This window comes from Argopecten irradians, chromosome 5 (assembly GCF_041381155.1).
Source record: "Argopecten irradians isolate NY chromosome 5, Ai_NY, whole genome shotgun sequence".
NCBI classification, from domain to species: domain Eukaryota; kingdom Metazoa; phylum Mollusca; class Bivalvia; order Pectinida; family Pectinidae; genus Argopecten; species Argopecten irradians.
The window spans coordinates 45885684-45987454 of NC_091138.1; the positions used below are offsets into that span (position 1 = coordinate 45885684).

Genomic DNA, 101771 nt, shown 5'->3' on the forward strand with positions numbered 1-101771 from the left:
GTAGCGAAATTGACAAAATTGGGGCCCACCTCTTTAGACCTACGTTTTAATAGAAAAATCATCTGTTACAAACATACGGAGACATGAAAAATACATGCAGATTAAAAGAAAAAAATCAATAATTTATAAGTTGTGTCCTTTTGCCCCCCATTTTCCTCGACTGAAATGTTCTCAAAATGCGCATTAAAAATAAAAGAGGTCCTTCTGCACATTTTTCATACTTCATTTTAGGGATTTTCATATTTATTTTGGGTTACACAACAATGTGCCGGTGGTGTGAAACAGGTATGTTCAGATCTAGTCCGCTAAACCTGCTCATATCATTAGGCTTTTTTAATTATTTTTTTTTTTGCCTAATATATAGGGGGGAAAAAAGCCTAATAATATAGGCAGGTTTAGCGGACTAGTTCAGATCGAGCAGGGTTGCATAATGATATGACGACATTCACAGTTATCATTATTTAATTGCAGGAATTTAAATTCGAAAAATTACCATGTTAAGAACGCTCTAAAGTCATCAAAATACATCGTAAAACTCATCTCAGCAATCATAAATACATTTAGTAATATTTTTCCTTCTCGGGGGAGACCTTAGGACCCCCAAAAAACAAAATATCTCGCCTTAAGCCCTCGCAAAATCATCAAAATACATCGTGAAACTCATATCTCAGTCATTCTAAATTGTAATATCTTTATCAGGGTCTCCCCCGAACCCCCAAAACACCACAATGCTCGCAAATTTGGCCAATTTTAGTACTCATTAATTTCCTGTTATATTCTACATAGTACACTTGCGTATATATATGTAGAATGCGAATTTTACCGATTTTTTTTTATTTAGACCCCTAGATCGTCTCATAATGGTCAATAGGCTATCTAGTGTGCTGTGGTCTGTGCGTATACTTTTAAAATTTACTAAGGTCGACAGGTTTCTTATTTCCAAAACTCCGCACGGTTAGAAAATATAATGAAGCGGTCTTGTAAATGATTTGTGTTTTATAAGAAATATATGTTGTTTCATGGTCCTGTGTTAGTTGAACTATTACATGTGTATCTTGTCCACGAGTACATGTCATCCATATTAGGTCATTGTATCTAGTTTCTGTGTTTTGTGTCCCGTCTTTTTTATCGGCCGTGCGTGTATTGTTACTACTGTACATGTTATTCTATTTCGTACACATCCGTAAAACTCATTATAGAACTTTAAGAAAATAAATAAGTCTAGCCCTTTCTGTGCGGTGTTCTGAAAGATTAAGCTTCAAATAGGAAATATAGAGGTGTGCAGTACGTACATAAGGCGGGATAGGGGCACGTTTATCGCGGTATGATAGGGTTTTGGATAGGGTATGAGGGATGGCGTTTTTTTTTTTTTTATAAATATGCATTATATGTACATGTATGTGCATGTAGCATGTAGTCTCATTGTAATTTGGGTCCATTTTCTTGTAAAGTTATATTTCTTCTTGTTGGTTTAACTTTAAAGTCTATGTTTTGAGTTTTAAGTTACAGACAAAAGTCAAGCGCAACCCCCTTGAACCTGAGTCAGTGGCACACACGTACACGGTGTCAAATGGCTTTTAAAGATGCTCCACCGCCGACAGAGCACAATTGGTGTTTAATCGTGTATATATATATGTCTAATTAACACAAACAATAATATAGAATAATTTATTTCGCCTTTGGTGCATGCGCAATCAGTACTTCATTCCATATAGGATATAGTAACACGGATTTTTTTTCGGGATGCAATTAATTATATTTCATGTTTTTAACTTGAAGTAAAATTAGAAGCTCTCACAAACTGTTCAATGGTGGTTTTGAAAATGACCTTGACATAAAATCATTTTATGGAAATTACGTCAAATACAACCTGTATTTTTTGTTGAAATCATAAAGTGCACCACAATAAACAAATATCAACACAAAAATAGCATATTTAAAATCTGTTTTTATCACCTTTAATCGTAAAACTACAATATACTAATATGTCTGAATGATATTTTGAAAATGACCTTTATAGAATGACCATTTAGACTACCTTGACCTTACTCCTGAGGGTTGACTGACCTTGGGGAGTGACCTTGACATGACCTTGACACTTTACTCATTAGTTATGATAACATATAGCCACAGAATTGTTAGAGGATCAACTTTCAGTCTTTGTGTGTGTTTTAGGAGACTTGAGAGCAAACTTGACATGACCTTGGCCCTACTCATCCACTAAGTCTGACCACCATATAACTGGAGGGCTGACATTGTGGATTGTTTAGGATACTGGACAGTGGCCTTGACATGACCTTGACCTTACTCACCCATTATAGCTGACCTTAACATGACCTTGACCCTACTCACCCATTAGGTCTGACTGCAGTATGGCCACCGTATAGTTAGAGGACTGACTTTGTGGATGTTTTACAATGCTGGAGAGGATCTGTAGGGAGGAGATCTGCTGTACTTCCTTCTTGCTGACCAATAATTTCTTGAGGACAGCCAGTAACGTGATCCCTTCCATGTTGAGCCTCATCAATAATTCCAAGCTGTCGCCATTGGTTACCAACTTCCTCAGTAAACCTGAAAAAACACATCAACTTGGATACAGATAAGATTTATTTACAAACACATTGCTATATGGACTACTGCTTTGACAGTAAAAAAGACCTCCTTCCAGCACATATCCAAACAAGGTAGAATCTATTGACTAGTATGTATAGTTCTCTACAAAAGGTTTAGAGTTTAGGTTTTATTATTTTAACAACAATCCAACAAATTCTAGCTATATACTGTGTAACTGTATAAATTTTCAGTCTGTGAGATATTAGTTTTTTTTCGCTGCTATAGTCATTTGGACTAGTAAACCCCAACATTTTACTAGTCAGTATAACTTCTTAATCACTAGTCCAAAATTAAATACAGCCGTTTCGCTTCAGCTTCATGTTCAGTCCATAATTACAATTTTTGACCAAATTACAATTTTTGACCAAATTTACAGCCTGGATACATTGGTGAACACAAATTCTCACAAAATGATGCATACGGGCCGAAATAATCGGATACAGAATGCACTCAAAATGTGTGGAAATATGCAATCGACCACAGCTCTTATAGTATATTTAATGATTTCAATCGGGTGGGAGCCACTAGTCAAATCGGACTAGTTCATTACAATTGGCACTAGTTCAGGCTGTAAAAATAACTAGTCCTGGCCCCGTTTTCTCGAAACAAAATAGCAGACTTAGGTCAAAACTTCAGTTTTTCTCCTTATGTAACTTATATGAAAATTTATGACTTAAGTCTGTTTTTGACTTTAGTTTGTTTCGAGAAATCGGGGCCTGGACATCGGCCTAGTTCTTAAAGTTGCAGACTGAATTTTCATTGTTTTCATGTTTGCCATGGTAGTGAGAATATAATCACATGCGTCTGCTTCTGGTTTGATAAAAATATAATAACCTACCCCTACTATATGAACAAGGTGAGACACTCCGATACTCCAACTGTGGAACGGAATTGGAACTCTTCGGGTCAGATGACCTAAAAACCGTAACTTCGCGACGGAAACCTAGCATACATTGCAAAAAGAGGATTCTTAATTAAGGTACGTTGATTGAACGAGCAGACACTCAATATTTTCGTCAAATTTGGTCTAATTTCAAAGTGAATTGGAGCTCCCGTTCATGGAGTGTCTCACCTTGTTCATATAGTAGGTTTAGGATATTTTATTTTTCATCAACCAGATGCAGACGCCTGTGATAAAATATGATAATGTTACCACTGTTTTGTCAGCAAGCTAAAATATTTCTAATAATTATTGTATTAGAAAGTTCCAAGAAGCCACAAGTCATTGATGTTATACTGTATGCAGTAAAGGGTTTGTAAAGTTCTGCTAAATGAATAGCATAGAACTGATGATATTTCTGATTTGATCAATGTTGTTGAGGGAACACTTGGTGTGGAATTGGAATGTTAATGATACCAGCTGGTGCCGACCAAGCTATCTGGCTAGTGGAATCATTGGGGTGAGTTAAGTATGGCCATTAGATGTACATCATCTTTTGATCTGTTTAGAGTGGAAATGACCTTTCTCAGTGTGTATAGGTTATAGTTGACTGAACTGAAAGCTTCCCTAACATTTTTTCTGTCAGGCCAACCCCTAGGGACACAAGGAAACTTACACCTCCTACACTAAATAAATCTTCAGAAAAAAAGGAAAAGTTGTCGAAAAAAATATTAAAAAGTACTTTTCGGAGTTTCGTTAACGAAACATATTTTTGCGAAGTTGTCGTTTCGCGGTACACCAATTCCTCTATATGCAATATATTTAGCACTAAGAAATTCGCTGATTTCAAAAAAACTTTGAACATAGAGAAAATAAATCTTCATGAAATGTACAGTATAAACTGAAATAGCCATGCACTGCTGACCCGATATATTAAGGTGGCCATCTTTGATATTGTAATGATTGGATGATATAATATACATCTGGAAGCGCTGAACTGAATCTTCAAACATTGACAGATTCCATTAATAAATATCAGTCTAGGTATTGCTATAGTCGGATCATTGTAATATTTGGCAGCTACAAGATAAACAGCAAACAAGCTTTGTAAGCATTGCTTTCCAAAGTAATAAGTGTCTTTCACAAAAAACCACAACCATGACAGCAAAGACCAGTCCGTTTCTCCCAGACACCTATACCGATATACATATATATATATATAAATGTATTGTAAACGACGGATTCGCATAAACTATCTTGATTTTTATTCAAATCATGCAAGGCATGTAAAGCTAATATCCCATTTAATTTAGCGTCCCGTCTAATCACAATCGTAAGTGATAAAACTATTTTAGCTGAACGCTTTAGAGAAACTTAGTTTTTTATTCAGCGCAAACAGCATTATCCGCAAGAAGTTATAGATTACTGGAGTTGAAAGAGCAAAAAAAAGAAGGACCTATTCATTTAATGGAAATCGAATAAAGTGGAATCCAAAAGCAATATAATACCTTTTTGTCAGTTACTTTTAATCCAAACAACTACAATATTTTTCCAATTGTAAAATAGGTTGTGAAAGATTACATGGAAAATTAGCGACAGAATGAAATTGATATTTTATCTAACTAGAAAATAATAAATTGCAAGCGTCAGCCTAAAAACCTTAAACGTATTTTATGTGCGTCAAAATTTGATTCGAAAATGCAAGATACTTCTGTCACTAAATGTATGCAAAAGCGTTGCAAAACATGTAATATATTATTAGAGAGTGTAAAAATTATACATTCAAAAATGGTTTTAATTTCAAAATTAAAACTAATATGAATTGTACATCCAAAAATGTCATATACGCACTTATTTGTAGCAAATGCTCAGATTTTTATATTGGTCAGACAGGAATGGAATTGAGGAAAGAGAGTTACATTACACCGACAACAAACCAAAACAGACCATCTCAGATATTTAACAGTAAACGAACATTGTCATATGTGTGCTAATGATAATTTTTTTATTTTACCAATATATCAAATGTCCAATTCAGATCTTTTAAAAAGAGAAAATAAAGAAATGTATTTCATTCAACTTATGAAACCTGTGCTAAATTCAGAACGGGACAAAGGAACTTCATATTAGTTTTTATTTCGTCCTCATGTTTTTGTTTATTTTCTTCCAGAAACCATTCACAATATCTTTATGTACCATTTCATGACGTAATCTTACTATGACGTCATTTGTACTATGACGTCATGTTTTACAAATAAAAGAATTCAAACCCCTGAAGACCGGCATGAGTCCGAGAAAGCGCTAGGGAGAAAAAACTGTTTTATAGTTGTGTTTTTTTTATGTATATACATAAAAAATAAAAATATATATATATATACAGATACAGGAACTGTCTGTAGGCAATTGAATCATGTGATAATTAACTTAGCTGAGAACCTGACAAAGATTCATATAGGGAGTATAGAGGGTCTTTGATGTACGCCCCAAAATGTTTCTGAACATGTCTTTGATCCATTACCTGATTCAGGGAATTAAGAATTTTCGGCTCTTTAACTATCTGTCTATTTTGCCCATCTTTTACCTGCCCTGTGTTGGGATGATCCCCAGACCAGATCCCTCACAGAGGGGAAGGCTAGTGGTGATAATGGACGCTGTTTGATTTATGATTTAGACCTTAATTGTAATGGGCTTGTCTGGTTAGCATGAACCTACTCCAATCTGATGAGTTCTCTTTCAAGTTTATAGCGTAGATTTGTGTATAAACAGTGTCAAATCTCATTAACTCATCAAAGCCATAGTTACACTTCATATTAATTGTTATGATAAGTGAAAAGTTTTGGTGAGACAAACAATTTTTTTTTTCATTTAGAAAGTTTTTCATGATGTTCACCTGTTATGAGATCATAATGCATAATGAGATGAGATCAAGGAATACAAAATCCATTATTACTCAGCCAACTACAATACATGATTATCCTTTCTTTCATCTTCCCTTCCTTTCTTTTTTCCTTTATCGTTTAATCCCTCTCTTAGGTAGCTTCCCTTTCCAATATCCGACAACCTTGGCTACCTGTTTGTTTATTATTTTCACCAGGAATTACTTAAGATGACTAGACATTAACAATGCAGGCCCCCTAAACATGGAGATAATTAAACTACAGAAGCATGGTATAGCAAGTACACAACCATGAACTGAAGGAATTCTCTCTATAACCTGTCCTTCAAGATGCCTAATTACAGGGAATAACCCACGATTTGTAAATAAGGATCAGGTTTCATCACAAACTTATCGCATATAATCGAATATATAAACCAGCCCTACTATGAAACATCTCAACTATGTGAGCAGACGTCTATTGGAGGTGTACAAGACTTAGCCTCTGGTTCTGGCTCCCTTATCAAAATGTCTGTCTAGCATTTGATAAAACACACAAATCAAAAGATCAAAACAGTAGTATTCTATGCAAGTCAGAGAAACATTCTGCAAAAGGGCAAACAAGGCTCTGAAATAAATGCTGAACTTTTCTTGCAACATAATTTGTTTACGTTGTACAGTTACAAAAGCTGCGATTACACAAATTACAATAAGAGGAACAAATAAATAGTAAAAGTCAGCCAAAAAAAGACTCCCTGTTTGTCTTAGTTGGAGATATTGGACAGAGTACAGGACCTTGGTTTCTCTCAGTCAGTAAGAGATATTGAACAGAGGATTGTATCTTGTTTTTTCTCAGTCAGTAAGAGATATTGGACAGAGAATTAGACCTTGGTTTCTCTCAGTCAGTAAGAGATATTGGACAGAGAATTGGACCTTGGTTTCTCTCAGTCAGTAAGAGATATTGAACAGAGGAATTGGGCCTTGGTTTTTCTCAGTCAGTAAGAGATATTGGACAGAGTACAGGACCTTGGTTTCTCTCAGTCAGAAAGAGATATTGGACATAGGAATGTATCTTGTTTTCTCTCAATCAGTAAGAGATATTGGAAAGAGTACTGGACCTTGGTTTCTCTCAGTCAGTAAGAGATATTCGACAGAGAATAGTACCTTGGTTTCTCTCAGTCAGTAAGAGATATTGGACAGAGAATATTACCTTGGTTTCTCTCAGTCAGTAAGAGATATTGGACTGAGAACAGAACCTTTGTTTCTCTCAGGAAGAGATATTGGGAGAATATTACTTTGGTTTCTTTTAGTTAAAGTAAAAAAAAGGTATTGGACAGAGGAAATAGACCTTGGTTTTTCTCAGTCAGTAAGAGATATTGAACAGAGTATAAGACCTTGTTTTCTCTTTTGAAGTAAGAGATATTGGACAGAGGATTTGACCTTCATTTTTCTGAGTCAGTAAGAGATATTGGATAGAGGATGGGACCTTCGTTTCTCTCAGTCAGTAAGAGATATTGGACAGAGGATGGGACCTTGGTTTCTCTCAGTCAGTAAGCGATATTGGACAGAGTACAGGACCTTGGTTTCTCTCAGTCAGCAAGAGATATTGGACTGAGAACAGAACCTTTGTTTCTCTCAGGAAGAGATATTAGGAGAATATTACTTTGGTTTCTCTTAGTAAAAGTAAAAAAAGGTATTGCACAGAGGAAATAGACCTTGGTTTTTCTCAGTCAGTAAGAGATATTGGATAGAGGATGGGACCTTCTTTTTTCTCAGTCAGTAAGAGATATTGAACAGAAGATAAGACCTTGTTTTCTCTTTTTAAGTAAGAGATATTGGACAGAGGATTTGACCTTCGTTTTTCTGAGTCAGTAAGAGATATTGGATAGAGGATGGGACGTTCGTTTCTCTGAGTCAGTAAGAGATATTGGACAGAGGATGGGACCTTCGTTTCTCTGAGTCAGTAAGAGATATTGGACAGATTACAGGACCTTGGTTTCTCTCAGTCAGTAAGAGATATTGGACAGAGTACAGGACCTTGGTTTTTCTCAGTCAGTAAGAGATATTGAACAGAGGAATTGGGCCTTGGTTTCTCTCAGTCAGTAAGAGATATTGGACAGAGTACAGGACCTTGGTTTCTCTCAGTCAGTAAGAGATATTGGACAGAGTACAGGACCTTGGTTTCTCTCAGTCAGTAAGAGATATTGGACAGAGGATGGGACCTTGGTTTCTCTCAGTCAGTAAGAGATATTGGACAGAGTACAGGACCTTGGTTTCTCTCAGTCAGAAAGAGATATTGGACAGAGTACAGGACCTTGGTTTTTCTCAGTCAGAAAGAGATATTGGACAGAGTACAGGACCTTGGTTTTTCTCAGTCAGTAAGAGATATTGGACAGAGTACAGGACCTTGGTTTCTCTCAGTCAGAAAGAGATATTGGACAGAGTACAGGATCTTGGTTTTTCTCAGTCAGTAAGAGATATTGGACAGAGTACAGGACCTTGGTTTCTCTCAGTCAGTAAGAGATATTGAACAGAGGAATTGGGCCTTGGTTTTTCTCAGTCAGTAAGAGATATTGGACAGAGAATTAGACCTTGGTTTTCTCTCAGTCAGTAAGAGATATTGGACAGAGTACAGGACCTTGGTTTCTCTCAGTCAGAAAGAGATATTGGACAGAGTACAGGACCTTGGTTTCTCTCAGTCAGAAAGAGATATTGGACAGAGTACAGGACCTTGGTTTTTCTCAGTCAGTAAGAGATATTGGACAGAGTACAGGACCTTGGTTTTTCTCAGTCAGTAAGAGATATTGGACAGAGTACAGGACCTTGGTTTCTCTCAGTCAGAAAGAGATATTGGACAGAGTACAGGACCTTGGTTTTTCTCAGTCAGTAAGAGATATTGGACAGAGGATGGGACCTTGGTTTCTCTCAGTCAGTAAGAGATATTGGACAGAGTACAGGACCTTGGTTTTTCTCAGTCAGTAAGAGATATTGAACAGAGGAATTGGGCCTTGGTTTCTCTCAGTCAGTAAGAGATATTGGACAGAGTACAGGACCTTGGTTTCTCTCAGTCAGTAAGAGATATTGGACAGAGTACAGGACCTTGGTTTCTCTCGTCAGTAAGAGATATTGGACAGAGTACAGGACCTTGGTTTCTCTCAGTCAGAAAAGAGATATTGGACAGAGTACAGGACCTTGGTTTTTCTCAGTCAGTAAGAGATATTGAACAGAGGAATTGGGCCTTGGTTTTTCTCAGTCAGTAAGAGATATTGGACAGAGGATGGGACCTTGGTTTCTCTCAGTCAGAAAGAGATATTGGACAGAGTACAGGACCTTGGTTTCTCTCAGTCAGAAAGAGATATTGGACAGAGTACAGGACCTTGGTTTTTCTCAGTCAGTAAGAGATATTGAACAGAGGAATTGGGCCTTGGTTTTTCTCAGTCAGTAAGAGATATTGGACAGAGGATGGGACCTTGGTTTTTCTCAGTCAGTAAGAGATATTGGACAGAGAATTAGACCTTGGTTTCTCTCAGTCAGAAAGAGATATTGGACAGAGAATGGGACCTTGGTTTCTCTCAGTCAGAAAGAGATATTGGACAGAGTACAGGACCTTGGTTTTTCTCAGTCAGTAAGAGATATTGGACAGAGTACAGGACCTTGGTTTTTCTCAGTCAGTAAGAGATATTGGACAGAGTACAGGACCTTGGTTTCTCTCAGTCAGAAAGAGATATTGGACAGAGTACAGGACCTTGGTTTTTCTCAGTCAGTAAGAGATATTGGACAGAGTACAGGACCTTGGTTTTTCTCAGTCAGTAAGAGATATTGAACAGAGGAATTGGGCCTTGGTTTCTCTCAGTCAGTAAGAGATATTGGACAGAGTACAGGACCTTGGTTTCTCTCAGTCAGTAAGAGATATTGGACAGAGTACAGGACCTTGGTTTCTCTCAGTCAGTAAGAGATATTGGACAGAGTACAGGACCTTGGTTTCTCTCAGTCAGAAAAAGATATTGGACAGAGTACAGGACCTTGGTTTTTCTCAGTCAGTAAGAGATATTGAACAGAGGAATTGGGCCTTGGTTTTTCTCAGTCAGTAAGAGATATTGGACAGAGGATGGGACCTTGGTTTCTCTCAGTCAGTAAGAGATATTGGACAGAGTACAGGACCTTGGTTTCTCTCAGTGAGAAAGAGATATTGGACAGAGTACAGGACCTTGGTTTTTCTCAGTCAGTAAGAGATATTGGACAGAGTACAGGACCTTGGTTTTTCTCAGTCAGTAAGAGATATTGGACAGAGTACAGGACCTTGGTTTCTCTCAGTCAGAAAGAGATATTGGACAGAGTACAGGACCTTGGTTTTTCTCAGTCAGTAAGAGATATTGGACAGAGAACAGGACCTTGGTTTTTCTCAGTCAGTAAGAGATATTGAACAGAGGAATTGGGCCTTGGTTTCTCTCAGTCAGTAAGAGATATTGGACAGAGTACAGGACCTTGGTTTCTCTCAGTCAGTAAGAGATATTGGACAGAGTACAGGACCTTGGTTTCTCTCAGTCAGTAAGAGATATTGGACAGAGTACAGGACCTTGGTTTCTCTCAGTCAGAAAGAGATATTGGACAGAGTACAGGACCTTGGTTTTTCTCAGTCAGTAAGAGATATTGGACAGAGAACAGGACCTTGGTTTTTCTCAGTCAGTAAGAGATATTGAACAGAGGAATTGGGCCTTGGTTTCTCTCAGTCAGTAAGAGATATTGGACAGAGTACAGGACCTTGGTTTCTCTCAGTCAGTAAGAGATATTGGACAGAGTACAGGACCTTGGTTTCTCTCAGTCAGTAAGAGATATTGGACAGAGTACAGGACCTTGGTTTCTCTCAGTCAGAAAGAGATATTGGACAGAGTACAGGACCTTGGTTTTTCTCAGTCAGTAAGAGATATTGAACAGAGGAATTGGGCCTTGGTTTTTCTCAGTCAGTAAGAGATATTGGACAGAGAATGGGACCTTGGTTTCTCTCAGTCAGTAAGCGATATTGGACATAGGATTGTATCTTGATTTCTCTCAGTAAGAGATATTGGCCAGAGGATAGGACCTTGGTTTCTCTCATAAGTATGAGATATTGGACTGAAAATAGAACCTTTGTTTCTTCTCTCAGGAAGAGATATTGGGAGAATATTACTTTTTACTGGTTTCTCTCAGTAAATAAAAGATATTGGACAGAGGATCCGGACCTTGGTTTTTCTCGGTCAGTAAGAGATATTGAACAGAGGATTTGACCTTCTTTTCTCTCAGTAAGTAAGAGATATTGGACAGTGGTTCCGGATGGGACCTTGGTTTCTCTCAGTAAGTAAGATATATTGGACAGAGGATAGGACCTTGGGTTCTCTCAGTAAGTAAGAGACCTTGGTTTCTCTCAGTCAGTAAGAGATTATCTCATTCAGCAAGAGAAGAAGGATACAATGGATAGCTAGAGGATAAGAGGTTTATTGGATTATCTCAGTTAGCGAGAACTGTTGGACAAAAGACAGAATCTGAATTTTTTCATCAGTAAGAGATATGAACAGAGAACAGAACCACGATTTTTCTCTATTTGATCAAAATGTTAGAGAATTAAAGACCTCGGGTTTCCTCCATTAGTCATATGTGTGTATAGGAGAGGTAGGATGACTATCAGTAAAAGGTAACTTATTATAGTTTACCAAAGGATGAGGCTCTGTAACAGAAAGTTGTAAGCCATGTGGATACAGCTGCCAGGCATGCCAAACATGAGGAAGCCATGCCACACAGACCTTGGAAACTACATCAGCCTCAACGAACCTTTAAACCTTAATCCAATACCTATTACATACACCCGACAGATGGTTTCCACACAAAAACATTCACTTCATATCTGTAAGGTTTCAGTATATATCTGATACCAGCAGAAAAATCACAAACTTCGCTGGAACATAAATCAAAAGAACACCTGCTTTATAAACAAACTTCAAGATGCAACAGTGGCTCGGTAACGTCTTAACTTAATTTCTCTATAATAAGTACCAGACACTTTTTTTTACCTCAAAGGACTTCTAAACAGTCCAAAACAGTTTTAGTGGACAGGAGTTGTTGAGAATACATAATTACATGTTTGTAATGCCAGATTGTAGGTCAATCGGTAGACCAATTGGCTAGAATTCTGCGGTCTCGGGTTCAAATCCACAGGACTGGTTGCTACATTTTTTCCTCTCCTGCTACAAATTTGGTAGCAAACTTAATACCAATGATGATGGTATAAGGGTTTTGTGTCTCCGAGGGCGAGAATTTTGAAAAAAGGAAGGTCGAGTGTAATAGGATTGGACTGGGTCGATCATGGATGACCAGGTAGATCAGCCGTAGAGCATTCATGGCTAGTGTTTGGAGGTCCCGTGTTCAAATCCCAGTCCGACCACTACATTTTCTCTCCTCCTGTTACAGGTATAAGACAAGACAGGGCCCTATTTGAGCAAAAATGAACCAGTTAATGATCGAGAAATTAATAAATTTTCGATGAAATTAGCCCTTTTTTCAGCCTGTATATAGCTCTATAACCTAAAATGATCAACACCAGAATCGACAAAGATTGATAACAGTGTAACTGAATTTTTTCAATAATTTAGTGTGAAGACCAAATGTTTGAATGGGGCTCCTATACTAATTGGGGCCACCATGGGCCTAATATATGAGAAATGGAGTGAATTAATCTAGCAGATACATACAGATCAATTTAGACCAATAAGTTAATAGTGTTACCTAAAGTTACGGTAGATATAACATTCAATTTAATAAGCATCAATATCCCCCTCCATATAGGCAACCTTTTTAATTACATTGATTTAAATACTTAGACTATGAAAACAAGGAATATATCCCTATCTGATTTCTTTTGTAAATTAAATGGCTTATAGACTGTGCAATAATTTTGTGAAAATTTTTTTACTTATTGAGCGCCCTTCCAATTTTCAATTTTTAAACCGCCTGGCAGCTTATTGGGTCGAATATGGTATGTAAACAAGTAAATAGTGTTACCTAATTATAAACACTCTTTACAAGAATTCAAAATAATCACATGAAAATTTAAACAAATTTGATTATTCTACTGAGTACAGAGCAGTTCTGAGCCACTTCATTAGTCTACGGTAGTATATACCAATCTTACACACACTGCTCATCCAGGCCCTTCATCTTACAAATTAGAAATCTTGTCCAGAATCAAGAGTTTATCTGTTCAATCTGTCTAAGACCCATGAATTACTTAGTGTTCTAGTTTATCAGCATAACTCATTCACCCCTGAAGACTCATTTAGACTCTTCTAAATCAAAGATTAGACCAGTCCATTATGAAATTTCAGGGGTGAATTGGGTTAAATGGACAGTTCTCTAACACAGATAAGATCCTGGTAGATTTAAGGACTAATGCACTTCAGTTCAAAAGTTCAAAATGCAGGTTGACCAAGACCTCTTCATGAAAGTCAAAGTTCAAAAAATGGGTTGGCCATGACCTCTTCCTGAAAAAGCAAGTTTGAAACCAACATGTGGCAGTTGCCAGGTTTTCCAACTTTATTATCATTATTAGTCTGACATGTCCTTAACTGACCCTTGCTGTTAATGTAAAATAAAAATTTTTTTTTTTTTTTTTTTTTTAAATCATCCGGTAAATTAAGACAACTTTCTCCTACAAAAGCCTGTGTATAAGTGATCTGGCTAACATGACAACCAATATTTTGGCCAAAATAATTCTGCATGCATGTCTGCAAATGGTCATGATCAATTTTCTCTGGATAGACAGACTGATTCCAGTATACCCTCTAACTTTGTGGCCGGCGGGAGGAGGGGGTGGAGATGGAGGTATAGAACAGATAAAAAAAAATCACCATGATTAAGTTTCTTGATACAAATCAGCAGTAATACTATTTTACATTAACACCTAGTACTTTATAAAAGTCATTGCCTGGGTAACATTCTTCACAAATCTCTTCCTACCCTGTATGGGGTACCACTGTTCAGCAAAGCCCCTCCCTTAGATACCTGTTTATATATATAAAACTCTATGTAACTCCATCTGAATGTAAGATAACTTATTCCATCTAGAATTCCTGCCGGCTGAAAATATACTCTGAATGATTGATAGACAATTCCAGCTTGAGTTACATAATCAGTTAATATCGTATACAGGATGGCTGCTGAAGAAGTTATGCTTCATATCTATCTTATACTCGGGTCAAGGTCTTCTGTAGACTGCCACTTACTGATAAGGAAAACATTCCGGATAAAAACTGAAAAATGGCAAAATTTTGCGTGAAACAGCTATAGACCTAGTCTTATCTGTGGATAAACATTATATATTTCTTCAAATATGTTTAGAACACAACCTCATGTTGAAGTTTGTTAAACCTATGTATTTCATATATAATTCCCTTCCACTACCTTCAAGGCATTATATGGGGTCAAAAGTTTTAGGCCAACGTTGGCCAACACATACCATATGTAGGGCTGTGGTTTTCCTCAGCAGACTTCAAGTTTTCTCCAAATATTAAAACCTAAACGTCCATAATTGAATTTACGAGTTTCTACTGCATTTACATATTTTCCTAATTCAATAATAATTTCATCTTTGAAAGTTGATAAAAGCTGTTTTTTTTAACTAAGCTGTAACTTTTTTGGGTGAATGTATCCTTTTACTCAGTGTGAAGACAGGAGGACTTTTAAATCAAAGATTTCTGGTGTGAATGATTAATAAAGGATTTTATGTATGAATCTATAATTTGTCAATAAAGGATTACTTCCCTTGAGACCATATTTTTATAAAGGATGTACTATTAATTGGTCAATCCTTGTAAAGGATTTACTTCCCTTGAGACCATATTTTAATAAAAAAAAATTCTGTATGATACTACTAAATGGTCAATCCTTATAAAGGAGTTACTGCCCTTGAGACCATAATTAAATATGAGCTATAACTGATGACCACTCTGGTTGACTTATCACATAAAGTGAACGAAACTTTTAGAAAACAAGGGACTAACTTATGTAGTACAATGTACTTAAAACATGGTTAATTATGCATCTAACTAATGGGTAATAAAGGCATACTAATGCAACAATTAAATGATAACTAATTAACGATTCTAGATTAATTAATTAAGGATGTTAAATGCTGACCTAGACAATTGAGGATAAGGGCCTCGACCTTGGCAGTGCTTAGAAGACACAGCACCTCCTGTACGATCTGACGATGGATGCCAGGAGAGAGATTTGCTGGCCAGTCACCAACCAGCAGGTACACAAAAATGTATACTATAGATGCCTGAACGTCCTCGTCAGGAAACGACAGACTGGAGCATAACTGCTGCAACAACGAGTCTGAAATAGACAGAAAAAAACAGCAAATGTCAGTATTAAATGTAAAAAGAGAAAAGACTGGGAACACTTCGTTAACGGTCAAAAATACCTGAAGGAGAATTATTGCACTGCATAATCTATACATACAAAAAAAAATATTTTATAAATATCTGGAGGGATAGTTTCAAGACAATTTTAATGATTGAAATTTCAATAAAAAAAATATGCTTTCATAATCATTGCCTTATGTAACAGAGTACAGGAATTCACATAATTCAGTGTTTTTCCTGCCTATATATTTGGGGCCGAAATAAAGCCCCATTCCCAATTGTATTTCTTGTTATTTTTTCCCAAATCTATGTCTAAATTTCCCAAATCAGTGAGTTGACGCTTATTTTGTGCGACGAAATTAAAAAATTCAGGAAATCACAAGTCTGAACGTCGTATTTTAGTAACCATTTTTACGCTTGATTCTTAGAGAAGCATAATTGTCTATTCTACCTTTTCCAAAATTTCCATAAACACCGTTCAAATTTTTCATTTCCTAATTTTATCGCACATAATTTCCCAATTTTCACCAGGTGGCAATTTCCCAAAATACCCAGGAAAAACACTGTAATTTTAATCAGTACCTCTGTTATGGATTGAACACTGGCCTCTAGATAACAAGTCTGATGCTAACCAATCAAACTAGAAGTTCTCTCCAGCAGTGAGGTATTTTACAGCTAGTATTGACCAGGGTTACAATTATACATAGTTAAAATAATGAATAAATAGAAAGAAAGAACGAAAGAAAAACAGCCAGAAATATATATTACAACCGACCGACGGTAACACTTTATGACAATACTTCATGGTGGGTCATATCTAATTTAATGAGACAAAAGCAATTAACCATCTGAAAATTTAGCAAAATGAATTCAAATTAATTTTATTGGATACCATTATTGGCATACAGACAGCGAAGGCTTTGTTCCATGAAACAGTAATAATCCACAATGTGAGGTACAAATGTAGCTGATCTTGTAGAGATTTTTGCTGATAAAGCCCCAACCAATGTGTTACCTATTCTGTATAGAATGACGACTCTGTCTCAAGTCCGTGCCAAATTATTTAGCGTGCGACATTCTGACTGTGTGTGTAGGAGTTTACGAGAATAGTATCAGTTTCTGGAGTGAAGAGCAATTATTACTTGTGTATTGTAACGAGGCTTCGTCAAGGAGTATGATGTTCAGGTCTACCTTTACTGTTGGTAAAGAGAGCCTCAGAGGAAAAGCCAAATATTCGGATTGCAAACTTTCCACCAGAATCAACATGTTGTTCAAAATTTTATTTTAATTTGTGGTCTTATTCACTTTGGAAAACGATTTCTAAAAATATTTTTGGAAAAATTTATATTTGATTCTGTGGATAATATATATAGACAAATATACAAGCTTTGGTGGATTGTTGGTTTTGATGTGTACGATAACTCATCCATCCCTAAATATTCATAATGGACTACTCTATTTTGTGTTTCAGAAGAGCCTAAATGAATCTTCAGGGGTGAATGAATAAATTATCAAAGTTGGCGAATAAATTATCAAAGTTGGCGAAAAAAGTTCAGGAATATAAAGAACGCTATTGTGAGTACGGTGAGCCAAACCGTAAAACAAATGATGCAGTTAAACGTTTATTGCAAGCTAGAAATTGCTGTATACCACACCTTTTGATCATTTGACTCCCCAAATTGAGTCAGGCTTACACAAGATGTGATACCATTGGTGATAAAGGTACTGTAGTAATATTGTTATATTCATGTCGATTTTGTTTTTTATTTCTGGTTTCATACTGTTGCGTGAGCGACGTTTTTGAAGGTTACCAAGATAATATGCAAAAATGAATGAACTCCTGTGAATAAGCTGTGAACAGTAAATCAAAAAAATTTTACACTCAGCAGTGGAGCATTTTTAACAACTATACAGTATCCAATGGTGACAATGGCAGTAAATTTTGAATGACACTTCTAGTTCTTGTAGCATATTTATGTCCATACATTATTAACTATTATTAACTTAATTTGTGTTGCCATGTCATCATCCATCAACTTGTGCCATTGCTATGTAAAAGAACAGGGAAAAATACACATTCCTGTTGAGTGACCAGGAATTGAATCTGGGTCTCTGGCATAAAAAAAATATAGCTCTTTTAGCGACTGAGCAAAAGAAGCATGCTCTGTCAGTATTTAACACTAAGTACAAACCACATCAGCTTGCCCCTTTAATCAACAGTTATCACACCAAAACTTAAGTTTGTTTGCAACAATTTTTCCAAAACTTCAAAGAGTTGTAAGAAGGAAACGATATGATTGAATTGCTCTTGATTTAAAGTTCTAATGGTGATAGTTATCGCCGCAATACACTGAAAGGGGTTGTGGTGGCGAGTGGTTAAGATGTTCTGACTGCTGGTCGGTGGTTTTTCTCCAGGTACTCCAATCCAAACAAAACCAAATACCGAACTCACCAAGAATAGATAAGCCGCAACTCTTTTGCTGAACACTTATTTGAGTTACAGTATGTACAAACTACAGTATTCCGATTAAAAACGAATAATTATAGAACCCTAATCTCTAGCTTTAGTGAAAGTTTAACACACAACTTATATTGTGTAACATCTATTTATCAACCATGGGGGCTATGGGTGGATCCTTTACTGAGTCAAATCAAATACACATGGCCATAACCTATACGAGAAAATAGAATGTCGAGTTAATAGTAAATCACGCATTTTATTTTTTCATCATGTCTGTTTTATGCCACTGTAAAAGAAATGTATATAATCGGTGGCGTACATCTCAGTGAGCCTCGGTAGTTGATAGACTTTATGCTGAAGATATCTAACACGATATATCTACTGTTAGTTTATAAACTCTATTAGAATGTGGACCCCTACACAACATTGTTAGCTTACCTTAGGATCAGTTTATCCCTTCATTTAAAACTCTCCATAGGAAAGCATTACAGATTTTAAGGAAGACCCATCAACCTCTGTAATGCTTGGGGAAATTTAAGTTTACGAATTCCTTAGGTTAAAAAATGTTGATGAAACTAGGCCCTGGCCCCGATTTCTCAAAACAAACTGACTTAAGCCAAAATTTACATAAGTTACATAAGGTTAAAAACTTAAGTTTTGACTTAAATAAAAGTCGATCTGCATGTTTGTTAGGTATGACCTGTATGGCTTATTAATATAAGAAATTGACAAGTATAGCACAAATACTTCTCCCTGCAAATTAGTGTCAACAGAAAATCTTGAAATTTTCTCCCAACAACAAAATAAAAGAAGGTACAGAACATATGGGTATCACTGTAATTAGGACTATAGGTCCATAAATATACCTTGCAATCACTAATTAGTATCAGACAGGAAATGACAGCATGTAATTACATCAATGTTGATCAGATAAGCATGCATTGGACATAACAGTATGATAGAGGTCTGTGTACAAGTCTTCCTAAAAGGCCAAGGCACCCCTCATGATTCCGAGAAGCACACAGCACTTCCAGCACTAACGTGGTGCTGCCATGGTGCTGGCTTGGTCTGCTGCCAGCACATATGGAATGTCAAGATATTAGCGAGAAGTGGCTGGTAAATGTGTTGGATAGAATCTTTCAGGTTATCTTCTTCTCAATCTGATTAGTTTTAAAAAAATTTGGTCTTCCTTCACCGAAACAGATTGTTTTCAATGACATAATTATGTAATTATCGTATCTGTGTTTCTGTTATTTACACCCACACAGTACACTGATTGGCTGACAATTCGGTTAACTCATTCACCCCTCAATCCACATTGATACTCTTCCAAATCAAAGACTAGACCAGTCCATTATGGAATTTTAGTGTACATGCTGACTGAGAGTCACTGGTTGTAGGTTGGTGATTTTCTCTGGATACTCAGGTTTTCCTTATATATCAAAACCTGGCATATTCTTACAAACAGATCAAAAACAGAAACAGACGATTACTTTTATTCTTCAGTTACAAAAGTTACTTACTTTACAGCATTACCTCAATTGAAAAGTTTGAGCTTCTAATTTTACTTCAAGTTAAAAATATGAAAAATAATTAAATGAATCCCGAAAAAAATTCTAGAACTGAATCCTATATGGAATGAAGTACTGATTGCGCATGCACCAATTATTGTTCAAATGATGAATATCATTTATGCAGCCTCTGTCAGCGGTGGAGCATCTTTAAGTACGAAACTCTAGTCCAAAAAACAATGTTAATGTGCCCAGTAGCAAAGGCCCTGTACATCAGTGTAGGGATACTGAGATGGTGGGGGAGGGGATCGATTACATTGACCTCTGACCTCTGACAGGGGAGAGGGGGGGCAATGAGATGCTATCTCCCCCTCAACATTGTACAACCATCCAGCAATCTGTCAGACCTAAATTGTAGGTGTAGAAACAGTGAGATATGTCTCATCTCTTTCTGGCATTATACCTCAACCCCAACCCCCCTATCTCCTCAATGGTAATCTCCTAATCAGCCAAACTATCAAAGTAGCCATCCAACCTCAGTACTGAATGAAATTCCTGACTTCTTTAGAAACTTTTGAAAACACCACCAGATAAGTAGGTCGGTGATAGTAAAAGTACATAACCAGGCATGTAAACTAAGAACCCTCCAGACCACAAAAACTTAACTATACTAAAAACCTGACTATACATCAACAGTATGCAGAATAATTATCATGACTGCAAGGATTTTGTAGCATTTTAAACCAATAATATCTCAATAAAATGTTGTCACAAACAATCAATTCTCTCTAGACTAGGTACCAGAAGAAAAATATACTATCCATTATATATTGAGAAAATTCAGCATTAGTTTTCGCTATACTAAAACATCAACAGTGTACATAATGATTATAATAACCAAGACTGCAAAGTTTTTGTATGTTTTAAACCAATATCAATCTGCCTAAATTCCATCACTCATGAATAATTCTCTCTAGATTACCAGAGGAAAAATATATTACCAATGGCCATTACAGTGGAACCTCCCGAAACCGATCATGGTCGGTGCATATAATTTCGGTCGGTTTAGAGAGGGTTCGGTTTGGAGAAGTGAACCGTATACCAATCATCACGATCCGGATTTAATCGACCGGAAGTCGTTTTTTACATTAGTGCACCGCATGTATGCCTAGTGTTCGTTAAAACTGACCGATATTGATTGTTAATGTGAATGTTATCACAAAAGAGAGAATCATACGTTTAAAAGGAATGGATTACAGCAAACTTGAGTTTGTTACCGCTTATAAACGTAGTTTAGTTAGTTAGCTGCGTGAATGTTCTTGGGGATGTTCTCGTCTGCAACCTACATACATTGTACGACCGATCGCTTCCGGTTACGTCAAGAATCAAATTATATGGTCTAATTACACGATGATCAGTCAATGCAGGTCATTATATGACAATGACATAGTCATTTTCTAAAACAATACATGGCTTCGGCTTCTTTATACAGATAATTTACGTTATCCGACAACTACCTATGTAAATAAAAAAGACGTGTGATTTGAATACGAAACTTTCTCTTTATTACTAGCTCTGCTTGTTTTCCTACAGTAAACAAACCGCGTGCACATGGTAGACCTTCGTTAGATATCTAAACAATAGGCATGATTAAATAATTACACCACCATCTCTGGTATAATTACCGTGTACCTATAGCCTTCACATCTGTATACATGCCCAAGGTCATGGCATGCTACAACTATGGTACAGGTAGTGTGTATTTCACGGTCGGTTGATCAGACCTCAATGCAATCTATCGGTGTCGCTCAGGTAAGGCGGGTTTTCAGAAGTGTATTTTAGTTACAATTGACTATTCCGATCTCAAAATCGGTCCGGTATTCGGAATTGGGAGGGATCGGTTTTGGGAAGTTTTATATATTATTAATAAAGAGGAATTCATTCCGTACATGACATCCAGGTTCGGTTTCTAGAGGTGATCGGTTTTGAGAAGGTTCGGTTTTGGGAGGTTCCACTGTATTTATTGGGATTTTTTTTTTTTTTTTTTTTGCCATCAATTTTAGTCGAGACACACTGGCACATAGTCATTTAGTAAAACCTGCCTTATAGTGACCACCATGGCATCTTTGTATAAAGACCATCTTTTGTAAGATAACCTGCATGCAGTCAATGGCCAATAAAGCAGGGTTCAATGATTTTTTGTTTGTTTGTTTGTTTGTTTGATTTATTAACGTCCTATTAACAGCTATGGTCATGTAAGGACGGCCTCCCATGTATGCGGTGTGTTTCGTGTATGTTGTGCGAGGTGAGTGTACTGGGAGACTGCGGTATGTTCGTGTTGTGTCTTCTTGTATAGTGGAACTGTTGCCCTTTTTATAGTGCTATATCACTGAAGCATGCCGCCGAAGACACCAAGCAACACACCCCACCCGGTCACATTATACTGACAACGGGCGAACCAGTCGTCCCACTCCCTGTATGCTGAACGCTAAGCAGGAGCAGAAACTACCACTTTTATAGACTTTGGTGTGTCTCGGCCAGGGGACAGAACCCAGAGCCTTCCTCACAGGGGCGAACGCTCAACTCAAGGCCAAAAGTGAGACGGTGCCAAGGGAGGCATTAGGAAAGATAAAGTCAGTTAGGAAGAAGAGAAAAGATAAGATCCTAAATTTAGTCGCCTTTTACGATCATGCAATAGGGGCAGCAGGTACAATTCTAACGCCCTACCTGCAGGGAGCAGAGTTCAATGAAAATGGAAAATCTTATCAATTGCTGAAACATTTTGTGGAAAACTGTAAACCAACTTTCTTTTCGCTGCTATCTAATTTTACAATTTCCATTTCAAAACAAGTTCACAAAGATTAATCAATCTTTGTCAATTTAACATTGAATTGAATGACAATTCCTACCAATATAGATGATGCAGGTATTTATTCCCGGGGATAAACTTTTGTGAATGTACTTGGATGGCGAAATTTGCGAATGTAAATCCAAAGTTGCTTTACATTATATGGAATTACATGTACTAGGACAATTAAGGTAGCTATTATCTGAAAGACAAAAAGGCTGAAATTGGCCAATCGTCTAAGGATTTTGCTATAAAGACATTTTTTTTTTCTTTTTGGATGGTCTTCATGAATTAATTAATTAACATTAATATTTCTTGTTCAATATTTTTTTGTAACCAAATTCATCATTACTTTGTAGCAATTGTTTACATTTCAGGGTCTACAGCTAGTTAACTTTCCCTGCCTAAAACCTCACTCTATCACTATATCACTATATCCTATGGAATACAGACATCTGTAGCTCATCTGTAGGGTACTCCCCTGTTACAATGGCTTCCAGCTGTTCAGAATCAGACTCCGAGGCCCCTTCTATGTCATTATCATTACAACCAGGTAGAGATCTGCCAGAGGAACTATTATTTTGTGATTAAGGTGAAATAATGTGCTGATTCTGAAACGGAAAGATTGAGAAATGGACTGCCAATGATCAGCCATAAAGGCTTAAGGCAGTACAGTGAAACCTGTCTATAAAGATCACCCAAGGGAGCGAGGAAAAATGGTCGTTGTGACCAGGTGGTCTTTATACACAGGTTGAATTATGCTGAAATTGGTCACTTGGGGTCCAAGAAAAGTGGTCTTATTAAGCAGGTGGTCTTTATATAGAGGTGGACGCCAAGGCAGGCCTTACTTACTGTATATAATAAAACAAGATATATACACTCAGTATTACAAAACTTGCTGATAAGCCTTGTATATTGTATTTGCACACTGTAAAGCTGTATGTATCCCCTGCTGAAGCACCCCACCAGTATGTTTACATAACACTCGGCAACTGCAGTCAATATGGACAACATGGGGAAAGATAATTTTGATTACATCAATGATTTTTGTATATACAAGAGTTCACATAATGAAATAATGTCAAGTAATCCCCATTTATTCAGAAAATTGAAACAGTGCTTTAAGGGACCACGTTTTGACCTTTCACAAATTATAATGCTAATTAAATTTGCCAAGAAATAAATGGATTTGCAAAAAACAAAATAAAGAAACCATATATACAATTGTAACTATATAACATAAAATGTTTAGAAAACAATTAAATTTGTACAATACAAAACTACAACCATGGTTACAAAGGCTAACCACAAATATCTCTACCCACAAAAAAAGCTCCAGACCACAAATAAAAATACCCACCACAAATATATATTATGCAGTATATGGGTTGTGGTGTCTTTGCTCTTTAGAAATGAAATAAATCAGTAACCTGATCTACAAAATATGAATAACTGATGCATGTTCTTGATCGATATACCCTGGTGGGCTATGGTATGACATCTTCATTATGCTAATTAATCCCAATCAGTGACATCACTTAGTGTGTCTGGGGTACTGTGGCTGGCCCCTAATGATAATGTCTAGTAATGAACATAGGGGGAGCTCAAGGAGGACACGGGGCTTCATGGACCCTAATAGTATGGAGGGAGTACCAGTAAGTACCCCTAGCGGTCTCCAATAACAGAAGAAGTGGGGTTATACAAGGGTCCCTGCTGATCCAATGCACCACCTGTAGGGTGAAGTGTGCCAGAAGATGGGGCTGATAATGATGGGCCTGCCGTCAGCTCCCTAGGGGGTCAGCATGTCATTTAATGTGCCTACAGGGTAATATACACACATAATGCTCACAGAAGGAGTCTCAGAAGCAATACAACTGTATTTCATTGAGTTCCATTTTTCAGTGCACATGCATGTAGATGCTTCATATATACATATGTATATATATACCCTGTCTGAGTAAATTCATCCTTGTCTCCTAAACCCCCCAGGAAAACTATACAACATAATGAACCATTTTCCTATAGTTTGGGAGATTTTCCCTATTCCAGAAAAGGAAAAATCAAATTTTTAGAAATCAAACATTTGTAATTTTCATATATTTCTCTGTGTGTTATCATTTCACAGATCAAAAATTGTTATGAAAACTGTTGATCCATGAAAAAGTGAATCTATTTTCGTGAAGATATTTAATCAGCAATTTTGTATTATTGCATCAATAGAAAAAATATTTTAAAGGTTTTATCTATTAAACATCCAATTGACAGCCAGGGTCATTACATGACAGGTTTAGGAGGTGGAGATGAGCCAAAGTACCTGGAGAAAAACCACCAACCAACGGTCATGTAGTACTTGTGGGCAACTGCCCCACATAGGATTAGAACTAGCAGAGGTGGAGGGTAAGCTTGTAGTAATATGTAGAAATTCTGAACGACTCGGCCCCTACCACAAAATGACTATCCAAAAGAATTAACATACATAATCCACTACCACTTTGCAGGACAAAACCCTATTTTGTAAAATATCCACTATAGTGTAAAAGGAAAGAAGAAAATGTAGCTGCCAGATTGGGATTCAAACCCATGACCTCCGAACACTAACCAAATGCTCTACAGACTGAGCTACTTGGTCACTGATGATCAGCCCACTCCAATCCTGCTACAACAGTATAGTGCTGGCACTACCAACAGGTAGGGTTAACTGGAGAATGTGTCTGGTATTTCTATAGCTCCATCTGTACCTGATCATCAGGCACCCTAGCTCCACCATCTCCTCCGAGCTAACATACACGCACATGCTTTACATGTTCTGTGGCTGTGGGGTTATCTTCACTTGGGCTTGGCACACTATTATCATCCCCCTAGTAAAACTACAGTCAACTGACAATTTAATCCTCTGCCAAACTCTGTGTTTATTTTTAGAAAGCTCCATTGTAAATGGTTGTAAAGTACATTTGAAAAAACGAGACCCCATCTTCCACTATGTGTTTCCACCAAAGTGACAGGACTTTACACAACAGTCTGTTTATTTCCAGTAAGTACTCTGCATTTTCAGTGCTCAGTTGCTCTCAGTAGATAGACTACTAGTCTGTAAACATAGACTTTACTAGCCTATATGCCTAGCCAAGACTATCCTTGCCTTTAGGCCGAGACCATACTAGTCAATAGGCCTATACTAAACTAGTCTAAAAACCGAGACTACACCAGCCTATAGACCTAGACTATACTAGTCAAAAGGCCTAGACTAAACTTGCCTATAGGCTGAGACTATACTAGGCTATAGGCCTAGACAATATTAGCCTATAGGTATAGACTATGCCAGCCTATAGGCCGAGACTATACTAGTCTATAGGCCGAGACTATACTAGCCTATAGGCCGAGACTATACTAGTCTATAGGCCGTGACTGTACTAACCTAAAGGCCAAGACTATTTTAGCTATAGGCCTAGACTATACTATTCAATAGGCCTAGACTATACTAACCCATAGGTCGAGACTATTCTAGTCTATAGGCCTAACTATACTAGCCCATAGACGAAGACTATACTAACCTATAGGCAGAGACTATACTAGCCTATAGGCTGAGACTATTTCATCTATAGGCCTAGCTATACTAGCCTATAGACCAAGACAATACAAACCTATATGGAGAAACTATCCTAGCCTATAGACCAAGACTATCCTACCCTATTGGCAGAGACTATATACATGATATACTAGCCTATAGGTTTAGATTATGCTAGCCTATAGGCCAAGAATATCATAGCCTATAGGCCTACACTATTTTAGCCTGTAGACCCTAGCTGGATTCCTGGACAGCTAGCATGTTCTAGTCTACTATTCCATTCCTATTTAGGAGGATACATGATGTTTATCAAAACAACAGTCACACTGAATACACATAAGTTTTTAACGTAACAGCCAGGGTCATGTAATTATAAGGACAGGCCACGTTTGTTGGTGGAGGAAAGCTGGAGTAACTGCTGATAAACCACCAACCAGCATTCAGTACCCGTTTGTTGAAGGCTTGTGGTAATATGCCTGGTCAGTACCCGTTTGTTCAGGGCTTGTGGTAATATGTCTGTTCAGTACCCGTTTGTTGGGGGCTTGTGGTAATATGTCGGTTCAGTACCCGTTTTTTCAGGACTTGTGGTAATATGTCGGTTTAGTACCTGTTTGTTGCAGGCTTGTGGTAATATGTCGGTTCAGTACCCGTTTGTTGAAGGCTTGTGGTAATATGTCGGTTCAGTACCCGTTTGTTGAAGGCTTGTGGTAATATGTCGGTTCAGTACCCGTTTGTTGAGGGCTTGTGGTAATATGTCGGTTTAGTACCCGTTTGTTGATGGCTTGTGGTAATATGTCGGTTCAGTACCTGTTTGTTGAGGGTTTGTGGTAATATGTCGGTTCAGTACCCGTTTGTTGAGGGTTTGTGGTAATATGTCGATTCAGTACCCGTTTGGAAGGCTTGTGGTAATATGTCGGTTTAGTACCCGTTTGTTGAGGGTTTGTGGTAATATGTCGATTCAGTACCCGTTTGGAAGGCTTGTGGTAATATGTCGGTTTAGTACCTGTTTGTTGAAGGCTTGAGGTAATATGTCGGTTTAGTACCCGTTTGTTGAAGGCTTGTGGTAATATGTCGGTTCAGTACCCATTTGTTGAAGGCTTGGGGTAATATGTCGAGATATTTTAACATTTATTCATTGATTTCAATCAGTGTATGTAATAGCTATGTAGTACAAACAGACAATAATAGACTATAAACTAGCCTATAGGTCTAGACTATGCTAGCCTGTAGGCCGAGACCATACTAGCCTGTAGGCCGAGACCATACTAGCCTATAGGCCGAGACCATACTAGCCTATAGGCCGAGACTATACTAGCCTATAGGCCGAGACTATACTAGCCTATAGGCTGAGACTATACTAGTCTTTAGGCTGAGACTATACTAGCCTATAGGCCGAGAAAATACTAGCCTTTAGGCCGAGACTATACTAACCTATAGGCCGAGACTATTTTAGCTATAGGCCTACACTATACTAATCAATAGGCCTAGACTATACTAACCCATAGGTCGAGACTATTCTATCCTATAGGCCTAACTATACTAGCCTATAGACCAAGACTATACTAACCTATAGGCAGAAACTATACTAGCCTATAGACCAAGACAATACAAACCTATATGGAGAAACTATCCTAGCCTACAGACCAAGACTATCCTAGCCTATAGGCTGAGACTATACTAGTCTTTAGGCTGAGACTATACTAGCCTATAGGCCGAGAAAATACTAGCCTTTAGGCCGAGACTATACTAACCTATAGGCCGAGACTATTTTAGCTATAGGCCTACACTATACTAATCAATAGGCCTAGACTATACTAACCCATAGGTCGAGACTATTCTATCCTATAGGCCTAACTATACTAGCCTATAGACCAAGACTATACTAACCTATAGGCAGAAACTATACTAGCCTATAGACCAAGACAATACAAACCTATATGGAGAAACTATCCTAGCCTACAGACCAAGACTATCCTAGCCTATAGGCAGAGACTATATACATGATATACTAGCCTATAGGTTTAGATTATGCTAGCCTATAGGCCAAGAATATCATAGCCTATAGGCCTACACTATTTTAGCCTGTAGACCCTAGCTGGATTCCTGGACAGCTAGCATGTTCTAGTCTACTATTCCATTCCTATTTAGGAGGATACATGATGTTTATTAAAACAACGGTCACACTGAATACACATTAGTTTTTAACGTAACAGCCATGGTCATGTAATTATAAGGACAGGCCACGTTTGTTTGTGGAGGAAAGCTGGAGTAGCTGCTGATAAACCACCAACCAGCATTCAGTACCCGTTTGTTGAAGGCTTGTGGTAATATGTCTGGTCAGTACCCGTTTGTTCAGGGCTTGTGGTAATATGTCTGTTCAGTACCCGTTTGTTGGGGGCTTGTGGTAATATGTCGGTTCAGTACCCGTTTGTTCAGGACTTGTGGTAATATGTCGGTTTAGTACCTGTTTGTTGAAGGCTTGTGGTAATATGTCGGTTCAGTACCCGTTTGTTGAGGGTTTGTGGTAATATGTCGGTTCAGTACCCCTTTGTTGAAGGCTTGTGGTAATATGTCGGTTCAGTACCTGTTTGTTGAAGGCTTGTGGTAATATGTCGGTTCAGTACCCGTTTGTTGAGGGTTTGTGGTAATATGTCGGTTCAGTACCCGTTTGTTGAAGGCTTGTGGTAATATGTCGGTTCAGTACCTGTTTGTTGAAGGCTTGTGGTAATATGTCGGTTCAGTACTCGTTTGTTGAGGGTTTGTGGTAATATGTCGGTTCAGTACCCCTTTGTTGAAGGCTTGTGGTAATATGTCGGTTCAGTACCTGTTTGTTGAAGGCTTGTGGTAATATGTCGGTTCAGTACCCGTTTGTTGAGGGTTTGTGGTAATATGTCGGTTCAGTACCCCTTTGTTGAAGGCTTGTGGTAATATGTCGGTTCAGTACCTGTTTGTTGAAGGCTTGTGGTAATATGTCGGTTCAGTACCCGTTTGTTCAGGACTTGTGGTAATATGTCGGTTTAGTACCTGTTTGTTGAAGGCTTGTGGTAATATGTCGATTCAGTACCCATTTGTTGAGGGTTTGTGGTAATATGTCGGTTCAGTACCCCTTTGTTGAAGGCTTGTGGTAATATGTCGGTTCAGTACCTGTTTGTTGAAGGCTTGTGGTAATATGTCGGTTCAGTACCTGTTTGTTGAAGGCTTGTGGTAATATGTCGGTTCAGTACCTGTTTGTTGAAGGCTTGTGGTAATATGTCGAGATACTTTGACATTTATTCATTGATTTCAATCTGTGTATGCAATAGCTATGTAGTACAAACACACAATAATATGCATGTACATTGTAGCTTGTATAAATTTACATAGGTCTTCCCAACAAATTAAATTGGCAACAAAAATAAATGATTACACAAATGCACTGTATAGCGCTTTGAATTTAAAGACCATATAATTAACATTTTCATCAATGTAACATATCCCTGGTGTTTCAATTTCAAGGTATACTGATTCCTCTAATGTATGCAATATTAGTAGTTTTGCATAACAGTAGTGAAATTCAAAATATTTTACTGGTAATTTGAAATAACAAATTTACTGAAAACTGAGAATGTATGAAAAATAACAGCATATTTCTTATGAGGGTCAAATTCAAGATTCCAGTTGAGGAAGACTTAGTAGCCAGTATCTATAATGAGAGCGTACCTAAGAATGCTGTTTCACAGCATCAACAAACAAATACAGAAGCAGTCAGTACTGCACAGACTTAGCTATAAAATGCCATCATTAGTCATGCCTAGTAAGATATACAGTCCAGACCCACACAAGCACCTGTTTATAAGTAAACATCATAGTTCAATATACAGCACCTGCAAATCTGCTTATAGAAAACTGCATCAACTCCTGCAGTTTATAGTGCCTAGGCCTAGCTGCTTTGTATAAACACAGAGGAAATGCATTCACAACATTCAATAGTTCAATAACTTATACAAAATGATTACGTACAAGCAAAATTAAATTACCAGTATTTAAAAGATAATTTTATCCAATGCAAAAAACACCACTGGGCAACAGAAATGAGTGATTACTGACAGAGTTTTCAGGGTTTTTTTTAAATTCCCGAATTATATAATAACAAGTTCCCAAAGGAAATCCCAGACTTCCAGGTATCCCAATCTTTCCCTGGGGAACCTCTGATAGGGGAATGTGAAAACCATACTGGCTCCAGATCCAAGTTATTTGTCTGAACAATATTACCGTGTGCAGCTGTAGCTTACATCAACACCTACTGACTCTAGGGGATAGACATGCAGACAAGATTTACAGAGGAAACACAACAACAACAAATGTGTACATTTAACATCATACACATTAGAAACCAACTACATCACATTTGGTAATATTATGTCAGCTATAGCAACTGACATTCCAAACTTGTTCTGTATTTTTCTCACAAGAAAATGCTTAATATATTTTTGAAAATTGAAGTGTGATAATGAAATTTTGTTAAAAACTGAAAACAGAGGCGTCACATCCTCTCTTCCATGATTGACCCACCCTGTCTCTCATGAGCGGTCTTTTATTCCATGAACCTCCCACTCTTCCTTTAGCCATCCTTTCATCAATGCACCAACCTCTCCTCCTTTGAGCCAAACCCTCTCTTCCATGAGCAATCTTCTCTTCCATGAGCAATCTTCTCTTACATGAGCAATCTTCTCTTCCATGAGCAATCTTCTCTTCCATGAGCAATCTTCTTTTCCATGAGCCAACATCTCTTACATGAGCCAACATCTCTTACATGACTATTCCTCTCTTCATTACCATCCATCTCTTCTCTTTGAGAATTGAGCTAAACTTGTCAGTTTCTTCAAACCATTCTTGTAAAGTCCACAACCAACATAATGTTAAGTTTTAGATGTTATTTATTACACTATCTACTCACCAAAGTCTTGAGCCATCACCTTTGCTAGAGATGAGACATTGTGGATCAGCCTTCCCAGTAATAGGAACAGGGGACAAACAGCTCGGCAGTCTTTATTAGTCGTCACCTGGGGTACAATGTTACAAAAGATAACAAAAGGATTATAACTCATTCACCCCAAAAATTTCATAATGGACTGGTCTAGTCTGTCTTTGATATAAAAGAGTCTAAATGTGTCTTCAAGAGTGAGTGAGTTATTACAATTTTCATCCTCTTAAGGGTGAGACAAGAAATCTCAATCCAATGGGAAATACGTTTAAAAACTGTTAAACAAAAGGCTAATCAAATTAAGAATCTTACTCTGGGAGTAGACATTCACCCATGTCTTATCCTCATGGAGAGGGGGGAAGGGGGATTGATTTTTTACTCTTAACCTTTTCGCTTTCGGATAAATTTACTATAGATATTATTATTCATGGATTTACATTTTCACTGCAGTTCCAGCATATAGCCTCACCAAGCGCATTTGACATTATATTCATCAGTCTATGAACTCCAATCAAATTTTTTAAACGTCATTATCATTGTGACGTCATATTTATGACTCATAATTGTCTTGCAAGTGATCACTGAAGATGGCTGTTCAGTTGGCAATTACGGGAGTATGAATGCTAAATGGACAGCGTCAAGGTCAACATGAAGTGTTAGCGTACTTCATTGAATTTGCAGCTGTCCAGTTGCCATTCATTCTCCCATAATTTTCAACTGAATGCAGTTTAAACAAGGTTCCACAGTGTTAAAGGGATCCATTTTCAGAAATTTCATGGTTCCTTTCAATTTTGTATGAGTAAAGAACCCAGGATGCACTACATAGTTTTATCACTTTTCAAAGTAAAATTTTTTCAATTTTACTTTTTTTTTATTTTGAAAAGGTACAGGTACTTACCTCGTTTTGAATAACATCCAAAACTAATCTTACAAGATCTTCTGATTTAACCTTTCCAATGACCTTCACGCAGACTACAACCAAAAGAAAAATTTAAAGACATTATTTTCAAGCACACTAATAATAGCGATAATGTCAATTTCCATATCAGAGTAGTATCCACATTCCTCTACATGTAGATAGTTAGATTTGTGCCTGTAGGGTTTAGTTTTACATCATTCCTTAAGTTTAAGGAATTCTTTTTTTAACTTAAAATTTCCAATAGGAAAGCACTACTGAAGTAATTTAATTCAAAAGGACATGCTAGGTTTGTTGGTGGAGGAAAGCTGGAGTACGTGCAGAAAAAACACCGACCAGCAGTCAGTAGGTGGCAACTGCCCCACATGGAATTCGCAGTGATTTTTCAGGATATTTTGGGAAAAATGTTTTTTTTAACAAATTGAGAATTTTCAATCGCAAAAAAAACAGTTTTGAGAAAAAGTTACACATTACTAAATTATGTTATAGATGATTAGATATTGTAAAACAGTAAACTGTGTCAATTTATCAAAAGGTGACGACCATCACAACAGTTTCAAAGTAGTTTTTTTTTTAGATAAAACAACGAGAGGAGAGGTTTCCAGGTTTTATTTGGTTTTCAGCAATTTGATTTTTTAATTTTTTGATTTTTTTAATTTTTTCATTGTAATTAGGGAAAAAAATAAGGGGGGTTTGGCATTGGGAATGGGGTCGTTTACCGACCCCAGTTATATATGGAGAAAAATCACTGATTTAAACTCACAACTTTGTCTCTTACTTATGAATAAGAAAGACAGGTTTGGTGAAAATCTGTACAACAAAGGACTCACCATCTAACACCTGAGCCACAAACACGGTATCGTCCAGTTTCAGCAACTCTGTGTCAAAGAAATAATTCAATAAATCAGAGAATCATAATTCTGTTCCCAATTTTGATTTATAAATCATATCAATTAAATACATAGATACATCGATTTATTCTGACAACATACATGTTAACATGTACAGGATTTTTTACAATCCTATAATAGTCATCTCTTCAACATTTACGGATTTATTTTTTCAGTGTATAAATACTTTTGTGGCTGATTTTTCCAATGTTAATCGAGTTCATATTCAAATTGCTTAACTGTCCTAGACTGAACAACATTTGATGGGAGACTGTTCCAAGTATTCACGACTCTCTGGGTAAACGAGTGTTTTCTCACGCACAGCCTTGAATGTTCTTTGTACACTTTTAATGTACAAATGTGTGAAGGTCAAACAGACAAATGACCTTATCATGGTTCATGTTTATCTTTCATAAAATCATATGTTACAGAGCTTTAAATAGTCAATAAGTGTATATTCCCGTATGGGACATGGTATTTGCAGTTTCCTGTATGGGACATGGTATTTGCAGTTTCCTGTATGGGAGCACAGTGTATTTGCAGTTTCCTGTATGGGAGCACAGTGTATTTGCAGTTTCCTGTATGGGACACACAGTGTATTTGCAGTTTCCTGTATGGGACATGGTATTTGCAGTTTCCTGTATGGGAGCACAGTGTATTTGCAGTTTCCTGTATGGGACACACAGTGTATTTGCAGTTTCCTGTATGGGACATGGTATTTGCAGTTTCCTGTATGGGAGCACAGTGTATTTGCAGTTTCCTGTATGGGACACACAGTGTATTTGCAGTTTCCTGTATGGGACATGGTATTTGCAGTTTCCTGTATGGGAGCACAGTGTATTTGCAGTTTCCTGTATAGGACACACAGTGTATTTGCAGGGATTCAAGTTTGCAACACAATGATTTCTTTAACTAGTAATTATAGATGTTTAATAATTATGCATAACTAATTGTAATCCTGTTAAAATGTAATTACAATGTTTCCCTATAAATTGTGTTACCCATCAGAGTAAAATGACAGTGAGATGTATAATGTTGCCCTGTAAATCGTGTTACCCATCAGAGTAAGAAGACAATGAGATGTGTAATGTTGCCCTGTAAATTGTTATACCCATCAGAGTAAGAATACAGTGAGAGGCAATTGCCATATTGCCCTGTAGACTGGAGACTGCCTCAGACGATTTCTGCACTAGACTGGCTAGAGAGGCCAAGGCAGGCTTCTTCTGTACTGGTATCAGGGCAGGATCTTCTAGGATCGACAATAGGCAGGCCAGACAACTGGGCTTGGATTCTGATGGCACCACAAATATCCAGGCTGCAGTATGGTCAGCATGGCCCTCCACAGACAACAGGGACATTGTCAATCTAAAAACGAAAGAAAGGATTATATTTGTTTAATTCATTATTTCATATACAGCATTTCAAAGAGACTCTGTGTGCTTAAAGTATTCTGGCATCGCTGCCAAGTCAGGATGAGCTATCTTTGCTTTGTCTGCTCAGTGAAGTCAACTCATCTATGGGTTTCTTTCGACAATTACATCCTAGTTAAGTCAAAATCTGAGAGAAACAGAGACACAAGGCAAAAAAAGGGATAAAAAAGGTTTGAAAACAAGGCCAGTGGCCATGAATCACTCACTTCAAAATAATTTCAATGCCCTACATACAGTCTTATTGTAAGTAAAAATTCCATGACATGTGCCCTCATAAGGTACCAGTGTATGAGGTTTCATGAAAATCCTTCTTAACTTATCGTCTTGATACCCAACATCTAATATTTTCTGTGACAGTGTCAGTCATGTTTGCAGACTTTTACGTTTTTGAGCCCATAATCTATCGTCAAAAAAATCCATCAATCTCTTCTTAGTTTAGCCTAATCTGGAAACCAACATTTGTCAAAACAAATCGAACTCAATAACATACCTTTTTTAAAAGTAACTGATGTCAGAGATTTTGTCAGGTTGGTGGATTTTCAGCCAAAATTCCTAAAACAGTAAGAACAATCTTCATCCATTGGAGAAAATCCTAACTTTAAAATAAAAGAGTTCCAAAACTTATTTTGGCGGGAACTCTCAAGGTAATACACGTGGTTGCAACTTGTCAAATTACGACTTCAATATTTAGAGAAAGGATAAAGAAATGTTATGATCATACACATTTAAGGATTAATCTTCATTTTGACTGCGTATACGATAGCATGAACGCAACTGACAACGAACATTTTCTATGGAGCTCAATAATTTATGATAATATTCATTGCCAAAGTGACTTCATACTACCGTGTCCGCACTCAAATAAAGATGAATTCTTATATTTACATCTTTATTTTGATTTTAGACAGAATAAAGCTGGCAAATACGATTACCGTGTTTGTTAGACTAAATAGACTTCGTAAATGTAATCCCATGTAGATCTAGGCAAACAGATTTTACAAAATATGATGATAATTGCAATATTCAATTGGAAGTCGTCATCATTCATTTTTGATTGAGAAGTTTTTGTTTACCAAAAATGTCATAGACTTGATATTTCTGATTCCTATTTTAACACACGATAAAGAATAAGAAATACAAATCAGGGAAATTAGCTTCGCTTATAAAATGCCGACATAGAATGACGGACTCCAAAATCACTCTTCAATCTCTGTATTTGTTAATTAGTTAATTTTTTTTCCGCCGACAATTCATTCGAAAATTCCTTTTCTTTCCCATTCAATACTTTCCTATCGGTAGTCCTGAAAGTGTTTACATGGTATGTTTTTAATGCTGGGGTTCTACAGGGATCAATTTTTCAGCTTAGTTGAGATTATCTATCATATGCGATTTTATATTCCACCAAGCACTGCCACAAACATGCCATTCCATAACAAGCTTATCGTAATTTAAAGGATGTACTCCTCTGAGAAGTCAAAATTTTCTTGTATTAAACTTTTTTTCTCGTATAGAATTTTAGAAATAGAAGTTTATACCATAAAAGAAAATGGAAGAAAAACATATGTCTGTGTGCTCGTTTTTAGTTATCTTCACTCAACTAGATACCTTGTTGACAAAATATTGGATTTTATGGGAATTTTGCCCTTTTGACCATATACACAAGAGATTAAAGCCATATTTCCTAATGAGGTGTTTGATATGTATAAATGTTTGTAGAATTTTATTTCCAGTAGTCTTTTTTAAAAATATACCAGTTTTAATTAATAAGACTAATATTTTTTCTCAGAATAACAACATATGACTACCATCCCTTAATTTTGAAGCTACAAAATGACCATTTTCAGTCATTTTTGCCAAATTTAACCCTTTGTAGAAAAAGTTCTGGTATTAAAATTTTGTTAATATCAACAAAAAAAGGATTGTTCCTTTTAAATCAGGCAGAAAAAATGGGGGATCTGTATGCTTACTTTTTTGCCCCGTTTGAATATTTGTTACTTTTCAGTATTTTACAGTAAAAGATAAAAGTGCTCAAATTATCCGTGTATTTAGATTATCAAAACGCGAACAAAGTCTAAGACAAAACGATAACTTATGGACAGTTTATTATCTATTAGATCTGAAAACCTGATAAATCAATTTTTAAAAAAAAAATCCAGTGTTTGCACATCCAACTGTAAAACTTTTATAAGATAGTCGAGCTGTGTTTGTTAGAAAATCAAATCTTATTTTTCTCTTTGAAATACTATCGTTATTGAATCTTTCCTGATATTTAAAATCCGGACAACTAAGACAACACTTTAAACTAGTATTACGTTAAAGCCGTGTGTTCGTTTGTATGTATAATTACTTACTTCTCGATTGACACAGTGGTAGAATTCTAATTTGATTAGCAAATAACACATGGCAGGCGCCTGTATTGTATACATTTGCTCTAAGAGGTCGTACTTTGCATATACAATAACGCCAGGGGGTTTGCCTCCCGGCCAAGATACCGGCAGGGATATCCCGGCGGGTGGTATGACGGCGGGGACCCGGCGCGCGAGATGACAGCAGGGACCCGGCCGAAATGACATGACTTGGGTTATCTGATCACATGGCCAAAAAGTCTGGGTATATTAGAATTTCCTTTCAAATTTTGACCCCCCTGACCGTAAATGAATCGGAAGTGCGAACTGTTACCGATGTTTGTCAATTGATCAAATTTATCTTTTATTATGTAATAATGAATGATAGCATTTTATCATGAATAGGGTATAATTATTCTCTCAATTTCCTCCATATTTGGAGATTGCATGATTATCTGCAAACATTCAGCATGAAAACATTAAACAAACAACAAATAAAAACAAAAATACAACTTCAAGTCCTATTAGAAAATCGTAAATCGTCACCGTGAAAAATTTCACAAATTCTCTAAAGCTTCTTTTAAAAATCAAATATTAATTCTTTACTCAACAGAGTATTATATCAATCAAAATATGATAACTTCTGAAGCGCTAATAAGGATTCTTTTCCATAATTAATTATTATCCAACAAACATCAGTATTCATCACGAATTTCGCTATTTTTATCACAATGCAAAACAATAAGGGTTACATGATCATTAAAAAGCATACCAAAATACTGACATAATTCCATACAATTTGATATTCGCGAGCTTTCACAAACATTCAAAATACAATTTACATGGTTTTGTTACCGTGGGAACATCACGGTGAGTCTTCCATAGAAAGAATAAACTAGTTTTTAGGGTGAATATATTTTAATCTAGGATCTATTAGAATTTATTACATTTGACATAAGTTCTTACCGTGATCGCTCTTCAAAATTGTACTTATTTGTATAAACAAGTTTTTGCCTTTCATCTTTAACAGAAGTACCAGATTTAATACAATCAGTAACGGTGTCATATATACAATCAGTATTTTCCGTAAGGTTCGTGATGTTTAGTATAAAACCTTGTTGTTTTTCAGCATATAAATATGAATAAAAAATCTTCTAGTTACACCGATTTTAGGTATATATTATTAACTTCTATCCATGGCGGCGAGAATTGGTCCTATAAACAATAATGTTCAAATGTCAATATATGATTCTAATGTTAACCCAAGCAAGTAATAACACACACATGTCAGTCCTGGTTCTCTTCATAAAGCATTGGACGGATTTGAAAATAACATTTTGCATTCGTTCTTACATAGTTTTCTCCGATAAAGTAAGAAAAAACAACTCGCATCCGACTAAAGCAGATGCCATTGGATGAATTTTAATTTTGATTAAACTGACAATAATTGCAGTGTTAAATGCATTAGGATGAACATCTGACTTTATTAACAAGCGACATAATACTAATTTTTTGTCTAATAATATTTAGTTGCCTTTTTAATGTAATATTCCAACTTGACCTTGTTTCATATGTTAGTGGTAAAATACAATTACGATAGGAAGATATCAGACATATACTGGGTGTGATTATTTGAAAACACCATAATATTGCTTTTAGTTGAATTGACCATGTCTTGCTGACATAATGATTTATACTTAAAAGACACATATCGTCTGCTTGAGTGGGTATATTCTTCACTACATCTTTGTTTCTCACGTTCAATAGATGAAAAACAGATACATTTTGCCAGAGAGTGACCCCATTGTAAAATTCCTTCTTACATTTAGTCATTCATCCCTGAAAACACATTTAGACTCTTCTTATTCGAGGGCCGGAAGAGTTCAATATGAATTTTCAGGGGTGAATGAGTTAAAACACCTTTGGATGGTATAAACGTACTTATTTTGGCAGAATCAAATTTTAGTGCAAAATTGTGATTTTGCGTACTCGAAATGAAATCTATGCTAACTTTATAAACAGAAAATACAATTTGCAGAATCATATTTTAGCGCGAAATATGTGGTGGACAAAGCGCGAAAAATGATTTCCAAATTGTTACACAACTCTCAATATTGGTACACAATTTCAAATAATAACCCATCTTTTCCTACAAACCCCATTTCGTGGTTTTTGTATAGCAGGTCGGAGTGCATCCTCGACATTCTAAGGGTTACTATTGAATATAACGATAGTGTGGCCGACGTGCCGCAGTGTCACACGCTTTTTTTTGGCTGTCTAAACTTTCAAGTTACTTTGCGGGTAAAACTCTATCGTAAGCTAAAGGCACAGGTCTTTAAGAATATTTCCAACACATTCCGTCAATTTTATTTTCATGGTCACGAAACTAAAGAACATTTATATACACATCAAGCATATCATATCCGAGCAGCATAGTATTCGTCAGCGCTTGAGTTGACAATATGAAGATGATTGGATTTGTTTCAGGTATCGCTTCAACAGCAAAATACTGCGATTTTCTAACACACGGAGAAGTTCTCTGATATGTTATAATTCATGAATGCTAAGAAATAAAAAGTAGGGTTACTGAGCTATGAATCAATTTGAAATTTACTGATGAAATGATGTAATCGCTTTCACCTTCGTCTGAATTCGCAATTCGCCAAGCAGTTCTTGGTATACATAAAATAATGACTCTAGTTAAAAAAAAAATCATCAACGATTCCAAACAACGTTGCCGTACTTTATGTAGTTGCACTATGTACAGTGCTTTTTGTCGAGAAGAGCGCGTGCTAAGGCATATCCGGGGAATCGCATACCTGGACGTGCAAGGTCAAATGCACGTGTAATAGTGAAACAACATACAACCGACACATAAAATGTAGCTATGACAATTTTATTTACCACAAATTAACGATAAGATTTTATTTATACCCCGCTGCTATTTATTATAAGCACGAGCCGCCTGGGTCCTGATTTATTTTTAATTCCACCGAACCGACAGTACTGATGGTATCGCACGTGTATATATAGTGCGCGTGAGGACGGAGAGACTCGCGTACTACAGCTGCTTGTCGGTATATCCTCCCACTATCTCACCATATATAGACAAGCCAGGGCAGTGGAGTGGTTACCAGGGACACCGGCAACAACCCGAAACACACGTGTGTTCTTTCAGAGAATAACTGTACCATCCTTTTCCTACTCGCACCACAGGGAGCGAATCTGGGTTTTTAATCTCTGTTACTTTATTAAAACTAAAACAAGCCCTTTATCACAATAATAACTAAGGTAGAACTCTTACCTACTCCCAACTAAGAACTGAAATATAGGATTCAATACTAACATTTAACTGACAAGATATGACATACGCCTTGATGTAGAGTAAATAAGACAGACGGTGATTGTGTTTTGAATGTGTTGTAAAAGAACTATAAATAAAAGTTTGTTATCTCATTCTATCGTATAGGCCACTAACACTCAACATGGCAGAAAGGTCATCTAGTTCGGAGTTTGTTGCGATAAATCGCACGATTAAACGTGTTGATATTCCATCTATGTGTTTGATATGAAACATTTTCCTGTATCTTCTATATCTGTTCGTTTGTTTGTTTGTGATTTAGCCTTCAAGTTGCTGGATAATTGTAATTGTTAAATAAAGAGTCAGTTAAAATAAAAATGATATCTTAATCAAACCGTTCCTACTTGAATGAGTATTACTGGCTGTTATTACCGCAGTTTGGCTAATGTACAATGACCTGTTGAATGAAATTCATTAGAATTATACATTATTGAAAACTGATGCTATCAATTTAACGCAACAGAATAAATATTATAGATACAATACATGACATGTAATTAATTTCGTAGCAATGCTATAAAAATCTTTTATTGGTTTCTCCGAAACGCAATGAAATCAGTTTCTTCCGTATTAAAAGCGATGAAATATGGATATATTCATTTATTTTGCAACAAACGAAAAATTACTGGTCCTTGATCCGGACAACTGCACTATACATCGTTTTCGCAATATTTTCTTTATTGTTTACAAAGTTTATTGTGATGCGTTAGGCCCTAACGTTACACTACGATCTTCTCCAACACGACAAAGCACTGACTATGTCTATCAGCCCTTAACATTGTCTGACATTTTCAAGTGTAAACTATAATAAACAAATAAGATTAAACAGAAGCTAAGCCTTTTAACCGTCGGAATAATTCCTAGAGTGTACAGATGTAGCACGACTGTCTGAACGTTTTACAACTGACACAAGTTCATTCTACTATAAAATAAACACATCATTAGGTGTTAAGAAAGTTACTTTTTTATTTCATTCATAAAATTGTTTTAAATAACCACATAAAATGATAATTATATATATATAAATAAGAAATATGGCACGGCTCCATATCTATCAATATATCGAAGTATAATATCGCAGGGGGTGAAATGCAATATCGTCAGCAGATCGTCCAGTCAGGAACACCCCCTTGTTTCACACACTGGGAAGCCTATGGATAATTAGAACAGTCTGTAGCGTTGTGTAACCCGTATGCATCTCATGTTCAACCAGATGCCTTTCTATCTCATCGCCGATTCCTTATGGAGCGTCCTCTTCTTCTCATCTGTCATTCATGTAACGTTAATTCTGATTGGCTGAAACACAACATCAGCATCTTTTTCGTTCAATCAGAACGTCTGGTACATCCGATACATCCCATACAGTGTGTGGAGCTAGAAACTATATAAATCGGCAGGTAGCCTCAGTCAAAGCATCAGACAGCTTTTAACCGTAAGTATGTGTGGACCTAAGAGTTGCAGTGCCTAACCCTACTATTCCTACTAGTAACTAGTATTATAATTATCCTATAGTAAACTTACTGTTACAGTAAGTACTTAATACCTTGTAGTAGTCTATAGATTTTTCCAAGTGTGTGTTTGATTTTTCCTTTCACCCTTACATTTTTATTTTCTCCAATCTCATTTTGGGATTACTTAGCCGGATTACTGATCTTCCCTGTAACTACCTGTCCTATCCGAGGATCTTTATTTGTTACCCGATCAACAATCTTCACCGGATTTTTGCATGCTAATACTTGTGTATTAAGAAGTGTGATTTACCTTATAATAACCTATCGGAGCTAATCCAGTCGACGATTTCTGTTTAATATTGTGTGTGCGTGCCTGTCCCGAACAACCTGGACCTCTGCCTACTCGGAACTTATACTCGGATGTGATTCCATAAAAGGGAAACAATTTACCCTTTGTGGATTTTCAATTTGGATTATTTCACTTGGATTTAATTGAGGAAATTCTGATTGTTTTCCCTTACCCGCCACTAGGCCTTAGTGTGTGTTCTGAAATTGACCGCAGATGTCATTGGACTTTAGCTACTAAGGCCGAAGGGGGCGGGGCCCCATGTTACAACCCGGATATTCCTATTGCATGTTTTTACACTTTAGTATGCATGTACTTTGTTTACATATTGTATTTTTAAAATGAATTGAGTAAGTAGATATTATCGTATACCTATTTCTTAATATCATAATGTTATGTTATATTACGCTTTTAGTGTAGAGATATTGTAGATATCATGTTACATGGCTCCATTGGTTAACATTTCGCAAATGAATTATTTGAAGTTGACTTTGAATGTTAGAATTGTACTCACAGCTTTTGATGCTGTTTGCCGAGTTCTTATAAGTTAGATAGTTTGGGCAAATTCTAAATGGTTTAGCCAAATTCTAAATTTATCCACGAGTTTTTGTTAATTGACACTTCTTCAAGATAAGATTGGTAAACTTTAGATATAGGAGAATATATGATCAAGTGCACAGACTAAAAACTTTGCGTTTGTTTCATATTACAATTTAGCGCATAGAGGACATAGTAAATATGAACGAAAAATAGGAACTAGTTTGTCTTTTGATAAATGATATGATTAGTGCATATAAAACAAGAAAACAAATGCGAAAGCAAAGAAACTGACTTTGTGTGTATTTAATATAAATGATATCATAAGCGTACAGCGAGAAAACAAATGTGAACATGAAGAAACTTACCATGTTTGTATTTTTGTATTTTGCAGGTTGTGTTTGAAGGGCTGATCTGTTCTGTAGTTGACCTAGTACAGGCCAGTCCAGAGAGAGACTTCGTCTTCCGTTTTCGTCTAGTTTTTATTTATTAGGCAGAGAGCTTGCTCCTGCAGTATAACCATTCAAGATGAATATCGATTTTAGTGACCCCGATTTTCAGTATCTTGCGGTCGACCGCAAGAAGTTGATGAAGGAGCAGACAGCCGCTTTCGACGGCAAGAAGAACTGCTGGGTACCCGATGAGAAGGAGGGATTCGCTTCCGCTGAAATCCAGTCCTCCAAGGGCGATGAAATCACTGTCAAGATCGTAGCTGACAGCTCCGTATGTATATTTATCATATTCATAAAGATCAACATTTTCCTTTAGATAATTTGCCATAAAATTCACAAAATAGCATTTACTGCAAACGTACGAATTTTAGCGGTGACCTTATTTTGGCGAGTTTGGCAATAGGGAAAGCCCGCAAAATTATAAATGAAATAACAACAGTTACTTGTAGTGTCGATAAGAATTTTTATTGCATCGAAAAGTTTCTTACATTTAGCATTGTAGATTGATTCGCCGATAAGATTTCAGTTCGCAAAAATACGTACGCTTACAGTATATTACAAACTAGGTCCATGCCAGTCAAATCGTAGATAAATAAAAGCCAAGAAACAATTACTGTATATTGTTAACTTAAATGAAAATAAAACCAAAATTATACCCAAATGATATTCAAAATCATCCACCATTTTATTTGTAAATCAACTTTGTATGTAAATAACGGAGACATCTTGTGATGAAACAGATACTTCGTTTTAACAATTAAACTGTTATTCCACAATGTCCTGTGATTATTAACCAGTAGTCGAAGAATTTGAATCATAATGAAGTAAATAATGCAGAACAACGAACGAGTCGTTGATATTACAATGAATAGAATAATAGTCGTGGAAACGAAGCTAACTTTGCAGTGCTTTGTAAAATCTACGAAATTTTATTTTGTGATTTTTGTTTGTTTATAGACCAGGACAGTTAAGAAGGATGACATTCAGTCCATGAATCCTCCCAAATTCGAGAAGCTCGAAGACATGGCCAACATGACTTATCTTAACGAAGCCTCCGTATTATACAACTTGAGATCCAGATACACCAGTGGCTTGATCTACGTAAGTAAACAGAATTACTTAAAACCTTCATTCCAAACACCCTATCCCATCCGAGAGGAAATATGAAGTACCCCGCCCTGCTTGCAACTTTAAGACTTTAGATATTAGTTCATCGCCATATAGCTCTTTAGACAGAAATTCAGACTCTGAAATACATGTAAAGCAATATTAACTGTAGAAAGAAAGGAATTATAATTCGTTGGGGTGCGAATTTATTAAGTTAATAATTTAGTTAACTAATCAGGAATAGGTAGCAAGAAGAGAATATCTAAATGTCATTGTCAAGGTCAAAGTCAAAATTCGATAGAGCATCATTCTGACTCTCAAGGTCATACAGAGCATGTAGGTGTATAATCACATGTGCAGTTTAGCTTAGAACAGCAACTGCAGACGGTCTACTGCATAGCAGTACGTAAATATCTTGAGTATCGGCTTAGCTAGGTATCCCCCATAGCGAGCCCCAATGCCTGACTACTGCTAACCAAATATGGGTATTCCGTAGAGTCTAAAAATAAATCCAGGCACTGTAACATGACTCGCTGACGTCAGCGATGCCTAGGCGGTATGTACATACAGTTACCATCCCTATCTAATAGTCATCTTGTATATAGATATAAGATAGGTTTCAGTGGAAATGTTTCCCTTCAGCTACCATCCCCTGTCACTTCCTACGTACAACATGGCTTTCTATCTGATGTTTATCTCGGGATTCTTTATGGAATGCACATACTTGCTCTTAAAAGGCACAATATTTCAGTAAATACTTATTTTAGTTTACTTTCAAACAGTTTTGATCAGAAAGCAAATATCAGATATGCATACTGAAAACTTCGAAAATAAAAATAAAAAAAAGGAAATAAAAACAACACGTGCACTTTTTGAATGTGTAGTGCATATAATTGGAAACATCGGAAGAAAATAAAACTTCCTCGTACATCTGCTTGCCATATATAAATCTTGAATGTATAGTACATTGTTCATACTGTCATGTTTGTAAGAGTGGTCGAAACATTGATTTGTAATTAAATAGATAGACAGATAGCCAGACCCAACTACACTGTGTAATAGGATTAGCCCCTGTAGTCGGATTATCGGATTATCGGACTTACGAGTCACCCGCCACGGGCTAGTATTACACCTAATCCACTTCTCATTCCCCACTTCCTAATTCGAACTTCTTTAGCCGTTTGCTCATCTTTTATTGTACAGACCGATTTGTTTTACGAAAACAAAATCGGAACGCCAATCAACGACGTTACATATTAATAGCATGCATTGTCTTGATTTGGAGATTAGTGTGATATCAAAGTGTTTCACATGTAGTTTCTATTGAATATAAATCTTAATATGATTTAGTTTAGATCAATAAAACCCGACCATATTTGTATTTTATTGGAGTCTTGAACAAAATTCACGTCTTAGTATTTTGAGGGTCTTGTTTGGCAGCCATTTTACCATAGCTAAATTTAAATGTACTAGATCTCGATATGAGAAAAAAAAGATAATATTCCCGAATGTTTTTGAAATTATGTGATGGACATAGTTTTTTTCCCCTCAAAATTATCCACAAGGTATATGCCCCTGTGTTTTTAATATTCCTGCACTATGTTCCTGTTTAGACTAGGGTATTTGCTAATAATCATGGTATTGATATTGAGAATATGATATTTTTCCTTTTTTTTTCATTCACCAAGTATAACATAGAAAATCACATTTAAATCATAAGTATGAATTTCTGTAAGTATCTTGGTATATTTGATCACGTATTTGATGCACACACCTGATGTTCCTTTCTTTATAACTTGCAGACATACTCTGGACTAAGTATGAACTTCTGTGAGTATCCTGGTATATTTGTTCACGTATTTGATGTTCCTTTCTTTATAACTTACAGACATACTCTGGACTTTTCTGTATCGCGGTCAACCCCTACAGACGTCTGCCCATCTACACAGACAGCGTCATCGCTAAGTACAGGGGCAAGAGGAAGACTGAGATCCCACCCCATCTGTTCTCTGTGGCTGACAATGCCTACCAAAACATGGTCACAGGTACGCATGACAACAAGCAACGATTCCATCTTTCCCATTTCGTTTGTAACAAACATTTTCATTGGTTTAAGCTTTTAAAGTATACAGTCGTTTATAAAGCCATCTTGTAAAGTCAACCGAGAAGAAAGTCTGTCAATAAGATATTCAAGTTCGTAATTTGATGATGAGATAGTGCAAAAATGTGTAATACATATTTCATGTTTGTCAGAATAGTATAAAAGAAAATATTGAATTATTAAATTTCTACATCATGATTTTCTTGACGAACATGATATTTATGATTAATGTTTGTGTGTTTCAGACCGTGAGAACCAGTCCTGTTTGATCACGTGAGTATAATTAACTTAAGCATTGGTTGAAATTGGTTGTGGGCCCTTTATTCTATAATTCAACAAAAAAAGTTATTGATAATCATATTTAATGAATCGCTGAATAATACATCCGAATTTTATGGGGGAAAGTTGTGAATCAGTAACGAAACTCAAGTATTATTTTTTTGATGCAACAAAAATAGTCATTGATATAATCACAAAATGAATCGCTAACTGATACATCAGGATTTTATGGAGAAAAGTTTTGAATCTGTAAAGAAACTGGGATATATATACTATTGTTAAAAGAGTTAGCTCCCCTTGGTCTTCACATTGTCCAGCAATTCACTCATTCTGTGAGTGAAATGACGTTTTATAACCGAGAAACCAGGTAAAACGTCAATGACTGAGATATAGATTTCTCGGCGAATTCATGTTTCATGAATTTACACTTTTTCATCTATACGAAATCGTTCTTTATCTATTGCCATTTTAATTGCTGCGATATTGCATCTATGGTTTTATTTAATGATTTACTGAAATCGAAATCGGGGTAAAATAGAAAATTACATACCTTGTATCAGAGATATTCACCCATGACAGACAGTTCTAATGTGCATATATAAATGATTTCTTTTCCCTACCATTTACTCAGGGGTGAATCAGGTGCAGGTAAAACCGAAAGCACCAAGAAGGTGATAATGTACTTTGCTCGAGTAGCAGCCAATCTTTATAAACAAAAACAAGAAGAACCAACCACTACACATGCAAGAGCCGTAAGTGTCTTGGCGGATGATCATATCCAAAGATGCTTGTAGATTTAGCTCTATATTTAGACGCAAAAACTCACGTTCACACCTGGGGGTCAGTGTTAATTTTTTTTTTTTGTATCTGGCACTTTCCGGTGTCTCACGACTACCACGTGTGAACGTGCTGTACTGTATTTATATATTGCAGCGTAAAACCTATACGTGGCGTGGGTTTTACGTAGTTTCTACATTCCTGCTCGTTAAAAAACATTTGATTGATTCCAAATTTCATTTTCGTTTATATAAACGACGGATTTTTTTATAGAGGGGAGATAATCAAGAATCATTATGTTGTACCTGCAGGGATGTAGAGACATGCTTTGCTTAGTTTATATAAATATATGTTATGCTCAATGTTATTTAACACAAAAAATGTTCTATTTCAAAGTGGCGAGTCCGGTGCTGGTAAGACTGAAAACACCAAAAAAGTAATCATGTACTTGGCTAAAGTAGCTTGCGCCGTTAAAAAGAAGGATGAGGAAGCCAGTGACAAGAAGGTAGTTTAGGTTATCTCAATGAGTGCGCATGACCGGAACCCAACCATTCCTGGACTATTAAAACTGCATCATAAATGAGGGGAAAATGGCATGTTTTCCGCTCTTTCTAAGTAATTGATTAAAACACTTTTTCATTCCCCAACTTCAAATTTTCATTTTTTTATTCAACAACCAAAATTGCAATATTACGACAGTGAAGTTGCTTGTTCCCGAATTTTTCAAAACTTGATTTCCCTTAATTTCCACTTTACCTTTCTCTCCTATCACAAAAGTACAATTTTGCCTTCACATTATCACCTTTTACTGCTCCTGTACCTGTAGTAAGATGATCTTTACCAACCCCCACCCCATCGAAGAACCATCATAACAAAGTTATTCAATACCACTTGTATTCGATCACTAATTCAACTTGCCCTTTCCATGCATGGTGTGATACCACTGTAAGTTGACTACGTCAGCACACTACGAACCGAGTGAACCCCACCTATGCAAGCCTCTTCACTGTTAAGAGAAGGTCATGCACACACAATAGATACACCTTGGTACATGATAAGTACCTGAAAAAACACCGTGTGCCACCGAGTGATTTCCTGAAACCCTAGAGAACCTTTCAACATTAAAAATAAATATTCCACTAACCCTCAAATCCAGCCAACGTTTGATTCTAATTTCAACACAATTTCTTTTCCAGCGTTCATATGTTCTTCATATATATATTGTAGAAGCCTTAAGATAAATATTTATCATTATATTGCATCTATAACTTTTGCTGCATGATACGTATATATTTATAAAGCTACATGTTAAATATTATTTTACAATATTGATATATTGCGCTTTATATATCTTGCTTTCTCAGCTATGAAACTGAATATTATAATAATAGATATTTATGACTGTGTTTTTGGTGATGCGTCTGATGTTGAAATAATGAGCTCATTTAAAACGTCATTTATGTTTCTCTTTTCTCCCAACCCTTTACCAAAATCAAAATTCCCCTTCCAAACACTCCTCCCAAACATTTCCAAACAATATAGGAGGGCTCCCTTGAAGACCAGATTATCCAGGCTAACCCTGTACTTGAGGCTTATGGTAACGCCAAGACCACACGTAATAACAATTCATCTCGATTCGTAAGTATTGCCGGTGGGAGCAGCATCCCTTTGGACCCCGTTGCGGTTGAGTGACCTGCGTGACCTCACAGATTTTACCCTTCAGGATTCCAAACTCTACAAAGGATCACACCTAGCCCCTTCCCTCTTCCTTGAACTCCCACAGCTGAGGACACATCTATCTATCTGATGATAAATCTGTCTGAAGTCTAACTCACCTATCTTATGTTAAAATCACCTTGTCTAAAATGAGTTGGTAAGATAAGTATTATCAATGTAGATTTTAAAAAAATAAGAAATACAAAATTATATAACTTGCGTTTTAGCAAAAATATTTTGTTTCGTTGAAAAAACATTAGAAATACAAAATTATAAAACTTGCAGTTTCGCAAGAACATTTTGTCATATTGGTCTTATTGAAAACAAAGCGTTTACGTTTGATTTGCTTATCCACACGCCAGCTCGTTTGAACCCCTGTATGTTTTAGCAATTGACATTGCTGAAGCAAACAATTAGAATTACCATTAGGTTAGGAGACTACGTCTCTGACCTTAGTTAAGGTTCCTTTGTGTTGATGTCTAACTCATCCTACCTCCTCTGTTCACTTTCCTTCCAACCACCACACCTTTGGATTAAAGAGTAACCTCGAAGATCAAATCATCGAAGCTAATCCAGTCCTTGAGGCTTTTGGTAATGCCAAGACTGTAAGAAATAACAACTCTTCTCGATTCGTAAGTACAGAGAAGTCGGCAGCAAGTTTATGACTAACAAGTACAAGTTCATATATTGGTTTCGGATAAAACACGAAAAAAATTGTGCTCTTTGAGAAAGAAAAGATATTTATACACTTTAAGGTATATGAAAAAAATATACTCTTTGAATTGTCGAAAGCAAAAAAATCAAAGTATGTTTTCTTGGAGTTGTCTTAAAATATTCTAGATTAGTTTTATAACCTTCTATTTTCACACGTTTGTTTTGATGTCAAATCTGCATGCTCCTTTTCCTCAAATCAGTGGTCCAAAATTGAAAGTCAAATATGTTTTTGTCATTTTCTTTTGGCGGTCCTATACACCACTGATATAGGCCAATCTTCCAATCCCAAATGTTAACACAAAACTCTCCCATAGCAGACTTAATGGAATACCTTGACACTTTTAAATTTTCAGAAATATTCACTTGCATTGTATATATGTATATAACTATATATATCAACGAACATTTTCAAATATGAACCAATGTAATGTATATTTCACGAAATGCATTAAGTGTAAATGTAAATAACAATAGTTAATAAAATCTGTCAAATGTAAGGCATATTTGTGCGATTTATTATGAGTTACGTCGAATACAGATCATTTTTATGTTAGATGTTACATGAAAAGTTTAGCAGAATGTTGTACCATCTGCTATTTATATCTCCTTTAGGGTAAATTCATCCGTATCCACTTCGGCCCCACTGGTAAAATTGCCGGAGCTGATATCGAGACATGTAAGTAACCTTATTTTACATATTAACCGATATAATTCTATATAGAACTGTCTTAGTTTTAGAAGTAGGAAAAGTTTAAAAATGGTTTTAGGGTGATTGAAATAGGTCAACAAGTAATTTGGATTACTCTTAAAATACTATATAGAGCTGTGTTAGAAGTAGGACAAGTTTAAAAATGGTTTAGAGGTGATCGAAATACGTCAAAAGAGAAATTTGATAATGAATATTTTTTTAAGAACTTTATTATTAGTTTTGCCTACCGTATTGCACATAGTTATACTCATTGATGGAGCTTGCTACTATTTGAAATTGTTTCATGTTACAGACTTGCTCGAGAAATCCAGAGTAACATATCAGCAGTCTGCCGAGAGGAACTACCACATCTTCTACCAGATCTGCTCCAACGCCATTCCTGAGCTCAACGGTAAATATACCAACGTTAAAGTTGAGCAAAATGACAAAATACAGTGAAATGATAAGATAACGTTTTACCGTGCGAAAAGACGTGTTTGTTTCCTTTATCTTTTTTCATCTTCGCTTTCATGATGAAAATAATGTTTTGACAGAATACAGGGAAATGTGAAGATAACGTTTTACGGCACAGACTATTTCTTTAGTTACCTTCTCTTTGTGAATCTTCGTTTTAATGATCTTTGGTTTCTTCTTCAGATGTTATGCTCGTTACACCCGATTCTGGACTCTATTCCTTCATCAACCAGGGTTGCTTGACTGTTGACAACATCGATGATGTAGAAGAATTCAAACTTTGTGATGTAAGTACATTGGAAATAAAAAATACTTCATATACGCTTATCTTCTACTAAGTATTTATTCGCGTTCGGTCTTTTAGTTTGAATTTTTGTTTTGATATGCGTCGCTTTAAATTATTTGTCTAATTGTTGTTCATCAATTTTGAATTACAGGAAGCTTTCGACATTCTCGGCTTCACAAAGGAAGAGAAGCAGTCCATGTTCAAATGCACAGCTTCCATCTTGCACATGGGTGAAATGAAATTCAAGCAGAGGCCCCGTGAAGAGCAGGCCGAATCTGATGGAACTGCTGGTAAGTTGAACTTTCCAATCGATTGAAACGACTTTGATAATACCCTTAATTGCTTTAATGATATCTGTATTATATATATATAATTGGATGAAAATATTGATGGATTAAGAATTAACATATCGGTATTAGTCGAGAAAACAGTAAAACGCTTGTAAAATTATGCGTGTATTTGTATTAAGAGGTGAATTAAACTCCGCTAACCACCATTCTGATGATTCTCTCCAACAGAGGCCGAGAAGGTTGCCTTCCTTTGCGGTATCAACGCCGGCGATCTCCTGAAGGCTTTGTTGAAACCCAAAGTAAAGGTCGGCACAGAAATGGTCACCAAGGGCCAGAACATGAACCAGGTGAGCTTCAAGATCTACAATAAAAAATGAAAATAGTAAAAGATGTTAATTGATTCATTTTCAAATGTCGCCCATTTTACTTATAACTAAGATGTGATTCTGTGTTGTATTAAAACATGTCACTTTGTTTGTGTAGGTCGTCAACTCCGTTGGTGCCTTGGCTAAGTCTCTTTACGATCGTATGTTCAACTGGCTGGTAAGAAGAGTCAACAAGACTCTTGACACCAAGGCCAAGAGGAACTACTACATTGGTGTACTCGATATCGCTGGTTTTGAAATCTTCGACTTCAACAGCTTCGAGCAGCTTTGCATCAACTACACTAACGAGAGACTGCAGCAATTCTTCAACCATCACATGTTCATCCTTGAGCAGGAAGAGTACAAGAAGGAAGGAATTGCCTGGGAGTTCATTGACTTCGGTATGGATCTGCAGATGTGTATCGACTTGATCGAGAAGGTAAGACTACTAATCATACAACTTACAAATGGTTAATATTAATAATAGAATGCAATTCAAAGTATATCGCGAACTTGAACATTAGCTCTTTGTTTACTTCTTTAGACATACGACAGTTTATTCTTCGATTAGCATTGAATATTGATTGTTCGCATTATGTTCCAGCCTATGGGTATCTTGTCCATCCTTGAGGAAGAGTGCATGTTCCCCAAAGCCGACGACAAGTCTTTCCAGGACAAACTGTACCAGAACCACATGGGCAAGAACCGTATGTTCACCAAGCCCGGCAAGCCAACCAGGCCAAACCAGGGCCCCGCTCACTTTGAGCTCCACCATTACGCCGGAAACGTGCCATACAGCATCACCGGATGGCTCGAGAAGAACAAGGATCCCATCAACGAGAACGTTGTAGCCCTTCTTGGAGCTTCCAAGGAACCTCTGGTAGCTGAGCTCTTCAAGGCTCCCGAAGGTAAGCATGCTCTTAGCACTACATCCACAGACACTATTTGTAATGCAAATTAATTCAAATCTCCATGCTTATATATTACTAAAATTTATGCATTTTTGGGAAACATTATGAATTTTGTGAAAAAAAAATATTGATTTTGTGAAAAAAATATTAATTTTGTGAAAAAATTATGAATTTTGTAAAAACTTATGTATTTTGTAACAAGAATCAACATTTGAATTTTACAGAGCCCGCTGGTGGCGGCAAGAAGAAGAAGGGAAAGTCCAGCGCTTTCCAGACCATCTCCGCTGTCCACAGGGTAAACCATCAGCTTTATTAACCCGCATGATTTCGCATATCCAGTCTATTTCATCTCAAAAGTGATCAATTTCATAAAATAAATAAGTATATCTGAAAATATGACACTTTTTATGCAATAAAATATTATGATATATTCTTAACATTTGTATATAGTGAAATATCATTTGAATACATTACATTATTATATATCCATGATCACATCTTACGTTACACAACACGTGTGCCCTTATCAGGGATTTCTCCAACCACTTTTCCTTATCATACCCCACCAACCCTCACTTAATATTCCAAAGGACAAAACCTCCCTTTCTTGCCTATTAACATTTTCTTTTACTAATATATTACTTTCAATAATATTTCATCATACTAAGAATTAGTGAAAACGCGAATGCGCGATTTCTTTATTTAATTCGAAGGAAAACTAACGTATTAATCCCGTATAACTACATGTTGTTGTAACATCAGTAAAATTAATATAAGAAATTTCACTTGAACAAATTTGCATGCACATTTTAATGGAAAAAATACTCATCCCTCCTAAACCTCTATTCTTTGCCATTCTGCATGTATTCATCATTCATTCTTTCGTATAACATAATTCCATTCTTGTGCGGAACAACTCATTTCTAATACATATGCGTCGCTTTTGTAGTAGTTCATGTATACTCTCATTGTTGCTATGACAACTATTTTTGCTTTTAGGAATCCCTGAACAAGCTTATGAAAAACTTGTACAGCACTCACCCTCACTTCGTGCGTTGCATCATTCCCAACGAATTGAAACAGCCAGGTAAATAAATAAAGACGTCTTATTCCTGACGGATGGCGTCTTAAGTTTTCGCACGGTGTGCTAGTACAGGTAAACCCTATTTTTTTCAGCGGTCTACACGTGTCCTTCAGCGTCCCAAACCTATACCCTACCCACACAACATAACATACCACAGACGTACCTATTAGAGACTAATTAATGTTTTTGTTTGATAGACATTCTTGTCTCCTTTGTCATCATGTGGTATTAAACTTTACCTTTTGATCCTTTATTCTGACCAGCTTTTACAAAATTAGTTTACAAAAATTCACTTGTTACAAAAGCACAGCAAATATTTGGTTTAAACGTAAGCCTTCTTTTAAAATCTATGTATCGATTCAACTTTTAGAAAAATGTATCTGAAAAGATAAATTAAAAAATCTACCTTTCCTTGTGAGATTGACAAAGGATACCAGAAGGTCTTTGTTTCACACCTTCCTCGTGTGTTTGATTGTCCTTGCATCCTTTTTCCTTAGGAAAGTCTTAACAAATTGATGTGCAATCTGCGTAGAACCAATCCGCACTTTGTACGATGCATTATCCCGAATTTAGAGAAGGAGCCAGGTGAGCTTGTATATGAAGCCTGTTGATGGTAGGTATCGTACCCTAAAAAAGAAGAACCTGGATTATCTTTTTATGTTTTAATTTCCCTCACGACTCTCACCCAATCCGTGTTTCGCTAACATGTTATCTTTATAGTTCTTTTTAGAATTTTCGTTTCAGCATTTCTTAATGTTATATATCGCTCTAAATAAACACATTATCGAAAACCGCTAAGAAAATACAATATTTTTCTGGTAGATGTAACTGTCGAAATGATATATATATATAATGTCATACAGGTTCTTCGATTAGTGCCATGGTATCAATTCCTTACAATATTACACGGAATATTTGCACATTAGGAGTATGGTGTAAAATTGATCTCAAATTGACGATATAAATTGTCGCAAGATAGACACGTGAAAAGCACTCGATTTCAGATAGGCACGTGAATACATATGTTGTTAAATGCGGTATTGACATGTTGTTTCTCTGTTTAAGGTCTTGTTGATGCTGAGCTCGTACTTCACCAGCTCCAGTGTAACGGTGTACTTGAAGGAATCCGTATCTGCAGAAAGGGATTCCCCAGCAGATTGATCTACTCTGAGTTCAAACAGAGGTAAATAATTTGAAATAAAATAAAATCACTTAGATGATAATTTCTTGGAGTAAAAAGAATATGATTACTTATACACACATATTGATCGGAATCTATGGAATACCACAAGTAACGAAAACACAATAACAGACTGTTGATCATTAAATCTCCACAGTTTTTCACCATGCTACCACGATTAAATATTCGTACAATTCTATCCCCAACAGATACAGTATCTTGGCCCCCAACGCCATCCCACAAGGATTCGTTGATGGCAAGACCGTCTCCGAGAAGATTCTTGCTGGACTCCAGATGGATCCCGCTGAATACCGTCTTGGTACCACCAAGGTATTCTTCAAGGCCGGTGTCCTCGGTAACCTTGAGGAAATGCGTGACGAGCGTCTTTCCAAGATCATCTCCATGTTCCAGGCCCACATCCGTGGTTACCTCATCCGTAAGGCATACAAGAAACTCCAGGACCAGAGGTTAGCATACTTAGTTTTTGATTTGATATTATTTTTAATGCAATCTTTAAAATAGAAACTACATTAATAAATTAACATTATGTTTATTTAATAATTATTTAAGAACTTTTACGGATCTTTAATTAAACCTCATCTTTTGTATTTCAGGATTGGTCTCTCCGTGATCCAGCGTAACATCAGGAAATGGTTGGTTCTCCGCAACTGGCAGTGGTGGAAACTCTACTCCAAGGTCAAGCCTCTCCTCAGCATCGCCCGTCAAGAGGAGGAAATGAAGGAACAGCTCAAACAGATGGACAAGATGAAGGAAGATCTTGCCAAGACCGAGCGCATCAAGAAGGAACTTGAGGAACAGAATGTCACCCTTTTGGAACAGAAGAATGACCTCTTCCTTCAGCTCCAGACCCTTGAGGACTCCATGGGAGACCAGGAAGAGCGTGTTGAGAAACTCATTATGCAGAAGGCTGACTTCGAGTCTCAGATCAAGGAACTCGAGGAGCGTCTCTTGGACGAGGAAGATGCCGCTGCCGATCTTGAGGGCATCAAGAAGAAGATGGAAGCTGATAACGCCAACCTCAAGAAGGACATTGGTGATCTTGAGAACACCCTCCAGAAGGCCGAGCAAGACAAAGCCCACAAGGACAACCAGATCTCCACCCTCCAGGGAGAGATTTCCCAGCAGGATGAGCACATTGGCAAGCTCAACAAGGAAAAGAAGGCTCTTGAGGAGGCCAACAAGAAGACCTCTGATTCTCTCCAGGCTGAGGAGGACAAGTGCAACCACCTCAACAAACTGAAGGCCAAGCTTGAACAGGCTCTTGACGAGGTAAATAAAGTTAACAAATGTAATATTTTATTAGTCTTGTAAATGTTCTGAAAAATTAATTCGAGAGACCTAATTATAAAATGATTTTATATAAGCGACTTTATTGATATAGTAATTAACACAAGTGTTGATTGAATGATTTATTTTTATTTAGCTTGAAGACAACCTTGAGCGCGAGAAGAAGGTCCGTGGTGATGTTGAGAAGGCCAAGAGGAAGGTCGAACAGGACCTCAAATCCACACAGGAGAACGTTGAGGATCTTGAGCGCGTCAAGAGGGAACTCGAGGAGAACGTCAGGAGGTAAGAATCGATATCACAATAGTTTATAGTTACATTACATATAGCTATATATAGACAAATATATCAAATTGTCATTATAGAAGAAAATTCAGTATAAATATATGTAAATTCATATTCAATGATATTGTTATATTTCTTCTAAAGTCAAAATTCATTAATAAATATAGCAGTTAGTTAGAACTAATGAAGAACATATATATATAATATATATTTATTTCTCGATTACAGGAAGGAAGCTGAGATCAGCAGCTTGAACTCCAAGCTCGAGGATGAACAGAACCTTGTCAGCCAGCTCCAGAGGAAGATCAAGGAACTCCAGGTATGTTGATACATTATATTTAAAAAAACAACTTTTGTTTGCACTTGCACCAGTAGTATAACTGTCGGAAAAGTTTTGGGACGGTATCAGATATAAGGGCCTATCATCATCTACACTAATAAGAGTTATTAGGACCTGTTGAGGGTGTTATCTAGAACACTTAATGAAGATTAAATCGCAGGCGAAAGCAGTGTAATGGTCTGGGGAGTCTTACACATGTTGCACAACATGATCACAAGAATCTGTGGTATGCGGAAGAACGGTAGCTCTGTCTGATGTTGATTCGCTATAAAAGGGAAGGCACTTCATAACGACCAATCAGGGCCTTAGCTGTAACGGGATAGCAGTGCACGTGTGTGTAGTGTTGTTATTCCACAGCAGTGAAGATAAGCAATTTGATGCACGCATTCCAACAGCCCCCGCCTTTATCATAATCAGTTGTCTTCTTCGTTGATGGTTTTTATATGTGGTATTTTATCACGACATAATCTCAGTCTAACCCCCGTCCTGGCCTCTAGCTAAATAAGACAATAGTAATTGTACGACTGTTGATGTACGTGGTTCTGTGGCGATAGGTATATAGCTGTCGGTGTACATCACCATTCGTTAGGTAGCGTAGACACTACAAGGTAGGCACTCTACTGGTAGCCATGGAGACAGAATTGATCATACTACCTCAGCACATAGTTGGCTGATGAGCATCGTCCTTTAAAGGCTGACGGTGTGTTACATCTTCCAGTCGTGTCTTGTCTTAGCTTCTATCCACACGTCTCTAGAGGAGGTTGTTGGGTCGTTTCGTGTTGATACAGGAAGTCGGCTTCCAATGTCAAGGAACTTGGGCTGCTATTATCTGATGTACTTAAACTGGATCGTCAACAACCCTAAACTGTGTACACTTTGACTTAGTCCTCTTGGAGTTGAACTTGTCTTGGCTATTCGACATAGGCATTCAGTCTTTGGATTTAGATTTGAGGTGTCTTTGTGATTTTACACTTGAGTGCAGATAGACCTTCCGGGATTTTTTTCGTTTGAAGTATCTCTGATTAATCAATCACTATGTCTGACGGGGAACAACTTAAAGTGGAATTTTCGAGTAGTGTAGTTGAGACCAGTAAAGATGAAAGCCCTCAACCTCCACCTTTAGATACTCCGTCTCCACAGGCGGCTTCTGTTATTGAAGTGAAATCACAAGTGAAGGCAACATCTAACCCTGCTCCTAAATCAGAAATTGCCCCTGCTGAAACACGGAAAACAACAACAACAACGACAACATCATCAAAGAAATCTACAAAATCTTCTACTTCTAGATCTTCTGGATATAGTGATTACTTAGGGGATATCTCTCGTGATTATAGAGGAGTTAGTCCTGCAGTTATAGAAAGCATTGCTACACATCCAGTTTTATTCTCTCGGTCTTACCAATATGAGCCGAGATCTACCAGAATTAGTGCTAGAAGTAAGCGAGTATTACGGGAAGCGTCGGATCTGTCGTTAACATCTCCGGGCCTAAAGGGTTTGCTTGAAGTACAGTATCAACATTTTCCAATTCTGGCTGCTGTAGATGCGAAATATTGCTTAACGTAATTGCTCTTTGTGTAACTGTTGGCTTTTCGCTCTCTATGCTACTGGTGCAATTGTAGCAATTTAGATGCACTGATAGCAATATTCGTCGCTTACACTAAGCTCAGGATGCCACAGTGCGCTAATGGAATGTATTGTTCGCTCTAAGGTAAAATTATGATGTATTTCTATTATATGTTATATTTCTTGCTATGCTTATATTTTTATTATTTGTTTTGTTCTGGAGTTAGTAAAGCTAAGTTCAGAAATATTTCCGGTAATTGTTGCTACATTTATTTCTCCATAGTAAAGTATTCTAAAGCTCTATCTCGCTCTGCTCTAACCAAAACAATAAAATGCATGCACTTGCAATTCGCTTTCACTGTATGTATCCGTAAAAGTATACGACCTTTATTTTCACTTAGGCATCTGGATGTCTATTTTTAACATTCCTCTGGTATGTTCTGTAGAACAGCAGACCTTAGTAATTCAATCCATCCCAGCAGCCTGATAACGCCTCTGTAAAACTAGATTGAAACAATTTCAACTTGTGTAGTAGCTAAGTTTGTGGGAGTTTCTGTTATCTGTCTGTGTGCAAATGCGTCATCTGATTTTCTCAGCGATGTTCAGACGAAACTTCACTTACTATGACTCATAGCGGAAGTATGCACTCGCTAAGGTGCTCTTTACGTACAGACCAATCAGAGATTTAAGAGGCGATGAAGTGCCAGCACCCTTCATAGCTATCTCAACTCTCCCTCGTCCTGGTAGTGTCTTGTTTTCCTCTGTTGTTTCCCCATGTTTCCCCTTCTGTTATCCTAAAGTAACTTAATCCTTTGTTAGTAAGGAAATAATTTTCGTATTAAAATACTTGGACATTCTCACAAACATGGCTGTTGAAAAATTTCAGGCCAGGATCGAAGAGTTGGAAGAGGAACTCGAAGCCGAGAGGAACGCCAGGGCTAAGGTAAGCCATTAATTGTCTTGTAAATATTTGTTATGTCATACACACATGATTGTATAATGGAAACATTAGTTATTAATGATGCAAAGAATGAAACTTTAAGATGGAACTGAACGTATTATACCTTGAGTGATACAAATAAAATATATTTAGTAAAAGTAAACCATTTTATTGCTGAATAAAGGTTTTATAAACTTGGCATAACTCAGTATCTAAATATAGTATATTGATCGGGCGAAACTGCTAGCAGCTGCCTACAACGATGCGATGATGGTGTCAAGTTACTTTGATGGTATAGGCTTATCTCTGTCCATCTCTACTTAAGATTTTAACATTCAGTCTCAGCGGGAAACACTCCACACACATATCTAGCTGCATTTTCCAGTCTCGTATTACAAAGAATGTTGAATATTATTGTACCATTAACTGGTTTTGAAGAGATATCTTCCTTGGATTAACAGGTTGAGAAGCAGCGTGCTGAACTTAACCGTGAATTGGAAGAACTCGGTGAGCGTCTTGATGAGGCTGGTGGTGCCACATCTGCCCAGGTAAGACACTTTGTATACAAACCTGAGATGTCGTGATTAAAAAGTTCGCGTGATATTCATAAAACAAAAACAATTGTTTGAGAATATGTTTGCCATTTTCAACTTTACGCTTCTTTCTAGCAATGAAATCTAATTGATAGCATTATACTATGAACAGATTGAGCTCAACAAGAAGAGAGAGGCTGAGCTTCTTAAGATCCGCCGTGATCTTGAGGAGGCTTCCCTCCAGCACGAGGCCCAGATCTCTGCCCTCCGCAAGAAGCACCAGGATGCCGCCAACGAGATGGCCGACCAGGTTGACCAGCTCCAGAAAGTCAAATCCAAGTAAGTTATTCTCAATTATCAATATACATTACCCTAGCTGCAAAAGTATATTCAGGATTGAAAATATGCTCACAGAAAATTGATATAATTTGCAAACTGCTTTGGAGCAGATTGATTAAATATAACTCGATTAAGTCGTATTATATGGATGTGATAGCAGTTGTATACCAAATTAAATAATTATAACAAATTCCAGGCTCGAGAAGGACAAGAAAGATCTTAAGCGCGAAATGGATGACCTCGAGAGTCAGATGACTCACAACATGAAGAACAAGGTATCACATGCCTGGTCATTACACCAAGCATGTCATAACGACAGCACAGTCCTTTACGATGATCCATCCGTCCTTATATTACCGAGCATGTATCGAACAGGGCACCTCCTGTTTGGTCAATCCGTATACCTATCCTTAGATATTCCGAAAAGACACATTCCGTTCCCGAGATAATCAGGATGTGGATAGTCCAACCTTTTTATTTTGTATTGTACTTTCCTGTGTGATATTGTGCATTGTCCCCTTAAACCCGTTTCAGGTCCGAGAAAGAGAAACAACAGTTGAGAAGCGAGGTTGAGGATTTACAAGCTCAAATCCAACATATTTCTAAGAATAAGGTAGATAGGTAGTCATTCTGAAATTTGCATGTGCCATCAAATTATTTACTTTATTTAATTATTTATGGCGGCATGTTTTCAAGCTGATTTTTACTTTATCAGATTATCTAGTATTACGACATAGGACCGTTTTTCAGGAAATGCATGACGAAAACACCTAAATTCTAAATTGCATGTGACATTTCCCTCATATCAACCAGATCAGAAAAGGACAAACGAGACTTGATGGTAGAATGTGAAGACTTGCTCATGTGTTTGGAACAAGCCGAAAGAGCTAGGGTAAAACGTGTGGAGATATATTAACAATTTCAGTGATAGAATTAACAACGAAATAACATAAATTCAGATTATCAGATAACAAAATTGCTTTTTTTTATTAACATGACAACATTTTTTGGCTTTTTGTTAATAATGTTTTGTAAAGTTTTATCACTTTTTGTTTAAATTCACTTAGATACAATTGCTTTATTTTCATCACACTTGTACTTGCATGTATTTACTTCATCTCCAGTTTTTCAGAGTATGAATCACCATTTCACTAACGAATCCATATCACGACTACTAATACTGTTCAATGTTGTTTTGAAACCGGTTATAAAAACATCTGTACTTGATTTGTTTGGAATAAACTACAATTATATAACTACCAAATGTAAGTGTTCAGCTGTTCTACAGTTGGACGTGAAATTATGTAAAAGTGCTTTTCTATTTATTAATGTTAAAATAATTCGAAGTAAACGAACCATCCCTCACATCAGCCAACGAGTTAATACATATCAGGAGGACCTAGTCCGAAAGCGTTAACTAACCATATGTACATTGAGCGGCTGTTACAACTCAACAGTTGACAAATTACTCTTCTCAAACATATATACCTCGCCTTCTTACTATTTTGCCGTAAACTTTATCACAGGGATGCTCCGAGAAGGTCATGAAGCAGTTCGAATCCCAGATGTCCGATTTGAATGCCAGACTCGAGGACAGCCAGAGGTCCATCAACGAGCTCCAGAGCCAGAAGAGCCGTCTCCAGGCTGAGAACTCCGACCTTACCAGACAGCTCGAGGATGCTGAACACCGCGTCAGCGTTCTCTCCAAGGAGAAATCTCAGCTCTCATCCCAGCTTGAGGATGCCCGTCGCAGCCTTGAGGAGGAGACCAGGGTAAGTTGTCTTTTATTGTCACCAAATACCTTTAACAATGAAAACAGAATCGTTCAATTTACAAATTTCTGTATAGATGGACCAATGTGAAGCAATGTATAACAGTGTTTAATATTTGTTGACATTTAAATTGTAAACACTTATCATCGTATAGTTACACATGTTAACTTTTATGTTTAGGCCCGCAGCAAGCTCCAGAATGAGGTCCGCAACATGCACGCCGATATGGATGCTATTCGTGAACAGCTTGAGGAGGAACAGGAATCCAAATCTGATGTTCAGCGCCAGCTTTCAAAGGCCAACAACGAGATCCAGCAATGGAGGTCCAAATTCGAGAGCGAGGGTGCTAACCGCACTGAGGAGCTTGAGGACCAGAAGTATGTATTATACAATCACAAATAATACTCAAATTCTAATAACTCTAATGAAATGGCAAAAGACGAAATTGTATTGTATCCAAAAACAGGTCGACATAAGATAAATGGATATTTCCACCCGTTGTTAAAACCTTTAATGCTATTGGTTGTAAAGTTTCATTTTGATATGCAGAAATAATATTTACTTTTACTTATATCACAGGCGCAAACTTCTCGGCAAGCTTTCTGAGGCTGAACAGACCACCGAGGCTGCCAACGCCAAATGCAGCGCCTTGGAGAAGGCCAAGTCCCGCCTGCAGCAGGAGTTGGAAGACATGTCCATTGAAGTTGACAGGGTATGTATATTACTTAACGATTAAATGAATACAGCTATAACTTTGATGATTATTACACCTTCATAAGAAACATACAACTCTTATTTAAACCTCATCATTTCTAATAGAAAGGAAATACTTATTCCGTGGTTTGTTTTAGGCTAACGCCAGTGTCAACCAGATGGAGAAGAAACAGCGTGCTTTCGATAAGACCACCGCTGAATGGCAAGCCAAGGTCAACAGCCTCCAGTCCGAGCTCGAGAACTCCCAGAAGGAATCCCGCGGCTACTCTGCTGAGCTGTACAGGATCAAGGCCAGCATTGAGGAATACCAAGACAGCATTGGTGCCCTCAGGAGGGAGAACAAGAACTTGGCTGGTGAGGACAATTGAATTCACCTTATATCAACGACTGATTAATACATATCCGTAGTCATCTCGCTATGAAACTAAATTATCAATTATACTTAATAAGTTGGAAATATAGTTTCAAATTATTAATATGGAATTTGTTTGTTATAGATGAAATCCACGACCTTACTGATCAGCTGTCCGAGGGAGGCCGCTCCACACACGAGCTCGACAAAGCCCGCAGGAGGCTCGAGATGGAAAAAGAGGAACTCCAGGCCGCTCTTGAGGAGGCCGAGGGTGCTCTTGAACAGGAGGAAGCCAAGGTCATGCGTGCTCAGCTCGAGATCGCCACCGTCCGCAACGAGATCGACAAACGCATCCAGGAGAAGGAAGAGGAATTCGACAACACCCGGTAAATAAATATTTCATCATATCTCTGTCTTATGACATCAAAATTAAAGTCGAACATTACTTCTCTTCTCACAAACAGTGACAGTCGAATTTACTTTTAACTTTTATGTTACAGCCGCAACCACCAGCGTGCCCTTGAATCCATGCAGGCCAGTTTGGAGGCTGAGGCCAAGGGTAAGGCTGATGCCATGAGGATCAAGAAGAAGCTTGAACAGGACATCAACGAGCTCGAGGTTGCTCTCGATGCTTCCAACAGAGGCAAGGCCGAGATGGAGAAGACCGTCAAGAGATACCAGCAACAGATCAGGGTAAATAATTATATTATAGCGCCCTCAAAATTCAAACGGACTTTCAATTATGATATTATCTGAATTCCGACTGCAATATATTAGACATGCAAAAGTTTCTAAGTGTTAAATTATATGATTACAGGAAATGCAGACATCCATTGAGGAGGAACAGAGACAGCGCGATGAGGCTCGCGAATCCTACAACATGGCTGAGAGGAGGTGCACTCTTATGTCTGGTGAGGTCGAGGAGCTCAGAGCTGCCTTGGAACAGGCCGAGAGGGCCCGCAAGGCATCTGACAATGAGCTTGCTGATGCCAACGACCGTGTCAATGAACTCACATCTCAGGTTTCATCTGTCCAGGGCCAGAAGAGGAAACTCGAGGGTGATATCAATGCCATGCAGACCGACCTTGATGAGATGCACGGCGAGTTGAAGGGTGCTGATGAGAGGTGCAAGAAGGCTATGGCTGATGCCGCTCGTCTTGCTGATGAACTCCGTGCCGAACAGGATCACAGCAACCAGGTTGAGAAGGTACGCAAGAACTTGGAAAGCCAGGTCAAGGAATTCCAGATCCGTTTGGATGAGGCTGAGGCTTCTTCCCTCAAGGGAGGCAAGAAGATGATCCAGAAATTGGAATCCAGAGTACATGAGCTTGAGGCTGAACTTGACAACGAGCAGCGCCGTCACGCTGAGACCCAGAAGAACATGCGCAAGGCCGACCGCCGTCTTAAGGAATTGGCTTTCCAGGCCGATGAGGACAGGAAGAACCAGGAACGTCTCCAGGAACTCATTGACAAACTCAACGCCAAGATCAAGACATTCAAGCGTCAGGTCGAGGAAGCCGTAAGTATTCGTTTCTATTGATAGGACATTATTCTGTATTCATTCAAAATTCAAAAGATTTAACGGACGCGTGAAATATATCCCATATCTCTAAAAATCTAAAAATACTTGCATTAAATTTTCTAATTGGTCTTTACAGGAGGAGATCGCAGCCATCAACTTGGCCAAATACCGCAAAGCCCAGCACGAGCTTGAGGAGGCTGAGGAACGCGCTGACACCGCCGACTCTACCCTCCAGAAGTTCCGCGCCAAGAGCCGTAGCTCCGTCTCTGTCCAGCGCTCCAGCGTATCCGTTAGTGCTTCTAACGTAAGTATTATATAACTTTCACTTGAAATGATATTAATCGAGAAATGTGCCGAACATGTTGTTTCTGTATAGAAATAATGAAGTAAGAAAAGAAAGAGAAAACTTTATATATATCAAATAGATAAAAAAAATGAATTCATATGTTATCGCACGATTTTCTCTAGATTATTAGCTTTCTGTATATTTATCACAGCCGGGGATGCTGAGTACGGCCAATCTTGTTGGTCGTGGAGTTAGTACTCAGAGAGAACCATCAACCGCCAAATAGTAAACTTTGCCACAATACCAATAGGAGGTAAACCAGAAAGTGTGGCACTAGGTAGTTAGTGGTATTCCTTGTAGAAACATATTACAGAATCTTATATATCTAGTAGTCTGTAGTAATCATTAGTCATTCACAAACTACTTACAACCGTTTTGAAATATAGTTACAATAGTTAAGTAAACCAATACTAAGGTTTTTCTAGTTTAGAATTTATCTAATTTGCTCTTAATCGTTCCCTGAAAACTTGCAGGCCGCACATGTCGCACATCACCACGTTGAATAGACACCGTAAGTTTCTTCGAGAGTTGAGCTATTTATTGCTACTGTGCTGCTGGTTCTATGGTTGGCTACATTTTATTGCTATTGTTTTTCAGTAAACATCTTACGAAGTTTACAACCGATATTAGTAATACACAATCAGTAAGTCACGAAGCATGGGTCGAGTGAAGTACCCTCTTCCTGTATTTAGTTTCTCGTGACATTTTTGTATTTTTCGTGTTCATCTTCCACCCAAAGTTAAATATTGTTTTCAATATCCACAAATCCAGACACCCTCCATAAAAATCAAGCAAACGAACGAATTCCTTCTTGAATATGCCCCATCCAGTGCATGACGAGCCATACATCTTGGCCTACCAGATATTTCGGACCAATCGGATGTGATCCTTTCCTCATAATCATTTAACACAAATCATCACATGCCTAATATATTTTCACCAGAAGCGTTATTTTTCTACTGATTTTCTGATCATTTTTGTTCCACGTGTATCATCGCATGACAATCGTTCTTGCAAATTTTCCTGTAAAATTTTTGAAGTATGTAAACCTACAGGATCATCAATATCTGTTTTATGAGAATGATTCAAAATACAAGAATTCATCCTGTTGGATTTTGAAATCCAATCATATTAATTTCATCGGTTTCATTCTAACAAGTGTTTTGAGTTTCAGTGGTTTTGCATCCATTTGGTTTCAAGAATTCTGTTTTCAGGACACAAGTGTTTATGTTGATACTCAGATATTTAGATACTAATATAATCTAAGGAATTGTGTACCAATTACATAATTCATCTCTAATTTCCGGATTACATATAATTATCAATTTATCATAATATGTGATGAAAATATATTTATATTACAAATCTACTACAGTAAGCTCTTTAATATTTTAGATCACTTTGATATTTACTCTATTTCTGCAGAATGTTGCTAAGATATTGAATATTAGTTCTAAAGCTCTCAAACCTTTACTTGACTTTGAAGACTATGATCTGTAACTTAATCGCCATTTTTCTCTCACTTGCAGTCCCCTAGTTACAGCTACCTTTCCCCTAGAACAAGAGGGTCCTCTGTGGTGAATTCATACCGTTCTGTAACACCGTCCAATGAGGGGGATGATGACGGATATTGACCAATCAAATGACATTATGTGGATTGTGTTTAGGAGATGCGAGTTTTGCTTTGATTCCACATCATCAAGACTATTAGTGAAATCGTACTGACCAAAAGATAAAAATGCTGCTGTTATTTGTGTGTATTCAGCGGACTAAGTGTGGATGAGCATTTCTATATTCTTCGACGTGAAAAACATTTGTCACATATACAACTACTGTTACATGAGCAGGTCCCATTCAGCGACTCCGTCCAACAAAAAGTTGCCTTATAACACAGCCTTGCGGGTGAAAAATTCCCTGGATGGATTTTTCATTTGCTTGTGACTTGTGCCCCGATGTTTTTATGTTTATTTATGAAATATGCAATAATATTTCTTCTCAGAGAGATTGTGATTGTAGTGTTACTTGTTGATAATATTATTATCATAAAGCAATAATTTATTAGCTTTAAATTATTAATATTAAATAATTATTATAAAAATCATCTTGAGATGGTCCCTTTTAGAGGGAAGCTTACGGATACAATACTCAGATGATCCCTCATTGGACAAAAATGCATACCGGAAACAACAAATATGTTTGATTTGTTTCCGTGTTGCGGTTTAAGATAATGACGATTATATGATGATGAACCTTAATAAAGCTCTTCTATGATATATAAAAATACGTCTTAGTTCTAAATGTTTGCATGGTTTGCTTCGTGTGTGCATGGAACATGTCATTAAATATTTACAGTGAATCCACATACAGTAATATGACTGGATATTTCATTTCTTTTAAAAAACTGAAGTCTCAGCAATGGATTCACTATGAATAGTTATCGACATGATTTTGACGATTTGACAGAATCCACGGTGTGAGGAAAAATGACATTTCCAATCAGAAGATGACAATAACTGTTCATTATCACTGTACTTGAACATATGCCAAAACAAATAATAACGATATATTAGTATTAAACAGTTAAATAAAATTTCAAAATCTTTTTATTGGAAATGTTGAAAAAAACACTTACTGGCCATGAAGTATTTGACAGATTGACTTTGGAGAAACAAGCAATGACGAGACCATTAAAGTTAAAATACTATTAGCCATCACTGGAGAGGGGATCTTCACATTTCCAATCAGAAGATTTTAATAGCTGTTTTTATCATTGGACTTCAACATATGACTAAACAAATGATCGGGATGCTTAATATAGCAATATTGAACAGTTTAACTAAATTTCAAAATCTTCTTATTGGAAATGTTGAGGGAAAAAAACCCTCACTGACGAAGATGTATTTGACAGTTTGACTTTGAAGAAACAAGCAATGAAAAGACCATTAGAGCTTTAACACTATTCGCCATCACTGGAGAGACGATCTTGCACGTTTCCAATCAGAAGATTTTTAAATAACGGTCCCTTATCATCGTACTTAACCATATATCAAAACAAATGATCGAGGTGCTAAGAATACCCATATTGAACTGTTTAAAAAAAAATTCAAAAATCTTCTTATTGGAAATGTTGAAAAGACCTCACTAAAAAAGAATTATTTGACAGAGGATCTAATTGACTTTGGAGAATCAAACAATGAAGCTAAGGATAATTTTCCATCATTGGGAGAGGCGATCACAACAGAAATGAAAGTTAAGAAACAAAGGACCCAGCAGTATAACTTTGGCACCTAAAACACTTTGACTAGTAAATAGAGAAAGTGTGATAATATTTATATCTTACCTGATAATGATACATTTCCACTGGATCATTTGGCTGAACATTTGGCTGAAAGCTGCATCAAAAGGAAGCCTGTCTTGGCTTGTGTAGATGTGTAGATGCCTCTTGAATGTCATGGCTCGCAGTAGATATGATTGTCCCTTAGTGGATAACTCCTCACCTTATGAATACTTATAAATTCAATTGAACGCTTACTAGACGCTCTAACAACTTTATAGTTGTTTATTGGCTTAAAATTGGTTTGTACCGACATTCAAGAACATTTTTGGCAATTATGCTGAATATAAAGTGAACGATCACTGAATATTTAAGCACATTGGCCTACATCTTGCCTTACAAATTAACTGCGCTTCGTTTAAATGATGATATGACATTTCTTTTTATTGACTGAAAACTTGGTATTCAAATATTCTTTAATTGACTGTTGATTACAAATCTAATAATGCATTATTTCAGTAACAACCAGGAATTTATTACATCTCCATTACTTGATGATGAATGATGGCCACACATTTGATATCACTTTATTTAACAGAATAATTAATATTTATCGTATATTTAAAGAGATACATAGAATTACATATAATCGGTACACAATATTTTTTATTACTTCTTCATCCCTGAAGACACAGGTAGATTCATCTAAATCAAAGACTAGACCAGTCTATTATGAGATTTTAGGTGTGATTGAGTTAATGTCGATACAAAGATTAGATAAAAATAATAATTAGATAAAATGTTAACATAAGTCAACTGAATTCAGTATGAAAGATCTCAGGGATCCTAAACCTGTTAAAGCTAGACTTTATTAATTCATCAATTGAAGGATAACGCTTCTTCAAACGTTTGAGAATTACTAGACATTTTATGACAATTGAATGATAAGAGTCCATTATTTAAATCACAGGGACCTGACACGATTTTTTTAACCAACAGTATATATATTAGTCCGCTAAACCTGCCTTTATTATTAGGGTGTTTTTGTTTGTTTGTTTGTTGTTGTTTTTTTTGCCTAATATATATCTATATATACTGTTGGTTAAATATCAAAGAAACACAATTTAATAAAGCATGATAATTTATTGACTCGTACCCTATCCGGGCCTCGAACTCACGATCTACGGCACTCAATCGCCTAGCCAAACATAGATGCGCCTTCTACCACTGCGCCGCATCCACATCCTATGCTGTTGGTTAAAATATTCGTGTCAGGTCCCTGTGATTTAAATGGTTATAATATGTCAAAATTGGACGAATTTTTTTTCATGCTATTTTTATTTCGGAAATCTCGTGAAACCCATAATATTTCATGAATAAAGATGTGAAAACTATTCAAAAGCACTGACAAATATGTATGATGCCGTACAAACATAAGTTACAACGCAGATTTGTTTTACTGTAAAACTAATTGTTTTAATGTTCTATGTATGTTTAGATAAAAACAGCTGTAGAAATTACTAATAACACTGTGAAATGTAGAATGAAACTGTACACCACAACTTGGCTTCATGATCGGACCATATGTAATAATTCCATTGCACGGTAGACGTAAATATAATGAGTTTTGGCGTTAGTGCCAAAATTTATATTGAGGTATTATTTGTCTATGTAATAAACAAAACCTGTGCATTTTAAGTATTGTAATTCTCAAAATGTTGGTAACTTTCGTGGTGAATAGTTATTGGCTCGTCAGTATGAAAATTACGGCGCATGTAACTTTTACCGAATCATTGAAATAAAGTCAGACAAACCTGTCAGTGAGCTGATCAATATTTATAAACGTCTTAGTACACACTCAATGTCCAATTCCATGGTACATATTTACTCACAGATTTTAGATGTAAAGATGAGCTATCGTGTGTTATGATTTCAATTTCCGTTCTCCCCAAACGTATCTCATTCTTTTATTTCCACTCAGTTGTATAAAAAAATAAGATTTATTTTTGTTGATGCTGAATATGTCCAGCAACTAGTATAAGAAAAAGGTCATAACTTGTAACTTTGTCAAGTGGGCATTAACGCGAGGTTCATCGGTAAATTTTACAACCCCGACAAAAATAAAATTATGAAAACTGCGGATAATGAAAATTTATGAGCGCAAATAATGCAGAAGCCATCTTCAACAATGTATGCGAAATCTTTAATTTTCATTTTCAATAGCAGGAATAGAAAATAGCTCTTGTATCTCGGGCTGAGGCATGTACGAGCGAAATTGGCTCCACTCAATAATAAAAGCGAGTCGGTGTCACGAGAGACAGAAAGTATAATATCCAAAATTTAGTCGCCTATAACGATCATACCACGGATTTTGTTAGTAATTTCAATAATGTATACCTTATATTTCATATTCTTCAAGTTCCCCCAACTGGTACCGTCTTTATGTGATAAAAGTTACACTGTTTTGATATTTGAGAAACAATTTACCTTTCTTCCCTGATTCAGTAAGTTTCCATCGAGGGACCACTATTGTTTTCCCTTTAATTTTTTTTTTCATACGAGCTAGACATACACGTATCGTTCATTATATTGTTATTAATTAGAACATGGATATGATTTCCCGACATAAATACTACAAGCCTTTCATAGCTGGGATGCGAGTTCGAATCGCATGTTGGATAGTTGCCAGACACTTACCGCTGTACGGTGTTTCTTCTCTGAGTACTCAGACCAGACTTTCCTCCACCAAGAAAACCTGATATGTCCTTAAATGTCCCTTGGACGTATTTCTTATAAACCAAGAACATGATAACAAAATCAGTGCTAATTATAGCTACCCAATATAGGTATGAAGTTAATGAAGTATACACACGCGCACGATTAAAGGGAGGTAAATCTTATCTCATTCGTGATATTGCTACATATGGTTACAACATTTTTTAAAAATATAAAATCTAACCGAAATATAGACCACGGTCCCCACCACACTGTAAAATCATTTTGATATAGTGGCTAATTAATACCATTTTCGCCTTTTTTGCGCTGGAAAACGCGAAATTTTAACACGAAAAGTGCTTTTTTTTCTCGCATTAGAATAATCAGAAACATATACATGTACGTTTATATAATGTGTATATTAGAAAGATTGGCAACTAAATAATAAGTAAATTAAGAAATAAATATCGATCGACAAATGTTTCCCTCTATGTATTATAATAGTTCGATAACTATGTTTTTACTTCATATATATGCAAAAATAATGTCTAAACGAATACGTTTAAAAGTAGTAAGCGGCGTTTTTCTTTAAACTTCACAAGTCTAGTGTTCTTTCTAGAGCTTTATTTGGGTGTGAGCTTTGTTCGCACTTTCGTTATCTGATTTGCGACGGCTATGTGCTATGTGCAAAACTTTCAAATACGCACGAGGTCAGATATTGCTTTGGAAATGTTAGGTATAGTACCTCTCTGTGTATATTGAACAATGTAAAAATGTTTTTATGCTACTTTATGTAAAGTCTGCATGTACTGCGAAGTACTTGTTTTTGTTACGTATAAGTCGAAAACAAGTTTCATTTTCGACGAATGGAATATTTTTCATGATGCTACTTGCTGTCGTTTGTTTATGTTTACTTATAATCAACTTGGATCCCAAGTAAATGTACATGGAAACATATTGTTAAAAATGTTTTACTTCTTCAGGAAAGTAATTCATGGAAACAGCGTTTGACATTAAATTTTGAATTGCTCTGTTGTAGGAATATTCACATGGAATTTTCTCCATCGACTTTGTGGTCCATTTCCAAAGTTTCTCTAGCTTTTTCTGGTACTTGTAAACGCGTTACCAAATTATTGATTACTCCCCCTGATTGTGAGTTACACTGTGCCAGATGCAGTTTATGTGTATCGAATGCTGTTGCCCATTGTATTTTAGCTTATATAGATAAAGTCGCAGTGAGAGATACGTTTTTTATATAAAAAGTCGTGAATCTATTAGACCAAGCGGACAGGGAAGAACAAATACATGTTATTCTTGGTCGTCCAAATAAGAACATTATTCTAGCTCTTGGTGAGGGACATCATCGTATATTCTTTTGTCCAACATTCTGTGTTTCGGGGATAAAGTATCTGCCCTAACCTTCCAGCTATTAAATGTTGTTTTATATTCTATATATAATTCCCTGTACAGTGTAGTTATCCAATGTACTTACTTATAATAACTGTATTTTGTAAGTTTATAGTGCATTTGTTGGTAGCAAAGAGTTAAGCTATTGCTTTCTAGTCTATGCATATACTATTCAATTAATGGTAGTATCTCTGGAACCCTTTTGTTTATCTCTTTTTTCTTCTTTGTATTTCCCATGTCTTGTGTTTTCCCTTTTCTTCAAATTTGTTATCTGGCTTTTTTATTTTGTCTGTATTCTAATATGTAGCTCTCCTTTTAGGGAGGAATAAAGATATGAATAAATAAAACCACGGGAATCTGAGAATTAATTACAGTTTCTAAAACGAGCGTACATTAAGTGTTGCTAGCAGTACATGTCCACGGCCGTTATTTTTGCTTAGTTATGCTATCATTGCATGCAGTTTGAACTAATTCTGTATTCTTGTCCTGGAACTAAAATATGTGAAAACAATTTTTTTTATTAACAGTGACTTTTGTAGTTGACCTTTTGACACTAAATTACATCCCAACCTATGTTAACTCCTATTTTACCATTGCATGAAGTTTGAATATATTCTGTTTATATTTCCTCAGGTTTTCGTCCGAAAACTAAAATTTGTGAAAACAATATACATGTATTTTTAGTAAGTTTGAACAAATTGTATTGCTGCGTCTTCAAGTTATCGTCCGGAAAATAAAATTTGTGAAACAATCTATTTTTAGTAACAGTGACCTTTATAGTTGACCTGTTGATACCAAATTAAATCCCAAGCTGTTTTCTGTTATATGCTACCACTGTCTGAAGGTAAATAGAAATCCGTTGATTTTTTTCTCAAGTTGTCGTCTGGAAACTAACAGTTTGTGTAACAATCTATTTTTAGTAACAGTGACTTTTGTAGTTGACCTTTTGACCATAAATTAAATCCCCAGCTGTATTTTCCCATATGCTACCATGGTATGAAGTTTGATCAAAATTCATCAATTCGTTCTCAAGTTATCATCTGGAAACCAAAGCTCGACAGACAGACAGACAGAAAGACAGACAGATAAACAGACAGATAGACAGCGAGACAGACAGACAGACGGACATAGTGTCACTATAGTCTCCTCCGGTTACACAGACAGGGGACTAATTATTATGGACCAACCAGAGTGCCCTTAGACCAATTAAGACGTAATAGAGGTTTAGATAAAAGAACCGGTAAAATCATACTCTACATCTAGTCTAGATTAATTTTCAGATCCCTGTGTATGAATCATATTAAAATAATTTGATCCGTGAAGTTTATCAGAATCCCATTTATGCATCATTTACATTTAATTGCATTACGATGATGTACGACGACTATGTTTGGCAATGAAATCATACATCTCTGTCTCAAATCATATACCTCAGTCTCAAATCATATACCTCAGACTCAAATAGTGTTTTACACGTGAAATAATATGAAAAAGTAAAGAAAATGTTCATTTGTAAGTAAATTATCTACTGGATTTTATCTGAAGTTAACATTGTATGTGTAAACAAATGTCTGGTAATATAATTCACAATATATTTTCATAAGAGGACATGTAACACCTATAAGATATTTCTTCTTTAAAACGTGTGCAAACATTATATCTCTGACCCTAGGCCTGTTGACACTTTTTCTCTTATCAACATCTGACTTGATAGCAATGATCACGTGACATTCGGGAATATTTACCAATGGAATATTGGTGAATATCCAATTATTTACGCGAAAACCCTTTCTTAAATAGGTGACAATGCTCAATATGATTTTTGAATCATTAATTGTCAATGTTGGTATGATTAAATCAGGCCTTAGAAAGGTATCGCCTAGTCAAATCTACGATGTAAACATCTTGGCCAGAAGAAGAAGACACACAAGCAATGCATTGGATCTGATAACCTGGCTGCGTCCTGTTTCGACACATATCTGTTCATTTTGTGGGAACGCCTGGAGGAAGTTGGCCGTATTGTCCAGAGTGCCATTATTAGGAGCAGGCGAGATAGCCAGTAGCTCACATATCATCGGGTAGATATCGAGGGACTTGATTGGCGGGACGGACATCCCGGGGCGGATATTGGGTCCGATAGCATAGAATATTGGCCTCATTATCATCAAACTATTGTCATAGCCATGGTTTCCTTTCTCGGGATGTAACCGGCTATATGTTTTGTTCTGAAACGATACAAATGCATGAATAGGTCGTATTTGCGAACTTTAAAGGGGCATTTATCATAGCACGCCCCTCTTATTTAGATGTGTAGACATTTATCATAGCACGCACCTCTTATTTAGATGTGTAGATATTTATCATAGCACACCCCTCTTATTTAGATGTGTAGACATTTATCATAGCACGCCCCTCTTATTTAGATGTGTAGACATTTATCATAGCACGCCCCTCTTATTTAGATGTGTAGACATTTATCATAACACGCTCCTCATATTTAGATGTGTAGACATTTATCATAGCACGCCCTCATATTTAGATGTGTAGACATTTATCATAGCACACCCCTCTTATTTAGATGTGTAGACATTTATCATAGCACACCCCTCTTATTTAGATGTGTAGATATTTACCATAGCACGCCCCTCTTATTTAGATGTGTAGACATTTATCATAGCACACCCCTCTTATTTAGATGTGTAGATATTTATCATAGCACACCCCTCTTATTTAGATGTGTAGACATTTATCATAGCACACCCCTCTTATTTAGATGTGTAGACATTTACCATAGCACGCCCCTCTTATTTAGATGTGTAGACATTTATCATAGCACACCCCTCTTATTTAGATGTGTAGACATTTATCATAGCACGCCCTCATATTTAGATGTGTAGACATTTATCATAGCACACCCCTCTTATTTAGATGTGTAGACATTTATCATAGCACACCCCTCATATTAAAATGTGTAGACATTTATCATAGCACGCCCCTCATATTTTGATGTGTAGACATTTATCATAGCACGCCCCTCTTATTTAGATGTGTAGACATTTATCATAGCATGCCCCTCTTATTTAGATGTGTAGACAATTCTCATAGCATGCCCCTCTTATTTAGATGTGTAGACATTTATCATAGCACACCCTCTCTTATTTAGATATGTAGACATTTATCATAGCACGCCCCTCATATTTAGATGTGTAGACATTTATCATAGCACACCCCTCATATTTAGATATGTAGACATTTATCATAGCACATCCCTTTTATTTAGATATGTAGACATTTATTTAAACACGCCCCTCTTATTTAGATATGTAGACATTTATCATAGCACATCCCTCATATTTAGATGTGTAGACATTTATCATAGCGCGCCCCTCATATTTAGATGTGTAGACATTTATTTTAGCACGCCCCTCTTATTTAGATGTGTAGACATTTATTTTAGCACGCCCCTCTTATTTAGATGTGTAGACATTTATTTTAGCACGCCCCTCTTATTTAGATGTGTAGACATTCATCATAGCACGCCCCCTCTTATTCAAATATGTAGACATTTATCATAGCACGCCCCTATTTTTATACAATGAAAATTCCAAATAACTGACCCAGATGAGCGAAAATGAAAGAAGAAAAGTCCATTTTTGATTTTTAGATCTTAATGCATTATTTCACACGCTTTCTATAGCAATTTTAGATGTGTCTTTTCAGAGTGAACGTGAATCTCAAGTTTTAAAAGATGACCTAATGAGTTGCAATGGCCAAATTACGTACGTATAAGTCAGAGTATTAACGTGTGATTTAAAAGTACACACCGAGTTACAGATCTATATTTGTTTCAATCAGTCAAATTTCCAATTTCTTTAGGAACTCTTTTCTCGAAGATATCACTACGCCGTTGTTTGAATCAGACGGTGGCGTAATGTTTACGTTCTGAGATGTTAGTGATGAGATGCTAACTTACCGCAGTAATTGTCCAACCTTCTTCAGCCAATACAAATACTGGCATCACCCTTCTGTTGTTCTTGTAGTGCCAATGTTCTGGGATGTCCTCCTTCCTGTAGGCGGTGAGGTGAATGTTCCTGTTGATTCCCCTGACCACGGCGCCGATCTGCCCTTCCATTGGTACAACCTGCATGATCGGTCCAGAATCCACAGTGAACTTGATCTTGGTTCGATCTACTAAATCATATATATCTACTAGTTTGTTATCATAATCTAGAGTGGCCATGCCGTGGTCGCTTGTAACAATGAGATTGACGGAATCCAGCAGTCCACTTGTATTAAGTTTATCTAACAGTGTGCCAAGAAGAGAATCCATTTCCACAATTTTATCTTTGACTTCTTGAGATTCTGGACCGAACACGTGGCCAGTTCGGTCCGGCTCGTGGAAGTAAGTCGTCACAAAATTGTATTTATCCTTTTTAAGCATATCTATGACCAGATCCACCCTTGTTTCAAACGAGATACTTTCGTTATACGGGTACCAAGTGTTTGGGCGAAGACCGTGGATTTCCGTCTCGCTTCCTGGCCAGAACAGTGTCCCTGACTTAAGTCCACGTTTCCTGGTCGTTATCCATATTGGTTCCCCCTGGTCCCACCACTTGCTCTCGTGCGACCTCATACTAAATGTTTCGTTGAATATTGGATCGTACATGTGGTTACCCACAATGCCGTGGCTTTCTTCATACAAACCTATAGTGGAGATATGTACACGTAAGTTCTAACAAGCCTCTATTGGAGATATGTACACTAAGTTCTAACAAACCTGTATTGGAGATACACATGTATGTACACATACGTTCTAACAGACCTATAGTGGAGATATGTACACGTAAGTTTAATGTCTAAATAGCAGAAATATTCTCATTTATGAAAACCAGAATTAAACATGTCGCTAAAATCAACTGTCTTCTCTTCCAAAGTCTACGCTGTCCATTCAAGAAATCTTCACAATGAAAAATAAAACATAAAAAGTTATTTGGTCTAATTTTAAATTAACTGACAAATGAGTGAAATGAGTGTTAATGTGGCCTATTTAACCAAGATTTGGGAGTAGAACTGATAGAACGCTTTCCGTATACCATGAATATCTTTATGCGTTTCTGTGCTAGCATTTATTTCAGACTTATTCGTTTCATTTATGATTTTAGATAGGATTATATTTCGTTACGAAGTATCGTTATTCCCCTACAGTGTATTCGTTTGCCTTATTCTATGGAACCACGTTACCACGTATTTGCATACTTTCATTATCTGTTTTTTGTACTTCATTCCAGGTTGTGTGAAACCTTATAACGTATTCAACACATGAGAGATACAAAAAATGTAAGTGGGTTCGCGAAGGAGGAACATCAAATGATGCTTGGGAAGGAGGAACATCAAATGATGCTTGTGAAGGAGAACATCAAATGATGCTTGTGAAGGAAGAACATCAAATGATGCTTGGGAAGGAGGAACATCAAATGATGCTTGTGAAGGAAGAACATCAAATGATGCTTGTGAAGGAAGAACATCAAATGATGCTTGGGAAGGAAGAACATCAAATGATGCTTGGGAAGGAGAACATCAAATGATACTTGTGAAGGAAGAACATCAAATGATGCTTGGGAAGGAGGAGCATCAAATGATGCTTGGGAATGAGGAACTTCAAATGATAGTTGGGAAGGAGAACATCAAATGATGCTTTGGAAGGAGGAACATCAAATGATAGTTGGGAAGGAGGAACATCAAATGATGCTTGTGAAGGAGGAACATCAAATGATGCTTGGAAAGGAGGAACATCAAATGATGCTAGGGAAGGAGGAACATCAAATGATAGTTGGAAAGGAGGAACATCAAATGATGCTTGGAAAGGAGGAACATCAAATGATGCTTTGGAAGGAGGAACATGAAATGATGCTTGGGAAGGAGGAACATCAAATGATGCTTGGGAAGGAGGAACTTCAAATGATGCTTGGGAAGGAGGAACATCAAATGATGCTTGTGAAGGAGGAACATCAAATGATGCTTGTGAAGGAGGAACATCAAATGATGCTTGGAAAGGAGGAACATCAAATGATGCATGGGAATGAGGAGTATCAAATGATGCTTGTGAAGGAGGAACATCAAATGATAGTTGGAAAGGAGGAGCATCAAATGATGCTTGGGAAGCTTAAGGAGGAACATGAAATGATGCTTTGGAAGGAGGAACATGAAATGATGCTTGGGAAGGAGGAACATCAAATGATGCTTTGGAAGGAGGAACATGAAATGATGCTTGGGAAGGAGGAACATGAAATGATGCTTTGGAAGGAGGAACATCAAATGATGCTTGTGAAGGAGAACATCAAATGATGCTTGTGAAGGAAGAACATCAAATGATGCTTGGGAAGGAGGAACATCAAATGATGCTTGTGAAGGAAGAACATCAAATGATGCTTGTGAAGGAAGAACATCAAATGATGCTTGGGAAGGAAGAACATCAAATGATGCTTGGGAAGGAGAACATCAAATGATACTTGTGAAGGAAGAACATCAAATGATGCTTGGGAAGGAGGAGCATCAAATTATGCTTGGGAATGAGGAACATCAAATGATAGTTGGGAAGGAGAACATCAAATGATGCTTTGGAAGGAGGAACATCAAATGATAGTTGGGAAGGAGGAACATCAAATGATGCTTTGGAAGGAGGAACATCAAATGATGCTTTGGAAGGAGGAACATCAAATGATAGTTGGAAAGGAGGAACATCAAATGATAGTTGGGAAGGAGGAACATCAAATGATGCTTTGGAAGGAGGAACATTAAATGATGCTTGGGAAGGAGGAACATGAAATGATGCTTTGGAAGGAGGAACATCAAATGATGCTTGGGAAGGAGGAACATGAAATGATGCTTTGGAAGGAGGAACATGAAATGATGCTTGGGAAGGAGGAACATGAAATGATGCTTTGGAAGGAGGAACATCAAATGATGCTTGTGAAGGAGAACATCAAATGATGCTTGGAAAGGAGGAACATCAAATGATGCTAGGGAAGGAGGAACATCAAATGATAGTTGGAAAGGAGGAACATCAAATGATGCTTGGAAAGGAGGAACATCAAATGATGCTTTGGAAGGAGGAACATGAAATGATGCTTGGGAAGGAGGAACATGAAATGATGCTTGGGAAGGAGGAACATCAAATGATGCTTGGGAAGGAGGAACTTCAAATGATGCTTTGGAAGGAGGAACATGAAATGATGCTTGGGAAGGAGGAACATCAAATGATGCTTTGGAAGGAGGAACATGAAATGATGCTTGGGAAGGAGGAACATGAAATGATGCTTTGGAAGGAGGAACATCAAATGATGCTTGTGAAGGAGAACATCAAATGATGCTTGTGAAGGAAGAACATCAAATGATGCTTGGGAAGGAGGAACATCAAATGATGCTTGTGAAGGAAGAACATCAAATGATGCTTGTGAAGGAAGAACATCAAATGATGCTTGGGAAGGAAGAACATCAAATGATGCTTGGGAAGGAGAACATCAAATGATACTTGTGAAGGAAGAACATCAAATGATGCTTGGGAAGGAGGAGCATCAAATGATGCTTGGGAATGAGGAACTTCAAATGATAGTTGGGAAGGAGAACATCAAATGATGCTTTGGAAGGAGGAACATCAAATGATAGTTGGGAAGGAGGAACATCAAATGATGCTTTGGAAGGAGGAACATCAAATGATGCTTTGGAAGGAGGAACATCAAATGATAGTTGGAAAGGAGGAACATCAAATGATAGTTGGGAAGGAGGAAATCAATAGTGGAAGAGAACATAATGATGCTTTGGAAGGAGGAACATTAAATGATGCTTGGGAAGGAGGAACATGAAATGATGCTTTGGAAGGAGGAACATCAAATGATGCTTGGGAAGGAGGAACATGAAATGATGCTTTGGAAGGAGGAACATGAAATGATGCTTGGGAAGGAGGAACATGAAATGATGCTTTGGAAGGAGGAACATCAAATGATGCTTGTGAAGGAGAACATCAAATGATGCTTGTGAAGGAAGAACATCAAAAGATGCTTGGGAAGGAGGAACATCAAATGATGCTTGTGAAGGAAGAACATCAAATGATGCTTGTGAAGGAAGAACATCAAATGATGCTTGGGAAGGAAGAACATCAAATGATGCTTGGGAAGGAGAACATCAAATGATACTTGTGAAGGAAGAACATCAAATGATGCTTGGGAAGGAGGAGCATCAAATGATGCTTTGGAAGGAGGAACATCAAATGATAGTTGGGAAGGAGGAACATCAAATGATGCTTTGGAAGGAGGAACATCAAATGATGCTTTGGAAGGAGGAACATCAAATGATAGTTGGAAAGGAGGAACATCAAATGATAGTTGGGAAGGAGGAACATCAAATGATGCTTTGGAAGGAGGAACATTAAATGATGCTTGGGAAGGAGGAACATGAAATGATGCTTGGGAAGGAGGAACATGAAATGATGCTAGGGAAGGAGGAACATCAAATGATAGTTGGAAAGGAGGAACATCAAATGATGCTTGTGAAGGAGGAACATCAAATGATAGTTGGAAAGGAGGAACATCAAATGATGCTTGGGAATGAGGAACATCAAATGATGCTTGGAGGGAGGAACTTCAAATGATGCTTTGGAAGGAGGAACATCAAATGATGCTTGTGAAGGAGGAACATCAAATGATAGTTGGAAAGGAGGAACATCAAATGATGCTTGTGAAGGAAGAACATCAAATGATGCTTGGGGAGAAGGAACATCAAATGATGCTTGTGAAGGAAGAACATGAAATGATGCTTGGGAAGGAGGAACATGAAATGATGCTTGTGAAGGAAGAACATCAAATTATGTTTGGGAAGGAAGAACATCAAATGATAGTTGGGAAGGAGGAACATCAAATGATGCTTGTGAAGGAAGAACATCAAATGATAGTTGTGAAGGAGGAACATGAAATGATAGTTGGAAAGGAGGAACATCAAATGATGCTTGTGAAGGAAGAACATCAAATGATGCTTGGGGAGGAGGAACATCAAATGATGCTTGTGAAGGAAGAACATGAAATGATGCTTGGGAAGGAGGAACATGAAATGATGCTTGTGAAGGAAGAACATCAAATGATGTTTGGGAAGGAAGAACATCAAATGATAGTTGGGAAGGAGGAACATCAAATGACGTTTGGGAATTAAGAATATCAAATAATGTTCGCGAAGTTCGAAAATTGAGCGCAAATACACGGGAACTTATCTTTTATATTTAGTGATTGTTGTTATATTTTCTTTCTCTGCTTACCTGTCGCCATACTGTAGTGTGATGGGAATGTTTTGGTAGTGAACGTGTTGTTGACATAAGCTGCTCGCACTCCTAAACTTGCCATTCTATCGAAGTTGGGCGTCGACACTTTCTCGGGATAGTCATACCTGAAGCCATCCATGGACACGAGAAGTACTTGGTTGGCATACTTTCTACAGACCTTCGATAGCACAACTGTTATACTGAACAGAAACAGGAACACAACAGCTCGGTGTCCCTTCATCACGCTGTAACAACAATGCCAGTTCTGTTTATATAATGGTATGTTCTTTTAATTAAGTTAATCTGTTTAACATCCAATTTACATGGTCGTTTAAGGGTGTCTCGTTTAGGAGGTGGAGAAATGTCGGTGTACCCGGATAAATACAACCCACCTACGGTCAGTACCTGGTAACTGTCCCACATGGAATTCGAACTCCCGACCAAGAGGTGGAAGCTTCTGTCATTATTGTGTCCTTTTAAGTGATGTCGTCGTGTGATGTCTGTCAAGTAATCGATAACCAATACAACACAGAATTGGTGACCTTATTAGTGATGTCGTCGTGTGATGTCTGTCAAGTAATCGATAACCAATATAACACAGAATTGGTGTCCTTGTTAGTGATGTCGCCGTGTGATGTCTGTCAAGTAATCGATAACCAATACAACACAGAATTGGTGACCTTATTTGTGATGTCGCCGTGTGATGTCTGTCAAGTAATCGATAACCAATACAACACAGAATTGGTGTCCTTGTTAGTGATGTCGTCGTGTGATGTCTGTCAAGTAATCGATAACCAATACAACACAGAATTGGTGTCCTTGTTAGTGATGTCATCGTGTGATGTCTGTCAAGTAATCGATAACCAATACAACACAGAATTGGTGACCTTGTTAGTGATGTTGTCGTGTGATGTCTGTCAAGTAATCGATAACCAATATAACACAAAATTGTGTCCTTGTTAGTGATGTCGTCGTGTGATGTCTGTCAAGTAATCGATAACCAATACAACACAGAATTGGTGTCCTTGTTAGTGATGTCGTCGTGTGATGTCTGTCAAGTAATCGATAACCAATATAACACAGAATTGGTGTCCTTGTTAGTGATGTCGTCGTGTGATGTCTGTCAAGTAATCGATAACCAATACAACACAGAATTGGTGTCCTTATTAGTGATGTCGTCGTGTGATGTCTGTCAAGTAATCGATAACCAATACAACACAGAATTGGTGTCCTTGTTAGTGATGTTGTCGTGTGATGTCTGTCAAGTAATCGATAACCAATATAACACAAAATTGTGTCCTTGTTAGTGATGTCGTCGTGTGATGTCTGTCAAGTAATCGATAACCAATACAACACAAAATTGGTGTCCTTGTAAGTGATGTTGTCGTGTGATGTCTGTCAAGTAATCGATAACCAATATAACACAGAATTGGTGTCCTTGTTAGTGATGTTGTCGTGTGATGTCTGTCAAGTAATCGATAACCAATACAACACAGAATTGGTGTCCTTGTAAGTGATGTTGTCGTTTGATGTCTGTCAAGTAATCGATAACCAATATAACACAGAATTGGTGTCCTTGTTAGTGATGTTGTCGTGTGATGTCTGTCAAGTAATCGATAACCAATACAACACAGAATTGGTGACCTTATTAGTGATGTTGTCGTGTGATGTCTGTCAAGTAATCGATAACCAATATAACACAGAATTGGTGTCCTTGTAAGTGATGTTGTCGTGTGATGTCTGTCAAGTAATCGATAACCAATATAACACAGAATTGGTGACCTTGTTAGTGATGTTGTCGTGTGATGTCTGTCAAGTAATCGATAACCAATACAACACAGAATTAGTGTCCTTGTTAGTGATGTCGTCGTGTGATGTCTGTCAAGTAATCGATAACCAATACAACACAGAATTGGTGTCCTTGTTAGTGATGTCATCGTGTGATGTCTGTCAAGTAATCGATAACCAATACAACACAGAATTGGTGTCCTTGTTAGTGATGTTGTCTTGTGATGTCTGTCAAGTAATCGATAACCAATACAACACAGAATTGGTGTCCTTGTTAGTGATGTCATCGTGTGATGTCTGTCAAGTAATCGATAACCAATACAACACAGAATTGGTGTCCTTGTTAGTGATGTTGTCGTGTGATGTCTGTCAAGTAATCGATAACCAATACAACACAGAATTGGTGTCCTTGTAAGTGATGTTGTCGTTTGATGTCTGTCAAGTAATCGATAACCAATACAACACAGAATTGGTGTCCTTGTAAGTGATGTTGTCGTTTGATGTCTGTCAAGTAATCGATAACCAATACAACACAGAATTGGTGTCCTTGTTAGTGATGTCATCGTGTGATGTCTGTCAAGTAATCGATAACCAATACAACACAGAATTGGTGTCCTTGTTAGTGATGTTGTCGTGTGATGTCTGTCAAGTAATCGATAACCAATACAACACAGAATTAGTGTCCTTGTTTGTGATGTTGTCGTGTGATGTCTGTCAAGTAATCGATAACCAATACAACACAGAATTAGTGTCCTTGTTAGTGATGTCGTCGTGTGATGTCTGTCAAGTAATCGATAACCAATACAACACAGAATTGGTGTCCTTGTTAGTGATGTCGTCGTGTGATGTCTGTCAAGTAATCGATAACCAATACAACACAGAATTGGTGTCCTTGTTAGTGATGTCGTCGTGTGATGTCTGTCAAGTAATCGATAACCAATACAACACAGAATTAGTGTCCTTGTTAGTGATGTCGTCGTGTGATGTCTGTCAAGTAATCGATAACCAATACAACACAGAATTGGTGACCTTATTAGTGATGTTGTCGTGTGATGTCTGTCAAGTAATCGATAACCAATACAACACAGAATTGGTGACCTTGTTAGTGATGTCGTCGTGTGATGTCTGTCAAGTAATCGATAACCAATACAACACAGAATTAGTGACCTTATTAGTGATGTTGTCGTGTGATGTCTGTCAAGTAATCGATAACTAATACAACACAGAATTGGTGTCCTTGTTACTCATATAAACAGTCTTTTATCGGTTCACTGTTTGCTACGCCGCTTGAAGCGTAGCAGTTAGAATCGAATGCAAATCACGCCATCTTGCAGGATAGCCATGTAGCAAGAACGCTTGAATCAGAAGGATGTTCGGTGTGTTACAAGCACTGCCTGTTGAAGTAATATTAAAACGAATTACGGAAACAGACTTTAATCTGTCCGGATTCGGACGCCATCTTCCTGATAAAGCATGGTCACATGTGCGCTTGCATCCGTTAATTAGGTTTCGGTGTAGAACAAGCATTCGTGGTAAAAGTATTCTGAATATGGATTTTCGAGAAATTAATCGGGCATTTTAATTAAATCTGGTTTCATTTACAGATGGAACAAATATATCTGTAGTAGTATACCATGTTCGAGACATTACTTTTATATTTCTTATTTAATTTAGATCACCATCGTGTAACATTAATAATCAGACAACTGAACATACTAAAATGCGGGATGACAGTACATACTAAAAAGGGAATGAAAACGGACCATAGAAAAACATAGAAACATATTAGATTAAGTTCAATATTGTCTTTGCCTTTTCTCTGAGCTTAGCAATCTCTGCATAAAACCCTTTTTAATTTGTTGGAAGCAAAAGTATTATTAAAACTGTTCGTCTGCACTAGACCTGGCTACCTTGCACTAACACAAGCTCACAAATTATAAAATGGCTTTCAACAGATCAATTAAAATTGCTAAACAATATCATCATATCATTGTTTAATTTCCATATTCTGTCCAATCAAACAGTTAAGCTTCCGCGAAGCCCACCTAGCTTTTTGGGAAGCTAATACTTGTTATCTACAATAATCACACGACATCCAGTGACCTAGCTCTTGTTACATATTGTTACTAGTGCTATAGAAATGCCCTTATCAATGTATCGCCATATTATGGTTTATGGGAATTTTCATCGGCCGAGCCAGGCAAAATCACCATTTGAACTCGTTATCAAAAAAAAAGTTGTAGTTTTGTGATAAAATGTGTCATGGTCATTTTCATATGAAAGCTGACCCAAAACTACCCAAACTCCTTATACTCGGTCAAGATCCCATATACATGTATAAAATTGATGGTGTTTAAAAAAAATTGGAAACATGATCGTGAAAAATAGAAATTAATGTAAAAAATAAAAGAATAAACATCAATATTTAAAGTTAATTTAAAGAAAATATCGTCTGTATAATTACTGACTTTTGTTTTACTGTTTTGATAAACAGCTGTATTTAAGAATATAAATACATGAAATAACGTGGTGAAAATGTATTACCTGTCTTGAGACTGCCAATCGATCGTGAGTGACCAGTGACTGACAATGGCCGGTGGTGGTGAGGCCAATTAAATTAGTCGTTGTCCTGTCAAACTTCCACAAACGTTGGGTATGTGCCTTGACCTATAAACAACAGAGATAGTGGAAGTGTACCGTGTTATACCATACTGACAGGCTTTCGCCATACACAGTGGTTGTTTTGTACACTAGAGATTGTGAAAACTGGTATCTTAAAGTATATATCATTTAACACAAAATTATGAAATAAGACCGTAATGAGATAAACGAAATACACACGGAATTCTTAAATAATACAATACTATATAAGAAATAATCCCGAATAGAAGGTGCTTCGTTTACAGCTATTCACGGACACATATTGTGCCTTTTTCGTTGAAATAAATTATTCATATACATGTACATGCCTTTTAAAATACAACCGATTGCAAGATTCACTTTCAACATATTAATACACGTAGCTGTAATTTATATTAATGCCCAGAAGACATATCTGAAAAGAACTAATATTTGGATGTTATCTAGGAAAATAAATTTTGCAGATTTAATAGAATTGAATAAACATGATACTCCTGGTTTTAGACCCTGTTTACACTGGGAATAGTTTGTATGTATCTTAGGAATACTTAACCAGGCTCTAAATCTTATCGCCACATTCCATAATAGTTCATTGCTGAAGTTCTTATTGACAAACCCAGATGTAAAAAAATTTAGATAATAAAAAGGGAGAGTAATGTATGTTAATGATTTAATAAAGAAATAACTAATTCTTGCACAATTAAATCATTTCAAGAATTTTCTCAACGATATGAAATGTAGACTAATTTGCTTTAATACTTAAGTCATATTTTAGCAGTAAAGAATGAAAATCCAGAATTATCAAACCTTGAAATAATAAGACCATTTATTCCAGTTAAATATGAACCAAACACATTTCACAATATCCTGTTAAAGGCCCAATCCCTCTCCGGAGCAAAATTCATATGTTTCTAAAAAGCATTAATAACATAAGAAAATATATAATGATGGCTTAAGATGAGGTAACAACATGCAGCTTACGTAAGATATCCTGCGTAGTATATGATAACAGTTGGGTTTCATTTCACTGTTTTGCCTTCTGGTGCAATGATAATCAACTACCGTGCGGTATTTAGGACGACGGCGGGAAACATAAGACGACCCGCGTTATGAAAATTAACATTTTGTTTATTTGAATTAAATTGTTCAGAAGGTGATGATAAGTGTAGTATTAACGGTAAGTTGATAACTTTTGCGACAAAATTATCAATCTCGTTTTCACATTCCCATTTTAAAAAATAAAAGCCGTTTCGGAAAGGAAGTGGCCCTTTAATTAAAAGAAAGTTGTGAGCCTACATGGCGGATAGAATAGAATATAGTGTTTGACTCTAGCGGTATTTCGTGGAACCGGTTTTTAAAATTAACCTTTCTAACAACTGGTTATACAAGATTTCGGTGATTTCAATACAAAGCTAACCACCACATTCTAGTAATTTCACTAGAATTAATCACCACATTCTAGTGATTTCAATAGAGTTAATCACCACATTCTAGTGATTTCAATAGAATTAATCAACACATTTTAGTGATTTCAATAGAGTTAATCAACACATTCTAGTGATTTCAATAGAGTTAATCACCACATTCTAGTGATTTCAATAGAGTATATCACCACATTTTAGTGATTTCAATAGAGTTAATCACCACATTTTAGTGATTTCAATAGAGTTAATCAACACATTCTAGTGATTTCAATAGAGTTAATCACCACATTTTAGTGATTTCAATAGTTAATCACCACATTCTAGTGATTTCAATAGAGTATATCACCACATTTTAGTGATTTCAATAGAGTTAATCACCACATTTTAGTGATTTCAATAGAGTTAATCAACACATTCTAGTGATTTCAATAGAGTTAATCACCACATTCTAGTGATTTCAATAGTGTTAATGACCACATTCTTGTGATTTCAATTGAGTTAACCACCACATTCTAGTGATTTCAATAGAGTTAATCAACATGTTCTAGTGATTTCAACAGAGTTAATCAACACGTTCTAGTGATTTCAACAGAGTTAATCAACACATTCTAGTGATTTCAATAGAGTTAATCATCACATCCTAGTGATTTCAATAGAGTTAATCAACACATTCTAGTGATTTCAATAGAGTTAATCACCACATTCTAGTGATTTCAACAGAGTTAATCAACACATTCTAGTGATTTCAATAGAGTTAATCATCACATCCTAGTGATTTCAATAGAGTTAACCATCACATTCTAGTGATTTCAATAGAGTTAATCACCACATTCTAGTGATTTCAATAAAGTTAATCACCACATTCTTGTGATTTCAATAGAGTTAATCATCACATTTTAGTGATTTCAATAGAGTTAATCACCACATTCTTGTTATTTCAATAGAGTTAACCACCACATTCTAGTATTTTAATAAAGTTTCTAGTGACGGCCGACGGCGGTGACGCTTCGTCTTCTTTAATCGCACAGTTTTCAAAGTTTTCCCGAGGACAGAGATACATTGAACAAACTCCTACCAACCAAGCATATTTAAAGAGAAGAGATAACAAAGATTTTGAAATTTTTTCGAATGAAATAGAAATTACCAAAAATACCATTTCGTCTCCTTTATCACATTCCTGTTCACATTCAAGACGACATCATTAAAATATTTAGTCAAATTTCTGTTTTGAAATATTTATACAGGTTTGTTAAAATTTGAAGAAAAAAATTAGAATATTAGGCTTTGTTTTGATTTACTTCACTGATCATATAATAAAATAGTCATGGACTTGGTGCTGGCAAATATGGTGTGATATGAACTGGAAATGAGATATTGACCGAGGCTATTATAAGATTGCTCCGTCTCGGTTAATATCTCTTTTTCAGGTTCATATATCATATTCACCCGCACAAAAATCTATGATTGTATATCAACATTGAATTGTACCCAAATACTCGCCGTATCCACTTAAAAACACTTTAATTATGGAAACTTATTATTATATAATGTCTTTGTCATATATGTGTACTTGGCTACCGGAACGATATGGATCGTGATATATTCTACTTTCACTTTCGTTTTTATCCTGTGTTTTTAAACTGTATTGTGTTTTAAAACTGTACTGCCAAGTCCGTTTTGTCGAGTTTTGTTATTGAAAAGAACATAATTTGCATCACTATAACATAAGATATTAGCCTACAGTACTTTCAGTACTTTGATTAGTTTTATTCGTACCTCAATCAACAAATTTATCGGACAGTATTTTTTCGCAATAATGAACACTATTGAACCTTGTGAACACTGTAACTTGAGTAGATATTTACCGAGCTTATCTTTATAGGTAGCCTAATATGTTGAAAGAGTTTTAACATAGATATTGCCTGACAGCAACCTACAGAGTTATTGCCCTTTGTGATGAGGAATTTGTTTTACATTGTCAACACAATAACTTGAGTAGAGAAATTTGAAAATGGAAATGGTGTGTCAGTGACTTATGGTCAAACGGTCCTGATGACTGGTGATGACCGTTAAGGCCCGTGGGCTTAATGTTAGATATGAACCGACCATCACTGATCTATCTTAGTGTCTCATCGTGCGTCCTTTTAGCAAGCCTAGACATTTGTCTGGAACTACAAAAGCAGTATTATCGTCTAGTACCTATAAACTCAGCTGGGCGGTAGGTGATTCTCCATAAATTAAAATCCAGTTTTCAGTATATTTATCTTATAATTCATGCGTTCCATTTGCGGATTCGTAACATTTGTACTAAATTAATACGGCACCGCCAAAATGAAACGCGTTTGGATTTCGCCATGATGACGGCACCCATAGGTGACCTTAATTATAGGTCAAAGTCATTCATATCAGTATGCTACATGCCGATATTAAGTATCTAGAACTTTTAGACATTCACAAAAGGACATTTGAAGTTTTTCGGTTTTTTGGCCCCTATAACATTGAATATAAGTGACCTTGAATGCAGGCCAAGGCCATTCATATTAACAAACTTGGTAGTCAGTTATGACAGCATGTATTTCATAAGATGTCATTTGAATATTTTAGGATTTTTGGTCTCTGTGACATTGAATGAAGGCCGATGGTGGAATTTAGCAGAAGTTATAAGTCTGTACGCCATGGGTAAAACCCAAAAACCTCTGATATTGTTTTCTTCGGCGATAATTACATATTTTATGTGTATAATAAGATCCAGGTGGGTGTGGAGTTCTCACCCTTGAGCGTTTTGGAATATTCAAGATGGCGTCCAAGATGGCCGCCGAATATTAATTTCTATATAGTTTCTTCAGAAATCACATAAAACTAACATCTATTTCATTTTAAATCTTTATATGATACAATTGGTAAAAACGGAAGTATACTTTAGTATAAACATCACAAAAAAGGAGGAATAAAGATATGAATGAATGAATGTCAAATTCCCTGAATTGCCAATCTAAGGATCTAAACAAGGAAACAAAAAAAAATACGGATTAAAAAACCCAGTATCAATTCAAATTCTAAAATGGTTAACTACTTTGGCAAAAAAAATGCTTAAGGTATTCATGCATATATTTATTGTTTGATTATTGATTATGCTACACGTTTATGAAATAAAAATAATGCCTGTCATCATTCGTGTATTAGTTAAGTGATATCCGTGGAGAAAGCATTTCCGTTTATTCGGCATATTGATCTTGTTCAGATCAGAATTATCAAACAGTTACATTTTCAATCTGAAGCCTATCTTTTTTCTTTTGTCATGCTTTTCGTCAAATGTCTATTGAATTACAAAATGTTCATTGAAATACGTCCTTTATGGAAATATAAACCTAAAGTTGACCTAAATATACGCACTAACAACACTTCGCATAAATGGATGCTGTCCTTATAGCTGTTACGAGGACTTTACGCTCCAACTAAAACAATCAATCAAACAATAACTTACCTCGTGTTGCTATTCCGACAGGTAGTTTTTTATCCAAAAATATGCCAGGCAGTTTTGTAAACTAGTAATACCAATATTTCGGACACATATTTTTGGGAATGAAATTTGTCTGAAATTTTTGTAATTATGATACACGTTTTGCCAGACCCATATCGGCCATCGTAGGCAACGGCCAGGGTTCGGCATACAAGACGTGCGACCACAATGCGTAATGGCGGACAGCAAGCGAGTTTGAACATTTCACACACATTTCACAACAGTTTGTTTTTCTGGCATATCACAGTAAAACCAACTTATCTGATTACATTAGAACTGGTTTGTTTCTGATGTATATGCAAATGTTAATGTACTCTTAGACTGAATTGTCCCTTTAACACTCGCACCTGTTACAATATCTGATAATATACCTCTTTCCCACATAATAACTATGTACAATATTGTAATGATAATATGTCACTGGTGTTATTTGAGTAGGAACCCTGTATTGTATCAGTCCTCCTCCCATGTTTGGACATTTAACCATACATGGGGCCCCCGATAAGCTCGTCTTCCCGTTGCTATGTTCTGCAGGTTTTGCCATACGTGTCTGATGGCTTAGAATCTGTTGTCATTCTTGTTATTACCTCAAATGACTATTTCATTCACGTCTATTGGACTGGTAAACCTCAACAGCCAACTACAACAATGGAGAGACATACAGTCCGACACTCAGCTGTCATACTTGACATTCTCCTTTCATTGGTTTCTTCGCAACCTCCTCCCCTTGGCACTGTCAGATCTACTTCAATGAGAAGTTTAAACTTCACGACGAAGTTTTATTCAGCCCCCAATATCGGGTAAGACTAGCTAACTAATCTTCATCGCCTATGTCTGTGTTTTGTCCATGATAGAAAAGTTTCTTTTCAACTGTCCTTTCCCCTCGATTTTGCGGCCATCTTGTACGAATATAAAAAGTAATGCGGTCATATTTGTCCGCCATCTTGAAATTTTGAAGAAGACAAATGAGTGTGTTTGGGTTTTATTAGTTTAACGTCCTATTAACAGCCAGGGACATGTAAGGACGTGCAAGGTTTGTTGGTGGAGGAAAACCTGAGTACCCGGAGAAAACCCACCGACCAGCGGTCAATTTCTGGTTAAATTCCCCTGTGGATATTTACATTGAAAATCCTCGTCCTTAAATACGGTGACTTGACATTCAACTTGCACAAATTTGTCTTTTGTAAAGAAGGATAACTTGGTTACAACAAGGTGAAGGTAATGAAATATGTATTCATAAAACAAGAAGAAAATTATATTAAAGGCCCACTACCTTTCCGAAACGACCTTTTAAATGGGAATGTAAAATAAAATTGAAAGTTTGCAGAGTACAAAAAGATTTTAGCTTAATCAAATGTTTATGTAATTGTTCATAACGCGGGTCGTCTTATGTTTCCCGTCGTCGTCCTAATTACAGCGTGTTAGTTGATTATCACTGCGCCAGACGGCAAAACAGTGAAATGAATCTTCACTGTTAACATAGATTACGCAAGGAACCAAACATTTGTTTGGTGTTGTAACCTTATCTAAGGTATTCGATATTCTTGATTTATTTTTTATTTTTCTTTGTTTCAGAAAGGTAGTAGGCCTTTAAAGTGAATAGTCGGGTAAAGAAAACCAGTCTAAATGCGTTCATTGGCCTTCCAAAAGTTCTCACATATTAATACGATGGCCAAGTTCTGCTTACGTTTCCAAGTTCTGACCATTAAAGTAAAGGAAAGTTGAAAGCATTGAAAGCGAGGCTGCGTGGAAATGTAACCACGGACATAGTCAGCCGGGAGGACGTTTTAGCGATTCCTATACTTTAAATTAATTTCTTCGTAAGCAGACAGATTTTGGCGAGATTTTATTTTTCTATTTCATAAGAAATCATACTGGATACATTCACACCATTTTTACCGACTTTAGCCATCCTTGCCCGACTGTTCACTTTAATGAATGAAAATTAAAAGTTAAATGATGTCACCGTAACCTGTACAAACCTGCCTCCTTGATGCGCTTTACTACAGTAGTCCCATTGAAAATCTAGTAAAACAAGTACAGTACAAGTTAGTACGGTTTACATGCCGTTCAAGAATACGTATACTTTATATAGATGGAGAATTCTACCCGAGGGGCTCGCTATGTACCTAGATGTGTACTGGTGTCCGACATTACACTGTGTTTACTCGGACTGACAGATAAGTCTAACAACATTTTATCGAATAATTAAAAGCAAACATACGCGGTCTTCACCACAGGCACTGTCGACTGCAGGGTATGTTTTCTATATCCCGCCTTCCGATATCATCGCAGAAGGATAATTTCCTCGCCGTTCGGTGACCTCGGGTAATAATCAGCCAATAAAATGATACGAAATGCGTCAAATTCAAACTCGATGGACTCGCGTCTAAAAAAGGTCGAAAAAATCGTCGAATAGGTACGGTTCTAATTAAGGAGAAGGCTTCAAGAGTTTTATAGATTATTTTCATCGAATACCAGAGATAAGGAAGAAGTATAATCGGACCACGACAAAGAAGTAGGAATTATGTAGGATACGTGTACATGGTGCATTACAGATCACTCAGTGGTTCAAATGCTATCAAAATATTCCCTATCGTTAACCATAACAGTACTAGTCTTACTCCCCGCCAAAACCCGTACGAGCAAGTACAGGGACCACGTGGCCTAACTGGATTTAACTGGAATTTTGAAAAGGGTGATGCATTTCCAATCCACAACGGTATAGAAACACGTCAATATGTTGATTGTCCCTGACAAGCCACACGAACTACTCTTTGACATCAACCAAGCCCAAGTACCCTTAATCCCTGACAAGTCACACGCACTACTCTTTGACATCAACCAAACCCCAGTACCTTTAATCTCTGACAAGCCACACGAACTAATCTTTGACATCAACCAAGCCCAAGTACCCTTAATCCCTGACAAGTCACACGAACTACTCTTTGACATCAACCAAACCCCAGTACCTTTAATCTCTGACAAGTCACACGGACTACTCTTTGACATCAACCAAACCCCAGCACCTTTACTCTCTGACAAGCCACACGAACTACTCTTGGACATCAACCAAACCCCAGTACCTTTAATCTCTGACAAGCCTCACGAACTAATCTTGGACATCAACCAAACCCCAGTACCTTTAATCTCTGACAAGCCACGCGAACTAATCTTGGACATCAACCAAACCCCAGTATCTTTAATCTCTGACAAGCCACACGAACTACTCTTGGACATCAACCAAACCCCAGTACCTTTAATCTCTGACAAGCCACACGAACTAATCTTGGACATCAACCAAACCCCAGTACCTATAATCTCTGACAAGCCACACGAACTAATCTTGGATATCAACCAAACCCCAGTATCTTTAATCTCTGACAAGCTACACGGACTACTCTTTGACATCAACCAAACCCAGTACCTTTAATCTCTGACAAGTCACACGAACTACTCTTTGACAATAACCAAACCCCAGTACCTTTAATCTCTGAGAAGTCACACGAACTACTCTTGGACATCAACCAAACCCCAGTACCTTTAATCTCTGACAAGTCACACGGACTACTCTTGGACATCAACCAAACCCCAGCACCTTTACTCTCTGACAAGCCACACGAACTACTCTTGGACATCAACCAAACCCCAGTACCTTTAATCTCTGACAAGTCACACGGACTACTCTTTGACATCAACCAAACCCCAGTACCTTTAATCTCTGACAAGTCACACGAACTACTCTTTGACATCAACCAAACCCCAGTATTTTTAATCTCTGACAAGTCACACGGACTACTCTTTGACATCAACCAAACCCCAGTACCTTTAATCTCTGACAAGTCACACGAACTACTCTTTGACAATAACTAAACCCCAGTAACTTTAATCTCTGACAAGTCACACGAACTACTCTTTGACATCAACCAAACCCCAGTACCTTTAATCTCTGACAAGTCACACGGACTACTCTTTGACATCAACCAAGCCCCAGTACCTTTAATCTCTGACAAGTCACACGGACTACTCTTTGATATCAACCAAGCCCCAGTACCTTTAATCTCGGACAAGTCACACGAACTACTCCTTGACATCAACCAAATCCCAGTACCTATAATCTCTGACAAGCCACACGAACTAATCTTTGACATCAACCAAGCCCAAGTACCTTTAATCTCTGACAAGCCACACGAACTAATCTTTGACATCAACCAAGCCCAAGTACCCTTAATCCCTGACAAGTCACACGAACTACTCTTTGACAATAACCAAACCCCAGTACCTTTAATCTCTGAGAAGTCACACGAACTACTCTTGGACATCAACCAAACCCCAGTACCTTTAATCTCTGACAAGTCACACGGACTACTCTTGGACATCAACCAAACCCCAGCACCTTTACTCTCTGACAAGCCACACGAACTACTCTTGGACATCAACCAAACCCCAGTACCTTTAATCTCTGACAAGTCACACGGACTACTCTTTGACATCAACCAAACCCCAGTACCTTTAATCTCTGACAAGTCACACGAACTACTCTTTGACATCAACCAAACCCCAGTATTTTTAATCTCTGACAAGTCACACGGACTACTCTTTGACATCAACCAAACCCCAGTACCTTTAATCTCTGACAAGTCACACGAACTACTCTTTGACAATAACTAAACCCCAGTAACTTTAATCTCTGACAAGTCACACGAACTACTCTTTGACATCAACCAAACCCCAGTACCTTTAATCTCTGACAAGTCACACGGACTACTCTTTGACATCAACCAAGCCCCAGTACCTTTAATCTCTGACAAGTCACACGGACTACTCTTTGATATCAACCAAGCCCCAGTACCTTTAATCTCGGACAAGTCACACGAACTACTCCTTGACATCAACCAAATCCCAGTACCTTTAATCTCTGACAAGCCACACGAACTAATCTTTGACATCAACCAAGCCCAAGTACCTTTAATCTCTGACAAGCCACACGAACTAATCTTTGACATCAACCAAGCCCCAGTACCTTTAATCCCTGACAAGTCACACGAACTACTCTTTGACATCAACCAAGCCCAAGTACCTTTAATCTCTGACAAGCCACACGAACTACTCTTTGACATCAACCAAACCCCAGTACCTTTAATCTCTGACAAGTCACACGGACTACTCTTTGACATCAACCAAGCCCAAGTACCTTTAATCTCTGACAAGCCACACGAACTACTCTTTGACATCAACCAAACCCCAGTACCTTTAATCTCTGACAAGTCACACGAACTACTCTTTGACATCAACCAAGCCCAAGTACCTTTAATCTCTGACAAGCCACACGAACTACTCTTTGACATCAACCAAACCCCAGTACCTTTAATCTCTGACAAGTCACACGAACTACTCTTTGACAATAACCAAACCCCAGTACCTTTTAACTCTGACAAGTCACACGAACTACTCTTTGACAATAACCAAACCCCAGTACCTTTAATCTCTGACAAGTCACACGAACTACTCTTTGACATCAACCAAGCCCAAGTACCTTTAATCTCTGACAAGTCACACGAACTACTCTTTGACAATAACCAAGCCCCAGTACCTTTAATCTCTGACAAGCCACACGAACTACTCTTTGACAATAACCAAACCCCAGTACCTTTAATCTCTGACAAGTCACACGAACTAATCTTGGACATCAACCAAACCCCAGTACCTTTAATCTCTGACACGTCACTCGGACTACTCTTTGACAATAACCAAACCCCAGTACCTTTAATCTCTGACAAGCCACACGAACTACTCTTTGACAATAACCAAACCCCAGTACCTTTAATCTCTGACAAGCCACACGAACTACTCTTCGACATCAACCAAACCCCAGTACCTTTAATCTCTGACAAGTCACACGAACTACTCTTTGACAATAACCAAACCCCAGTACCTTCAATCTCTGACAAATCACACGAACTACTCTTTTACAATAACTAAACTCCAGTAACTTTAATCTCTGACAAGCCACACGAACTACTCTTTGACAATAACCAAACCCCAGTACCTTTAATTTCTGACAAGTCACACGAACTACTCTTTGACAATAAGTAAACCCCAGTATCTTTAATCTCTGACAAGTCACACGAACTACTCTTTAACAATAACTAAACCCCAGTAACTTTAATCTCTGACAAGTCACACGAACTACTCTTTAACAATAACTAAACCCCAGTAACTTTAATCTCTGACAAGTCACACGAACTACTCTTTGACATCAACCAAACCCCAGTACCTTTAATCTCTGACAAGTCACACGAACTACTCTTTGACATCAACCAAGCCCAAGTACCTTAATCCCTGACAAGTCACACGAACTACTCTTTGACATCAACCAAACCCCAGTACCTTTATTCTCTGACAAGTCACACGAACTACTCTTGGACATCAACCTAACCCCATTAATGTCCATACTGTTTTCAATGGTTCACGAAAGAGAGGATTTACTAGACAATGATATGTAATACCAGGTGTGTACCAAGAACACGTCCCAGTGTATACCTAGAACACATCCCAATGTAATACTAGGTGTGTACCCAGAACACATCCCAATGTAATACCAGGTGTGTACTCAGAACACATCCCAATGCAATACTAGGCGTGTACCCAGAACACATCCCAATGTAATACTAGGTGTGTACTCAGAACACATCCCAATGTAATACTAGGTGTGTACCCAGAACACATCCCAATGTAATACTAGGTGTGTACTCAGAACACATCCCAATGTAATACTAGGTGTGTACCCAGAACACATCCCAATGTAATACCAGGTGTGTACTCAGAACACATCCCAATGTAATACTAGGTGTGTACTCAGAACACATCCCAATGTAATACTAGGTGTGTACTCAGAACACATCCCAATGTAATACTAGGTGTGTACCCAGAACACATCCCAATGCAATACCAGGTGTGTACCCAGAACACATCCCAATGTAATACTAGGTGTGTACCCAGAACACATCCCAATGTAATACCAGGTGTGTACCCAGAACACATCCCAATTTCATACTAGGTGTGTGCCCAGAACACATCCCAATGTAATACTAGGCGTGTACCCAGAACACATCCCAATGCAATACTAGGCGAGTACCCAGAACACATCCCAATGCAATACTAGGCGTGTACCCAGAACACATCCCAATGTAATACTAGGTGTGTACCCAGAACACATCCCAATGTAATCATCAGTGTATACCTAGAACACATCCCAATGTAATACTAGGTGTGTACCCAGAACACATCTCCTATTATATATATATAATCAAAGCAATAGTTTACAACTGAAACTTACTCTAGATGGAGTAGACGTTTGAGGCAGCACAGGAATGTAGTGGTCTTATAATCGTGCAAATTATCCTGAAACACAGTTCTTCTCGGTCCTATAATCATGCAAATCATCCTGAAACAGTTCTTCTCGGTCCTATAATCATGTAAATGATCCTTAAACACAGTTCTTCTCGGTCCTATAGTCGTGTAAATGATCCTGAAACACAGTTCTTTTTGGTCCTATTATCATGTAAATGATCCTGAAACACAGTTCTTTTTGGTCCTATAATCATGTAAATGATCCTTAAACACAGTTCTTCTCGGTCCTATAATCATGTAAATGATCCTTAAACACAGTTCTTCTCGGTCCTATAATCATTTAAATGATCCTTAAACACAGTTCTTCTCGGTCCTATAGTCGTGTAAATGATCCTTAAACACAGTTCTTCTCGGTCCTATAGTCGTGTAAATGATCCTGAAACACAGTTCTTCTCGGTCCTATTGACATGTAAATGATCCTGAAACACAGTTCTTCTCGGTCCTATTGACATGTAAATGATCCTGAAACACAGTTCTTCGCGGTCCTATAGTCGTGTTAATTATCCTGAAACACAGTTCCTCTCGGTCCTATAGTCGTGTAAATGATCCTGAAACACAGTTCTTTTCGGTCCTATAATCATGTAAATGATCTTGAAACACAGTTCTTCGCGGTCCTATAGTCGTGTAAATGATCCTTAAACACAGTTCTTTTCGGTCCTGTAGTCATGTAAATGATCTTGAAACATATTTCTTCGCGGTCCTATAGTCGTGTAAATGATCTTGAAACACAGTTCTTCGCGGTCCTATAGTCGTGTAAATGATCCTTAAACACAGTTCTTTTCGGTCCTGTAGTCATGTAAATGATCTTGAAACATATTTCTTCGCGGTCCTATAGTCGTGTAAATGATCTTGAAACACAGTTCTTCGCGGTCCTATAGTCGTGTAAATGATCCTGAAACACAGTTCTTCTCGGTCCTATAATCATTTAAATGATCCTGAAACACAGTTCTTCGCGGTCCTATAGTCGTGTAAATGATCCTGAAACACAGTTCTTCTCGGTCCTATAATCATTTAAATGATCCTGAAACACTGTTCTTCTCGGTCCTATAGTCGTGTCTCAAACAGTTCTTCTCGGTCCTATAGTCGTGTCTCAAACAGTTCTTCTCGGTCCTATAGTCGTGTCTCAAACAGTTCTTCTCGGTCCTGTAGTCGTGTAAATGATCCTGAAGTCCTTCTCGGTCCTATTATTATGTTAATTATGTAAATGATCCTGAAACACGGTTCTTCTCGGTCCTATATAGTCGTGTAAATGATCCTGAAACACAGTTCTTCTCGGTCCTATAATCATTTAAATGATCCTGAAACACTGTTCTTCTCGGTCCTATAATAATGTAAATGATCCTGAAACACAGTTCTTCTCGGTCCTATAATCATTTAAATGATCCTGAAACACTGTTCTTCTCGGTCCTATAATAATGTAAATGATCCTGAAACACAGTTCTTTTCGGTCCTATAGTCGTGTAAATGATCCTGAAACACAGTTCTTCTCGGTCCTATAGTCGTGTAAATGATCCTGAAACACAGTTCTTCTCGGTCCTATAATCATGTAAATGATCCTTAAACACAGTTCTTCTCGGTCCTATAATCATGTAAATGATCCTTAAACACAGTTCTTCTCGGTCCTATAGTCGTGTAAATGATCATGAAACACAGTTCTTTTTGGTCCTATTATCATGTAAATGATCCTGAAACACAGTTCTTTTTGGTCCTATAATCATGTAAATGATCCTTAAACACAGTTCTTCTCGGTCCTATAATCATGTAAATGATCCTTAAACACAGTTCTTCTCGGTCCTATAATCATTTAAATGATCCTTAAACACAGTTCTTCTCGGTCCTATAGTCGTGTAAATGATCCTTAAACACAGTTCTTCTCGGTCCTATAGTCGTGTAAATGATCCTGAAACACAGTTCTTCTCGGTCCTATTGACATGTAAATGATCCTGAAACACAGTTCTTCTCGGTCCTATTGACATGTAAATGATCCTGAAACACAGTTCTTCGCGGTCCTATAGTCGTGTTAATTATCCTGAAACACAGTTCCTCTCGGTCCTATAGTCGTGTAAATGATCCTGAAACACAGTTCTTTTCGGTCCTATAATCATGTAAATGATCTTGAAACACAGTTCTTCGCGGTCCTATAGTCGTGTAAATGATCCTTAAACACAGTTCTTTTCGGTCCTGTAGTCATGTAAATGATCTTGAAACATATTTCTTCGCGGTCCTATAGTCGTGTAAATGATCTTGAAACACAGTTCTTCGCGGTCCTATAGTCGTGTAAATGATCCTTAAACACAGTTCTTTTCGGTCCTGTAGTCATGTAAATGATCTTGAAACATATTTCTTCGCGGTCCTATAGTCGTGTAAATGATCTTGAAACACAGTTCTTCGCGGTCCTATAGTCGTGTGTAAATGATCCTGAAACACAGTTCTTCTCGGTCCTATAATCATTTAAATGATCCTGAAACACAGTTCTTCGCGGTCCTATAGTCGTGTAAATGATCCTGAAACACAGTTCTTCTCGGTCCTATAATCATTTAAATGATCCTGAAACACTGTTCTTCTCGGTCCTATAGTCGTGTCTCAAACAGTTCTTCTCGGTCCTATAGTCGTGTCTCAAACAGTTCTTCTCGGTCCTATAGTCGTGTCTCAAACAGTTCTTCTCGGTCCTGTAGTCGTGTAAATGATCCTGAAGTCCTTCTCGGTCCTATTATTATGTAAATTATGTAAATGATCCTGAAACACGGTTCTTCTCGGTCCTATATAGTCGTGTAAATGATCCTGAAACACAGTTCTTCTCGGTCCTATAATCATTTAAATGATCCTGAAACACTGTTCTTCTCGGTCCTATAGTCGTGTAAATGATCCTGAAACACAGTTCTTCTCGGTCCTATTACAATGTAACGGTGACTGTAGAGTACACTTGTCAAATTATTCAGAATAGAATTAATCAGGCATAAAGACAAGAGGTTATTAACAATGTATTTACTCTAATACAACACATGGTATACTGTACAAACATTCAATTGATAATTTTTGCTATAATTTTATTTTACAAATTAACCTATTGTATATGTTGTGATTTAAATGAACTTACTTGATGATGAATATCACTTTCAATAACAGTGTTCATTTTATGATGTTTTACGCCAAAAGTATATTAAGAAATAGTAATACAGAAGACCAAGTGTTTTTTTAAGTTAAATTGTTAAGTGTTAACAACGTTAAAGAATTACAAAATTCTGGTAAATTTATCCAAGGATTTACAAGTAACAACACCAAGGACTTAGATGACCACACTTTTAAATCCTTGATTTATCTATTTTGCTTTTAAGATAAGGTGAGGAAAGTGAAAAAAATGAGACATTTGCTGAAAATTTAATATCCATGGTATATGTATCACTTTCCGTCTCTTTTGTAATATAAATTGTATATGGACCGTGAACGGTTTAAAATGAATTGAA

The 101771-nt window shown here is 37.0% G+C and overlaps 3 protein-coding genes across 18 annotated transcripts; 1 reads left to right on the forward strand and 2 right to left on the reverse strand.

The window, feature by feature from the left end:
* Window positions 1-2344: 2344 nt before the first annotated feature.
* LOC138324457 (meiosis inhibitor protein 1-like) lies at window positions 2345-34936 on the reverse strand. The gene is made up of 7 exons (XM_069269520.1): window positions 34835-34936; window positions 34026-34279; window positions 32855-32902; window positions 32007-32080; window positions 31082-31187; window positions 15534-15734; window positions 2345-2571 (listed from the first exon to the last, which is right to left on the reverse strand). Exons 2-7 carry the CDS (start codon window positions 34270-34272, stop codon window positions 2345-2347), a joined length of 903 nt encoding a protein of 300 aa, XP_069125621.1. The 5' UTR covers window positions 34273-34279; window positions 34835-34936.
* A 6527-nt stretch (window positions 34937-41463) lies between these two features.
* LOC138324026 (myosin heavy chain, striated muscle) lies at window positions 41464-67100 on the forward strand. 15 transcript variants are annotated; one of them, XR_011208609.1, is made up of 36 exons: window positions 41464-41482; window positions 42779-43107; window positions 43794-43937; window positions 45832-45988; window positions 46290-46317; window positions 46955-47075; window positions 49356-49448; window positions 50143-50206; window positions 50532-50630; window positions 50876-50979; window positions 51130-51268; window positions 51497-51615; window positions 51752-52072; window positions 52238-52541; window positions 52769-52839; window positions 53544-53631; window positions 54694-54811; window positions 55018-55275; window positions 55423-56098; window positions 56253-56398; window positions 56627-56717; window positions 59188-59244; window positions 59703-59789; window positions 59947-60113; window positions 60310-60388; window positions 61640-61885; window positions 62066-62262; window positions 62465-62597; window positions 62737-62953; window positions 63097-63337; window positions 63452-63644; window positions 63769-64470; window positions 64610-64777; window positions 64971-65072; window positions 65417-65462; window positions 66349-66427. XR_011208609.1 is itself a non-coding variant. In XM_069269016.1 (35 exons), the coding sequence occupies exons 2-34, from the start codon at window positions 42913-42915 to the stop codon at window positions 65043-65045; spliced, it is 5898 nt and encodes a 1965-aa protein (XP_069125117.1). In that variant the 5' UTR covers window positions 41464-41482; window positions 42779-42912; the 3' UTR covers window positions 65046-65072; window positions 66349-67100. The 15 variants fall into 15 exon arrangements, 14 of the variants coding, with proteins under 14 accessions (XP_069125117.1, XP_069125118.1, XP_069125119.1 ...); XM_069269016.1 differs by lacking the exon at window positions 65417-65462 and having other exon boundaries at window positions 66349-67100; XM_069269017.1 differs by lacking the exons at window positions 64971-65072; window positions 65417-65462 and adding an exon at window positions 65293-65330 and having other exon boundaries at window positions 66349-67100.
* A 2443-nt stretch (window positions 67101-69543) lies between these two features.
* On the reverse strand, window positions 69544-86238 carry LOC138324028 (ectonucleotide pyrophosphatase/phosphodiesterase family member 5-like). Of its 2 annotated transcripts, none has more exons than XM_069269023.1 (5): window positions 86175-86238; window positions 85855-85977; window positions 81520-81767; window positions 76189-76919; window positions 69544-74440 (listed from the first exon to the last, which is right to left on the reverse strand). In XM_069269023.1, the coding sequence occupies exons 3-5, from the start codon at window positions 81761-81763 to the stop codon at window positions 74105-74107; spliced, it is 1311 nt and encodes a 436-aa protein (XP_069125124.1). In that variant the 5' UTR covers window positions 81764-81767; window positions 85855-85977; window positions 86175-86238; the 3' UTR covers window positions 69544-74104. The 2 variants fall into 2 exon arrangements, with proteins under 2 accessions (XP_069125124.1, XP_069125125.1); XM_069269024.1 differs by having other exon boundaries at window positions 86152-86220.
* Window positions 86239-101771: the final 15533 nt, after the last annotated feature.

Bases quoted from the DNA above. Each gene is read 5' to 3' on its own strand.
- LOC138324457 (XM_069269520.1), bottom strand. From the start codon at position 34,272: ATGTCCCTGTTGTCTGTGGAGGGCCATGCTGACCATACTGCAGCCTGG. The intron at 32,081-32,854 runs GTGAGTCCTTTG...TTTTGGTTGTAG, and splicing joins TGTGGCTCAGGTGTTAGATG to TCTGCGTGAAGGTCATTGGA. The intron at 31,188-32,006 runs GTAAGTACCTGT...ATTGTACCCCAG, and splicing joins TGGATGTTATTCAAAACGAG to GTGACGACTAATAAAGACTG.
- LOC138324026 (XM_069269008.1), top strand. From the start codon at position 42,913: ATGAATATCGATTTTAGTGACCCCGATTTTCAGTATCTTGCGGTCGAC. The intron at 47,076-49,355 runs GTAAGTGTCTTG...TTTGGATTAAAG, and splicing joins CCACTACACATGCAAGAGCC to AGTAACCTCGAAGATCAAAT. The intron at 56,718-59,187 runs GTATGTTGATAC...GAAAAATTTCAG, and splicing joins GGAAGATCAAGGAACTCCAG to GCCAGGATCGAAGAGTTGGA.
- LOC138324028 (XM_069269023.1), bottom strand. From the start codon at position 81,763: ATGAAGGGACACCGAGCTGTTGTGTTCCTGTTTCTGTTCAGTATAACA. The intron at 76,920-81,519 runs GTAAGCAGAGAA...TCTCCACTATAG, and splicing joins ACACTACAGTATGGCGACAG to GTTTGTATGAAGAAAGCCAC. The intron at 74,441-76,188 runs GTAAGTTAGCAT...GTATCGTTTCAG, and splicing joins AAGGTTGGACAATTACTGCG to AACAAAACATATAGCCGGTT.